A 144,179-nucleotide genomic window follows, 5' to 3' on the forward strand; every position below is an offset into this window, starting at 1 on the left:
AAAGCCGCACTGCTTGGATCTGCACGCATATTACGAAAATATATTATGACGTCCTAGGCTCCTAGGTGGGGCCCGACTAGTAACCAATGCGAAATCCGGCGAAACAACTGGCCGCTGTGATACAATTGTATAATAATAATAATAATAATAATAATAATAATAATAATAATAATAATAATAATAATAATAATAATAATCCGTTTAGAACAAAAAATAAAAAAATTAAGGGCAGATGCTAGTAACTTAAAGACCATGCATGAGCAACGGCTTAAAAACAACAAAATCATAGATCGGCTAATCAGGAGATATAGATTGGATACAAGAAACATCAATGAAGCTGTAGAGATTGTAAAACAGCAGATAACAGCAACAGCTAGAAAAATTGAAAGATATGAGGCACGAATCATCCAATATAAACAAAATCAGCAATTTCGATCAGACCAACGGCGTTTTTATCAAAGTCTTAATGTAAATGGTGACACCAAAAGTGAAAAACCAGAAAAACAGGCCACAGTTGAATTCTGGAAAGAATTGTGGGAAAATGCAAAGGACTACAACAAGGAAGCAAAGTGGATACATGACTTTGAGAAAAGCATTGGCAACAAACAAATGCAAGTATTAGAAATAACAACTGAGATGGTCAAAAATCGAGTTAAAAAGGTAAAGAATTGGACATCACCTGGAAAGGACCAATTACATGGTTTCTGGCTCAAATATCTGACCAGTTTACATGCAATATTGGCCAGGCAACTGAATGAAATTTTACAAAAGGGCCAAATTGATGAATGGTTGACAACTGGAAAAACATACTTGATTCAGAAAGATCCAACTAAAGGAACAACACCTGAAAACTATAGACCAATAACATGCTTGCCAACAACCTTCAAATTACTCACAGGCATTATTGCAGATAACATGATGGATTATTTGGAAACAAACAACATCTTGCCAGTAGAGCAAAAAGGCAACAAAAGAAGGAACAGGGGCACAAAAGATCAGCTTCTAATTGATAAAATGATATTAGAAAATTGTAAGAACAGAAAAACGAACTTGAATATGGTCTGGATTGATTACAAAAAGGCATTTGACTCACTGCCACATAGTTGGATCATAAAATGCTTAGAAACAACTGGCATTAGCAAAAATATTACATCCTTTACTGAAAAGGCAATGAAACAATGGAGAACTGAGTTGGCAGTAGGGAATGAGAGCTACGGAATGGTTAACATCAAGCGAGGAATTTTCCAGGGTGATTCACTTTCACCTCTTCTCTTCATCATCGCAATGATCCCACTATCAGTAATCTTAAAAAAAATGAAATTAGGCTACCAAACAGCCAAAAAAGCTGAAAAAATTTCGCATTTACTATATATGGATGATTTGAAACTCTATGGAAAGTCAGAAATAGAAATCCAATCATTGACAAATACAGTCCGAGTATTCAGCACCGATATTTCAATGCAGTTTGGCATGGAAAAATGTGCCACTGTATCCATAAAAAGGGGCAAAATCACTGCATCTGAGGGAATTGAAATGCCCAATGGCCAACTAATTAAATGCAAAGAAAATGAAGCCTACAAATACTTAGGCATTCTGCAGTTGGATAACATCAAGCATGGAGAAGTAAAAACTATTGTCAGACGAGAGTACACCAACAGAGTTAGGAAAATTTTGAAATCTAAATTGAATGGTGGAAATACAATCAAGGCCATAAATACCTGGGCAATACCAGTTATAAGATACACAGCTGGCATAGTTAACTGGACACAAACTGATTTGGACCTTTTGGACCGAAAAACCAGAAAACTAATGACAATGCACTACAGTTTACATCCACGTGGTGATACTGATAGATTATATCTGCCCCGAAAATCAGGTGGCAGAAGATTATTACAAGTGAAGCAAACAGTTGAAGAAGAAAAACATGCACTGGCTGATTATTTAAAAGAAAGTCAAGAACATCTATTAATCGAAGTAAAGAACAAAAATCTACTGAAGGCCCAACAGACAAAACAAGAATACAGAAAAGATGTGATAAAATCAAGAATGGAGAGTTGGCAGAACAAAGCACTGCATGGTCAATTTCTGGAAAAAATAAAAGATAAAGTGGACAGGGAACAAACTTGGTTATGGTTAAAAACAGGTACATTAAAGAAAGAAACAGAGTCACTAATTCTGGCTGCGCAAGAACAAGCTATCCGCACAAATGCCATTAAGGCCAAAATCGAAAAATCCTCTGATGATGCCAAATGCAGACTATGCAAAGAAGCTGATGAAACTGTTGATCACATACTCAGCTGCTGTAAAAAAATTGCGCAGACTGATTATAAATTGCGGCACAATTCAGTAGCACAAATGATCCATTGGAATTTGTGCAAAAATTATAATATTAAAACAGCAACAAACTGGTGGGAACATCAGCCTGAAAAAGTCACCGAAAATCAGATGGTCAAGATCTTGTGGGATTTCCGTATACAAACTGACAAAATACTGGCGCATAATACACCAGACATCACACTGGTTGAGAAAAATAAGGTCACAATCATAGACATCGCAATACCAGGTGATAGCAGGGTCGCCGAGAAGGAACATGAAAAAATCGCAAGATACCAGGACTTAAAAATCGAAATTCAACGACTATGGCACAAACCAGCAGTGGTAATTCCAGTGGTAATTGGCACACTGGGTGCTATTCCAAAAGCACTGGAATTACATTTAAAACAGTTAAAAATTGACAAAATCACCATCAGTCAAATGCAAAAAGCCGCACTGCTTGGATCTGCACGCATATTACGAAAATACGTTACGACGTCCTAGGCCCCTGGGTGGGGCCCGACTAGTAACCAATGCCAAATCCGGTGAAACAACTGGCCGCTGTGATACAATTGCATAATAATTCTATTAGGATCATTAAAAATAGTTGAACATTATATTAGGATCAATAATGAGCCACAGTGGTGCAGTGGTTAGAGTGCAGTACTGGAGGCTACTTCTGCTGATAATCAGTTACCAGCAGTTTGGCAGATTGAATCTCACCAGGCTCAAGATAGATTCAGCCCTCCATCCTTCTGAGGTGGGTAAAAATGAGGACCCAGATTGTTGGGGGCAATATGCTGACTCTAAAACCGCTTAGCGAGGGCTGTAAAGCACTGTGAAGTGGTATATAAGTCTAAGTGCTATTGCTTTTGCTATAATAGTTGAATCTTAATGTATTTTTTTCTTTAAAACCCAGTGGTAAATCTCATTGACAAATAATAAGAGAATGAAGAGGAAGGGCAAACTTAGCTATTGACATTTGGATGTTTTTTATTCACCTGGTCATCTGCTACTGGTAGAGTAGCTTTTTTTAGAGTAAAACTTTTGTCCAAAGTCAAGTTTACAGTACATGATGGAAGTGCATAACTATGCCTGCTGCAGAATCAGGAATAACCTCTTCTGGAAATGAATGGCTGGAAATTCTGTTCTAATGGGACACTCCCGTCCTGACGCTAGACAGTGTTGTGAGTCTCAAAGACTGTCTCTTGATTTGATCTGTTCAGTGCAGTCAGTCCAGAGAAATATGTTAAAGGCAATCTAAGGAGAGAAACATAGATTTGTAAGTTACTTCTCTGTCCTTTGGTAAACTGACTTCAGAGGCCCAGACAATGTTCTTTTTACAGTTTTCTATAGGACAGTCAAACCCGAGTTCTTTTACCTGGCATTTCATGTTTGAAGAGTGCAGAAATTACTCTGGGCCAGGGTATGCATACCACAATTTTTGGAGGGTAGAGTGAAGTCCTTTATGTTTTATCAATGCTATAATATGATTGTACTGGAAGTGAAGCTGGAAGCATAAAATTATATCTATTTAAAAAATTGAATACCTGTACTATAGATACAGATGCATGCATATTCTACCTTCAGATTTTTTTTAGTCAAAATAACTCATTGTCCATCTAAGGTTATGTGTCAGGAGTTACTTGTGGGCAATATACTGGTACTTTACAGCAACTATTGATGAATAATCACTAACAGAACATTATAAATCACTAACAGAACAATTCATAAGAAAAGTTGCAGCTTGATTAAAAGACAGCATTGAGGCACTGGTCATAGCAGCATAAAACTAGCATCAAGCACCAAATCCATAGATGGGGTCTACCAACTAGACATGATCCAAGGTGCAGGCTGTGCAGAGAGGCCTCAGGTGCAATCAAACCCATAGTGGCAGGGTGTAAGATGCAGATAAGAACAGTGGCACAACCAAGCAACTGGCATTGTGCACAGGAATATCTGCACTGTGTATGGGTTGGAGTGTCCCCAGTTCAGATGGGATATTCAACAGAAAGTCGTAGAGAATAACAGGACTAAGATCCATTTTCAGATCCAGATGGACACACAGGTACTGGCCAATTAATCAGACAACATGCTGGTAGACAAGAAGCAGAAGACAGAGCTGGTAATAGAGGTAGTGGTGCCAAGTGACAGCAACATCAGGAAGAGGGGATATGAGAAGCTGGAGAAGTATCAGACCAGAAGTGAAAACTGGAGAGGATGTCAAAAGTAAAGGCCGAATGGTCCCTGTGGTGATAGGAGCATTTCAGGGCTGCCAAACTTGAACAATGGTTCCATCAGATTTCAGGAAGAAGATCAAAGCTTTCTGTCCAGATGCATGCAGTGCTAGGAACGGCTAAGATATTATGCAGAACCTTCACACTCCCAGGCCTCTGGCAGAATCCCCAAGATTGAAAAAGACACATACCACTCATAGGGATGAGAAGGAATTTTTAAATATGCATATAAAAGTTTTTTTCACAGAGTAAAAATAATACAAACTTTAAGTTAAAGATAAAACATAAGATATTTACGCATTTTCTAGATTTTCACCATGAAGTAGGAAAATTGCAATGTACGAAAGTAAAATTGCTAAAGTTCTCAATACGGTAGTATTCATTTAAATATTTCTTCTTTTTCTCTGTATTTTGTTTGATAGGTGCCCCACCCCTGGATGTGATGGCTCTGGTCATGTGACGGGAAATTATGCCTCTCACAGAAGGTAGGGACCCTTTACTTATTCAAAAGTAAAAGATTAGGAAGTCAGGAAGAGAAATAAACTGTTTTGCATACTTTTCTTTAGTTTGTCTGGCTGTCCCCGAGCCAGGAAAAGTGGTCTGAAAGTGACTCCTACAAAGGAAGAGAAAGAAGATCCTGAACTTAAGTAAGTAGGCTTCCAAAGGTTTGTGGTAAATCACAAAACACACCCCAGTTGATCTCACTAACATATGCATGCATCTATAACAACAAATTGAAATAAAGTTACAAAAACTAGTTTTATAGTTTCAGTGAATACCACTATTCCTGATATTGCAAAAAAAAAAAAAAAAAAAAAAAAAAGGTGTAATGCAGGAAAGTTTCTAAGCCTTCCCCTGAATATAATCTCAGCAATTTTTTTCCTACCCTGAGTTTATGATTGGCAATTATCCATGCAGTTACAGACACTGATAAATGTAATAACTGTCAAGGCTCTATGATGAAATATCATTGGATATTTTAAATCTTTTAAAGTGGCTCTGGAAGACTAACCTTTACTTGTTCACTAAATGAATGAGTAGTTTAACACAAAGTTAAGTTCACATAAAATGCCAAGATATAATGTGGGTTAACACAGGACACTCACTCCAAAGCAACCCACATTATAGCTCTGGTGACTTATGTCATTTATGAGATCAAATATGCTAAGAGCTTTCCATTAAAAATCCTGGCCGTGCAAATTATTTTGCTAATTTGAATTTATTTTCCCTCTAAAGAGAGATCTTTAGACAAATATCAGTTTTGCTGTGCTCCTACAGATGTCCAGTGCTCGGCTGTGATGGCCAAGGTCATGTATCAGGTAAATACACTTCCCATCGCACAGCTTCAGGTTGTCCCATGGCTACCAAGAGACAGAAGGAAAGTCCTCTCAATGGATCTTCACTACCCTGGAAGTTGAACAAGCAAGAACTGCCACACTGCCCTTTGCCAGGCTGCAATGGGTTGGGTCACGTTAATAATGTTTTTGTCACCCACAGAAGGTATCCCTTTGTTTTTATTCCCCTTTCTTCCCTTCTCTTAGCAAACATCTGTAAATCAATGGAGTTTTGTTTATTTGACAATCCTATTGACAATCCAATTTTTCATGCATTTTAAAGAGCCCATCTTTCAGGGATGATTGGGGCTCGAACCTTTAATGATTACTTATGCATACTATATATAACAATAAATTATTCCTAAAATCAAATCATTGAACTAATATTTTATAGACCAAAGGTCTATAAAGAATTGACATCATAAGCTGTGCATAATTTGTTCTGTTGATCTTCTAATGTGACTTCAAGGTCGTGGATTTCCTAGCATGAATGTAGCTGGCATGGCTGTTAGTAAAACAGTAGTGTAAAAATATCAGATTTGGTGCTTTGAAGCAAGTGCTATCAAGGTACAGTCATAATAGAACTGAACAATGAGTTGAAAGAGAAGACAATTGTAGACATGTCCCTGGAAATCATACACAACAAATGCTATTGTATTAACATTATTGGCTTCCGGGGCGGGACCTTGCTGATGGCGGCAGCTTAACGAGCTGCCCCCAGGTTTCTGGTGGCGTTATCTGCCTAAATACCTGGTAGATACCTCATTCTTCAGGCAAAGAAGAGTGAGAGAGAGATCCAGCTGGTAAGAGCTTTTCTTTGAAGTTTGCAGCTTTTTTTTTTTTGCTGCGAATGGAAGGGGGGGCCGACCAAAGGCTGAATCACATCTCCGTGCCAGAAACCCCGGCTGTATTTATTACAGCACAAAGTAAGGATCCCCCCACTTAGGACAACTTTTGATATATTTATTTGAGATTAATACAAGCAGAGTCCGTACATGAGAACCTTATCTGCCTTTTTTTTAAAAAAAAAATCCTAGCTTCTTTTTACAAGAGCTTCCTTTGTGCACGGGGTTTTTTTTTTCTTAAAAAATAAGCTCCTAAAATGGCGATTGTGCCACATTCCTTTTTGTTTTTGTTTTTTTTCCCAACACATTTTATTTATTTCATTTTCATTTTCATTTTATACAATCACTTATATACTGTGCGTAACAAAAAAACAAAAAAAAGGAAAAAATCCACCATAAAAAAAAACCCCAACATAACACTTCAATCCCCCATACACCCTTTCTTCTCCCCCTCCAACTTTCATTTCTCCCCTCCAGCATTCCCCTCTTCTACTTCCCTTCCCCCTCAGACATCTCCCCCTCCCTCCATCTCACCCTCCTTACATTCCCCTCTCGCTCCCTCTTTACTTCTCCCTCTTCTTTCCCTCTTCTCCCCACTTTGGTGTATCCCTACAATTAATCTATTCAGTTTATTTTTTGGAAAATGAAAGAGAAAAAGAAAAAAAAAAGAAAAACGAGCAGCAGTATACAAGTGAATTCTTATTGTTCTAAGAATTGAAACTGTATTTCCACCCTCCCCCCTCCCCCCTATAATCCCCCCTCCCTAACCCCCTTACGGCTTCCCAGGTCCCATACCCGGCATAGTTCTTTAACAAGCACTGGAGTATAATAAAACCAACTAACTTTAAAGTTAAAAGATAAAAAATAAAAGAAAAACAAAAAAAAGGGAATAGTAAAAAATAGAAAAGAAAAAGACACACAAAAAAAAAGAAAAACAAGAAAGATCAATAAACCCACTACATTAACACAGCTTCCCATCATCTGTAAATCTTAAACAATGTGGCTCATTCCAAATTTCGGTTATTTTACTACTTGCAGGGTTTCAAACTATATTAGAGCCAGGTAAGTTAATCAATTGGGGTTCCCCAACTAAAAGTCTCATTGCTTTATCTATCTATTCAGACCTTTAATTTATCTCTTTTTTATCCAAATATCCAAACCTTTCTATAAAACCATTAAACTCAAGTACTTCTTTCATTTTTCATTTCCAACACCTCCCATTCTGTCCTTACCCACATCCACGTGTAAATTTTTTACCTTCCACCCTGCCTTTACCCATGTCCACATATATATTTTATCCGCGTCCATTGCTCCTCACATATTTACTCCACCTTCCTGGAGACTCTCTGACTAATCTTTCTTAACCTTATATTGAAATAGCAATTCATACAAACATCAGCTTGCATTCTAGCCCCAAGTAGTCTAGTTAAGCTTTCGCTACCCTTCCATCTCCCATGCACCTCCCAACTCCGTTCGTCCCAGACCACAACTCAAGAAGATCGCGATCTCCACTCTCCTCGCCTAGGAAAATAATTCATGCGCAATTTGAGTTAGAGTTCAAACAAATCTTATATACAATATGTGTCCACAATCAGCAGCGCTTCTTTCAGCCTCCATGTCTCATCATCGATATACAACTTTTCCATTTTATACCAGGCAGAAATCATGAAGTTTTAAAAACATCACTAAGTCTTTATTCTTTACTCTTCTGCCCTTCCGGAAGAGGAAAGCAACACCCTCCGCCTTGTAGCCACGTATCCCGCTGCTTGTCTTCTCCTTCTCCTTGTCTCTCTCCAAGTCCGGATGAATCAGGAAGTCCCGCCTTCAGAGTCTTGTAATAAAATTCTCGGGCTTCACAGACAGAATTAATGCGATGTTTTGATTCTCAAATGTAACTGTAATGCCAGCTGGGACTTCCCATTTGTATGGAATCTGAGAATTTCTGAGTTCTTCAGTTAAGAAAATGTAGTCTCTCCTTGCTCTTAATATTTGAGATGGTATTTCTTTAAAAACAATCAAGTCCTGTCCATCAATTCTCAGCCTCTTGTTGTAAAGCCTCTGTATTATCACATTTCTGGATTCCCTTGTGGTAAAGTATATAATTATGTCCCTCGGAAGCTGTCGCTGTTTTGCTACCCACGAATTCTGGCGGTAAATTTTTTGAATCTGCCAATCAAAGTTAAGTCCCGGACTTCCCACCGAGCGGCTAAGAGCCTCAAAGAAGATCTGTTTCAAATTCTCCTGTTCGTTTTCGCGCAGTCCTCTAACTCTTATTGCAAACGCAGTCTTATTATAATTTATCATGACAAGTTGTTTTTGAGCATTTTCAATTTCCTGTTGTAACGTTTGAATTTTGGATGTCAAATTAGAGTTGGTTTCTTCCAAAAGTTCCAATTTATCCTCCGTTTCAGCAATATAATCTGTCATGACTGTCATTACTCCGATCGTATCCTCCTTTGCTTAAGCAATTTTAGCATCAAATTGATCATATAAATCCGATATCAGTTGATTAATTTCCTGTCTGAAGTTATTAAGCGTTTTGAGAAGAAATTCTTGTGTTAACAAATCTCCAGTGGAGGGCGTAGGAGGCAAGGGTAGCGACTTCATAGCAATTTTTTGAGATATGTTATTAAGGAAGCGCTTCTGCTTAGATTTGGGAGCCATTCCAAAAAAAAAAAAAAAAAAAAAAACAAGCAATCAAGCAAGCCAACAATCAAAGTCTCTGCTCCCCTCAGTTAATCTTTTAACAGTTAATACGGAGAAGCCTTCAGGAGAGTAGAGCTGACTAAGTACGTCACATCAAACACAAAAGCTATAAGATCGCCATCTTGTGACGCAGCTAGAAAAGGGAGCCTTTTACAAAGTTGAAGCTGGTATTTTGGATAATAATAGAAGAAATTCCTCAGGAATGGTCCCCGCCCGGATTAATTTTTAAATAGCTTAGCTTTGTCCTGGGGGAGGGGGCAATCTGCCTAGGGCTGCAAAAAAGCAGCTGCAAAGAACTGGCTGGAGTAAAAGCTCAGCTAATGTTGAACCTCTTCTCCATTCACAGCGGGGAAAAAAAAAGCTGTGAATTACAAAGAGATCCTAACGACTGACCTTCTCCCTGCCCCTTTCTGCCAGAAAGGGGAGATATCTATAGATCTTATAAGATATACAGACCAGAACCCTGAGAGGAGCTCCGTTGAGCTCCCGACGGCGGCAGGCTCCTCCCCCCGAAGCCTCGTGCCACATTCCTAACTATCTGGCAAAGAACAGTGATAAAAAAAAAGATCAAAGGAACAGCCAGCCAGCAATCTCTTACTAATTAGTTTCATTTCTCTGAAGAGCTTACAAGACTTTTTTCTTATCAACTTTTAAAAGTTTTAAAAGACTCCTTGTTAATATAGAGCCATTCCAAACTGAGATGAATATGCTGAACTGTTTCGTTACAATGCTAATCTTTTGAAACCTGCTTTGTTACAATGCTCTTTTCTGAAACCTTTTGAAAAATCTCTGAGAACAAATAAAGGGGGGACTTAATACTTTCTTTCCTCGTAAGCTACACAGCGGGCCAGTAGAGTTTGAATAATTGTTGAATAATTGTTTGAAGAAAAGATATAATGGCATCAAAATTAAATTCGGGGAGACCTCTTCTTAGGAGTACATCTCACACACTTGGCACAAAGTTGCAGCTTCCACCCTCTATGCCCCCTACTGGAGATCTGCTAACGAAAGAACTTTTTTTTTTAAACTTTCAGAGAATTCAGAGAGGAGATAAAGAAACTTAAAGCAGACTTATATGATAAGCTTGATACTAAGATTGCCAAAACAAATGATGATATACTGGGACTTGTAACTGTATTGACAGAATATGTTTCTGGAATGGAAGATAAGCTAGAGGTTCTTGAAGAAGCCAACACTAACTTGACTTCCAAAACTGAAGTGGTGCAACAAAGAGTTGAAAACGCTGAAAAACAAATTGTTATGATACAGTACACACAGATGGAGCTTGCATTAAGAGTCAGGGGGCTGCGCGAAGATAAACAGGAGAACTTGAAGCAGATTTTTTCAGAGGCTTTTAACCATCTGGTGGAAAGACCGGGGTCCAATTTTGACTGGCAGATCGAAAAAATTTATTGCGCTAACTCTTGGGTGGCAAAACAGAAGCAACTTCCCCGAGATGTAATTATATACTTTGCTACAAGAGAGTTCAGAAACATGATACTATAAGAGTCTTATAATACCAGGCTTCAAATTGGCGGACAGGACTTGATTGTCTTGAAAGAAATACCACCCCAAATGCTAAGAGCCAGGAGAGATTATGCTTTTCTAGTGGAAGAACTCAGAAACCGTCAGATACAGTATAGATGGGATGTGCCATTTGGTATTATAATTACATTTGATAAGCAAAAATATCGTCTCAACTCTGTATGGGAAGCCCGAGATTTCTATCACAAGATCCTGAAGGTGGGACACCCTGAATCATCTGGATCTGGAGAAGGACCACGAGAAGGACAAGATAAACAGCAAACCACACAACTACCAGACAAAAAGCACCATTTCCTCCTTCCAGAAGGGCAAGGGGTCAGGGAACAAAGATCTAGCCGTATGACTACCAGACGAATGGGAAAACAAGGTACATTGCAACAACCTCAATAACCACCGGCCATTGACCAAGGAGTTGTGGTCTGAACTCTTTACAGAAGAGAAAGAAAATATTTCACTATCTCAAACAGTTCAAGAATGATATAATTTGCCTGCAAGAAATTCATATCAAATCAACTGATCAAAATATTTGTTCAACCCCAAACTTGGTCAATATTTTGTGACCTCTACTACGGAAAAGAAAAATGGTATAGTTGTATACTTAAGAAAAGACATTAAGGCTGAACTAATTGAAGCAGATCCCTTTGGAAGATATATCGCATCAGACCTAATTCTAGAAGGAAAAAAGACTTGCTGGACGACTTCGAATTGAGAAATGTTTGGCGAGAAAGAAACGCAGAGGCATATGACTTCACCCTTTTTTTTTATGGACATCAATCCCTTTCAAGGATTGATTTTATACAAATCACTAATGATTTATTTGTTAGGGTAAAGAAGACAAAGATTGCGGCGAGGGTCCTTTCGGACCATAACCCAGTCTGGACGGAAGGGTAGTGCAGGCAAGAAGGTCTTGGAGGTCAAATGAGAGTTTATTTAGATATGAAAAGTATATTGATTGTAAAAAATTGCTATCTGAATACTTTGTTCTGAATACGAATAAGGGTACATTCATGGAATTTGTAGGGGATGCAAGTAAAGCATATATGAGAGGAGTACTGATGAATATAAACAAAATACATAGACATAAACAAGGGCAAAAACGAAAAGAATTGGAAGAGGAAATTAAAAGAAAAATTTGAAATGTATCCAAATTGTGTTATAGAGGGAAGGAGGTGTTTCAACAGGAGGAGATTTAAAAGGCATTCCGGGAATTGTTTTTTACAGAATTGTACAAAGGGGACAAAATTAAGGGTTTAGATATAGACAGATACTTAGATAAAGAGATAATACCCCTGGTTAGAGAAGAGTACAGGCAAAAGTTGAACCAACAAATAACCTCTGGGGAAATCCTGCAGGTAATCAAACAACTAAGATTAGGAATAATGTAAACTGCTTAAAGTTTGTGTAACGGCAAGAAGCTGAGTTCAACGTAGAGACTTTACTGACTTTTTTTTCTTTTTTCTTTTTTTTTAATTTCCTTGGTTTTAATATATTTTAGACTGTGTTTGATAAAAAGCTATACCGTGTACGGGCTCTGGGAAGTCGGGGGGGAGGGAGGTGGGGTCCTAGGGGGGAGGGGGGGAGGGGGGAAATATAGTATGTGCTAGATTTTAAAGTAACATGATTGCACTTGTATACTGTTGCTTTTTAATTCTAGTGTAAAAATAGGAAGCTGAATATATTGATAGATAGTAGAAATACACCGAAGGGAGGAGCAGAAGGAAAGAAGAAAGAGGGGTAGAGAGGGTGGGAGAGAGGATTGGAGGGAGGGTGAGATGGAAGGGAGGGAGTGTATTGGGAGAGAGGAGTGATAGAGGGGGAGGGGAAGTAGGGTAGAGGGGAATGTTGTAGGGGAGAAAGGAAAGTTGGAGGGGGGTGAAAGAAAGGGTGTATGGAGGGTTGAAGTGGTATATTGGGTTTGTATTTTGGGGAGTATTGTTGACAAGGATGGCTGTGCTTATTGCTCAATGTTATATGGCCCCGGTTATGCACAGTATATATGTGACTGTATGAAATGAAAATGAAAATAAAACATATTTACAAAAAGAAAAAAAAATGTATTAACATTATTATAAGGGTGGATCATAATGGACAGCACAGTAAAACGGATTTATACTGACAAGATGTTGGAAGCTGAGTTGTGGCAATCAAAATATGTTTCAACTTTCATATAGGTCCCTTTTCTACTCTTTTTAGCTTGTCTGGATGTCCCCTGAATGCACAAGCCTTAAAAAAAGGCAAAATATCTGAAGAACTAATGACTGTTAAATTGAAAGCAAATGGAGGTAAGGAGATTAGATTGCACAAATATAGTATCAACCCATTAATTTACTGACAATTATAAGAACTGTTGTGGTGCAATACGATAGTATTATTGTGAAAGGTTTGACTATGTATTATTTTCCCTCAGTATTTATGTGATACACGTTGCTCTCTGTCTTCCATCAATAAATATTGAATATAAGTAACATAGTCATTTTGATTAGCCACCATGGATCCCCTTTTCAAAGCTATTGAAGTTTGTGATTATGCATATACATAGATGTACTTGCATCAGGGGTGGGATTCTACCGGTTTGCCCGAGTCAGTAGCTTCAACTATCAGCTGGGAACGAACCAATTGCTCCAACTTTCAGCTGGGTCCACCCCCGCGTTATACTCACCTATATTCCCTTTTCTGAAGGCCAGCTGATAGGCATGGCAGAGTGGATTGCCATGCCTCAGCTGTTTTCCTCCCCAGCAGTAGTGCAAAAGGTGATTCCGCTGTAAAATGTGCATTTGTGCAGAGCGCACATCAGGCATGTGTGTGAGAGAAGCAAATGTGCACCCGTGAAGTGTGCCCTCAGTGAACCAGTTGTTAAACCAGTAGGATCCCACTCCTGAATTGCATTAATTATAAATTTATATTTACCACTTTATCACTTTACTGATATGAAAGGGAAGATCAGCAGTCCCTACTCCAATATAATACAACACATCATCGCTTAATGTTTGGACCTGTTTCATATAGGCGAAATTGATCTATAAATATAGCTGACATTGATGCATAGATTACATACCAAAACTGTGTTCCCATTAGATATAACACTTCCTGAACAATAGGCATCTAAATCAGTAGTAAAGCAGGAAGATGACGAAAATATTGAGAAATGTAGTAGACGTGCATGAACCTTTTGAAGTCGTTCATGACTTCCTAGTCCTTGATATGTCACAACGGAGAGTTTTATATTGATTCCGATAAGTGTAGAATGAAATTGCTAATATCTAGTTTTGATTCCAGTTAAATGGGTGGTTATCTAACCAATGTAAGCCTCAATTTCACAGTGTTTCTAAAGACAGATGTGGATATTTTCAGGAAGAAATTGTAATGCTTGATTTGAATTAGTAAATCTTATGCAGGTTTAGAGAATGAACATGAAATCAGACACTTGGATGAAGAAATTAAAGAACTAAATGAATCCAACCTTAAAATTGAAGCTGACATGATGAAACTCCAGACACAGGTAAGAACGTAACCATTTCACTGATATAGCAATAATACACATTTTCCCCAGCCATCCCTTTTAGTGTTTGAAAGAATCTGGTCTCCTACTCTTCAGAAAGTTAGCTTGTTTTTTTTGGGGGGGGGGGGGAGATAGGGCGTTGGTACTTACCTGATATGCCTCTTAATCTATAAGTGGATAAGCATCCACTTATAGGTTAACCCTGTCCGTTCTCCTATTGGACTGAGTCTGATTAATAATTAATTAGTTGCATATATAACCCGTCTCTGTGAGTGACTCCACCCATCTTTCAACGAAGAACAAAAACACAGACTCCACATGTTATCCAACTTTCAACTTTAGTAACGATATATAATAAACCCAACACTAAATTCCACAACGATACAAAATGCAATGACCAACAACCTCATCAACCCTTTGTCCAGGTAATCACTTAAGGAACAGTCTCCAATCAGGGCGGGGCTGGATGCTATCTCCACTCTATTAGAAGAGGCATATCAGGTAAGTACCAACGCCCTTTCTCAATAGAGCTGGAGATAGCATCCACTTATGGGACATACCCAAGCTAGTCCCCATAAGGAGGGAGAGACTGTCGTATCACCTTGCAGTATGGACCGCTTGTAGAACCCTGCGGCCAAAGGCAGCGTCTGCCAAAGCAAATTTGTCCAGTTTATAGTTCTGAACAAAGGGCGATGGGGTTGCCCAGGCTGCCGCCCTACAAATTTCCCCTAGGGAAGACTAGGTGTTCTATGCCGCAGAAGTGGCCGAGCTCCTGGTGGAATGGTCCGTAATCCCTTGTGGAACTGGCTCCTCATTGGAGAAATAGGCTGTGGCTATACATTTCCTAACCCACCTGCCTATGGTAGTGATCGAAACCCTCTGCCCCAGAGAGGAAGGCTGGAAAGAAACAAAGAGACGTTCCATCTTCCGCCAAGCTGCAGTCCTGTGAATATAGGTTTGAAGGGCCCACCAGACATCTAGCATGTGCCACTGCTCTTCCAAGGGTCTCGAAGGCGAGGGACAAAAATCAGGTAATACAATGTCCTGCACCCTATGGAACCACGAATTGACTTTGGGGCGGAAGGAAGGGTCAAGCCTGAGGACCACCCTATCTTCATAAAAGTTGCACAGCCCTTCGCCAATGGATAGCGCCTGGAGCCCTGATATTCTTCATGCAGATGTGATGGCCACTAAGAATGCAACCTTCAGGGAAAGAAATAGTAGAGGAATAGTGTCTAGAGGTTCAAATGGCGTTTTCGTTAGGGAGGCGAGGAACTTCGCCAAGTCCCATGTGGGATATCTGTGCACTATAGGTGGCCTAAGATTAGAAGCCCCTTTTAAGTATCTTCTAACAGCCAGGTGCTGAGATAATGATTGTCCCCCTCCCCAGGACAACATAGTGGACAAGGCCGCGACCTGCTGCCTAAGGGTATTGGGTGACAATCCCTCTTCCAGTCCATCCTGGAGGAACTCGAGGACTTGGGGAACCAAGGCTGAAACCGGTGTTACCCTATCAGAGCACCATTCACAGAACATCCGCCAGGTAGCATTATAAATAAGATCCGTGGAGGGTCATCTGGATCCCTGTATAGTGTCTATGACCCTAGCGGAGAACCTGTTGAGTCTCAGGCCTTCCCGCTCAAGCGCCAGGCAGTTAGCTGGAGCCACTGGGGGTCCGGATGCTCCAGCAACCCCTGGGTGAGGGACGCCTGGATTGGCGGGATCCTCCAGGGCCCTTCCACAGACAATGTCTGAAGATCCGCAAACCATGGCTGGCATGGCCAGTGTGATGCAATCAGTATGATTTCTGCCCTGGATGTAATGATTCTTTGTACGACTCTGGCTAACAGTGGAAGTGGCGGGAAGGCGTATAGAAGTCCCTGAGGCCAGGGCCAGCGGAGACCATCCGTCCCTTCTGCCCCTGGCATGGGGAACCTCGTGAGGAACCATGGCAGCTGAGCATTGGTTAGAGAGGCAAAGAGATCCATGATCGGGACCCCGAACTGACGTGTAATCTCCTGGAAGAGAGAAGGATGTAATCTCCACTCCGCCTGATCCAGGGTAAAGCGGCTGAGCCAGTCTGCCCTTACATTATCAACCCCTGAAATGTGTTCAGCAACCAGGGACAGGAGATGCCCTTCAGCCCAGCGACCCAGCTCTTCCGCCTCCCCCATCAGCTGCTTCAACCGGGTGCCCCCTTGCCTGTTGACATGGGCCTTGGCCATAATGTTATCTGTCAGAATACAAACATGTGTCCCCTCAACTTTGTCTACGAAGTGGAGGAGGGCAAGATGGATGGCCATAAGCTCGAGGAGATTAATGCTCAAGGCACTTTCCACCTCTGACCACCTGCCCTGGGCAAAGTGTGTGTCAAGGTGGGTGCCCCAACCTGTGAGGCTTGCGTCAGTTGTGATCGTGATCCTGTCCTCTATCTGAAATAACACCCTCTTGTAACCGCAGGGGACCCCCACCAATGCAAGGATTGACGTACTTCGCTAGGCAAGGTAACCCTAGTCAGGGAGGAGCTCCTCCATTCCTTCTGGAAGGGCAGTAGGAGCCATTGCAATTCCCTGGTGTGTAGTCTTGCCCAAGGAACAATAGCGATGGCTGAAACCATCTTCCCCAGCAATTTAGATAAGATAGCTAGTGAAACCTTCCTTTCCCTCACCACCTGGGACACCAATTGGCGGATGCTGTCCTGTCTCTCCTCGGAGAGGAACACCTGGGTTGCTTCGGTGTTGATCCAGGCTCCCAGGTGTAAAATGTGAGTGGTGGGCAAAAGGTGACTTTTGGTCCTGTTGATGGAAAAACCATGGGACTGGAGGGCATGAACAGTGGTGTCAAGGTTGGCCAAGGTCCTATCGTGAGAGCGTGACAATACCAAAATGTCTTCTAAATAAGACATAATCCTGATAGGCACCATCCTCAAACGTGCTGTCAGGGCAGCCAACACCTTAGTGAAAGCCCTAGGGGCAGATGAGAGGCCAAAGGGTAAGACTTTGTATTGATAATGGTGTTTATCATAGCAAAACCGGAGGAAACAGCGGTGGTCCTGGCGTATAGGGATATGCAAATATGCCTCCGTTAAGTCGATAGAGGTGAGCAAGTCACCCTGCCGTACCCCTTCTAATATAGACTGCAAGGAGTGCATTTTAAAATGTTGATATTTCAAGTATTTATTAAGGCACTTCAAATCCAAAATAGCCCTCCAACCCCTCGAGGACTTGGGGTTAACAAATAACACAGAATAGAAACCCTGAAAATGCTGGTCTACTGGCACTGATTGGATGGCTTCAATGTCTAGCAGATGACGTATGGCCGAGCTCATTAAGAGCTGCCGTTGCCTATTGCCCAAGACCAGGGACCTAATAAAAAACCATGGAGGGAACGAAATGAACTCAAGGGCCAACCCCACTTTAACTGTAGTGATGACCCAATTGTCGGAAGTGATGGTCTCCCACACTTCCGCGAAATGCATTAACCGGCTGCCAATGGGGAACCGCTCCTCAAGTAACTCAGGGCCTATGGTAGAAATAGTTGCCCCCACCCCGAAAGGGCCACTTGGACTGATTTCCCCACTGCTGGCGGTATGATTGCTGTCTCTGATGTTGCCCAAAGTTACCCTGCTGTCTAAAGGAGGAAGGACCATAATCCTTATTCCTAAAGGATGCGCCGTAATCTAGTTGTCTAGCCCCCTGCCTCCTGGGATAAGGACTTGGGTGGTACGGCCCCTTTTTATAATTGGTGGGCAAAATCTTACGCTTATCTTTCCCTTCTACTAGGAGAGGCGTGAGGGAATCCCCAAATAGGTCACCCCCTTTGTATGGCTCCGAGGTTAGGTGCCACTTGTGCAGGAGATCAGTCTGCCACGGGCGCAGCCACAGGAGTCTATGTGATGCCACGGAGGATGCCATGGCCCATGATGCAAATCTGGTGGCACTCAGGGTGGCATCTGCTGAAAACTGCACTGCAGCTATTATTTTGTTCAGGTCCTGGTGTGCCCTGGAGTCCCTGGCTGGGATCCTCCCCTGCAGCTGTTGCAACCAGCTCAAGCTAGAATGAGAAAAAAAGGAAGCTGCTGCTGAAGCCCGGACCGCCCAAGCAGCCGCTTGGTGGCCCCGCTGGAGGGTTTGGTCGGCTTTCTTTACTTCAGGTTTCAGGACCTCTTCCTGTGACCCTGGTAATGTAGTGCTAGAGTGCAGAGCCGAAATCGGGGCATCCACAGTCAGCCACTGCAACAGCTTGTCAAGGCACTAAGCCATGTAATAAAAACGTTTGTTTGAGCTGGACGGAGACGGGCCTGATGTTGGTGTAGCCCATTGCCTCTGGATGGTGTCCATAAACAATTGGGGGGCAGGGATGGTGTCCATCTACAATTTACGTTCTGTAAACCAGCTGTTGGCTGATTTGGTGGTCCCGGAGGTTGATGGATCCTCCACCTGCCCCCCCCCCCATATCAGCTGCAGCAATTGCCTTGGTTAGGAGAGGTTTGAAAAGGGTTGGTGGAAAAAGGCCAAGGCCACCAGCTTGTCTGGGCCTTCCCCCTCTTCCTCAGATAAGCCATCCTCCCTGATCTCCCTTTCTTCTGAAGCTGGAGAATGAGTGCGCTCTGGGCGCTGAGGTGAATGTTCCGCCCTCATGTCGGGAACAAGGGTATCATGTGCGCGCACCTGAGTAGCTGGTGGAGGTGGTGGCGGCACCTTCTGCTGCAACCCAACCGCAATCCCCTGCTTAATTGCCTCTGCAATGAATGACTGGTAGTCCAGAGGCATGGCCTGGGATCGGTACTCTTGACGAAGGCCCGCAGCTGTGGGCGTAAATGTGGCTTCTGCGGGTCTGCTAGGCAGGCGAGGTTCCATAGGGGGAGGTAGCACTGATTGCCCCCAGATCCCTGAGGTATTAATAGACAGCATTGGACTAAATGGGCCAGGCCCAGAATCCAACTGTGAGGGGGGGTTGCGGCCTGAGATGGTAGTGGGGGAATGAGAATGAGACCCAGTCTTGGCCTGGGGTGGGGCCTCCTTGTCTGCTGATTGGGAGTCTTTTTTGATTTGGAGCCCTTGCTGGAGGATTTAGAGTCCTTAGAACCTTTATCTTGAGGCTTACTTGCACTGCTGCTTTGGGATGAGGCAGGCAAGGTTGGTGGATCGTGGCCCCCAGCCACTGACAGCAAACCTCCTTGGGCGCTCCCTGACTTGTCAGGCTGGCCTGATGCTGTGCTATCTGCCATTTGAGGGACCATTGGCATTCAAAATGGCGGCTGCGCCAATTTTCCTATTCAAAATGGCGCTCGCACCAAAATTCTCCTCCTTGCAAACAGCCACCAGCTCTCTTTCTGGGCTCCTGAGGCCTTCCTCAGCCTATTGTGGCCACTCATGCTTCAAATCTCCCTCTGCGGGCTTCGCAAAGGCAACTGCCGGGATCAAAGGCAATGTGTGAGACCTTTTTTTTCTCTCTCTCTCTCTGAGGGAGGCCATTTTGCCTCTCCGCAGCTTCAGCGTGCCGTTCTTTGACAGCGCAGCTGCTCCGATCCCTAGTTAGCTTGGAGAGGTCGTGTAAAGGCCAGCAAGGCTCTCCCAGCAGCAATCAGCCTTTCACAATAGGTGAGGGGGGATGTGTTTGAAGTGGTTGGTTGTCAGTACGTGATCCTTCCTCCGCTTTTTTACACCTGTGACTCGAGGCTAGCAGAAACCTCAACGAGCCTCTCTCTCCAATAGCCCAAGGCTCTGTTACTCACTTTTCCTGTTAAAAACAATTTTGCCAATGAAGAAGATCAGATACTGGGTAACACTACTGTCCAGAATGGACTGAGTCGAAAGATGTGTGGAGTCACTCACAGAGGTGGGTTATATATGCAACTAATTAATTATTAATCAAACTCAGTCCAATAGGAGAACGGACAGGGTTAACCCATAAGTGGATGCTATCTCCAGCTCTATTGAGAAGAAGGCCATTGCTAAGGAAGAATACTGGTGACCATGTCACTACAGACATTCTCTGTGTGCAGCTCCTTCTCAGAAGAACAGGAAAAGGGGGCAATAGTGACAGATGGTAATATCATGAACAACACATGAACACTTCCCTGTGTGCTATTTGCCAGTTGGCACATGCTCTGCCTCTTCCTGGTTGGACCACACTAAGGCCTTGGCTGCCACTGAGCACTACTAGCTGAATTTTAAAATGCTGACTATCCTGACCCGGCAAGTGGTTCATATCGCTTGAGGCTGAGTCTAGGAATGTTTGTTTGCCAGATCTATTGGAAAGAAAGGAAGAAGAAAAGTGAAATATTTTAAAGTGATGTGCTATGAAAAAGCATGTTGTTAGGGGTATCTCCGTTGGGAGACAGAAAGTAGTGCAGCGGAATGTACAGCTAGAGAGAAAGAATGTTGCTAGTAGAAACACACGAATAGAGTTCAGACACTGCTAGTAAAAACAAGTAGCTTTACTACTGATAATTGCAGGAAGCCATCACAATCGAAAATGAAGCTTGGGAGCCCATTTTTGCTGGCAGAGCACTTGAGCCACCACAGGCACCGCCAACACGAGTGATGTTGACCTGGCCACGCCCCCTGCCCCCCCCAAGGTCAAACACAACCCTGATGCAGGCCTCAATGAAATTGAGTTTGACACCCCTAGTATAGATTATCTCAGTCATCCCTGAGGGGGTGATGTTCTGAGACATCATAGTGGCATGACAACCCATGACAACTGGGGGTTTGTGCCAAGTTATCACTGTACAATGCTTCAGAGGCCACATATGAGAACTGGTTTATACTTTGGAGCAATTGAGGCATGATCTGGTGATGGTAGATGTTAGAGTTACTCCCACTTTTATGATCATATTGTTGTAAATTTTGTGTTTTTAACTTTTACGTGGGGACTGTTTGGGGGAGTGTCTGAGTATGTGTGATTCGGAGGACCTGCCGGGAGTTGCGGGGGCCATGGGGGTGGTTGAGGGGACCAGAGACACGGGAGAGGGTCGGGGTATTGCGGTCGTAACAGGGAGGGGCAGATACGGCGGGGACTTTAGGGCAGGCCATTACCGGGGAAGGAGGGTTCGCTACATTGCAGAGATCCCTCCTTCCGGCCCTAGGAGTCCCACTCCAAGACCAGATGGCGTAAGTAGTCAGGACCCTGGTCTCAGGCTGTTGTCGCTAAATGCCAGGTCTGTTGTTCATAAAGCTCCTCTCGTCCGGGACTTAATTTTAGACGAGAGGGCAGACCTGGCATGTATTACTGAAACCTGGCTGGGCCCAGAGGGAGGAGTCCCCCTTGTAGAGCTGTGCCCAGAAGGATTTCAGGTGCTACATCAGCCGAGAGCCCAGAGAAGGGGTGGGGGTGTGGCCGCTGTCATCCGGGAGTCGTTAGTTCCTCGTAGGGTCCCTGCTCCGGAGATTGTCGGGTGTGAGTCTTTGCTGTTAAAGTTGGACCTCAAGGGTCAAGTGGGTCTGCTGCTAACGTACCTGCCTCCCAACAGCGTTGCAGCAGCCCTCCCCTCGCTCCTCGAGTCGGTAGCCGAGCTGGCAATTGAGTTCCCTAGGTTGATGGTCCTGGGGGACTTCAATTTGCCGTCGCTCGGTGAAAACTCTGATGGGGCGCAGGAGTTCATGGCTTCCATGACAGCCATGGGCTTGACCCAAGTAATTCGAGGCCCAACCCATTCAGCGGGACACATGCTTGACCTTGTATTTCTCTCGGAGCAGTGGATTTGTGATCTTGGTCTGAGGGGGAGTGACATCATACCCCTGTCGTGGTCAGACCACTGCCTACTGAGGCTCGACTTCCGGAGGCCAAACCCCCGCTGTAGGGAGGAGGAACCGACCAGGTGGTTCCGCCCCAGGCGCCTTATGGAGCCGTCAAGGTTCCAGACAGAGCTTGGGGTTATTCCTGACACTCTCGCCCACAATCCGGTGGAGACTCTGGCTGCTGCGTGGCACTCGGCAGCGTCAGAGGCCCTCGACCAGATTGCGCCACTGCGGCTCCTCCGAGGCAGCGGATCCCGGAGACCCCCTTGGTTCACCGAGGAACTCCGGGAGATGAAGCGCCGGAGGAGATGCCTAGAGCACCGTTGGAGGTCCGATAAGTCCGAATCGAACCGAGCAATGGTAACCACCTGCACCAGGGAATACACCAGGGCACTTAGGGGAGCAAAAAGATCCCACATAGCCACCCTGGTTGCATCCGCTGAGTCCCGTCCAGCCGCCCTGTTTAGGATAACCCGCTCCCTATTGAACAAAAGGGAGGCGGGGGAACCCTTGCAGGGCAGAGCTGAAGAGTATGCCCAATTCTTAGCGGACAAAATTGCTCGGTTTCGGTCGGACTTGGACTCCACCCCCGCAGTTCCAGCCGAGGCACAGGGGGACCAAGTAGAACAGCTCTGGGTTGAGTTTCAGGACGTTACCCCCGGGGATGTGGACAAGGCCATGAGAGCTGTAAGTACCTCCACCTGTGTTCTGGATCCGTGTCCCTCATGGCTGGTCAGGAACTGCAGTGAGGTGACACGAGGCTGGATCCAGGCGGTTGTAACCGCCTCCCTTCGGGAGGGGAACTTCCCCGCCGCACTGAAAGCGGCGGTGGTGAGACCCCTCCTGAAGAAACCATCCTTGGATCCAGCTGTTCTTAATAGCTATCGCCCAGTCTCCAACCTTCCCTTTTTGGGGAAGGTTGTTGAGAAGGTGGTGGCCTTCCAGCTCCAACGGTCCTTGGAGGAAGCAAACTACCTAGACCCCTTCCAGTCAGGCTTCAGACCCGGTTACAGCACAGAAACCGCTTTGGTCGCATTGATTGATGATCTCTGGAGAGCCAGAGATGAAGGACATTCCTCCATCCTGGTCCTCCTTGACCTCTCAACGGCTTTCGATACCATCGACCATGGTATCCTTCTGCGACGACTGCGGGAGGTGGGAGTGGGAGGCACCGTGCTACGGTGGTTCTCCTCCTACCTCTCGGACAGGTCGCAGTCGGTGTTAGTGGGGGGGCAGAGATCGTCCCCTAGGCCCCTGAATTATGGGGTGCCTCAGGGTTCGGTCTTATCCCCCCTACTATTCAACATCTACATGAAACCGCTGGGAGAGATCATCCGCAGGCACGGGATTAGATACCATCAATATGCGGACGATACTCAATTGTATCTGTCCGCCCCGTGCCAACTCAATGAAGCGGTAGATGTGATGAGCCGGGGCCTTGAGGCCGTTATGGACTGGATGAGGGTTAACAAGCTTGTGCTCAACCCAGAAAAGACCGAGTGGCTGTTGTGTTTTCCTCCCAAAGATTTGACTAATATTCCACCACTCAGGCTGGGGGGTCAAATTTTACACCCCTCAGAGAGGGTTCGCAACTTGGGAGTCCTCCTGGATCCACAGCTGTCATTTGACCACCACTTAGCGGCTGTGACCAGGGGGGCATTCGCCCAGGTTCGCCTGGTGCGCCAGTTGCGACCCTACCTGAATCGGGAGGCTCTCACAACAGTCACTCGGGCCCTTGTGATCTCTAGGCTGGAATACTGCAATGTGCTCTACATGGGGCTGCCCTTGAAGAGCATCCGGAGACTTCAGTTAGTGCAGAACGCGGCCGCACGAGTGATTGCGGGTGCACCTCGATTCACCCGCATAACACCTATCCTCCGCGAGCTGCGCTGGCTGCCTGTCGATCTCCGGATGCGCTTCAAGGTGCTATTAATCACCCATAAAGCCCTACATGGCAGTGGATCTGGATACTTGAGAGACCGCCTTCTGCCAATTACATCCCTGCGACCAATAAGATCCCATAGACTAGGCCTCCTCCGTATTCCATCGGCCAGCCAGTGTCGGCTGGCAACCACAAGGAGGAGGGCCTTCTCAGCAGTAGCCCCGACCCTTTGGAACGAGCTCCCCGTGGAGATTCGTACCCTCTCCACCGTCCAAGCCTTCCGCATAGCCTTGAAGAACTGGCTCGCCCGTCAGGCCTGGGGATAGGAATAGTTACCCCTCCCGAATGATGAATGTATGTTGCCTACCATTTTATTATATGTTTCTATCTTGATGTTTGTACTCCCCCTCCCCGGTTTTATGTGAGCCGCCCTGAGTCCCCTCAGGGAAAAGGGCGGCCTACAAATACTAATAAAACTCAAAACTCATTGTCATTGACAGATCACTTTTCAATGACCATGGAATTGATTGGCTTTACTGATCTATGCAAGAAGATAAATCCAGTTAGATCAGCCCATCCCAGCATAGAAGAGATTCTACTAGCTGCCAAATGGCATTTGGAGAGTTACCAGCAGTCTCCAGGGTGGTTCTGTTAGCATTCCAGTTGTCTTCTGAAGTATAGATTGTAGGAAGATTATCTGCCGTCTTTTCAGTCACAATCCGGGTGTGGGCAAAGGATAGAAATTAGAATGGTTATTATTGATGATGGTTTGAAAGTAGCCCATGTTGAACTGCACAGCAGTCAAACATCAGAGGTTGCAAGAAATGTTTTGTGTCATTTTGTTTGATGTCATAAAACACTTTATGATTTTAAAAAATTACATGTCATAAAATGTTTTATAAAATTTGCCAAATTTCAATTCCACAGGATTTTTGACACATTTCATAAGTTAGCCTATTTGAGGCAAAAAAGTTCTGCTCCATGGTAAACCATTTTGCTCAATGAAAGGTTACAGGCATGAGAATTTAAATACGGTATTTTTCAGAGTATAAGACGCACCAGCGTATAAGACACACCAAGGTTTGGAGGCAAAGAGGCAAATTAAAAACAAAAATTTTTGCACTCTGCAGACCTCCTAAAAACGGCCTGTTTTTCACGAAAATGGGCCCAATTTTTTTTTCAAAAAGGGCATGAATAGCCTTTAGGAGGTTTGTAGAGTGCTCCTGGGAGGACAAACAAAAACAAGCAAAAAATGGTCCATTTTTCACAAAAACAGGTCTGGTTTTTTTGTCAGAAAAAGGGCATGCATAGCCTTTAGGAGGCTTATAGAGTGCTCCTGAGGGCTGGGGGGGGGGGGGAAATTGAGCAAAAAACCAGCCCATTTTCTGCTCATTTCTGCCCTCTCCAGCCCCTAGGAGCACTCTGCAAGGCTTCTAAAGGCTATGCACAGTCATTTTGGTGAAGGGGGCTGTCAGCATCACTTCATTCAGTAATCAGGAAAGAAAACCGCTGGACTCCATTTGTATTGAAATCAAGTGTACTTTTACTAATTATAAATGAACAGTTGCAAAGCTAAGCTGAGTCTGGGTAATTAGGCGCGAACGCTAATAATATAATGTATAATTCATTCCCCTCCCCTTGGCATCCCTGTGCACAGTCCAATCATATATCCCCCAAATGTCAGGTGTGAGATAACTTTGAAAGGCATCACCAGGATGAAATGCTGGACCGTTGGCTTTGGCGGGAAACACCCCTCCTCCACATGCACAGTAAGGTGGTCAGTTCAGCGTCTAGAAAATTCCTCCAGCACATCAATGATTCCCCTCCCAAATACCATGCCCCCCCCTCCCCGTTTCATGGCAGCCGAAGCAGCAGCAAAGCAGAGGCTGACAGGGGCAGAGTTTCGGGAGGCAAAAAATGCTGGATTCAGTGTATAAGACACACCCAGATTTTCTTATACTCCAAAAAATACGGTAGATATAGATATGTAATGAGCAATCCACAACCATCAGGAAATTGCCATCAATGCACAATGCGGCATGCTGTCATTATAAGACTAATAGCATAGGTTTATTTCTGGGTTAAAGACAAATGTTTGTAACTTTTAAAATCCTATCTGGCTTTTGCCTGATTATCTGCAGACCACTAATTCTAAATGGAATCTGCTTGCTGAGCCCCCCTTACCAGTGAAATATGGTGAGAAAGAATCTGTAGGCCGTTGGCAGGAGCTTTTCTCTTATGGAATTCCTTTTTTTCTTCCAGACCACAGGAGAGTTATCAGATGTTTCCATTGAAACAAATAGTTAACACCTTCACAAGGAGTGACTAAATCTCTAGCTTTGGAATGCTAACTATATACTGCATCTTACCTAAATATAGATTTGCTTGTAATGCATAATGTGCAGTCTTATAATTGCACTCATAAATCTGACCCTGTAGCAGCATGCAAACAGTGGTGAGAATTGCAAAGTGATGATACACTCACGGAAAGTTCGCAGCTTATTGTGATGGCCAGTGGTGCCTGAATAAAATGGACTGATCTGTCAGAGTCTTTGCTTGGCTCTCACTTGACTCATATGATCTAAAATATTTTTTTTAAGAATGTGTAGGTTTCATTGATGCTCCTAATCTAGGATTATTTACTGTGATGGATCATTCATTCAAGATGATATTTTTGTTAGCCTTTCTTGTTGAAGAGGGTCCCTGGTTTTTTTTCCTATTCTGCTTCTTTAATTTTTACATTCAGAAATGTTATAATCTCAGTCATCCTACAGCATTGCCTTACCCAGCTCTACTGCGAATACCAAGGTTGTTATTATTGTAGTGAGTCAGCAGGGATGCTGCAAGGGGGGAAAAATCACCAATGTAAACAGCAGTTTGTTTGCTTCTTTTTCTCTATGCCCAACAGCACAATTCTTTTTTTAACCAGGCATTTTTAACCAACCGCTAAGCCTTCTCCTGTTTTGTCAAATCGGGGACTTCCATCCACCTGTGAACTCCCTTTCATCCTAAAGATTTTTCTGCTGCTGTTGAGAGTGGAGACAGGCAGCTTTCCACAAATTGGAGCTGGGTGGAAGTGTTGGGAAGGGGAAACGGAAGCAGGTGGCAAACAAATTCCATTTCTCTACACTTTTTCAAAAACAATAATGTGTTGCTAAAATTAGCCATTTTTTTTAATGAATATTGTTAACACGGTTTTAGGAGCCTCAGGGTTGCATCTCTGCTCGGTCTTTCAGAGCAAGTTCTTATACATAGTTGTAGCTTTATTGCAAGAGCCTCACTATTCATTCTGCCGTCTCTCATTTTTATTTATGGATTCAGATCACATCAATGGAGAGCAATCTGAAAACCATCGAAGAAGAGAATAAACTGATAGAGCAGAATAATGAGAGCTTATTGAAGGAACTAGCTGGCTTAAGCCAAGCTCTCATCTCCAGTCTTGCCGACATTCAACTTCCACAAATGGTATAGTATGTCTGTGACTAAGAATTCTGCACTTTCTCTAAGAGTCGAAGAATAGAGAAGCATATGGTAGTATCTTGCAGGACTGTCAAATGGAAAATTATGATGCAGAATCCATTATCACTATTGTTGTATGTACACTGAGAGCTGAGGTGGCACAGTGGTTAGAGTGCAGTACTGCAGGCTACTTCAGCTGACTGCTAGCTGCAGTTCTGCAGTTCAAATCTCAGCAGGCTCAAGGTTGACTCAGCCTTCCATCCTTCCAAGGTGGGTAAAACGGGGACCCAGATTGTTGGGGGCACTATGCTGACTCTGTAAACTGCTTAGAGGGCGGTAAAGCACTATGAAACAGTATATAAGTCTAAGTGCTATTATGCACTGGAGACAAGTGTGTCTAATCACACTTGGCCAATAAACAATTCTATTATGTTCTATTAATCCCACTGTGCAATTATTGAAAAATCTGTATTAGCAATTCCAGATAGAAAAATGACAATACTTTAAATAGAAAATAATATTATTTTTGGAGTGGGACAAGTCATCTTGTAGAGAGATAAGAGATATACAGGTAGTTCTCGACTTACAACTGCAATTGATCCCAAAATTTATGTTGCTAAATGAAACATTTGTTACATGAGTTTTTCCCCATTTTATGACCTTTCTGTGAATCACTGCAGTTGTTAAATTAGTAATACAGTTGTTAAATGAATCTGACTTCCCAGTTGACTTTGCTTGTCAGAAGGTTGAATAAACAGATCACATGACTCCGGGACACTGCAACCATCATAAATTGCAGTTGCAAAGCAGCAAATCCTAATCATGTGAGTAATCGGATGCTGCAACGGTTGTAAGTGTGCAAAACGGTCACTACTTTTCTCAATGATGCTGTAACTTTGAATGGTCACTAAATGAACCGTTTCAAGTCAAGGACTACCTGTACTATCTTACACAGCTAACATGAAGATGGATAATGATTTCCTTTTCTAATGTCAAATCCAAGGGTTGAACCTATAGACACAGTGACTTTGCCAATGGCATACTGTACTGCTTTTATTTGCCAACATTATCCATGGGAAACCAGCATCTGGTCCCTGCCAGCCCCATGAGCTAGGGACCAATATAGGCCAAGTTATTTGGTCCCCTTCCATTAATGGCAGCAGGGAAATAAAATTCCACTTCTGCTACAAACCAGATGACAATGATCAGTTGGCAAGTGGGGGAAAGGTGCCCCATTGTGGCCAAGGGCCACAAGTTGAAACAGGGAAGTAGATAAATACTGTATGAGTAATCCAAAAAAAGAACTACTGGCGGCATCATCCATATATGTTCAAAGATTTAAACACACATACACTTACACACAAAGCCCCTGGGCAAAAATAATCATCATTATCACTTTCCTCTGCCTTGAATCATATTGCAACTCAATTAAGCCTCCATATGCCTATTGTTTTAAGACAAAAAAGTGATATCTGGACAGAAGTCCTTGTGATGTTGGAATAGCAGCCACAGATAATGAAGAATTGCATATATCTGCCTGCAGCAACTTGCTGAGACATCCAAGGCAGATGGTATAGACAAGCCTTTTATTCGTTCATCATATGGCAAGTATATTAGTATTACAAGTGAATGCACTTACTTACAGAAAATTGGGATAGGCAGGGAGAAAAGGGGTGTCCATTTAATGTAATTCCAACCATTTGCCCCCCCCCCAAAAAAAATATTCTGACTTAGATTTTAAAAACTCAGTTCGCATGGATCTCAGCCAGATTCAGGCTTGCAGTCCACAGATAAAAATTTTCATCTCCCCTGCTAACATCTCACTGAACTTTGATTTCATTGTTTTGTGTCATGCCTTTGCCTTTATTTAGGGCCCAATCAGCGAGCAGAATTTTGAAGCATACGTGAATACACTCACAGAGATGTACAGCAATCTGGAAAAGGATTATTCCCCAGATTGCAAGGCTCTGCTGGAAAGTATCAAGCAAGCAGTGAAGGGTATTCATGTGTAGGATGGAAGAACTGCTGGGCACAAGAAGGTCTCAGCAGCTGCAAATTCCAGATGAATCCATGAAAAGCACCTGGACTGCTTAGAAATATTGGTTGCTGTGCTGCATTTTTAATTACAACATTGCACTATTTTTTTCCAGCTGACATAAAAAGGACATTAAACATAACAGACTATTGTATTAACAGCAATGAGTTAGATCATCAAACATATTTATTTATGTACAAATCCTTTTTGTTGCCATTGTTGTTTTGCACTTGTTTCATTTTTGTAAAGTGAATGTACAAAGTGTGTGTAACTATTTTTTTACATTTTTAATTTATTTTCAATCAAAGAATTGTATGGATTTTTTTTAAAAGAAAAGATTGTTTAACCGCATTTCTTGCAGCCTGCCATATTTTTACAAATGTGTTTGTTAATTTATTTTCCAATGGGATTTTAAATAGACTGAAAGTTATAGTGTAAATTAAATAATGTGCTGGGTTTGTACAGGAAGAAAAAATACTATGAAAGAAACAAAGTAACAGAACTGTGATTCTAGTTTATTTTCACCACATCCTGCTTTTTATAACAATTTTTTTTATGAAATAAGAATGGGTTTGCAAATAGCATGAGAGGCAAAGACCCAGTGATACCAAGGTGGATGGTGCCCTCTAGTGGCTAATCGCCTTGAGCACAGCATGCAGTAAGAGTTCAAGAATTTTTGTAGCAATAATGAAATATAGCAATTAGCAAACCACTGGATCCAGCTAAGCCTACATTAAACAATTGTTTGAAACCATTCAGGGGAAGACTGGACTGATTGAAGGATACTTTCTCAATGCCTAATTTCACGCTCATTCATGCAGGAAGATCAAACTGTTTGATCATTCAAATAAGATAGGTTCAAAGTACAGAAGCTTGGGGGGGGGGGTTACTATCTATATAATTTCATATTTGAAAAGTGCTTCCTAAGTCAATGATTTTGTACCAGTGGTGGGTTTCCATTTTTTTTTACTACCGGTTCACTCATGAGTGCGCTCATATGTGCGCGTGACACTTCTGCGCATGCGCAAACATTTCCGGGTCGGTGGGTGTGGCCTCCCGCCACTGCCACTACTGGTTCACTCGATCCGGACCGAACCAGGAGCAACCCACCTCTGTTTTGTACATATCACAAAGCAAGGCCATTAAACTCTACTTATCATTCAGCTCAATACTGTCAACATCGACTAGTAGTAAATCTTAGGAGTGGCTTCATTGATAAAACTGATTTTTACACCGAAGAAAATAGAGAACATCCAGAAGTGATTAGTGTACATACTGGAGTCTTGTATAATTTCGAATCAGGTGGCTGCAAGTTTTAGTTTCTACTGATGATGGCAAGTGAGGTCTTCAAATGTTGCAGTGCTGTAAGCCCTCATTCAGAAACATGTTTACATTTGTCCAAGATGAGCCCTTTCATAATCTCTATTCAGTTCCTGTTTTGTAACTGCTCTGAATAAAGATCCAACAGCTAGTTTAGGGATGTTGGATAATAATAATAATCCCCCCTGAACGTTAACTAATTTTTTAAAAAGAAAAAAGGAAATACAAGCCACCAGCTAAACGCCTTTACCCATCCATACATGTCTCATGTGCATATGTGCCTCAGTGGAAAGTGTATAATGGTTACAGCATAGGCTTTACTTTTTCGGTGCTACAATGGCCATGGTTAGTTTTATTTGCCAACATTATATCTCAGCTGGGTATGACCCTGCTAAGAGTCTTCATTCATACATATAGTGTTCCTATCCACAGATTGCCTCTCGGTCATTCTCCAACTTTCATATGCTGTGATTGCTCTTTGACATTAGGTGGGCTTGCTGTTTGTGTATGGAGGGACTGGCTTGGCCCTCAGACCTTAGTTTAGACAGGAGAGGTGTATGTTCTTAGAAGCTGTGCTTATTTTTTAAAGAAATTTTTTTGACAAAGCTACAGTATGTGCTAATATAAATTAGAACACCAAATTACTATTAAATTATTGTACTTGTTGGTTTGTTTGTTATAAGACATTTGCTGACACCAGTTTAAGGCATTCACTCATGACAAAAAGTAAGAAGTAATGTACTAAATATTTTAAAAGTAATTCTATATTTTATTTAAATTAAATTAAGCAATCTCTTTTTAATCTATTATTATTTACTATGGCTTTCAGTTAATTTATCTGTGTTTGGATTTTTGCTCAAGATGTACTTTCATATTGATTTGCCTTCTTTGTATTTGATGTTCTGTAATGTGAGCTGTGATTCTTCCCTTCCTCTGTCTTCCCATTCATTCTTTTTTTCCCCTTTCCTTTTTCTGGGTTAATTTGCTTTGATGAGCTATCCTGTAAATTAGACCTTTTGTAAAGGACAATGATGTATGCATTTTTTTTTAATTTTGGGGTAGTTTGTATACTGTTTCTTCATACAGTTAATATTTCTTACATCAAAGCAACAAAACTGTGTTCTGTGCTGTACATTTGGTGTATGGTAGGAAATAAAAACTGATACTGGAATGGCTTCCACAAGTTATTTGGCGTTTTTAAAAATTCTGCATGTTGCATGATGCTTTTTTAAAGTATTCCCAGGAATTTTCACGCCGACAGATGTATGACTTGCTTTCTTCAGAAGTCAGAAAGCTCCCTCCTCTAAATGTTACCTAACTTCTAGTGTTATGCCCAAGATCAAAGAAAAGATTTTGAATAGCTGATAGATAATATTTAAACCAGAAGGACAAAATACCATGACGAAATTTTCCTGCTATTAAAAATCACCCATCAATTCAGACTATTAGTAGTTTACTACACCTTCCTTACTTAAGCTTCTAGTGTGTATTTCTGAAATGTTTCTGGGGTGTTGGAGCCTCTTGTATGAGAGCAAATTTGATCTTTACTGGATAAAATTCATCACACATAAAAAAATATTGAAATATATCTGCTCTATGACTTGGGCTTATTTGTTTGTTTAATTATAGGGCAAATTGTTATTATTTTCCTTAGCCCTTCTCAGTCCATCTATATGCAGGTTGATATTTTTAAATACCTCTTTTAGAGAAACAGAACTTTCTTTTGCATATGCTATACTGGCTGACATTTTCATCTACCTACTGTGTTTTGACCCCCGAAATAAGCACTTGGGCTTATTTTCGGGGAGGTCTTATTATTTTTGAAGTGCAGGAGGCGGCGAGCGTGGTCACCTCATGGCTGCTGCTGTGCTGCAATATTTGAGGGGAAGGCTTATTTTCAGGGGAGGGTTTATTTTAGTGCATGCACTCAAAAGTCCGATTGGGCTTCTTATCCGGGGAGGTCTTATTTTCGAGGAAACAGGGTACTTAATGGACTGGGTGATCCTAGAAGCAATTTGATATGACTATTGAGGTCCAAATAAGGTCAGGGGCGGGGGGGGGGGGAGAGAAACAGATTCTTACAGAAAAGGCAGAAATGTATGTAAATTATCTTCTATCAATCAGATGAAATTTGGAAGGAGGTTAGGGAATGAAGAGTGTTAGATTTTGTAGGAATAGGTATAGATATGCTCCTTTAATGTATTTCTTTTAAGTGACCTCTCAGATGATAAATTGTGGTGAATTATGGGTTGGAATACCGATACAAATTTCAAACAAAACTTTAGGAAGAGTTGGACAATGGTAAAGGATAGGTAGATAGGTAGTGATAAGAAAATTTGAGTTAAGAAGAGATGTATCAGACATTAAATACTTCATTTTCCTGTTTTTGTGCTATCTCATCTTTATCCTTCACTATAAGCAGCACAGAGTTTACATCTGAATTTCTCAACCTAGGCACATTTAAGATGTGTGGTCTTCAACATCCAGAATTTCCCAGTCAGCAATCTGAGTGTTGAAGTCCACATACCTTAAAGTTGCCAAGAGAACTGAGAGAAACAGTTGAGAAACACTGTTCTACATAAACACCAGGAGGACTTTTTTAATAATGGAGAACAGCATGACAAAAACAAACTAACTTCAAAAATTCATGGTTTTATAATCAAAATGGACTGGATTTACACATATCTGTCCCATCCATTCCATGTTCAACCTGCTCCTATTCAGGTTCTGCAGTATGACCATATCTAATCTAGAGATATATGGAAATCATTCGATGACTGATAGTTTCCCTTTCAACAAAGAAATATATGTAGATGAAAACAAATTTATAAGCAGTATAAATTTACTTACTTTTAATTGCAGGATCATTAATAGGATTCCTGACAAAATAGCATGTAATCATATCGAAATAAAGATAATCAATTTCTAGATCTGCATTAAAAAAGAAAAAAGAAAAAGAGTATTTAACTTTGTAATTGATTTAATGAGATGCTATAAGATGAAATTATCTGCACAATGTATGTATGAAAAGTTATTTTTTTCTCATTCATTTTTAAAAACATTTTTTATACTTAGAAAATAAAATTAAGAGTATATCTGTCATAGCTAATATAAATTAATGCTATGGCTAACAACACTTCCCAACTGAATAGAGCAAATACAAAACTTATATTATAGTACAGAAAAAAGTGCTTCTGAAATAACTGCAGAATCTTTTTTCCCTGGTGAAAGTCTGATTATAATACCAGATAGAGCATCATAATAATGAACCGGTGTTCTTCACTCCAACAAATAAAAGAAGCGGCAAGCTTTGGGGGCCCTATTAATCTGACATTACTACTCATCATCATCGCCCCAGAGAGGCGGGGAGCTATCTGGACTGACCGGGACCGGGCGGATCGGGTGGCTGACTGTGGTTACCGCCGCCATAGCCCTCCTTGGACGCCCCCCCTCCCTCCATTTCGCTCGGCTCCCTCGTCGCAGCCTCTCCCCTTCGCTCCCTTGCGTGTCTGGGCTTTGTCCTTTGGCAATATCTTTTCTTCTGTTTGCCTTCGCTGCTGCAGAGCCTCCTCCTGTTCCCTTGCCTAGCATTGGCTCTCCACTATCCTGGCCTGTGACCATCTGATTTTGGCCTTTCAACATCCGACCTCCTCCGACCGCATTGCCACCACTGTCCCTGGAACACCAACTCGGACAGCGCCCACCTAATTACAACTCTCAGGACGTCATGGACTGTGTATTTGCGGTGCATTCGTTTTATGGAAGGAGCGATAGAGGATGGAAGAAATATGGGTGGGGACTTGGCGTCTCAACAACCGACCCCCCCACTCTTTCTCGACTTGTGCCAACCACCCAAAGACTTTGGACCCCCTCAGGCCTATAGGAGAGGGGGAAGACAAGACATTCCCCTGCATACCACCTACATACCTTCTATGGACTGTTGTTGGCTTTTGTTTTGGATTATACCTTGATCTGGAGGGGGTGAGACTGCGAAGCTACCGCTTGTTAAAATCTGGCATTTACGCCCTGCCCCCCTCCATTTGCAACCACCTCACCCAATACGGACTTTGGAACTTTGGCCTTTGGGTTTCTCTTCGGGACTTAGAGGAAGGGAGAGGGATGGAGCAGCTCTCCCTCCTCCTTCCGCACTGTTTACCTTAAATTGCACTAGCGCAGTGCTCCGCAAATTTTATGAATATGGTGTGGATGGTGTACATTTTGATGTCTGTACCCACTTTTTAAAATCCTATTATTGCTGTATTTTTTGTGTTTTTAACTGACTTACGTGTGGACTGTATGGGTGAGTGGTTGTGTATGTAAGAGAGGACTGTGAGTACAGCCTGGTGCCTCCTCCACTGAGTGCTATTGCAGAAGTGGTAGGGGGCCCAGGCCTACCTCCCGTCCTAGAATGACTGTTATAAATTGCCTGCCGGAAGGAGCGGAGGCTGCGGGAGGGGAATTGGGGTCTACGGATGCGGGGGTGGGCCGGAGCATTACGGTCATTACGGGGAGGAGCAGGTCCGACAGGAACTTCAGGGCTAGCCATTACCGGGGAAGGAGGGTTCGCTACATCACAGCGATCCCCCCTTCCGGCCCTGTTAGCTCCACTCCAGGACCAGATGGTGAGAGTTGTCAGGGCCCTGGTCTCAGGCTGTTGTTGCTAAATGCCAGGTCTGTGGTTCACAAAGCTCCCCTCGTCCGGGACCTAATATTAGATGAGGGGGCAGACCTGGCATGTATTACTGAAACCTGGCTGGGCCCGGAGGGAGGAGTCCCCCTCACTGAAATGTGCCCAGAAGGATTTCAGGTGTTCCATCAGCCGCGACCTCAGAGAAGGGGTGGGGGAGTGGCTGTCATCATCTGACGGACATTAATCCCTCGTAGGATCCCTGCTCCGGAGCTTGTCGGGTGTGAGTCCCTGTTGGTGAAGTTAGACCTTGGGGGTCAAGTGGGCTTGCTGTTAACGTACCTACCTCCCAACAGCATTGCAACAGCCCTGCCCTCGCTCCTCGAGTCAGTAGCCGAGCTGGCAGTAGAGTTCCCCAGGCTTATGGTGCTGGGGGATTTCAATCTGCCTTTGCTTGCTGATGGGGCACAGGAGTTCATGGCTTCCATGACAGCCATGGACTTGACCCAAGTAATTCGGGGTCCGACTCACTCAGTGGGTCACACGCTTGACCTCATATTTCTCTCGGAGCAGTGGAGACGTGATCTAGATTTGAAGGGCATTGAGATCTTGCCCTTGTCATGGTCTGATCACTCCCTACTGAGGCTTGACTTTCGGAAACCAACCCCCTGTAGGGAAGGGGAACCCCAGGCGCCTGATGGAACCTATGGGATTTCAGACGGTGCTTGGAGAAATACCTGATGCTCTCGTCCACAGTCCGGTGGAGACCTTAGTCGCTGCCTGGAATACAGCGGCGGCGGGGCTCTAAACCGGATTGTGCCTTTGTGGCCTCTCCGAGGTTGCGGATCCAGGAGGCTCCTTGGTTTACCGAGGAACTCCAGGAGATGAAGTGCCAAGAGATGCCTAGAGCGCCGCTGGAGGGCCAATAACTCTGAATCAGACTGAGCACTGATGAGAGCCTATATCAGGACCTATCTTGTGGCAATACGGGCAGCGAAATGTGCACGTTTTGCCGCTCTTATTGCATCCGCTGAATTGCGCCCAGCCGCCTTGTTTAGAATAACCCGCTCCCTCCTGAAAGGGAGGGATGCAGACGACCCTTTACAAGGTAGAGCTGAGGAATTTGTTCAGTTTCTAATGGATAAAGTTGCTCGGATTTGGACAGATCTGGACTCCAATTGCCCGGTACCAGCTGAGGTACCGGGGGAAGGTCTTGAGCGGATTTTATGGAGCGAGTTTCAACTTGTCACTCCTGAGGAAGTGGACAAGGCCATGGGAGCGGTGAGTGCCTCCACCTGTATACTGGACCCGTGCCCCTCCTGGCTGGTCTCGACCAGCAAAGAGGTGATACGTGGCTGGATCCAGAGGATAGTTAATACGTCTCTCCGGGAGGGATCCTTCCCGCTCCTCCTAAAGGATGTGGTGGTGAGACCCCTCCTGAAGAAACCTTCTCTGGACCCAGCCATTTTAAGTAACTATTGTCCAGTCTCCAACCTCCCCTTTGTAGGGAAGGTTGTTGAGAAAGTGGTGGCCTTTCAACTCCGGCGGTCCTTGGATGAAACCGATTATCTGGATTCCTTTCAGTCCGGTTTCAGGCCTGGTTACAGCACGGAAACTGCTTTGGTCGCACTGATCGATGATCTCTGGTGAGCCAGGGATAGGGGTTATTCCTCTATCCTAGTGCTCCTTGAACTTTCAGCGGCCTTCGATACCATCGACCATGGTATCCTTCTGCGACGGTTACGAGAGGTGGGAGTGGGAGGCACCGTTCTTCGGTGGTTCTCCTCCTACCTCTCGGACAGGTCGCAGTCAGTGTTGGTCGGAGGGCAGAGGCTGACCCCCAGGCCTCTCAATTATGGGGTGCCGCTGGGTTTGGTCCTGTCCCCCCTCCTATTCAACATCTACATGTAGCCCCTGGGTGAGATCATATGACGGCACGGGATTAAATACCACCAATATGTGGACGACATGCAACTGTATCTATCTGCCCCATGCCACCGCAGTGAAGCGGTAGAAGTGATGTGGCAGTGCCTGGAGGCTGTTAGAGTCTGGATGGGAACGAACAAGTTTGCACTCAATCCAGACAAGACCGAGTGGCTATTGATGCTCCCTCCCAAAGGTGGTCCAACCATTCCATCACTTAGTCTGGGGAGTGAAATCATACGCCCCTCAGAGAGGGTTCGCAATTTGGGAGTCCTCCTGGATCCACAGCTGACGTTAGAACATCACTTGTCGGCTGTGACCAGGGGGCCTTTGCACCAATTGCGATCCTACCTGGACCGGGAGGCCCTTTTGATAGTCACTCACGCCCTCGTCACCTCAAGACTGGATTACTGTAACGCGCTCTACATGGGGCTGCCCTTGAAGAGTGTTTGAAGAATTCAGTTAGTCCAGAACGCAGCCGCGCGAGTGATTGTGGGTGTACCTAGGTACACCCACTTCACACCTATCCTCCACGAGCTGCACTGGCTGCCCATTGGTCTCCAGACACGCTTCAAGGTGCTAGTCGTTACTTTTAAAGCCCTACATGGCATCGGAACTGGTTACCTGCCAATTACCTCCCAAAGACCGATTCGATCGCACAGACTAGGCCTTCTCCAGATTCCATCTGCCAGCCAGTGTTGGCTGGTGACCCCTCGGGGGAGGGCCTTCTCTGTTGCAGCTCCGGCCCTCTGTAACGATCTCCCTGCTGAGATCCGGACCCTTACTACCCTCCCGGGCTTCTGTAAAGCTATTAAGACCTGGCTGTTCCGGCAGGCCTGGGGCTGTTGAAGTATCCAGCCCCACTTCAATTATGAATGTTGGTGTAATTTTTAAACTATTGTATTGTCTTATTTATCCCCCCCTCCCTTTTTATTGTAAGCTGCCCGGAGTCCTCAAGAGTGGGCAGCATACAAAACTAATAAACTAAACTAAACTAAACTAGATGTTTAGGGTTGCTTGTGCCAGAGTAACGTATTTGTAATCAGAGACTAAGGGAAATGATGAAGTAAACAAAAGAGATTTTCTTCATGAATCATTAATTCTCTCTGACAATTACAAGCATTCCCATCAAAAGTATTGACACAAATCTCACCATTTTGCACTATCAACCTGGACGCAGGAACATTTAAGTAACTTAGGTTGCAGAGGCAAAACCAGCATTTTCATTACCTCACAATGCACCTTTCATCACTTGATCCACAAAAGAGATCCATTCTGATAGTCAGGATACAATGCCAGAATTGCCAATATGACTAGAAGCTGAGGGTTTAACGATTCGGAGCCAGAGATCTACAGAGTCCAATCAAAGTTGTAGCTTAAATAAAATGGCCTAGAAAGTGTAAAGTCAACATTGTATAAGTAAATTGGACGTGACGGCCGTTAGAGAACAGGATGGTCTGTATCATCTTTTAAGGGGAAAAATTAAAATCAAATTTAAAAAAAAACCTAGACCAAGAGGCTGATAAGAGGCCTACAGCTTATTGCATTGGGAGATTTTGTACAACATTTGCTTAAAATATTTAAGAAAAAATGGTTGGATATTTTGTTGTTTAGAATGCAAGGCAAGCACACTTCAATTTTAAGGGACTGGGATTATTTCCATATCTGTACAGCTAGACCTCGATTTACAACCACAATTGACCCTAAAATTTCCATTGTGAAGCAAGACGGTTCCTCATTTCATGACCTTTCTTTCCACATTTGTTAAGTGAGTCACTGCAATTGTTAAGTGAACCATGCAGTCATTAAGCAAGTTTGGCTTTTCCTGGTCACTTTGCTTATTGGAAACTAACAAGCTGGGAAAGTGACAAATGGTGATCGCATAATCCTGGATACTGCAACTATCATGAACACATGCCAGGTGCCAAGCAAATTTTGACCATGTAGTCATGAGGATGGTGCAGTGGTCATAAAGGAGAAAAACAGTCACAAGTCAGAAGAGCAACAAAGATGCTCTTAATGATTAGGGGATTGGAGGCCAAAACATATGAGAAACTGTTTCTGGAACTAAGTATGTCTAGTTTAATGAAAAGAAGGACTAGGAGAGACATGATAGCAGTGTTCCAATATCTCAGGGGTTGCCACAAAGAAGAGTGAGTCAAACTATTCTCCAAGGTACGTGAGGGTAGAACAAGAAGCAATGGGTGGAAACTAATCAAGAAGAGAAGTTGTGAATGTTCCAACACTGGAAGTTTTTAAAAAGATGTTGGATAACCATTTGTCTGAAATGGTGTAGGGTTTCCTTCCTAAGCAGGTGGTTGGACTAGAAGATCTCCAAGGTGCCTTCCAACTCTGTTATTCTATTCTAACGTATACTGTTTTAAAGAAGCACAGAGGGAACAATCCTCCAGGCTTTAGTGACTATCACTAAGTGTTGTAGCTTGTGATTCTTGATGAACGTATTCTATTTTATTTTTCTTTATGTACACTGAGAGCATATTCACCAAAGACAAATTCCTTGTGTTTAGGAGTTTAGCTTCTCTCTCTTGAAAATGTAAGCTAGCGTAAGGCATTACAATGCAAGCTAGCCTTAGCTTTCAAACAGTTCATTTAGTGACCAAAGTTACAATGGCATTGAAAAAAATGACTGATGACCATTTTTCACACTTAGCGACCATTTTTCACACTTAGCTACCTCATGGTCACGTGATCAAAATTTTGATGTTTGGCAAAAGATTCGTATTTATGATGGTTTCAGTGTGCTGGGGTCATGTGACGTTTTGACAAAATATAAATTTTTTAATCAAGCCCCCCCCCCCCCTCTGGTCAATGGTGTCCCTCTTTACCAATCTGAAAATCTGGTCACCTTAATCCAAAGGCTACTTCATAGAAGAATTATAGAAATAGCAGACTATATTTTTACCTGAATAACACCTACAGTCCTGCTAAAAATCAGACAATTCCAAAGTTCCTTGCCTTTTAAGGACAGATCCAACTCCAAATGCGAACATTTTTTCTAGGCATCATTATCTTTACTTGTGAGTGGTTTCCATAAAATAAGTGAATAAGCTATTTGCCCAGGTTGTGAAATTGTTTCAAAGCTGAACATGAAAGCTGTTTGAAAGTTGAACTTCATTATCCAATTCTTAAAAGTTGAACCCACCGCCATCCCAAATCTTGAGCTAGGGTCAAAACAATGACTTGTTTTTCAGGCAGATGACACTAACCTTGTTTCAAAATTATGACATTTTCCCCCATAAGCCACATACTAAAATCTGCAAAGGTTTTTAAAATCATACATTCAATTAGCATCATGTCTCATTTGGCTCAGCCTCATAGCTTATAGAATTTATCCTTTTTTTAGATACGAGGCGGCGCTGAGGTAAAATTGTAGAACTTCATTTAACAGGAACAATACAACTGATAGTTCAGAACACGCGGGCTGAACAGCGCCGCCTGACAGCTATTTATACGGATAGCTGTCAGGCGGCCAGCCAATGGGCGAGGCGCAAATCTCCCGCTGGCAGCCAACCGCGCCTGGACCAATTAGGTTGCGGCAGGGCGTGGTTTGGCTGCCGGCTGCGTCAGGAGGACGCAACAGCCCTTCCCCCCGGATGGCGCATGCGTAGTCATCCAAGTATCTTGGTCTACTGCACACGCGCTGGGATCGCCTCAGTTCGGGTGTGGTCTCCGAGGACGGTAGTGGACGAGGAGCTCCGGCCGGGAGGAGGAGTGGAGGTTGAGGCCCAGCCCCTAGCCTTGCACCGAAACAGGTAGGCACGGCAGCGGACAAAATGGGTGGAGGTGGGCGGTCGCCGGGTGGTGCGTGCCGAGGTTCTTGTGGTTGCGGCTGGAGGCTAGAGTCAGGTGCAGCCGGTGGAGTGGCTCGGCCCTGTTGTCTTGGGAGTGGGACCAATGCGCGGCGGCGCAATTGGTCTACATGGCGCCGCCAAATTCTTCCGTCACCAAGTTGGACCCTGTAGGAACAGGGTCCTGTTAGTTCCTGGACCACGGCCGGGACCCACTTAGGCTCGCCCGAATAATTTTGGGCGTAGACCTCCTCCCCCACATGGAAGGCCCTAGGGGTGGAAGCCAGGGAAGCAGAGAGGGGAGAGAAGTGGGGGTGTAGCCGGTCCAGGGTGGTGCGGAGCCGATGGCCCATGAGGATCTCGGCCAGCGATTTCCCAGTGGCAGCGCAGGGGATGGAGTGCTGGGCCCGGAGGTAGGTGGGCAAGCGGGTTGTCCATGGCTGGTGGCTCAAGCGGGCCAAGCCCTCCTTGGCGGAGCAAACAGCGCGCTCCACCATGCCATTGCTGGCAGGGTGGTATGGGGCCACCGGGGCATGGTGGATTCCTAAGCTGGCAAGGTAGAGGTGGAATTCTGCCAAGGTAAATTGGGGACCGTTGTCGGTCACCAAATTGTGTCTAAGCGGGGGTGGTTTTCACTTACCTTCTCTACCAGTTCGTAAATCTGTGCGTGCACCTTCCGCACATGCGCTATGCTAAAAATCATCCCTAAATAGGATGAAATAGAGCCAGGCCTGGTGGGTAGGCCGCGTGGGTGGGCCCAGTGTCTCCTACCAATTCAGGCGAACCAGGCCGAACTGAGTAAAAGCTGACTCCAGTTGTACTTTCAAACTGGAACCTGATTTTTCCAAGCAAATGGTCTCCCATTTAACTAAGTTGAATTCCTCTATCAATGTTCATCTTGTTCTGTCGCCTTCCATATTAATATTAATATTATTTTTAAAAAACCTTGAAAAATTATGTTTCCAAAGGTTCAAAAATAGAGCCAATCCAAACTAATATTCACTGTTAGTTAAATAGTATATCACTGTCTCATCCTCTCTGTGCAATCTCAGCGAGCAAAGACAGAATTGAAAGCAAACTTTAATGTATAACCTCTTCATTAGGATATCTCTTACAGGATATGAAGAAAGATTTTTTATATAATCAATCTATTTAGAGATTTCTTGTTGTTGTTCAAGAGGGGGTATACTGTTGCTTTCATGGCAGGCCACTCCTTGTTTTATCTATACTAAATCCGTATGAGGTAATATACTGTGAGAACTGTAGACTGTCGAAAAGTCACACAATGAACTTCACGGTTGAGTGGATTTGAACTTGTTGCTTGGAGGACATGGGACTGGGTGGGAGTGCCTTGGTGGTCATGTGACTGGGTGGGCATGGCCAATTTAGCCTTCTATTTTGCCAATTTAGCAGTCCATTAAACAATACACAGCAGCCCCCTTAACTATCCTTTTTAATACTGCATAAAGTTTTTGCTCTATTTTTTTTTTTTACTAGGGGGAAGAGGTTGGCAATGCCTGGGGATTTCTGAGAATTTCTCCTTTGTGTTGGAAGCACTAAAATAACCAAAATGATATAAGGTCTCTTGCTGGAGCAGGGGGTTAGATTAGATGACCTCTGAGGTTCCTTTCATCCCTGGATTTTTGTGCTGTTTCAAAGCATGATCTGAAGCTGTGTCTAGTGCCAGGTTTTTAGTCTTTCTTTTTTCTCCTTTTTCTCTCCCTCGTTCCCTCCCTCTATCCATCCATCCATATCTCATTCACTTTCCCTTCCCTTTTTCTCCCTTCCCTCCCTCTCTCTCCTTCTTTCCTTCTTTCCTCCCTTCCTGTGAAGAACCCCAGGTGGTCTTTAGTAGGAGGAAGAAAAGCCAGACATTTTGAAATTGAGAACATGTCCATTGATCATCTGGCATTCTTAGAGCTCCATTACTGATTAGCTTAGTCTGAGCCTAAGAATAGCAGCTAGCGGAAGTGTTCAAACTTGTCAACTTTAAGACTTGTGGACTACAACTCCCAGAATTTTCCAGCCAGCAGAGCTGTATTCTGGAAGTTGAAGTCCACAAGTCTTAAGTTGACACGTTTGAAGACCTCTCTGCTCCATGCACTTGGGGATCCTCAAATGGTGAGGATTTCTTTCTTTCTTTCTTGAAGCTCCCCCCGCCCCGCTTTTGCTCCCAGGGGGCTGCAGGTAGGCTTGCTAGCCTCCCCCCCCCAGCTCAATTTTTGGCCTGCTGGGAGCCAAAATGGGTGCATGTCCCCCCCCCCTGCTCTATTTTGGGCCTAGCAGGCCTGCCTGAAGCCTGCTGGGAGCCAAAATGGGCATGGGCCTCTGCACACACACACATCCCCCCCAGCGCTCTATTTTTGGCCTAGCAGGCCTGCTTGAGGCCTGCTACAGCATGCCAAAATGGCCATGGGCCTCTGCACACACACACACACATCCCAATGCTCTACTTTGGGCCTAGCATGAATGCTTGAAGCCTGCTGGGAGGCATAATGAGGCTCATGGGGATTCTTGAAAGGGCCGGGAGAAGGGAAGGTTATGAGCCCAGTGGGGACGGTGGGAGGGGGCAGCAAGCTCGGGAGGGGGTGTTAGCGAGATTTACCTATAGGCAGAAGGAGGAGGCAGCTCAGTTGGGGCGCAGGGCAGGTATTATGTGGCAGCTTATGCAGGCAAGGCAGCTTAGGCAGGGAAGCCACTTGGGAAGTAAGGAAGATTTTTGGTGCCAGGCAGCTTCAGGGAGGCTTGCTAGGCCAAAAAAGTGACATGGGAGGCACCACACACACCCATTCTCTGCACATGCATGTGTGACCCCCCCACATGTGTGTGCATGCATGGCAGGGACCCAAAAATCAGCTTGCCGGCGGTAGGTGCATGTGCATGCATGGTGGAGCTGAGCTGGGTGACAGCTCAGCTCCACCGTGCCCGCAGAGAAGGCTCCATGTGCCACAGGTGGCACACATGCCATAGGTTTGCCATCACAGCGCTACAATTAAGGAATCTGAAAATAGATGAGAAAACAAGAATGCAATATAAAAAAGGAAGTAACTATTCTTATACGTTATCATCTATTCTTCAAGAGCATTTGAAACACTTGAAATGCCTAGTGTTAATGATATCTACTTCTATTATCTATTTGTGTCAAGATAACTGAACAGAAAGAGTCATTTACCTTCAGAGAACAGAATTTTTAACAGCTGAAATTGTCAAAGAAAATTTATTTTGCAAGGTTAAGTATTTTACTCACGCTTTTCTTAATTCTGTTTCAACAGAATGCTAGATTCCCCATCCCATCCTTGTTTTCCTATTATAAATTCTGTAGGTGAAAGAGGAAGGAGTTAAAGTTCCACATCTTTGCTCTATGTTTGAAGATATGAAGCCACCAGAGGCTTACTATGTTGCATAATTAAAACAACATTTCAGTTTCAGAAAAGGAGAAAGCAAGTGTGGTCACTGCATTTGGTTATTTAATGTACTGTAAATCTGGGTTTCCTGATATATTTGTTTACACTTAAAATCAGTTGTATCGGAAGATTAATGCTTAATTCAGGATATATTTTCCTATTGAGATACAGTAAAGAAGCTACTGGGGCTTAGAACAGAAAAACAACATAGCTTTCACAATACTTCAGGAACATAGAAGCATACAAAATTGTCAAAAATGATCACAAATTTAACAGATCATATGTTAGATTACTGTAATTTGTTCTATATGGGGCTACTTCTGAAAAAAACTGGGAGCTACAGCTGGTAAAAGATACAGTTGTGAAAATGATGACAGGTTAGAATCAGCATAATAGAACAAGATTGATGCTATGGGACTACACTGACTATCACGTGGCCTCTAGGTCCAATTTAACATGAGTTAATCTAAATAACCTTAAAAATTTCAGGGCCTTTGTGACCTTGAAAACAATTGATCCAGGTAGAATCTGCCTGATCCTTTGCCCTAGTAGTGGAGACGTTGAAAGTCTGCCACCCCTGCAAAGTGAGAAGCTGGGAGGGAGGGAGATTGAAAACAAGACTTCTTAATTTATTTACTCAGGCATACGCTATCCAAATTTAGGAGTCCTTCTCCCTTGCACAGTGAAGAACATTTTCACCCCACCCTTGAGGCTTCATAGTAGAAACACTCCTTAATCAAAGGCAACTGCTCATGGACATGTAGATGAGTCACACATATTTTGACATCACTATGGTTAGGAACAGATGTCTGTGGTGACAGGTGATAAGGGTAAATGTGCAGCATATTGAATAATTTTTGTTTGTTATGACTTGTTTTTTTTATTATTTGGAAAATATGTTACCTAGGTTCTGTGGAGTGTATGACATTGTGTGTGTGTGTGTGTGTGTGTGTTATATATAACATATTACATATATCAATTCAAAAGCATAAGTGCCATTTGAAATATTTGCTAAAGCTACTGCATTTAAAAGCTATGGGAGGGGGGAATTTTTCAAGTTAACTTCTGAGAATCTTTACATGTAGCCGGTGGCCTGTGATACTTCAATTCTTTCATATTAAATAAAATATTAAAAACACAATAGCTGCCAAGGACCAATTACTGCTATCTGCCCCTAATATCTAAACAGAATTTTAAACAGAATTTTTTTTAACATGACAGGATACATATTAATACATATTGTGTAATTTTTTACTGTTTCTTAAGCAGTATTAGTATTTAATTTGATAGCTAACCACTAGGCAGTAGATGAAATTTGAAAAACTGATACCGTACACAAATTTGCAATATTAGGCCTGATCTCAGCCTCTGATAAATAGCTCACTAAAATGATTCACACAGATATTTCTTAGCAACCACTACCACTCCTCCAGCAGCATTTCTAGAGACAAGACAAACAAACAAGAAAACAAATCCCAAGAAAATGGGGGTGGCAGTTTTGAGCCAGAACTAATGCAAATGCAAAAGCAAATTGCTCCCTTTGGAAGCAAACAAAACTGTCCATTGTTAACAAAAAGGAATGAAGATCAAGAATTGTTGAGAACCAGGTGAAAATGAACTGCATAGTTTTTGACTGAAACATCTGACTAGCCTATACCCACTAATTGCCAAGTAGTTTAGCAACATAAGAAGGTAAAATTGAAAGTTAACATCTGGTAAACCCTACCTGATAATGAAAGATTCAACAACATCAGGCATCTACGGGCGAAAGCCTGCTTGAACAACTTTCAAACTTCTAAATTATGTGACTATATAGGACTTTGTTACACTGTTTAAATATATAAATTTGAATATTGAGGCAAATACCTCATCCAACTGGAAAAAAGATGTCACAATCTGAGGAAACTAAATGTCACTTTGTAGACATGCCATCCTAAGGATTTGGAACAAATATAAAACATAATAAAATATAAAATGTAATGGTCTTATTTTTAAAGGGTCCTTGACATATGAAGTTGATATAACTCTAAAATATGCATTCAAGAAAATATCGAGTTTGACCTTGTATTTTACATAGTCTGGCAATGTTTTCAATTCATATTTGTTTGATAGGCTAAATAAAGGTAGGTGTCATGTGATATATGGATTCAAATGAGGTTAAGTATGAAACAAGTAAATCATAGCTATTAGAGTATTTAACCTCTAGGAAAATATGCTTAATACGAAGAAATCTGACAAATCTAAAAATGTTCTCATGGCAGCTTTACTAACATACAATTTATAATGAATCAGGGAGAAACATCTTTTTAAAACCCCTTTAAATATATTTTTGTCCTTGAAAGCATAAGACCATGTAGGAAACTATCTAGCATAAAATATGTAAATTCATGGGAAGAGATTTTAAGGGAACCTAGTATGATCCTGGTAAGCAAAAGCAAAAATAATACAAGCAAATAAAATCTTCTCTATTGTTTTAGATCATAACATTAAGCATAAAATCATCTCTTATTTTTTGTGATACTAGGATAAAATATTAATAATTTGATAAATATTAATGATTTAATTTAACAATGGCTACTGCATCACACTTTCTATTTTTCAAACAAATGGATTCCATTCACAACCGTTCCATTCCATTCCATTATCGCGCCCCATCTTCGTCCGAAGAGCTGCTATTTGACAGACCAAGTAAAAAAACAAAGCCTAACAATCTCCAACTGCTATTGCCTGCTTTATTGACGTTATGGTTGGTTTTTTTTGACGCAACACTCTTGTCTCTTCATTGGTCGTGGAGTTGCGGGGCGGAGTCACTCCGCTTGCAGAGCCGATGCAACAACCAGGCGTCCAGTCCGAAGGATAGATCGACCCCGCCTCCCTCCCAGAGATAGGGTCACGTGTCTCAGTGTTTACATCCTCTCAGCTGTTTGGCTTCTCCCCTCCCCCCTCCCCCTCCTCCTTCCTGGCGTCGTTCAGGCCAACACAAACAGTCAGGATCAGCGGCCGCGGCCGGCGGGACGAGGCTGACGGCGGGGAGAATCTTCTTTCACATCCCCATCCCCCATGACACACAGACGTATATATATATACGCATTCAGTAGGCAACGTCTTCTCTGACTCGGAGCCCGAGACACCTCTTTCTGTTTCAGTTTCTTAAACTGATTGGTTTCCGCTCTGATACCCTCTTAAAGCTTCAGTCCCCTTCGGGACGTAGAGGACGTGTGGAAGGTGAGTCAGATTTGGGGGGGGGGGGGGTGAGACGCTGACAGAAAAAGGGCAAGCAGTGGCCGCGCGAGGCGGCCTTGAGAGCTCCAAACGACCTACTGGCTGGCGAGGTTAGTTCTCTAAAGGCCGTTGAAAGCTACGGGGAAACCCCTTTTTCCGCCCTCGGAGCCCCCGGTGCTTCCTCACCCCCCCCCCACTTTTTCCTCTTTCGTATCTGAGAGGCTCTTAGTCGCCGAGCGGTTTTTTTTTTTTAAGCCAAAGGGCTTGGGGCTGAGGGCAGAAGAAGGGCGACGGTCGTTAACGCCGTCCGCCTGAACCTCGCCGCATCCGGCTCTTTAACGAGGCGGGGGTCCCTTTTGCTCCGAGCGTTTGCGAAACTGTGGCTCTGGGAACTATAAAAGGGGATAAACAAGTTTGGAGGCGCCGTCGTCGCCTCTGCCACTTCCTCGTTCTGCCAACTGGCTGGGTGTCGAGAAGGTGCCAAAGAGGAAGAGATCAAATGAATCACCCGAACAATAACAAAGGAGCGGAGAGAGCACCAGACGAGAGGGAGAAAATATCCGTTTCTCGCTTCTTTTTTCGCTCCCCCCCCCTCCCCTCCGTGCCTGCCACAGTTTTTCGCAATTTCACGCATCGCTTTAATGTCGGCGGAAGGCTGTCCCAAGAGAGGACGAGCTGTGGCTTAGGTGAAACGGTTAAACTTCTGGTACCTCTACGCGAGCCCATCTCCTGCCCGGAGGTTGTCACGCTTCCCTTCTCTTTATAGGAAGAGTATATTGAAGGGAGGGAAGGAAGGACGTGGGAGAATCGGGATCGTTTGTAGGTGAAGCGTCGGACTGGGAGAGGAGAGAAGGGTTAAAATGTTTTTGAAACGTAAAAAGAATCCTTTGTGGGCAAACTTAAAGCTGCTGGGCTGCACGGCCTTGCTGTAAATTGAGGGCCTGTTTTGCCTTTATTTATTCATTTTTTATTTATTTAGTTTGTCACTTATGTACAAGATAACAGGAGTAACAATAAACAGGAATAAGAACACAGGAAAGTGTGTAGCTTTCTCTGGATGCGGAATTAAGTACACAAGAATTTGTTAAATGTCTATGGAGATTCTCAGTCATCCAGGTCATGGTTCTCCGAAAGGTGCTTTGTCAAGAGAGAACTTTCTGGTTTTTCTTTGAAGATGTTTTCGCTTTTCATCCAAGAAGCTTCTTCAGCTCTGATCTTCCATTCCCCACCATCCAGTCAGAGCTGAAGAAGCTTCTTGGATGAGAAGCTAAACTTTTTCAAAGAAAAACCAGGAAGTCCAGTTGCCTCTTGGGAAAAAAAAGCACCTTTGGGACAAGAATTTGTTACTGTATTGGTGTATGCCAGAGTAAGAAGTGTCTTTTTCATTTGCCTCATTTCTTCACTGGGTAAGGACTTGAGGGGAAAGCAAAACAAAGATCATTAAGGGAGAAAAGGGAAAGACTAAGAAATCAGTCCTGTGTCCTCTTCTGAGATTTTCAGACTAGCAAGTAATATCATATAGTGCTTCACCCTGTATAAAAGCTGTCAGTATGACCTGGGATGAGATCCTGCTGATTTTGAATATTTAATAGACACACATTTTTCCTTGGTATAAAATCCTTGGTATATTTACTTCATTCAACAAGTTTTTAAAAATCATCCAAAGTTTTTGTTTTTAATACATCAAATGGTAGAAGTGGACAACATCTATTGAAGTTAGCAGATTTAATGACAAAACAAAAATCCAGTATTGCATCAATGAATGATTGAAAAATGAAGTCAATTTTACAATGGCCCAAATAACTTGTCTGCCATCAATGACCATTTGTAATTACAATGTTCATGAAAAAGTAAAATTGCAATCTGTCCTCACATTTATGACTTTATAGGTCTGTAAAGCAAAGTAAAACTGAAGATCATAAGCATAGTTGTGGTTTCACTAAATGATTGCTTAATGATCATTTTCCCAGTTCCAATTGTGGTTGCTAAACAAGGAGTATTTGACTAGGATTCCAGATAATTTGGGATTGCCCTTATTTTTGTTTACTCCTCACATATAAGGAACAAATCTTTACAGACCTATGTAAAAGATTAAACCATATTTAATCAGGATTCAACAGCTACTGATACTAATGTAATAAAGTTAAATATATTTTTATACGTTAATGGAATTCTGTGTTGACATGCTCAAGATATGCCTTTGCTTAATCCCAGCAGAACAAGCAAAATGGTGTAAAAACACAAAATCACAGAAAACAGCCCATGACATACCCATTTCTGGAGGAAAAAAAACCTACTGGGGTGGAATGATTATATTTTTAATTCAAATAAGTTAATATTTTGGAACATTATTTGAATATGTTATCCAATTTACATAATTGAAACTTTCTGACATCTAGGAAATAAAGTATACTACTATGTAGATAATTCCTGATGTTTGAAAAAATATAAAACATGTAGAAAGCTAAATACATCTGGTACAATAGAACACTTTTACAAATCTAGTCCACTTTTCCCCGTGGAATTTATTTTTCATGTTACACATCATCTATGCCATACACATTCATTTCCTTGTTTTATCTCCTAAAGTAAACTCAAGGACTGTTTCAACCTGTACAGCCTCCCCAGTTCCTGATTACTATGTAGTTCGATGAAAGGTACAAGTTAAAAGCTGAAGTTTTATAACAAAAATCCCATGTAATTAAGCATCTATTTCCTACAATGCCAAAATATCCTTCAGCATAATTAAATATTCCTTATCATATAATCCACAGGTAGTATGGATATATAGGGCTTCTGATATTATAAATAATACTTTACCATACAGGTAATTTTCAACATATGACAAGGAGCCAAACAAAACTTACAACCTGGATTTGATATTTTAACAGCCGGGCTCACTCTGCAGACATAGGATTGCATTTTGGGCACTCGGTAACCAGCCTGCATTTATGGCCATTTGCAGCATTCCATATGACCGCAATCTATATTTGTTTGTTGGAAACCAACATTTACTTATGTTTTCTGGAGAGGGGGGAGGCCCCTTACAGGCAATGAGTTCCTTTAATGGGTGGTTTTGCGTAATGACCTCTGCAAAAATCATAAAATTGGGGCATTGTCACATGGTGACCTGCTCAATGAGTAGTACAACTTAGGACCATAATTCCAGGCTCAATTATAGTAGTAAGATAATGGCTTTCTCTAATGATTAATAACTATGAATATCTTGAGTGAAGAGGTCTAATTTAAAAAATAAGCACTATTTATTATAGCACATAAAGTACTACATTTCCACATTATTAGTCTGATTAGAAACTTGAATTATGCCTTTATTTCTAAGGATAAATTATATTCTGGAATATAGATCTTGCAGTCAAATAAATGCAGTCCTATGTTAATTATAATAGTAACTGAATCTTATAATGAAACATCATTCAGGTCAACAAGACTAAACCTTTCCAGGACTATGCCTATGCATATTTAAGATTGAACTGTATTTTTGGATGATAATGCTACCAAATTCTTCAATGACATGAAGTATTAAACAATGCCAGGTCTGTTATAATTCCTTAGATATTCTGTTTTCAAGCGTTCATATAATAATTGATCCGTTTTTATTACAGTGCTTATTACTTTATTTTTATGCCCCGTGATCACATCTGGCCGTTTGGTTGTCCTGCCCAATCTGCAGTGGCAGCAGGGGACAAAAGAATGGGAGCAGAGACCTGCAGTGTGAGCCCTATATAGCAGTGCCAGTTTGTCTCTCTTTTTTTTCATCAATTTTTATTAGTTTTTCAGGATATAAAACAAAGGAAATGGGGGAAAAATGGGGAATTAGAGAAAAAAAGGGAAGAGGAGAAAATGTAGAGTAAAGGTGAGGGGGAAAGAAAGAAAAGTATTGACTTCTGACACTTTTTAGCATAGTAGAATAAGATAACATACAGCTTCAATACTTTACTCTTACAGAATAATATTTATATATTATATGTGTATGTATGTATGTATGTATGTGTATGTAGATGTCATTTCTATAACAAATAGTCCCAGTTTTTCATGTGGCTCCTTGTGAAAATTAAATGCCCTTGTATAAATTAAGTTACATGTTAATCTGTGCAGCTATACAATAAGCTATATTCTTAGGTTCAAATTAAATTGAATTTCTAGAAGTTCTGAGTAAACATGCATAAGATTGTAAGTAGAGTATAACAATTTATAGTTCTGTTAAATTGTTATTTGAATATTGTAAACTATATGTTAAACTCTGACAAAATTGTACTGTCTCTCTCACACATACCTACTGCATTTAATGTTAGCCAAAAGGCCAAGACGTCTCTTCCAGTGTATGTAATTGTCTTAATATTGTACAGAAATGAAGAGATAATTCCTATCTGTAATTTCCTACTCTTAACAGAAACAGATAAAAAGGGAAGGTTGACATGGGAAGCAAATAGGAGCCTTGGTATCTGGCAATTGGCATATGGCACTTCAGTCAGGGTGAAATAAAGCCAAAGTAACTGCTCTTTATCTGTTGCAAGTAGTGCATGATATATTTTGTCTCTTAAAATAAATGTCTGATTTTATATTCATGATTATTATAAGCATACAGTACTTACATGCTGTAAGATTACTTTCTCTTGATGACATTTGCCCCACATTATTTCTTGAAATCTTGCATCTCTAATTCAGTCCTTGCAATCCCTGTTATCATTAAGCAAGGAACACAGATTGTTAAGTAAGGATCTTCTTGTGCCTTTCTGGCTGCTTCCAACAAACAAAGTCAATGGGAAAACTAGTAGGAAGTTATAAATCCCAGGCAGCTCTCAAGCAGCCTGAGGGGCAGTAAGTGGCTGCTGCCAGGTGAGACAAGATGCACGGGGGACTGCCATGTTTTTATTTCTGTGTGCATGTTGTAGGTACGCAATGTAGCTGTGCTCCTTTTGGGGGGGAACAGCACAGGAGTGTGAGAGACTTATAAGAGTGACTTGTGAACTTCCCTGCTGGCTTCCCCATTGACTTTGCTTATGGGAAGCCAGCAAGGAAGGTTGCAAATGGTGATGATCTGACTGTGGGATCACATTTGGGTACTGGGATAGCCGAAACTTTGAGTCATAAATAAACTTGTTCAGTGTGGTTTTAACATTAAACATTTACTGAATGAATAGTTGTTAACTGAGGATTACCTGTAGTTTGTTAAGATACTATATTTTAATTAAGAAAGAAAATATGAAAAAAATCGTGATAATTAAATATTTATTTTATATTAGTTTATACATATGCTGTACACTTAGCATCTAAATAAACATATGATTATAAGAAATATAGCTGCAGAAAGTATTTTACATGTTTTCAGTCATGTTTTCAAGAGCCCTGGAAGATAGGCCAGTAAAGTTGCATCACAGTGAATTTCATCAGTTTACAAAAGCAGTAAAATTAAGTGGAAACGTCTGATAATAGGTTCTCAGGCAGTGCATCTATATCCAGAATTAGTTCTTGGTTTTAAACCTAAACAGAAATATTAATTAGATTAACTAATTCTTTGTATAGTTTTCATTTTGCTTCTTTCAGTGCATTTTCTTTTAAGTGTTCTAAGATGTTTTTGGTTTGGTTAACCAAATTTCTGCTGAAAACAGTGTTATACAAATTTTGCAAGCAACTCATACAAAGTTCAAGCAATAGAATAAGCATGAGAACAAAATTAAATCTTGTTTCTAGAAAATATAAATTTTGTATTTGCTAATAAAACACTATTTGAAAGATGTGGTTAACCCCAGAAAAAAATTTGTTTATTGAATGAAGCTGCCATCTACGGCTGATAAATTTAAAGAAAATTTGTGAGAAAGGGCATTCGTAGCTTCTTCCAGGTTTGAAATTTAGCTCAGTTTAGCTGGCAGTTTACATTGAAGCAAAACTGATTTTGCCAAGTTGAACATATTTAGAACATAACAAAAGTCACGATGGCTCAGTGGTTGAAGATGCTTATTTTGTCAGCTGGACAGCTGACAGCCTGGGTTCAAGACTTGAGTGCCATGCAATTGGGTGAACTTTGGTTACTTGCCCCAGTTCCTGCAAGCTAGCAGTTATAAAACATACACATGTGAGTAGATAAATAGGTAACACTCAGATGGTAAGTTAACAGTGTCCCGTGTGCCTCAGTAGTCATTCTGGCCACATGAGCATGGAATTGTTTTGAGACCACGCTGGCACTCTTGGCTAAGAAATGGAGGTGAGCTCTGCCCCCTTGAGTCAAATACAACTGGACAGGGGAAACATTTACTTTTACTTTTTACTTTTGTAATCTTATAGCTATATTTTTTAATGTTATTCATTGCTGAAATTGGATAAGAACATTATTTCAAGGGTATGCTTTAAATGCATATAAGTAACTCTTTAAACAAAGGATGTCTTCATAGTCCTTGAAATAGGCCATATTATTTTATACCTTTTGTCATAAGTAGCCATTCCCTAAATTGGATATTGTGATGAGATGATAGTGGATGTCTTAAATATTCACAACAATTTTTTCTAATAGGAAGAATGTTGTTGCGATTTCAGCAAACTTTCTTTGCTGCTCCTAATTTCTGTTTGCTTCTTGTGCAGGCATAGCTAGCATAAAAACACAAGTTAATGCATTAGAGCATTCTGAGTATGTCATATTAGCATTATACAGGTGAAACTCAAAAAATTAGAATATTGTGCAAAAGTTCATTTATTTCAGTAATGCAACTTAAAAGTGAAACTAATATATGAGATAAGACTTATTACATGCAAAGCAAGATAGTTCAAGCCATGATTTGTCATAATTGTGATGATTATGGCGTACAGCTCATGAAAACCCCAAATCCATCATCTCAGAAAATTAGAATATTACATGCACTCAATAAAACAAAGATTGTACATATAACAATATCGGACCTCTGAAAAGTATCAGCATGCATATGTACTCAGTACTTGGTTTGGGCCCCTTTTGCAGCAATTACTGCCTCAATGCGGCGTGGCATGGAAGTTGTGGCACTGCTGAGGTGTTATGGAAGACCAGGATGCTTCAATAGCAGCCTTCAGCTCTTCTGCATTGTTCGGTCTCATGTCTCTCATCTTTCTCTTGGCAATGCCCCATAGATTCTCTATGGGGTTCAGGTCAGGCGAGTTTGCTGGCCTATCAAGCACAGTAATCCCATGGTCATTGAACCAGGTTTTGGTGCTTTTGGCAGTGTGGGCAGCTGGAAAATGAAGTCAGCATCCCCATAAAACTTGTCTGAGGATGGAAGCATGAAGTGCTCCAAAATCTCCTGGTAGATGGCTGCGTTGACCCTGGTCTTAATGAAGCACAATGGTCCAAAGTCCTGTTGCTCCTTGGTCCAAAGTCCTCTTTTCTGATGAGAGCAAATTTTGCATCTCATTTGGAAACCAAGGACCCAGAGTATGGAGGAAGAATGAAGAGTCCAATCAAGCACAGTAATCCCAAGGTCATTGAACCAGGTTTTGGTGCTTTTGGCAGTGTGGGCAGCTGGAAAATGAAGTCAGCATCCCCATAAAGCTCGTTTGAGGATGGAAGCATGAAGTGCTTCAAAATCTGGTAGACGGCTGCATTGACCCTGGTCTTAATGAAACACAGTGGTCCAAAGTCCTGTTGCTCCTTGGTCGAAAGTCCTCTTTTCTGATGAGCAAATTTTGCATCTCATTTGGAAACCAAGGACCCAGAGTATGGAAGAAGAATGAAGAGTCCAATCAAGCACAGTAATCCCACGGTCATTGAACCAGGTTTTAGTGCTTTTGGCAAAAGTTGCTCTCATCAGAAAAGAGGACTTTGGACCACTGTGCTAAATCACTGGTCTAAATGATTAAATATTATTACTGAATCTCAAGATTAATAGAAGTTTCAGATTGTAAGAATTGCAAACGTATTGTTATAGGTATGTTTGCTTATTGTAAAGTCATCTGTGTGCCTATGGTTCTGTCAGTGACTTGCAGGTATCTGTTAACTGCCAAAAGTAAAGTAGTTATTGGTGAAAATAAGGCTGAGAAAGAATAATTGTTTTACCTGCTTTGAAATAGTTTTAAGCATAATTACTTGGGCAGTAGTAGCAATTCAAACAGCTTTTTTCTATTAGGGAAGAGATACTTTTAATCAGTTTTGTTATCTATACCTTTTAGAATTTTTCAACTAGTCAGAATAGGAAAAGTTTTAAAACTAAGTTGCTGAAAATGCTTCATTAATTATAGCACTTTGACTTCAGTTTGATGTGTTTCGCAGCATTTCGTTTCACAAAGAACAAATCTGACCACCTGTCAGCTTCTGCTTTGCTGTTGCTTCAGCTGCCATGAAACGCGAGGGGGAGGGCCTGGTATTTGGGAGGGGTTACTCATTGTGCTGGAGGAAAGTTCTGGAGTTCACCGACTGAGCGGACTGCGCAGGCGTGGGTATTTCCCGCCTGGACTAACGGCACTGACATTCCATCTTCGTGATGCCTTTTGAAGTTATCTCACACCTGACACTTGGAAGACTTATGATTGGGCTGGGATTGTGATGCCAAGGGGTGGGGAATGGGCTATTCTATATATCAACTGCTTTCGCGCCTAAATAATCAGACTTCGCTATGCATAGCCTTTTAGCCATTTTTAATTAGTAAAAGTACATTTGATTTCTACCCATGGAGTCTCATGGTCTTTCTTTCCTAATTAATAAATGGAGAGGAGCTGACACCACCTCTAAGAGAAGCACAAATTATTAACATAATTTTTTTTATATAACTAACAAGAAATATTAAAATAAAAACTCCTGTTTCTCTTGAATTGAAGAACCATTAAAGTTCAATTTCTGGTTACAATATGGGATTTTATTCATAACTACATAAAAGTAGTTTGCCATTTTTGTTAAAAAAAAGAAAATTCTTAAGTCTAACATATAGGCCTTCTACCCATTTAGTACTTCCCAAGATGTGTAGAACCTAGGATGTTGTAATGTATCAGCTTCGTATATTTGCAGATAAGAGTGATAATTGGTCACTCTGGAAGATGCTCTCCTAATGCGGACAGTCCTCTTCATTTCCAGCTGCCTATTCTGTTTCCCACTGCTTTGTTATTTTTTCTATAAATAGTCTGTAATGTTTTTACTGACACCAGTTGTTTTCAAACATTTGATGATCCAACTATGTCATAATCTCATTTGCTTGAGTAAATAAAAATATAGTTGAACTTCTTGTGATCTCCAATAAATACTTCCTTTTTTCTAGATGTGGGTAAATCAACCTCAAACATTTTAGATGTCATATTTGTTCTATTTCTCATATAGCTTACTGTAACTGTTCCACAGAAGCTGATCTATTTTAATAACTTCTAAATAGTTTCCTGGGGAGAAAAACCTCTGTTCATTACTTAATTGGGCTTTCAAGTGTCATTGTTTTGTATGAAAGACCATTAAATCCATCTTTAATTTACCCTAATATAACATTTAACTTTGGATTACTAGTCTAAGATTCATTTTCCAGAGGAAGGGAGGGAGTGGTCACATGTGGGTATTCACAAAGCCTGATTGGTGCAAAGACTGAGAGCAAAGACTTAAATACTGGTGCCTTCCAATCCTGGCCCAGTTTCTCAGTCTTTCTTGGTCCAAGTACTGTTTGAGAATAGTCTATAGGTAGGATTTGTTTTATTGCGATCTGGCTTTCTATTTAGCTTAATTGGGCACGTTTAAATCTTACAAATTCTAAATCCTCGTTGCTGAGGCCCCAAGGGACCAGGCGGTTGGGGGAGGGCCCTGTGGGGCATCCAGCTTCCCCCCCCCCTGTGGGCCTGGAGCCTCAGCCCTATCCCTGGGATTGCGGGGGTGCCAGCTCCAGGTGCAGCTTCTGGGAAGGCAGCTTGCCTTCCCGGGTGAGAGAGAGCGAATTTCGGCGCCTCAGCGCATGCAAGCTGCCGTGGAGCTGCCGTTTGATCTGGGCGGCTGCCGCATGTCTCCGCAGTTACCGGCCTTTGTGAGGGAAGTTTGGGGGGCGAGGAGTGCATGCCGGTGGGCCGCGTGGCTCCCCCATCCTTATCTGGAGTGGCGGCGGCTTCTAGGAGCGGAGCCGCGAGTGCTTGTTTTGGCCCCTCGCCTATGCACGGAGTTCCGGTGGCCATTTTGGCTGCCGCCATGTGCGTGAGGCCCTTGCCTCGTTCTATGGCCATTCGTGTGCCTCAGCTGGGGATGATTTTGACCTAGTCCCTCCACTCCACCCAGCAGGCCCAGGTCCCGGTGGGGCCTACAGAGGCCAGTGACTTCTCCTTCGCCGGACACGTGAGTGGGCCATGGAGGAGGGGTCAGATCTTCTCCAGGGCCAGGTGGAAGGCCCGATGGGGGTGTGTGGAGGCTTTGGCGCAGGGCTCCGAGGGGGTTCCCTTTCCTATGCCTAGCTTGGTTCAGCGCCCATCTAGGGCCTCTGCCAGGGAGGAGGCCAGAAGACATAAGGCCATTGAAAAGGCTTTTGCAAGGGCAGAGAGGCAGGCCAAGGCCTCAAGGCCTAATTCCAGGGACACATCCAGGTCTCCAATCAGGCCTTTCTCCTGGGCTTTCTTCCCCTAGGGGTTTCAGCCCTTCTCCTTCTGTCCCCCTCTCCTTCGGTGTCTCCAGGTTACACGCGGAGGGGCGGTGCAGACCCTTTCAGGGGCTCTTGCGCCTCTTGCAGGTTGGCTCCCCTGAGGCCTAGCTCTTCTTATGGGGATGTGGAAGATTTGGAACATTTAACAGAAGGTATCAAAAGGCTTATTTCTGTTGCCATTCGTGGGGCATTGCCCAGAGGGACAAAGGCTCCTTTTCTTCCAGGCATGGGGGCCTGGGCAGGGCCAATCTTCATGCTTCCTCTCCTTCCATGGTTGGTGAAGCTTCGGTCATGGGGGAGGAGAACCTCCAGGACATGGGTTTATCGATGATGAGAATGCGGGTCCCTCAGATGTGTCTTCTTCTGCAGGCCTCTTTGTCCCGGCCATGTACAGAAGTCTATTGAGCGAGGCAAGGAAGACCACCAAGGTGGGGACCGGGGACTCTTCGGTGCCCCCACCTAGGGATTCTGACCTGGCTATGTTTTTGGCCATGGCCACGGGCAAGGAGGAGATTCCGGCTCCTCCCTTGTTTATGGAGGTACTGACCAACCAGTGGGCACTTCCCTCCAATTTCTCGACTCCTGGGGGTAATGTCTGAGGGCACTGTAACATGGAGCAGACTTTTGCTCAGGGCGTTCAGTTGCTGGTCGTTGGCAACCTGGTAACCTCCCTGGTCTCCTCCTCTCCAGAGGTATCCGGCGGTGCGGCGGATAAATTAATGCCGGATGATAAGCGAGCGGGACTCCCCTTGAGGGAGAATTTTAATGCCACTGCGTGGGCTATCAAGTCCATGGCCTCGGTTTCTTATTTCAACCGCGTCACGGTCATGTGGCTTAAGCAGCTCCAGGAGCGCATTCCCATCCAGGATCTAATCTAGATCATGGCGGCCTCCCAGTTCTCTGCTGATGCGACCCTGGACATGGTCAAGTTTGCATCCAGGGTCTTGACCACTTCGGTCGCGTCTCGCAGGCTCTTGTGGCTGCGCCATTGGCAGATGAATAACAAGGCCAAGTGGAATTTGGCAGCCACTCCGTTCAGGGGCCTAATCTCTTTGGGGAGGCCCTCGACCCATTCTGGTCGAGGTTAAGGAAAAAAAGAAGGTTCTGCCATCTACTGCTAGGAAGCCCAGGACTAGGCTTCATCCTTACCGTAGGCAACAGTATAGAGTTCCAGATTACGACTATAACCAGTGTTTTTCTTCCTTCTGCTCTGACAGGCAGTTTCACAGGTCGTCCTTTCAGGACAGACACCGTTTCCAGCAGCAGTCCAGGTGGCCTTTTCGTGGGGGAGGCGGCCATCCCTACTGCAGAGGGAAGTAACTCGAACACGAGTTGTCTCATCGGCGGCCTCCTTTCTCTCTATGCGGAGCAATGGGACGAGATCACGTCGGATGCTTGGGTCCGAGCCATGGTTCGTCATGGTCTCAGGTTGGAATTTCTCTCCACCCCTCCAAATTATTCAGGTCGTTCCCTCCGTCCCGGAGCCTGGAGCGCTGCCGCCTGATGGATCACCTTCTCGACAGTCAGGTGGTGGAGGCAGTTCCTCTAGACTCTAGAGGAACGGGGCCTGGGCCTCTACTCCAACCTGTTCATGGTTCTGAAGTGCTTGGCTGGAGGACAATTCTGGGCCTCAAATGTCTGAACCGTTTTCTGGTGTACAGGCGATTCAAAGTGTCCTCCCTCAAATCTATCCTTCAGGGCATCAGTAAGGGGGACTTCTTGGCCTCGGTGGATCTCACAGAGGCCTATTTTCACATCCCTTTTCTGGCCGGTTGTTGCAGGTTCCTCAGGTTCTCACACGGGAACCGCCTCTACCCTTCGGGCTGGACTTGGCTCCCCGGGCCTTCACGAACGTTCTGGTAGCCGTGGAGGCTCATCTGCACTCCATCCCGGCGAGACTCCAATGTTATTTAAACGATGTCTTGGTTCAGGCGGAGTCTCTTCCTCAGCCATTTCGGATCTTCAGCTCACCATCCGGGGTCTTCAGAGCCTAGGTTTCTCAGTGAATTTCTCCAAGAGCCACCTTTCCCCTTCCACGCACATTCTTCACCTGGGGACAGTCATAGACTCCGTGTTGGGAGTAGTGCGTCTGTCCCAGGAGTGCCAGAGCAGCCTGGGTCACCTGGCAGAAAGCGTTCGCGGAAGTCGGTTAGTTTTGATCCTCTCTCTATCTCTGTTATTGGGCAAGATGTTTTCTTGCATCGGGATTTTCCCTGGGCCGGACTTCATCTTCAGCCTCTCCAGTGGGAACTCAACCCCTTTCAGAGGGGGCATTTGAGCAATTCTCTTCGGTCCCTCCGCCTCCCAGTGGGAATCCGGGTCTCGCTGGGGTGGTGGCTGTCCCCGGCCATTCAGCGGGGCTGCTGTTTCTGGGGGCCAGGCAGGGTGACTGTCGCCACAGATGCGAGTCTGTGGGTTCCCGGATGGCTCAGGGTAGGTGGTCGATCTTGGCTCTCCACCACAACATCAATTGGTTGGAGCTGAAGGCGGCCCGCCTGGCTCTGCGACACTTCAGGGGCGTCATGTGTTCCTCACGGCCAATGTGGCCGCCAAGGCCACATCAATCGTCAGGGGGGGACCCACTCTCAGGCTCTCTGGCTGGAGGCTCTGAGACTGGGCACCTGGGCGGGGAGGCGCCTGTTGCCCTTGGTGTCGAAACACATCTCCGGGCTCTCCAACGTCCAGGCGGAGTGGCTGAGTCGGGCGACTCTGGACCATGGCGAGTGGCAGCTCCACCCGTTGTTGTTCGGAAGATCTGTCAGAGGTTCGGGACTCCTCTGGTGGATCTGTTCGCCTCGCCCGCGAACTCCCAGCTTCCTCGGTGTCAGCCTCTGCTTTGCTGCTGCTTCAGCTGCCATGAAACGGGGAGGGAGGGCATGGTATTTGGGAGGGGTTACTTGTTGTGCTGGAGGAAGATTCTGGAGTTCTGCTGCCTGTCGGACTACGCATGCGGAGGAGGTTCCCGCCAAGGCTAACGGCACCGACATTCCATCTTGGTGATGCCTTTCGAAGTTATCCCACACCTGACACTTAGGAGAATTATGATTGGACTGTAACTGGGATGCCAAGGGATGGGGAATGGGTTATTTTATATATCAATCGCTTTCGCACCTAAGTAATCAGTCTTCGCTTTGCTACACCTTTAATCATTTATAATTAGTAAAAGTACACTTGATTTCTACCTATGGAGTCTCGTGGTCTTCTTTCCTAATTACTCAATGAAGAGGTGCTGACACTCGGTTTTTCACTCGTTTCCAGTCCAGGTCTGCGGAGGGCACGGAGCCAGTGGCCCTCAGGCCTTCTTTATGCATTCTCTCCCATTCCCCTCGTCCCGGAGACCATCGGGAAGGTGGTGGCCAAGAAGGCCCTGGTCATTGTGGTGGCCCCTTATTGGCCCAGGAGGCTCTGGTTCGTAGACCTAGTCCAGCTGTCGGTGGCCCCTCTGTAGAGGATTCCTCAGGGGGAGGTGGTCTTGCTGCAGGGGGCCCTGATTCACCCGGAGCCCCAGTGGCTCCATCTGGCCACCTGGCTATTGAACGGCAGCTTCTGAGGGGGGCTAACCTGTCCTCCAGGATCATTCATACCATCGAGGCATCTTGGTGTCCATCGATGACCCACATTTACTATTCCACCTGGGCGGCCTTTGTCCGGTGGTGTTCTTCTCTTGCCATTTCTCCCGATAGGGCCGCAATTCCTAATGTCTTGGACTTCCTCCAGAAGGGCCTTGACGGCGGGCTTTCACAGAATATGTTGCGCCACCAGGTGGTGGCTTTGTCTTCGGTCCTGGGGGGGTATCTTCTTCTCTCTCCCATGTTCCCTTGTTCAAGGGTTTTTCTGAAGGGGGCAGCTAATCTCAGGCCTCCCCCTGTCCGCAGGTTCCCCATGTGGGATCTTCCCCTGGTGCTCAGGGCTTTGACCGGGGCCCCGTTCGAACCTCTTTGGTCTGTTCATCTGCGATTCTTGTCGCTGAAGGTGGTTTTTCTGGTGGCAGTTAACTTCCGCTTGACGTTTTTCGGAACTGGGCGCCCTGTCGTCCAGGGACGACCTTTGCCATTTTCCCCAGGACAGGGTGGTGCTTCGCCTTGATCCTACCTTCATCCCAAAGGTAACCTCTCCCTTCCATAGGGCTCAGGAGACGGTCCTGCCCGACTTTTGCCCGGGCCCATCCAATGATAGGGAGAGGCTATGGCATCGGTTGGACGTGCGCCGCACTCTGCGGATTTACCTCCGGAGGACCAGAGGGATCCGTAGGTCGGTGGCCTTGTTTGATTCGTTCCAGCCAGGAACGCTAGGTTCTAGGGTGTCCTCGGCCACCATTGGCCGGTGGTTGCGTCAGGCCATTACGGAGGCGTATGGGGCAGTTGGTCGTCCGGTCCTGTTGGCATCACAGCCCATTCTACCAGGAGTGCCGTGACCACGGCAGTGTGGGCCACGAGGGAAAAAGAATGTTGGTCTTACCTGAACATGTCTTTTAAGAGGAAGGGAGGGAGTGGTTATGACCCGCCCTTAGTGTTGTTCCGTTGGGGCCAAGGGAAGGGCCCGGGTGGTCCCGGGGGTTTGTCGTTGTTGTGTTTTGTTGTTTCAATTTTACCGTTCAACTTCGAGGAAACTGGGCCAGGATTGGAAGGCACCAGTATTTAAGTCTTTGCTCTCAGTCTTTGGACCAATCAGGCTTTAAGAATACCCACATGTGACCACTCCCTCTTAAAAGACACGTTCAGGTAAGACCAACATTCTTTTTAAGTTATTTTTTCTACACTGGAAATTATTACTTATACAATACTAGCTGATAACCCGGCGTTGCCCGGGTATTTATAAACGGCGAAGCATTTGTCTGACAGGGAGCCATTGAGAGGTGCTTTTCTTCCCCCTACTCCCATGCCCATCATCCTTGCCCTCTGCCCCTCCCATATGGTCCTCTTTCCTGCCCAATCTACAATCCTGCCACTTTGCCCCAAATCCATCAGGCACTTCCCCATTTGTCCACTGGAGAGTGACTGTCATGTCTGGCTTTCCAGAGAAAGCTGCGAAGAAAGTGATATCACAAACAATTACCGCTCTAGGACACCACACTCATTCTTCTTAATAGCCCAAGCGTTCCAGAGTTATACTGGAACACACACACACACACCAGGGGTGTCTTACCACCCCCACCCCCCAAAAAAGTATTTGATTCCAGAGAGTAAGTCATCTGTGTACCAAGTTTGGTTGAAATTGCTCAAGGCGCTCCAGAGTTATGCTGGAACACATACTGTCTGTCTGTCTGTCTATCTATTTATCTATCATCTATCTATCTATCTATCTATCTATCTATCTATCTATCTATCTATCTATCTATCTATCTATCTATCTATCTATCTATAGGACACATAGATAAGCAGAAAAATATGTTTTTGAGAAGAAAATTCTATATCTAATTGAAATTGTTTATTATTGTAAAACTTAATTCAAATAGATGTTAAAAATCATAGTATCTATTTCAATACTATCTTCTCCAGTGCTTTCTGCATGACGTTTGTATTTAGAAAAGAGACTGAGTGTCAAATAATGTATTCCATAGTCAATAAGAAAAATATATAAAACCTGCCATGTTTAAGTGCTGAATAAGATAACATTTCCTTGTAAGTAAAAAATTACAAGGAAAATGTAAATTTACAAGGAAATAAATAAAAAAATAAATAAATGTAAAATATCAATTTACAAGGAAAATTTTGCTTGCTATTATTATATTGGCATTATTCTGACTAGACAATTAACATTTGGTATTACTATATCAGTATTACTCTGACTACAGATTTACTCTTTTCTTTTAATAGACTTGTTTTCCACTGAGGAGCAACTGTATATTTCCACACCAGCTTTGTTTTGACCTAGTTCCATTTGGGGTGGCGGATATGGATTACTTTCATCTAGTAAGACTTTCTACAAATTCTGAGGAGTTTCACTGTATATTGAGTATTTGGTTTAATTCAGAACTGTATGTCTAGTACATTAGACATCAAATAACATTTACTTTTCCTATCCAATTATCATTGAATTTGGTTACATTTTTACAATTTGTGAAAATAAAAGTATGTCTTCTTAAAAATCTTTTAGGATTCTCTTGCAAAGCAGTATTGAGCCAGACTGGATTGGATCTTCTATGTGGAAACATCAGACAAGTACCTACCAATGTGTTCTCAAAATTAATTGAATTGTTAAAAGACAATCATCATGGGAGGAGCTGTGAGTGCAGGCGAAGATAATGATGATTTAATTGATAACTTGAAAGAAGCACAATATATTCGTACTGAGCGAGTAGAACAAGCCTTCAGAGCTATTGATCGTGGTGATTACTATCTGGAAGGCTATAGAGACAATGCATATAAAGACTTGGCTTGGAAGCATGGAAATATACATTTATCGGCACCATGCATTTATTCTGAAGTCATGGAAGCATTAAAGCTTCAACCTGGATTGTCTTTTCTTAATCTGGGTAGTGGAACCGGATATTTAAGTACAATGGTGGGATTAATATTAGGTAATATTTTTAAAATTATTGAACATTCTTTTATATTGGCTGAGATTTTAAAGTAGCATGTTTATTCCCCTGCCAAACCTGCAAGATATTAACAATTAGCTTTTCAAAATAGTGTCCTGGTATATAATTGATCAAAATTTCTTAAATTACCAAGAGATTTTTGGCTTTGCAAAAATGAACAAATGTTTATAGCTTAATTTTTCTGTCAATATTGCCCCCTTGTACAAAATAGAAACCTTTCAATTGTTTTAAAAACACAATAATCATGACATTTAAGTTGAGACTTAAATTTAAATATTATATCTTTATTTCACTATTTTGAAAGTGGGAGATAAAGCGAGGAAAATAACATAATTCAATACATGTTCCCTGATAAATAAAGAAGGAATTTTGAGCTATACCTTCTTGCTATGTTTTAGTGAAAAAGCTGCTAATAATACTAAGCACTAACCTGGATTTTTTCCTGCTTTTTATAAACAGAAGCAGGCAGTTGAATAAACAACTGCACTATCATTATCATAAATGAGATTGCCATCATAACCACATATTGCAGGCGTGTCAAACTCAAGACCCGCAGGACGGATCTGACCAGCAGGGTGCTTAGATACAGCCCACAGAGCCACCCTGATAGCAGGGAAGGACAGGCTTTTGTGCTGCCCTCCCAGGCTCCATTTTTGGCTGCAACAGCCTGCAGCCCTCTGCCAGCAAAAATGGAGTCCGGTGTGCCACTTGTGGCTTCCCCAGGCTCTGTTTTCGCTGGCAGAGAGCTACAGGAGCCCATCGTGGCTGAAAACGGAGCCTCGTATGATGTCGAGCTGGCCATGCCCACCCCAGCTATGCCCCCCCCCAAGGTCAACACAACCCTGATGCAGCCCTCAATGAAATCTATACTATTCTATTCCAGTTTGACAACCCTGACATAGTGGTTTTGATTGTAAAGCAAGGTTAAGCACAGTTTTGTGAAACCATCCAAAGATCTACAATTGACAATAAACAACTTTCTGCAGTACACTAAGTTATCTGCAGTCATTCCTTTTTCTTCTTATAAAGAATAGGCACTATGCCCTGGTATCTTTACTCCTGTATCAGTATAGCAGCTATATGGTTTGGGGCTTATTGGATAACTTTCTTTTGTAACAATACATACGTTTCCACTATCTACCTAATGCTGTGTAGTTGTTTAGCATTCATATCAGTGTACAGTTTTATGAAAAATACATTGATTCAATAATCTCACATGGTTGCTGAATATTAATTTACAGGCCCTTTTGGAATAAATCATGGAATAGAACTACATCCTGATGTGGTGGAATATGCTAAGGAAAAACTAGAGAACTTCATAAAATGCAGTGATAGCTTTGATAAGTAAGTATATTGATGGCTAATTTTATATTAAAATCTTCTTTTACCCTGTGGGGGCAGTAAAATATTTATGAAGACTTTTGAGGAAACTTGCCATGCTTATTTATTGCAGTCATAATTACAAGTTTGCAACATTATTTTAAAATGTTCAAAATGTAAGATATTCATCAATCTGGTACTGTAGTTGTATTATCAATACTCTTGTACAATCTTCAAAAGTATTGCACCTTGGTTTTTTTTATATATATATATATATATATATATATATGTGTGTGTGTGTGTGTGTGTGTGTGTGTGTGTGTGTGTGTGTGTGTGTGTGTTGATAAATAAATAAAGGTATTTATTTATTTATTTATAAATATATACATACATACATACATACATACATACATATTCGTACACACACACCTACATACATACATATACACATACAAACATACATATACACTGTGTTTCTCATAAAACACGATCCACCCCCAAAAGAAGGCCCAGTGCTGTTTTGTGCGCATGCGTTAAAATGAAGACAACCTCCTAAAATTTGGCCCTATTTAAGTGCATGTGTGACTAATCCGCAAAAGAAGCGGCAAGGTGTGTGGGTTGCTCCTTTCAGCTGTGAAAGAAGCAACCCAACAACCAGGCCAGGTGCATCGCTTGCTCTTTTCAGCCACTAAAGAAGCAACCAGGCAAGGTGCGTCACTCGCTCTTTTTGACCACAAAAGTAGCAGACCAGCTGCCAGGTGAGGTGCGTCACTGTTTTCGGCTGCAAAAGAAGCAGCCAGGTGAGGTACATGGGGAAATTAGGACACCCCTCAAAAAGAAGGCCTAGCCTTTTTTCGGGGGTCAAAAGAAAATAAGACCCTGTTGCATTTTCATATATATAAATATTTCTACTTGGTAAAATTACTGGAATGCATTCTGAATATTTCTGAACTTCAAATTAAAATTGAGTAGTACAATCCATTTTGGATTTCAATCAAGGAATATTTTAAATAGCACCTGTATCTCTCCTACTTTTTCATAGCACCTGCAGATACTTGGGAATTTTCCCATGAATCTGGTAGGCCGTTCTATCATCTGCCTGTTTAGCTACCAGCAGCAAGAAGCAACCTGTTCTCTTAATATTTTTGCCTACAAATGGCCTTTCAGTGCTAGCCAATACTGGAATGGCTCCTTTGTTGAAGAATTCTGAGAAATGCAGCCCTAGCAGTGACACCCAAACTGCTAATGGAGAAAGAATGAAAATAAACCTGACCAAACATCTGCTTGACATTTGAAACTGTTCTATACAACATTTTGTCTACGAACTCTTGACTCTTCATGTATAGGATTCATGATGGTAACTATTTGATATATAACTGGCCAATTAAATGACAGGTGCTTTGCTAATGTCTCATTTGAATGCATGGGTTGGATTAATGTACTTCCAGATTTTTTTGGATAGTTGAGAAAATGTGGTCAGCTGTATCTAAGAGGTGGTCAGTTAGTTTTGTTTGAAAGAATGTTTTATGCTTCTTTGAAAAAAGCTGCAGTGCACCTTTTTTCCTTAAAAGCCCTCTCTGGATTTAACTGTATTGGTCAACTAATTCTTTATTTCTAAGATTTCATTTTTTGAGAAGATTGTTGAACTGCTGTGAGAAGACAGTGGAATTCTATGAAGCAAACTTTCCTAGAATTGATTATTTGGACTCTTCTCAGTCAGTCCTGGAACCATATTTCATTGCTGTCCATGATTTTTGTCAAAACACTGATGGGATAGTATGCAACTTCTGGCCCAATTGACCTCTTGGCAGTCATTAACTATCATGTCCAGAATAGCAATGGATAGTTTTAGCCAGAAGTTGTCCAAGAAGTAATCTAGTAGCCTCATATGTGGACTGCTACAGGTTTGATCCTCTTCCCATGACTTTTTAACATTTCTTTGAAGATAATGAGAAGGCCATCCGTCAGTTCATGATGTGCTATATTAATAGGCTGGTGATACTCAATTATATATCACCATCCTGGGCCATACTGGTAATGCAGACAAAGCCTTGTGCCGGTATTTGGAAGTTATTAGGATCTAGATGGAAAGGAACAAGCTGATACTAAACCCAGCAAGATACAGTTAGTCATTATTTAGGGTGTCTGCCATCTCTACTGTTTTTCTTGAAGGGCAGAACAGCCCCTGATGGAGTAATTCTGTAACTCATGGGTCACAGCTATTGCTGGATAGGCAAATGGAGGCCATGTCCAAGAAACTCTTTAACGAACCCTGACTCGTATACCAATTGTAGTGGTTCCTGGAATGTGAGGACTTTGCAATGACATTCTCTCACCCCAACCACCTGTTGGGGCTACTGCAGTGATTTATATATGAAACTGCTGTTAAAGATCACTCATTAATTTGCACTATCTAATCGCTTTTAGATGGTTTAACAATATTAAACCATCAAAATATGAAGCCTGCAGTTAGAGCCCTGCATTAGCAATTTAAATTATTGGCTTTAACCAACGAAGCCCTATATGGCTTAGTAGTGAGATACCTTCAGGATTGCTTCCTCCAGCCAGAGTCAACATATATGATACAACATATTGGAGAAAGGCTGATAGTTTCTCACTACTGAAATTAGAGGAGGCAAGCTTGTAGGAGATATTTATTATGATCCATGTACTATTGAACAGTGTTTCATTGGAAGTTAGATTTGACCTAATTCTGTTGACCTTACAGAATTGTCTTCTGGAGAACTTTATACATTTGGTTAAGATAGTGTGGAAGACTTATTTATATATTGCTCTGGTATTAAGCTATTTATGAGTTTTTTTGTTACATTATATGGTTGCGCTGTATTATTTATACTATAGCTATTTTTAAAAAACTGTAAAGAATTACATGATTTAAAAAGTCTAAAATCAGTAAATAAGTAATCTTTTGGCCTTCATTATGGCTTATAATGAAAGGATTCATGCTATATTTAAATTTTTATGTATTATTAAGTATTTAACGTCTTAGCTACTTCAAAGTTGTATTTTGGCACATATTTTGAGTATGTATTAATTGCTAATATCTAATTTACCATTACATTAATAACTGCTACTATTTTTATTTAGCAATTTTCAGACTAAACGTTATATTCTTGGTATAAATGGATTGTAGGTTGTGTTTCCATAACCTATGGATCTTGGACTTTACTATTCAATCTGCCTTTGGATTATGAATTTCCTGTCTGGCCGCTCTCAGAGGGTCAGATTAGATAATCATATCTCTTCAGCCCTTATTCTTAACACTGGTACACCACAGGATTGCGTGTTGAGTCCCTTACTCTATACTCTTTATGTGCATGACTGCATTCCTACTCACGCTAGTAATACTTTTAATAAATTTGCAAATAATGCAACAGTGGTGGGACTCATCTCTGGGGGTGGGGATGGGGGTTGAGTCTCCTCATCAAGATGAGGTGGAGTGGTTTCTTTTCTGGTGTGGAGACAATAACTTGGTCCTTAACACCAATAAGACCAAGGACTATAGAAGGAATAGATCAGATATCCAGCCCTTGCTTATCAATGGAGACTGAGTGGAGCAAGTGGCCAGTTTTAAGTTTCTGTGTGTGATCATAAAAGAGAACCTGACCTGGGGTGCTCACATTGCAGCATTGGTCAAAAGGACCCAGCAGAGATTATACTACCTGAGACTTCTCAGGAAACAACAACTGAATGAAAAACTGCTGGTGACCTACCACCACTGCACCATAGAGAGTATTTTAACTTACTGCATCTGTGTATGGTTTGCCAGTTGCACAGTGGCAGATAAGGACAGTACTCCAGAGGGTTAACATCATTGCCCAGAGGATCACTGGTTGCCCTCTCCCCTCTTTGAAAGAGCTTTATAGCTCCCACTGCCTTAAGAAAGTTCAAAACATTCTTAAAGATCCATCTCATCCTAGGCACCCTTTTTTAAAACTTTTACCATCTGGCAAGCGGTACAGGATAATAAAAACAAGGACAAATAGGCTGAAAAACAGATTCTAACCCAAGTCAGTAACTATATTGAATTCTACTGTATAGTGCTATAGTAATGCGATATCGGGTTTTCAATTCAATTGCATAGAATGTGAAGGATATGTGTTTGTGTTTTATTTTTATAGTTATAATGTACACTGAAGATGGCATTTAATTTCATTGTACGAGGTGAAACGACAATAAAATAAACTTAATTATGCTGAGCATAGGATACAGGCAAACCATAGGTTCTAAAGCACAGATCAGTATGTATTGATATTGTTTCTTTGGTTTTAGTTTTGTATGATTGAAATATCTACTTTAGGCAAAATAGTTACATGCCTCCCTTTCCTGTCTGTCCAGTTCTGTCAAATTGGAAAGGTAAATTAGTATTTTTAATATTCCTACTGACATTAGTAGGAAATATTCACGGTAATTCTTTCAATTTTAGCTAATTTGGAGTCAAACAAACCCTAAAGTGGTCATTTATACTAATAGGTTGGTCACGTAAATATCCCATATTTACTTCAATATTGCTTTGAAAATAAACTCTGAGGATTAGCTGTTACAGACGTCTTAATGATGATAGTGAGACACTATTGTTGATTTAATTTTTTAAGCATGAAGAGTTCTCATCCTTTTATTTAGAACAAATTTTTGTTAATATGTTGTAAATATATGCAAATATGGAAAGCAGCAAGTATGCTATTAAATGTTTTTAATAGCATACTTACAATATATAACCTTGGGAACCTAGCCTAATGAACCTTAGCCTAGGTTCCCAAGGTTATATATAAACTTTGTTATCTACAGTAATGCCAACAGGTAGAGCAGGCACCCACACACTTACAAAATTCACTGAGAAATAATAAAAATGATCCATTGGAAACAAAACATTGGAAGAAAAGAAGCAATTTCTGTGACTTTTATTGAAAATTGTTTTATTTGCAAAAAAGTTATTCCTGTTACCAGTAGTATTTGAGGCTTTAAATATGGCAAAACATATAAAAATAATTGTTACAGTATATTAAAATAATTGGACCACAGAACAGGAAGTAGTCAACTATAATGGCCCTGGAAAGCATAAAACAAAAGCCAAAGGGGGCAAATGCTTGCTAAACATACACAGGTACTAGGAAATATTATAAGCTAAGCAAAGCAAAATAGCATAATGCAACCTATTTTTATTTATTTATTTATTAAATTTATCTACTTTCTCCATGTTTCTACAAATTGCATTAAAATATATAGCTGGCATGTAATTTACTTCAGAAAATGGTTATGATTATAAAAGGAGGATGAGCACCTCTTAATTATGTTGCATTAAAAATAATGAGGACTGTTCCTTCCTGGAGAAGGAAGTATTAAATATAACCATATTATAAATATGTGCATGATATAAAATATCCTGTCACTTAAGGAGTACAAGCTTTTAAACCTACTGAACCCAGTAGAAAACATTTTTGAAGCTAGCTATTTATTTAAGATTGTTATTGTTCATAATACCGGTAAGCATGTGGATTATTTAAAAATTCTCGTTTCCGTTTTAGCCAGCACCAGTTTGATTATTTTGCAATCGGATAAGTAGCTCCTAATAAATCTTCAGAGAAAATAATGGTAGCTTGAAGATTTTTTTCTAGATTTTAAATTTTGTTTTTTTTTTCCTTTTCCTGTTTCAGGTTTTTAAAATCATTTATTAATTGTCTTAATATTTCATTGTTTCCTTGATTTTATTTTTTGCATATGTTTGTACAAAATGTCCTTGGTTTAAACCTTGTACCAACCCCCCCCCCAAAAAAAACCCAACCCAGTTCCTTTCCCCCGCCCCCTTCTTATTTTCTGCCTCCCAGTTCACCTGCTCTGGCATTTCTCACTGTACAATGAATAGTTATTGCCATTTTGAAATTCTGTCTTTTTTTGTGGGTTTAGTTTTCTTCTGTTTTTGTTTTTGTTGGCTTCTATTGTCTCCTGCAGGATTTTGCTACCATTACACTGGTTTAAATAAATAAAATAATATTAACATTTGGAAAGGAAGAGAGGCGAGTTTGGTGGTGAACTTGTTCTTCAAGGAAATAATAATATACATATCTTTGTTTAAGTTCTTTTTGTTTATGTATTGTTTTATACTTTTAATTTTATACTTATCTTCTCTAGTCACTCCTTTGATTACCAATTTAATATTTATTTGTACTCATATATCTGTAATGTTAGCATTTATTGCCTGCCAAACTGTTTTATAATCTGTGATTTATTTGAGCACTTACTTTAAATTTTAATTCTTCATGTATTGAGATGAGGGATACAGAGTGTATGAAATACACTTAAGGTATTTAAAATATTAAGTAGGTATAAAATTGATGTATATGAATCTCATATTATACAATGATGAAACACCTTTTTTGTGTGAAATTGGTTGGTTGGTTGAATATGGAGTTATGATTTAAGTAAAGCGGTAGTGATGGTGAGAATATATCGATCCTTGTGCGCACTTTATTATTACTTTGAGGATATTTGATTTCTGAATATGTGGAAGTGTATTGAAAAATTTAGAAAATATTGATTTAGATGTTAATAAATGAATTTAAAGTGTGGCAAATGTAATGTTACTAAAATGAATATTGTACCTTATTTGATTTCTTTTTTGAGAAGTATCTCAGTGTTAGCAATTAACGTTGTTTTCAGAGTGGAAAGTTCTATGGAAGATACTATCTGGGGAAATAAAGTCACCAAGGACTTCATTAACTAAACTAAGATTGCTCCCTGATTATTGTGATCTTTAATGTATCAGACTTGCAAAAATATCACAAAAGTTATTTTTATCATCCATAGGTTTGTTTACTGAAAATCATCTTCTGTGGGCTTTATTGAAAAGTTATTATTTATTCTCATTATCATCATAAGAAGTTTTTCTATCAACATAGCAATAGCACTTAAACTTATATATTGCTACATAGTGCTTTACAGCACTCTCTAAGCCAGGGATGTCAAACTCGTAACCCATGGGCCACATGCATCACATACTGGCCCCACCCCCCACCCAGTTTGGTGAAGGGGTAAAAAGTGCCAATAGTCATGTGACGATGAGGCAAGTTTGACACCCTTGCTCTAAGCAGTTTCCAAAGTCAGCATATTTCCCCAACAATCTGGATTCTTATTTTAGCAATCTCTTGAGCCGGTCAGGATCAAATTCCCGGCAGTGAGCAAAGTCAGCCTGCAACACTGTATTTTAGCCACTGCGCTATCATTGCTCTATATAGTAGAAATAGTAGAAACATACAATAGAAAGATATTTATTTCCAATAGTGTATGCCATAAGAAATCTTTGAGCTTTATTGGGATGTAGATAGATTTTGATTGAGACTCATGACTACTTAACTGTTTGGGTTTTAATTCCTGAACTGTAGAATGTCAATACTGGAAGAAGCCGGTCTAGCTAATGAACTGTACAGATACTTATGATATAAGGGATATAAAAGATATTTAAAAAAAATACCTAAAAGCACACATAGACAAAGCTTGATCAAATTATGGAACTTTACAAAAAGATAATGAGAAATAACAATTTCATTGTTAGCCTTTATTCTAAATGTTTTTTATGTTTGAGATAATTAAAGTAAAAGCAAGTGTAATTACATTTATGAATCTAGTTCACCCAGATATCATGAATAGATTAAAACCAGCAAGCATTACTTAATTAAAGATATACCATATATACAAATAAATAAACAAACAAACATATAGCTAAAAGAATAAATCTAATCTTAAAAATTAGAGAGGGACATAGTTTAAAATACTCCTATTAAGAGCACCTACATAAACTAACATATATGATGCAGAGAGACTTTTTTTAAGAAGCAGGATAAATTAGACAAAATTGTATTTTACATATAACATATGATTTTAAGAAAAAAACTAGTAAGAAATGTTGTATAGATGACATACAATTCTGCTAATTGCTGGAAAAAAGAGAGAAATCATGCACAAATAAATGATGGAAATGCCATGAAACAGAAGGAACATTTTACTAAATTTCATGGGCAAGCAAACCCCAAAGCATTGGAAAGATATAAAGATTTAGAGAATCTTAAAAATTAAATTTGAAATGGAAGAAGCTGAATTTGTTTAATGACTGTATGATTCACTTAACAACCATGGCAAAAAGAATTGTAAAATCAGATGCAATTCAGCGGTATTTTCAACTTAAATATAATTCAAAGTTACCTGAGGTGCTTTCATATCTGATAGAATCACTAATGTAAATTAAACTCAGAACATTTCTTTTCCAATTATATATGAACATTTTTAAAATAGCATTGGGATTTTTCAATCATGGACAGAAGAATTGGAAACCCATATATCAATGGTTGAAAGTCAGTGGTGGGTTGCAGGTGGTACGCCCCAGTACAGGTGTACTGGAGCCTGCCCGGAGCACCGGATACTGTTCCAGTAAGGTGCTCTGGAGGGGCCGGCCGGCATCGCTCCTTACGTGTGCTTTAAGCTTTTGGCGCTTCTGCGCACATGCATGGTGCATACAGCGGGTGCACGATGCTCCGTTGAGTAGCTGGAGCGTTATGGAGGCTTGCGCAAGTGTTGCAGGCAAGTACCACGTGCATCCATGTGGGTGACGCCGGGGCCTTTCCAACCGTACTGGTTGGAACAGAATCCGGACCCACCACTGTTGCAAGTCCTTAAAAATGCTAAATTGATGTTAAGGAGTTTAAGACTTAAAATTGCATTTCATGTCAATGGAACTCTTCCTCCACCCAAATGTATTGGAGATCAGATTTTGTTTTTTGGAGATGTAAACAATTTGAAAGATTGCTGGCCCATACGATCTGGTTTTAAGAACTATTAATATTAGTATTTTGATGTATGTAAGTAGAGCCATATTTCATCAAGAAATGACCTTTGGAAATGTATATCATATTTGCGTTAGAAAAAGCAGTATATTCAACTAATCAGAAAATGAAGCAATGTATTCTTCTTTGGCATAGATTTCATGGTACAGTATTTGCAATAATAGGGTAGAATTTTTAGATTAATTTTGATGCTTTTCTATTATCTCTTATTATTATCCTTTGATAATAATATACTAGATATCTAAAATGACAGTGGGTTCAAAAATGTGTCAGAAATGTCTCTTCACAAATAAGTTTGTGACATTTCTTTCATTTTCTGACATTTAAATCTATATTTTCAAAGTAAAATTTTCTATACGTTCAACTTTGTAGCAGTTGGAAAAATCACTAAAATTTTATACCTATTCTCAAAAGATGGAGATATTTTAGCAATATGTTCAGCTTCTATATTTGACATTTCAAAAAATTAGCTGTCTTTAAAAATGGAGGTATCATTTTGAAACATATGAAGGCTTGATCATCTTCTTTTTAAAATTTAATTTTACTAGAAAACATTACCTTAGGCAGCAAACCACAACTTTCTATTTTATCTGGACAATTCTTAGGAGAAACACTTCATAAGTTTAGGTCATTGCACTGCCCTCATTTTGAAAATTAATAAGCAATGCTGTTCTTTCTTTAGTTGACATGAGCCACTTTAAATTTTGAAACTAGAAGGATCCTTATGGCTGTCTAATGCACAGATGTTGCAATGCCAGGACTCCTCTTCACTTGTTTATTGAAGGGGAATATGTTGTCTTTTCTGCTCCCAGTCAGCTTCTAGATGTAGAATATCCGTCTTGGAGGGACAGCCACGGGGCAGTGCTAGATTGCCTACCTGCTAGCACGCTACCAATCCCCCAAGTGCAAAAGCTGATATGATTCCTTCTGGGCAAGGATACCAACTATTCATCTCTGAGTAATGAAAGAGTCATCTTTCTACAATGGTAAGTGAGAACAATTGTAGTATTACTACTGAAAAAAAATATTACTAGTAAGATAATATTTTTAAATATCTGCAGAAGGAAAGTAAGTTCACATATTCAGCCTCTCAGGAATAAAACAGTACTATGTTTTAGTTCTATTAATACAGTGAAGACTAGAAAAGGAACTTCTGCTGACCCACAACAAAAAGAAAGGCTTTTTATCCAATTTCCACTTGAATAAATATGTCAATTTACAGATAATTAGTTATTTGAAGAAGAAAAATAGAAATCTACAGTTTTCAGATTTGGAAGCTTCTGCTATTGAAATGAGAACCGTGATAAATTTACTTGTTATAAAAGCAAAGCAAAACATAATCCTTGGAGTATTTTTCATGTTGCTTTGGTTGGAAAGATTTGAGATTCTCTTAGCAGACACTGTGGCTGAACACTATATTTACATCATGCTTTGCAAGCACATTGAACTTAGAAGTTTTCATCAAAATGATGAAGTCCCTATCCAGGTAAAAAGAACAGAAGAATGATTGAGGATCCTGTAAAACAGAATTGTATCTATTGCATTTGTTTTGTCCAGTTGCCAAAATTTCTACATGAAGGCATTGAAATCAGGATTAAAAATAGTTTGTCGTATAACAAACCTCTACAATCAACGAACACATTATTGTATACCAGAGGTGGGTTCCTACTGGTTCAGACGGGTTCAGCTGAGTAGGTAGTAACTTGGTCTGCCACAGCCCCAAACCAGTTCTATCGGTGGCACTACAGGCACCGCCATTTTATTTTTTGCTTTGTGCATGGGCAGAAGCTATTGTTTTACTACTGTGTATGCCCGGATAGCGCACGCACCTGAAGCGCATCCCTGAGCAAACCAGCAGTAACAGAAGCCGGAACCCACTCCTGCTGTGTACTGTATGGCTAAATATGCTGTGGCTTCAATCACTGAACACAATAAAATTAAAGCTCTTCCTGATAAATATTTCATGTGCAAACTTTTACCACAGTTACCAAAAATGCCTCTTCCCAATGCTCTTGTGCTTTCTCACTATTTTTGTTGGCACCTTTTGGCCAAAAAACCCTAACAACCCTTGTGAAATCTTTCCTTGGTTAAGAGAGTTTTCTTGGGTCATATAGTTGTTGTATCCTTGCCAAATATTAGGGTCTGCTACCATACTGAAAGAAGGAGTGTTCAGTTTTCAAGACAAAACTCTACAGAATGCAGTCAATACAGATTAAATATGGAAATACAGCTAATTGCCAAACAATAAATTTTGGTGTTTTCAGAAGCAATTACTTAAAACTCTTCAAACTGCATCCAAAATACAGCTTTTAAAAATACCTATTTGAAAGTTTGATATTTTACACATTAGACAAAATAGTTTGGAAAACATTTTAAAAAACTAACTTCAGATGAGTGTAGTGCCAATATAGATTTGCATATTTTGATATGAAATGTAATTTTTACCAAGACTTAAGGTAATATTTACAGAATCTATATAGTATTTAATGCATCTGTATCCACATATAACTATAATTTTATTACCACATTTATGCCATATGCTCCATTCAGAGCTAAATGAATAATTAATAATTTGGAGTTTCAATAAATTTCATCCTCAGCTACATATACTCACAGGATAACTTAGACCAATTATAATTTCCCTTTTCAGCAAAAATGAAGGGTAGCATTGTGAACTCCCAGGAGAAAAATGGAACATAAATCTAATAAATAATATTTACTGTCTAAACTATTACAATAGTATAAAATGCTACTGCTTTCCTATTTTATCATTTTAAGAAATACAGAAGAAAGTAATAACTAGTCCAGTTTAAGGTAATTGAATATTTAAATTTTGTTCTTTAAAATTATGGTTTAGTACAATCAATGTGATATGCCAGTATACTGCACATTAAGTCATTGTTGCCACTTGCTTTGCTGATATTTTTTTTCTTTAAACCTGAACTTGTCATTTACAATTATTATATAGTTTGTTACAGTATTATATTCAGAATACAATTATAATCAAATTATTTTCTTTTTAAAATGTCACTTATTAAGAACTAGGAGAAATAGCAAACATGAATTATGATAATTTTATTTAAATGAGCTACATCAAGGCAGTTTTCATTTTGCTTAGCATAGTTAGAAATATATGTATATAGCACAAGAAAGTATCTGATGATAAAATTCTCATGCCTTGTTAGCTTGAAAATCTTAAAATTTGATACACCTTAGGGAAAACTGTTATTTGGCTCTGAAGACAGCATACTTCAAAAAGAGCCCTTAGTATCCTTACTGTATAATCTAAAATAATTTAAAAAATGAAACCATTGTAATCCATAAAAGTTACAACTCTGAAAAACAATTTTAGGTGGCAGAAGAGGAAACCTGTTAAAAAATAAATGAAATATATTTATCAGTGTAATTACTGTTGTAACAAATTGCTGCAATTTTGTGTTAGCAATATCACTTAGACTTATACACAGTTTCACAGTGTTTTACAGCCCTCTAAGTAGTTTGCAGAGTAGGCATATAGCCTCCAAGTTAAACAAATGATATTTTTTGAAGTCTTTTATAGCTTTCAGTGGTGGATCAATGGAACATGTATACTTGCTGCATAAAGGGAAGGGACTCTATAATCGTAATGTACATTCAATCTTACCTTTCTGATATATTAGACCATCATAAATCATCACCTATCAGAATGTCTAAGTTATTCCAAAAGTAATGGCCCACTTAGAATTTTTCAGGTAACCTCACCTAATCAGTCCTGACACAACCTCTTCAGTTAATGATTGTTTTATATGAGATTTGAGTTCTATTTATTTTAGAAGATACTAGGAATTTAAGATTAATGTAATATGCCCTTGAAGTGTACTAGCACTCATCAGATTACATACTAGCAGATAATAATTTATATAGATTAGTAGAAAGGTATATAAGGACAGTGCTTTCTTGTATGTTTAATGTTAAATTTCTTACATCAAAATTGTCAAATTACAGGTTTATCATCATACTATAAATTCCCTTCTTTCTTTCCTTCCTAGCCACATATACCAGAAATCTTAAAGAAATTCTTGTCCAAATTTGTTTCAATCCATTTTATAGTATTTCCAAAGGCCATATGATTATGGTTATTTTAAAAAAATTATCTGCAATTAATGAGTTAGAAAATCAGGCACAAAATGTCAGTTCTTTTTTGTGTGTGGTTCCCTGGAGTATATTTAATGATTCATATGCAGAAGTGGGAAAACCATGGATGTGTTCTGATTGAATTATGAAATGAACTTATATTTACTCAGAGGCTAGCCATAAGAACAGGACATATTTTGGCTACCAGAGTTCCTAAGTAATTATTTTACTTTCATCTGCCTTTATATAAGGAAGATTCTCCTGAATTTGTGAATCTGAGAAATCTGGCCTAATTTTCTGAACTGTATTTCATATTACTCATTTGACTTTTTTTTCCCTTTTGTCTGTTTTGTGCCACAGATTGGGTTGCAATGTGTTTTATCTATTTTATCAATCTTTGACCATGTTCTAACAAGAAACTTGATTGAAAGAAGATTGTGCTCTAATAAGTTATTTAAATAAAGGAGATCAATGCGTAGGACATGAAAGTTCTTACTCTACTCCAATAGTATTTTCTTTTAAATCATTTCATTTCTGTGGCTCACTAGATTAAATAAAAAGTTGAAATTCATTTATGTTGTTACTTTTTGTATCTGCAATCATAACACGAAGATACATATGTTTTGGCATTAAGTTTTAGAAGGCCAAAAGTAGACATGTGGGAAGGCCACATTATGTTGCACTAACTGGTGTGAATTATAAAGTCATCCTGATGCTATATCTAACTACACGATTACATTGATGATGAAGAAAAAGAGTGTTTAAAAACTACAGTCTAGTATCTTGTGTTTTATTTCTGTAACTACAGATTTGTACAATGGCTCATTTCCACTACCAATGGGATTTCAGAGGTTTCGGAAGAACATTTAGTGTGCATCTGAATAGTCCATAACAGTGCACAGTTACATAGGAAGCTGGATACAGTTACATAATGGGAGAAAGATGCAGAAGAATCCACTCATTTCTAAACAGCCTTTGGAGCATAAATTTGTGCCCTTACATTACCATACATTATCTTGGTGTTTTGTCTGATTTCGTTGTTGAGCAATAATCAGCTCTGTTTTACTCAATGGTATAATGTTAGTATTAATGGTATTATAATTGGGCTTTTGTCTTCCCCATAGCAAATCACTGACACTATCATTATTTTCCATTAATTCAGTATGTCTCAATGTATTTCCTTGAATACATAAATGTATTTTCCTAGACTAATTTTCTGATGCAGAGACTATATCTAGCATCCAACCCCCAATGGAAGCACTGTAAAAGATCTTAAAAGGGTTGCAAGGTTCCAACTATAATTAGGGACTGATAACACCTGATGTATGTGGCTGGTAAACATGGAGTCATATTAGAGGCAATCCTTCATATAGATTTATAGTTGTTAAATCTAATAAAAATCACCAAATACCATAACACCAAGCAATGGTTCTCCATGGAGAAATTTTATCCTCAATATTGAAAGGAAGTGTCATTTTCTTCTGTTATTACTCTTTTGAATCTTTTGAACTCTTGATGAAAGAAAATAGAAGTTTGCTGAGGATATGACAAGTTAATTTCCTTAACATCTGTCCTTCGTATTGTAAGAGATTGATTTACATTAGAGCATGAACCAATGTAATCATCAGCACAGCTGGTTGAATGAGGTTTATGCATGATAAATGTCTTGCACTAATATTGTTTCCCTGATATAAACTCTGAATATATTATCTGATATCTGTACTGTTTGCCATTAGGCACATTGTGGAAATGGTGGAACAGGGCTACTTAGTTTACCTGTGCATGGCAAAATGTTTCTTCACTGCATGCACAGAAGTAAAAACTGCCTTGTGTTTTAAGCATCTACTTGCAGTTCCTTAAAGCAAGCTTGGCATTTTCCAGGACTCTGTTGTCTGCAGAAGACAAGTATGTGGAGAAAAAGCAGCAGCTTTGTTGCTGACAAGTTCTGTATCAGCCATTCCAAAGGTGCTTTTTAAAGAGGCAACTAGACTTTTTCTTTGAAGACATTTTGCTTCTTATCCAAGAATCTTCTTCAGCTTTAACTGCATGATGGGGAATGGAAGGTTTTATACTTCTTGCAGACAGCTGGTCATTTGCATTCTTTTAGCGAGTTAAGGCCAGCTAGAGCTTTATCTGTGTCATCAAGGTGTGGCTGTGAAGCCTACTTGGAACTATTGAAAGAACTGTGTTGTAGATTGGAGATAGACAGATGTTGTATCCCTCCCCCTCTGTTGAGAGAAGGCTGTTCAGTTTTCACAAAGATGGTCTCTTTGACTCCTCTTTTAAACCAGCAGTCCTCTCTGTCCTCCTGAGCTTTTCCAATATTCCTGCATCCTTCCATTCCCCACCATTCAGTCAGAGCTGAAGAAGCTTGGATAAGAAGCGAAACATCTTCAAAGAAAAACCAGAAAGTCCAGTTGCCTCTTGAAAAAACACCTTTGGGACAACCATGACTACCTGGATGACTGAGAAATTCCATAGACATCAGCCATCCCATATTTCAAACACCTCTGTGATCTCAGTTTAGAAGTGCAGCATGCCTACTCCCAGCAGGGAAAATAAAATATAAATCATTGAAATAACTAATTTAGATTGAAATATTCTGTCTAAATTGGCCCATTTTGTAAAATCTGAAAGAATAGGGACTAAGTACAATTCTTAAGAAGTCATTCCAGTTGGAAGAATGTCTGTGCAACTATTTGGATCCAAAGTAGGAAAGGTGTTTGATCCCAGCATAAGTGTGTTTTATGTACCAGACAGCAACTCTCTAAAGAAACCATGGCTTTTCTTAGGCTTGCATAGGAACCATGCAGTTTCAGGAAAATATTTCCTTGAGCTAAGGAAGTAGCAACCAGATGCAAACATGTCACTTTGTCACCATCTCTTTAATGCATCCTTAATTTCGCAGATTTCACACTGAGATGAATAAATATAAAATGCTGAATTTTAAATTACATCCATGGTAAATATGGGTATTCTGTATATTTCCAATATAATGCAGTTACAATATGAGGTAGTCCTTGTTTAATGACCAGTCAGTTTACAACCGTTCAAAATTATTACAGTCACAAAAAAGGGGCTTTGCAGTCTATTTAAGAGATTTTACAGCAATTCATAAAAAAACTGACTTTCAGTATAAGCGTTAATACTGTGGGTGCTATCATGTTTGAATGTACTGCTTGTATCAGTCTTCCTCTGTTAAGGTAATTTGGGATCACTATCTTCTAGTATTGTAATCTTTTGGAAATAAACTTAATTAAAAAACATAAATGTATAAATGGCTAAGACTGGTTTCAAAATTGAGAAAGAGGTAGCTAAAAGCATCAAATGTTTTGGATGTTTTATGATTCCTGTAAATGCCATAATTCTCACTATCTAAAGAATGAAATAAGAATGTTGAAAGAAATTTTTGAAATAGTATTGATATCACTTTCATCTTTAGCTTGTGGTACCAATTTTGTAAAGCACCTACTATAAGATAATTTAGATTGATGATATCTTGCATATTTCTTTTCACATAAGAGTTAGTGTGATATTCAGTACACTGCCTGTTCTAGAATATGAGGCTTGGACAAGATGTTTGTAATTGTCTAGCTTTTGTTGGCTTAAGAAAGTTTTTTTCTGGACAAAGATAACTATTACGATGGTTAAAATATGCTCTACATTTGTGTTCTAGCCTGGAAGGTAAGGTCAGGTTTTTGAAGGAGAATCTGACCATAACCATGTTATTTATATAATAAAGATAACTGCACTGCTTGCATATTAGCTACTGGGATAAACACTTTGTAATTAGCATATTAAGCAGTCAGTAATTTCACACTGAGTTATCTAGCAGATTATTTTCCCTGTTATAAACTTGCATGGTTGCTAAAGCTGCCTAGGGAGATCGTACTGTGGTTTCCATAAATTGATAGATTGTCTTTCTGAAGTCATTTGCGATGTGCCTTCTGAGTCATGATACCTTTTATTCAGAATATTCTCCTTGCAGATGTTCATTTAGGGTTATATTTTTCACCCTTTTCTTTGTAGGCATGCCAACATATTTTTGTAATATAGTTTATTTTCTTATTTTAAAAAAATCCATATTTTATATTTTTTTATTTTAAATTAGAAAATATTTAGTAATAAATAATTATTATTGAAATAATACTAAAGCATGTTCAACTTTACATTTTAATCAAATAAAGATATAGAACATAAAAATGTTGGTTGTGTATTTAATCGCAGAGATATTTCAGTTTTAGCAATGTTTATATTCTAATTTTACTTTTTTTTAAAAAAAAAATGAAATGTTTGCTTATCCACAGATTTGAATTTTGTGAGCCTGCATTTGTAGTTGGAAATTGTTTGCAGATTGCCTCAGACAGTCATCAATATGACCGGATTTATTGTGGAGCAGGTGTGCAAAAAGACCATGAAAACAACATGAAAATTTTATTGAAAATTGGAGGCATTCTGGTTATGCCTATAGAAGATCAGGTGATTTAAACCTTTTTTAAAGAAACCTTTTTTCTTTGAATATGTATATTTCCTTTGTCACATTTAAATAACATTCTTAATCTTTCTATTGTCAGCTGCCTCAGTACTGTAAACAGAATGTAAAATGGAAGAATGAGGACCAACAATAAAACCCATTGTCTTCCCTTTTGTCTTCAAGAAATGTTCTAATTGAACAATTCGATCTTTCAGGACAGTTCTACTAGCCCACCTGTAGTTGATTTTTAGTGAATTTGCAAATGTAATTTTGACAGAATTAGTCCATTATACAATATTGTGTGACCCATGAGCCCTTCCCCCAAATAAAAAGTTTGAGAGAACAGGATTTAAATGATCTACTCTCTTAGACACTGAAATCACCCATTCCTTTTCTTAAATGTCTCTGTTCTGATCTAGGCTTCACCAAATAACGAAACAGACTCCTTGTCCCCCCCAAAAACCCCTTTTTATTTCGCTAATGTGAATTCCTAGCATTCACATTCAGCAAAGTCCCGGCAAACAGTCTTTCAAGGGTAAATTGCAACCACAGACCTTATCAGTCCTTGGATAGTTGCTAGGCCGATAGCTCCCAGACACAATGCTGTACAAGGAAATACTTGACAAGGAGTCTCTCAGGTAAGCAAATCTTCCCACTAATAATACAAACTAATTGTCTCCTGCAAACACCACTCCCCCTTTGCTCCTATTTATTCCCTATGGGAGGGGCAATGCAACATCCCCTTGTGCCTTTACTCCCAAGTAGACCTCTGTTCCTTAATTGTTCCCTTCTCCTGACAGCTTTGTGCATGCGCACATCGGGAACAAGCTCCAGCTGCTCTTCAGCCCCACTTATCTCCGACTCCGAAGGTAACTAATAACTGTCGGACGGCCCTGGTCCCATCTCTGTCTCCGATGCAGAGCACTCATCAGAGCCTTCCCCAGACTCAGGAGTGGCCCATGTTTTTCACCAACCTCCTCACTGTCCAAGTCTTCCGCCAGCTCTGCTGGCCACTGGCGGGCGAGAACAGACTCTTACTTCTGCCTGTTAACATGCTGAAATACTGCAGTTTAAAAATAAATGTTACTAATTTGTAATTTTGAATACTTCATTTAAATTGAGATATTTTAAACCTTTTATTTGTACCAGGCTTATGAGATGGCTCCCCAAAACCTAGTAGGCAGTTAGAGACAGTTACCGGGAAGGCAAGTGTCACAAACTGAGTAACACAGCTTTATGTGTCTGCATTGTTCAGTGCTGTAAAAAAAACTTTTGATGAAGTAATTGGAAACATTGCTGCCACTTTGCTTATATCCAGTAGGTTCTTTCCCCAACGTGTGTACTAGGGTGAAGAAGAGAAGAAAGATTGTACTCACCTAGCTTTATACTTTTTCATGAGCTAATACTGTAAAGAAAAAACTGCAGCTGCTTCAGTTACAAATTAAGTTTTAAGTATTTATAGCTCAATAGTAAACCATACTTTTCCACTAATAAATTTCAACAGTTTAATTTTTTAAGTGTAAATTGAAGGCAAATACAGACGAAAATTATACTAACATGTTCTTAATTCCATCTGTGGCTACTGACAGTTCATCACAAAGTTGTGATGATTATGAAAGGATAATTACATATAGCAGCATGGCTGTTACCAACTCATTTATGATTTCCTCCAAATTCTAAGGTAGATAGAATCAAACATTACCCTTTGTTTACTTTAGATTACAATTTCCTCAATTTCCGTGGCATTATAAATGATAGCTAGGACTGATTGAAATTAGAAGTTCAAATTATTTGGAAAGTATCAAATAATATACCTCTTTTTAAATGGTGGATTATTTTACTAAGCTCATGTCTATAATTACAGAATATGATCCTTGTGACTATAATCATAGATGAAATTTAGCTAAAGGGTTAACAAGTATAATCTTTCCTGGGGTTAGGACATTTATTATGGGAAAGATAATCATTGGAACTTTAGCATGTTTCTCTACTCAATTATGAGGGGCATGAATTATTATCGAATGATAGGTAAGGTTATTCAGCTTCATAAATAAAGTTTGAAATTGGCTTGTTACAGCCAACTTTTTTGCAGCTGTCTTGCTTTTCTTTTGAGGGGAAAAAGAAGCAGAAAAAAATGAAGACATTAATACTTTCATATTACCAAACAATTGGAGCAAAAATAAAATAAAATCCTTTTTTATTTGAATGGGTTTTTGGGGTAAGTGGGATGGAGTAAAATAGTCGCAAAGCCTACATCCAATTCACTTTCTAAAACCCTGAAAACCAAGGATTATTGGCCAAATTTTGGGTTTATAGGAAGAGCTTTTAAGAAGTAAAATGTGACCCCACAACCCTTTATCAAAATGGATCCCACGAGTCTTAAGATTACCCAAGTTCACTTTGCATAAATTATAAGCTATAGTTTTTTCCAGTCAATCAGAGCAAGATCATTATATGAGAAACAAATACAAAATACAATGTGGTGTACTAACTTAAATTTGTATCATTAATTTTCAATGATTCTATATAGCTAACCCAGATCCTGAGAACTGGACAGAATACTTGGGAAAGCAAAAACATCCTTGCTGTATCATTTGCTCCACTTGTACAGCCAAGCAAAAGTGACACCAGCAAAAATGATAGTGTGGGGCTGCGTAAGTATTGGATTTGGATTTGGATTTTATTCAATTTGTAGGCCGCCCTATTCCCCGAAGGGACTCAAGGGAGGGGAAATTACAAAAGTAAGACAAAGACAAACAGACAATACAAACAATTTAAAAGCACAACAGACACAGCAAATTCGAGTAGGGGGGGAACTCAACCCCAGGCTTGCTGGGACAGCCAGGTCTTCACGACCGTCCGGAAGGCCTGAAGGGTGGAGAGGGTCCGAATCTCCACGGGGAGCTCGTTCCAAAGGGCCGGGGCAGCCATAGAGAAGGCCCTCCTCCGAGTAGTCGCCAGCTGACATTGGCTGGCAGATGGAATACGGAGGAGGCCTAATCTGTGGGATCGAATGGGTCTGTGGGAGGTAATTGGCAGAAGGCGGTCTCTCAAGTACCCAGGTCCAATACCATGTAGGGCTTTATAAGTAATAACTAGCACCCTGAAGTGTATCCGGAGACCAATCGGTAGCCAGTGCAGCTCGCGGAGGATAGATGTAACGTGGGTGTACCGGGGTGCACCCACAATCGCTCGCGCGGCTGCATTCTGGACCAGCTGGAGTCTCCGAACACTCTTCAAGGGCTGCCCCATGTAGAGCGCATTGCAGTAGTCCAGTCTTGAGGTCACGAGGGCGTGAGTGACTGTTGTAAGATCCTCCCGGTTCAGGTAGGGACGCAATTGGTGCACCAGGCGGACCTGGGCAAACGCCCTCCTGGTCACAGTAGTAGTTGTTGTGTGTTTCCTTGTAAAAGATTTTGAAAAAGAATAAATGAAAAAATCATATCAACATTTACTTAATCTCAATAATTCTTCTACAGGTGAAACTCGAAAAATTAGAATATCGTGCAAAAGTTCATTTATTTCAGTAATGCAACTTAAAAGGTGAAACTAATATACCGTGTTTCCCCGAAAATACGACAGTCTTATTTTCTTTTTACTTACAAAATATGGCCTTGGGTTTATTATAGGGGAGGGCTTATTGTTTTGGGGTTGCCGGGAGGCTGCTCCCTTGCGAACTGGCTCCTGAAGAGCCGGGCACAGCCTCAGGGCGAAGCAGCCATGAGGTGACCAAGCTCACGAGCAACCGCCCAGCAAACCCCCTCTCCATCCGGGCAGAGTGCCATTCACTGACCTAGGGGGTATCCCTAAGGCACCAAGCCATGTGACACACTGCCCACTCCCCAGCTCCCGCTGCTTGGCACATTAGGGATACTCCCTAGGTCAGTGCATGGAGCTCTGCCCAGCTGGAGAAGGGGGTTATGAGAGGGACTGTTCTGCCCCAGCAGGCATGGCTCCTAGCCTCAACATGCCGGGCCCAGACTCTGTAAGAGAGTCTTCTGGACAGACTGTCTTCCAGAAGCCAGCCCACAACCATAGAGTGCATTCCTAGAGTGGCCGCTGCTGGAAGACTTGGCAGCCGAGTTTGGGAGTTCGGAATCGGAGAAGACATTATGCTCGGAGCGTGGCAGCGACGGTGGCTGCAGGGAGAGCTGGGCAAATCCCGAAGGCAGCAAGCAATGTGAGTGCCTTTCTCCCCCCCCCCCCGCTCCTGCGGCTTGGCGCCTTCAGGATACCGCTATGTCGGTGAGGGGTGTTTATTTTCAGGGGTGGGTTTATATTTTTGCCCACGTGAAAAATGTGGCAAGGCTTTAGTTTCAGGACAGGTTGTGTTTTCGGGGAAACACGGTATGAGATTCATTACATGCAAAGCAAGATAGTTCAAGCCATGATTTGTTATAATTATGATGATTATGGCTTACAGATCATGAAAACCCCAAATCCACAATCTCAGGAAATTAGAATATTAAATGCAATCAATAAAACAAGGATTGTACATAGAACAATGTTCTGACCCCCACCTTGCCCGTTCAGAAACTACAGCCACACACAGCTTGCAAAGGAATGATTTTATCAGTCCCGGCTCTTGCTGGCTGCAAACCCAAAATAAACACAGATAACTTCTCTGGCAAAAGTAAACTACAGCAAAAAAGGTTTATATAAATCAAATCACTTATCCAAATGCTTTTTCTCGATGATTGCAAACAAACAGAGACTTGACTAGAACAGGAACGGAACGGAATGGAACGAACGTTGACTTCTGCAACCAGGGCGTGGCACCATCCGTCTTTTATCCACAGGAACAGTTCCTAATGAGCCACAGCTGCTCGTTATCCTGTCTTGTGAGTCGGTCAGCCCTGCATCCTGAAAAACTCACAGGAGGTTTTTGCTGAGTCACAACAGAACAATATCGGACCTCTGAAAAGTATAAGCATGCATATGTACTCAGTACTTGGTTTGGGCCCCTTTTGTAGCAATTATTGTCTCAATGCGGCGTGGCATGGAAGCTATCAGCCTGTGACACTGATGAGGTGTTATGGAAGACCAGGATGCTTCAATAGCAGCCTTCAGCTCTTCTGCATTGTTTGGTCTCATGTCTCTCTTCTTTCTCTTGGCAATGCCCACCCTGGACTTAATGAAGCACAGTGGACCAACACCAGCAGATGACATGGCTCCCCAAATCAACACAGACTATGGAAACTTCACACTGGACTTCAAGCATCTTGTAGTGTGTGCCTCTCCATTCTTCCTCCATACTCTGGGTCCTTGGTTTCCAAATGAGATGCAAAAGTTGCTCTCACCAGAAAACAGGACTTTGGACCACTGAGCAACAGACCAGGTCTGTTTTTCTTTAGCCCAGGTAAGACGCTTCTGACATTATTTGTTGTTCAGGAGCGGCTTGACAAGAGGAATATGACATTTGAAGCCCATGTCCAGGATCTGTCTGTGTGTGGTGGCTCTTGATGCACTGACTCCAGCCTCAGTCCACTCCTTGTCAAAATCCCCAACATTTTTGAATGGCCTTTTCCTGACAATCGTCTCCAGGCTGTGGTCATCCCTGCTGCTTGTGCACCTTCTTCTTCCACACTTCTCCCTTCCACATAACTTTCTATAATGTGCTTTGATACAGCACTTTGGGAACATCAAACTTCTTTTGCAATTAAATTTTGAGACTTTCCCTCCATATAGAGGGTGTCAATGATGATTTTCTGTACAACTGTCAGGTCGGCAGTCTTTCCCACAATTGTGATTCCTACTGAACCAGACTGAGAGACCATTTAAAGGCTCAGAAACCATTTGCAGATGTTATGGCTTAATTAGCTGATTAGAGTGGGACACTTTGAGCCTAGAATATTATACCTTTTCATAATATTCTAATTTTCTGAGATTGTGGATTTGGGGTTTTCATGAGCTGTAAGCCATAATCATCACAATTATGACAAATCATGGCTTGAACTATCTTGCTTTAATGAGTCTATCTCATATATTAGTTTCACCTTTTAAGTTGCATTACTGAAATAAATACATTTTTGCATGATATTCTAATTTTCCGAGTTTCACCTCTATAAATTGGGCCACATTCTAAGTTATAAGTATTCCTAACTATAAAACCTTTCTGAAATCATGAACAAGAACATAATATATATATATTACCAATAATTCCCCGTTAGAAGGAAATTTGTAATAAATCTTATGAATGTGTCTTCTATTTAAGCAAACAATTCATTGGACTAAGCCCATTCAGCTTAACAATTGTCTGCAATATTTTCTCCCTGAAGCTGAACAACTTTGGTTGACTAGAATACCATATTGTGGTATAGCTTACTGTACTATATTCCTGCCTATTTCTATTTGTAAAAATAATAAAATTTCAGGATAAACTTTATTTTATTTATATTTTGCTTTTAATATTTTTATAAATAACTCAATGTGGTAAACAAGCCTAATACCTTTTCTTTTCCTATGTTACCCATAACAACAATCCTGTGGGGTAAGTTGGGCTGAGAGAGAATGACCGGCCCAAAGTTATCCAGCCGACTTTCATGCCTAAGGCATGAATAGAATTTACAGTCTTCTGGTTTATTGCCTGCAATCAATCTATTCTCCTGTGTGCTGCTTGGGGAATCCAAGCATGGGTTAACTTTGTCCATTAGCCTTGAGACTGAGTTATGTAAATTGGTGACCATGCCTCCACTGGCCGGATGGGCTCAGTTTTTCTTAACTCAGTCCAGCCGACGAGACATATATCAATTCTTCTCCAGACTTCTGGGACAAATTTATACTCTTTCTGGATTTCCCGATGGACTTAGTTGGTGGAAAAGATTTACAATGGGGAGGCGACAGTTCGCTGTCTGCCAGTTCCCTCTATGGCTCCTTTTACCGCTCAGGTATTTCTCTTCCGTTTGGAGCCGTTTGGGGCTTGAGTTTTCCCCCGCAGGCGTTTAGAGCCTTTGCAGGTGGCTGGGCGGCAAGCCCTTTGTTCCTGCCGGCAGGGGGTTTTCTTCCACAGTGCGGAGCTTCGGCTGGCGCTAGTGATGAGATTAAGAGCCCCTGCTGCATTAAGAGCCTCGGAGCCCTTGAATTGCCTGCCGTTCGCGGCGTGGCTTCTCTTCTTTTGCCGCTGGGAGTTACCCGCCGTTCACGGCGAGGTTTGCCTTTGAGGAAAGACGATCGCATTTGGGCAGCGCGCCAGCTTATTTTCCCCCTGAGAGCCTAAAGGGACTGTGCTTGTGGCTTACGATTTGAATTTGGCGCTCGTTTGTTCAGCGCCATGCTGGGGCCATTTCTGACGCAGGCGCAGCTGAGACTCCTCTTGCAGTTGCTGATTCATCGGCCCCTCCCAATTCCCTCACTTCGGCTTTGTGTGCCTTGGGGAGGAGTTGTTTTCCTGCTGCTTTGCTGGCCACGCGGTCTCTTTGCCTTACAATGAACTCTGTGCTTTGTGCCTTTTGAGTCTTTTCGAATCTCAATTCATTGCAATGGCTGATCATTCTACTGTGGGAGGTACAGTTGAAACCTCTTCTGATAATCAGGGTGCTGCCCAAGCGGGGGTTAGTTCAAGGCCTGGCAGAGCCACCTCTAGGGCCACCAGTCAGAGGCCCAGGGAGACCTCCGGAGCTCCGGATAAGGGCCACAAAAAGAAGGATAAATCTAAAGCACCATCTAAAGCCTCTGGAGAGGGTAGAGTTTCCCCTCCCACGCTCTTACCTCAGCATATTTCACCAGCTCCACAACCTGCAGGCCTCCAGACCTGGTCTCCGGATCGTTCCTTGCCTGTTATCCCTGAATCTGGGGTGGGGGGGTTGGGGATCCAGCTCCCCACAGCTCCGGATCCTTACTACCCTCCCGGCCTTCCGCAAAGCCACCAAGTCCTGGCTGTTTCAGCAGGCTGGGGGGAGCTGAGAAGCATCTACCTCCATAGAAATTGTGAATGTTGGTTTTGTTTTTAATATGTTGTCTTTGTCTTGTTCCCCCCTTTCCCTTGTCTTTTGTGAGCCGCCCGGAGTCCTCCGGGAGTGGGCGGCATACAAGACAAATAGATCTTTGACCAGCCTAATTCTTCTAGTCTGTTTCGGCCTACTCTGTTTAAGTCCTTATTATTTAAAGCTAAGGCCACTACCCATATGGAGAGGTAGCTCCCAAGGATAGTTCTGCTGTAGGCCTGGACACCACTGAACGCCTCTTTGCTGAGCCAGTTTCATTGCAGGAGGTGATTCCTTCTCCAAAGCTTTTCATGGATCTCATTCAGAAGCAATGGGACCAGCCAACTGCAGTTACCCCTCCTAGCAACGGGGACAGGAAGCTGTACACTTCTACCCCTGATTTGGAGACCCTTTTGCAATTTCCAACTGTGGAACAGCCAGTAGCAGCCCTAGCTTCCCCTGCCCTGATTCCATCTGAGATATCTGAGGGTCTGAAGGCTGAGGACCGTAAAGCCGAGACGGTTATTCGTAAGACACACCAGGCCGCGGCCTGGGCTTTACGTGCTGCTACTGCGGCATCGTTCTTTAATAGGACCTCGGTGCTCTGGCTTAAGCAGTTGCAGGAGAGGCTAGCCCCTGACGAGGTGCGCCTTCACCAGGACGTTACTAAAATTATGGCTGCCTTGGAATTTTCGGCGGATGCCACGCTTAATGCTGCTAAGTTTGCTTCTCGAGCTGTAGTCTCCAATGTGGCCTCCTGTCACCTCTTGTGGCTCCGCCATTGGCAGGCTGACATTAAATCTAAATGGCGCCTGGCATCCACGCCCTTCAAGGGCGGGGCTTTGTTTGGCTCCATTCTCGATCCCATTCTCATAGAGACTAGGGACAAGCGCAAGGTCCTCCCTTCCTCGGGGGGGCGCAATACCAGACAACAGCAGCCATACAACAGACGCCAGTCCTTTTGGGGTGGCTATTCCAGCTATGCAGCGGCCCCGTTTGTTCCCCATTACAACAGGGGCTTTCACCAGTCGCAGGACCACGGCCAGGACCGTGGGGGGGGGGGCAGAGATAGGGGATGCCAACAGCACCAGGCGCAATCCCACAACAGGAGATCCTTTCGTGGCTCGGGAAACCGGTCCTTTCGAAGGTACTGGTGACTCGCAGGGCGAAGAGTCAGTGGGCGAGCGTCTGCTGGCCTTCGCTCATCAATGGGCGGAAACCACCTCAGACGCCTGGGCCCTTCAGGTGGTGAGGCTGGGCCTCACACTAGAATTTCTCTCCATTCCTCCAAGACGTTTCATCAGGTGCCCCGTTCTCAGGTGCTCAGTAAAGCGGCGTCTCATGGAAGCCGAAATAAATAATCTCATATCCATCAAAGCAATAGAACAGGTTCCCAAGGGGCAGGAAGGTCTAGGGTTTTACTCCATCCTATTTTTGGTGCCCAAAAGCTCAGGAGGATGGCGAGCCATTCTAGATCTGAAAAGACTCAATTGGTACATCAAGTACCAGAGGTTCAAGATGCAGTCGTTGAAAAGCATCCTGGCATCCATCCGCCAAGGTGACATGATGACATCAATCGACATCAAGGAGGCGTACCTCCATGTGCCCATTCATCTGGCCCATCAACGGTTCCTGCGCTTCCATTTTGCGGGCCATCATTTCCAGTACAGGGCCTTGCCCTTCAGCCTCTCATCGGCGCCCCGCACTTTTACCAAGCTCCTGGCGGTGGTGGCGGCCTCCCTTCGTTTGGTTCCGGTGAGAGTGAATTGTTACTTAGACAACATCTTGGTTCTGTCACCATCCCGGGACCAGGCCCTATGGGATCTTCAGGTAACAATGGACTCCCTACGGAGGCACGGTTTCGTGCTGAATCTTCCCAAGAGCCATCTGCAGCCGACTACAACACTGCTTCACTTAGGGACCGTCATCGATTCCGCCACTTGCCAAGTTTTCCTGTCTCTGGAAAGGCAACAGAGCATCCAACGGCTGGCTTCTCAAGTGTCAGCCTTGCGGCTCGTGCCCCTGGCTTTACTCTCTCAGCTGTTAGGGAAGATGATTTCTTGCATCGACATCGTTCCCTGGGCCAGGTTTCATGCACGACCACTCCAATGGTTCCTGCTTCCTTATCAGAGATCTCACACCAGTCATTCTCAGCTCAAGGTCCGTCTTTCACCCAAGGCCCTCAGATCACTCCGATGGTGGGCCTTGGGTGAAAGATTCTCAAGGGGTGTCCGTTCAAAGAGCCGGAACGTATCCAGGTTACGACGGACGCCAGCCTATTTGGATGGGGTGGCCATGCCCTGGACAGGGTGGCACAGGGTCGCTGGTCGGACCGGGAGCTGTCCAACAGCATCAATTGTCTAGAGCTGCGGGCCATCAGACTGGCCCTGCCAGAATTTCAGGACATTGTGACTCACAAGCATGTGCTGATTTTGACCGAAAATGTGGCCTCTAAGGCGCATGTCAACCGCCAGGGGGGCACGCACTCCAGAACTCTCATGATGGAGGCGGAGAAATTGCATCATTGGGCAGAGTCCAGGCTGTTGTCCCTTCGAGCGGAACACATTTCGGGTGAATCCAACGTCCAGGTGGATTGGCTGAGCAGAGCCACAGTGGATCATGTGGAGTGGCAGTTACATCCAGACCTCTTCCAGCAGATTTCCCTCCGATTCGGCCATCCGGTGGTGGACTTGTTCGCGCAACCTCACAATGCGCAACTGCCCCGTTTCTTCTCCAGGTATGTGACCCCCGGAGCGGAGGGAGTGGATGCCTTGCGCAGTCCGTGGCCGGCTGGCCTCCTTTATACCTTTCCGCCTCTTCCAGTGATCCCGGCAGTCATCCAGAAGATTCTGTCGGAACGTGCGGAAGTCCTCCTGGTGGCTCCGATGTGGTCCCGGCGGACCTGGTATGCCGACCTGGTGCATCTGTCGATCTCCCGCCCGTGGAGGATCCCGGACGATCAGATCCAGCTCCATCAGGGGGCCCTCATTCATCTGAACCCACAGTTGCTACAATTAGCAGTGTGGCACGTGAGCGGACTATTCTGACAAACCTGCAGTATTCCAGTGAGGTCATCAGTACGATTCAGGCGGCCCGCCGACCTTCCACCACTCAAATTTACGAGGCTACTTGGCAGGCCTTCTGCAGGTGGTGCCAACGGGCTGGGGCAGACCCCCTCCAGGATTCGGTGCCCCGAGTGTTGGACTTTCTACAATCTGGTCTTAACAAAGGTTTGGCACCCAACACGCTCCGCAGGCAGGTCACAGCTCTTGCCACGGTGATTGGGGGAGGTCAAGGACGCTCCTTGTCACAACATTCTCAAGTCAAGGCCTTCCTGAAGGGGGCGGCCAACATCTGACCTCTGACCATGCACCGCTACCCTACTTGGGATCTGTCATTAGTGCTCAGAGCACTTATGGACTCTCCTTTCGAACCTATTTCTTCCATCAGTCTTCGACTATTGACTCTTAAGACAGTGTTTTTGGTGGCGATTACATCAGCCAGGCGGGTTTCCGAGCTGGCGGCTCTTTCCGTTCGAGCGGATCTCTGTATATTCCACCCCAGCAGGGTTGTTCTCCGCTTGGACCCAGCCTTTCTACCAAAAATCAACACGCTGTTCCACAGAGCTCAGGAACTCGTCCTTCCGGACTTTTGTCCCAACCCTTCTCATCCGCAGGAGCGCCAATGGCATCGCTTGGATGTGCGCAGGATTCTTTGCCGCTACGTGAAGCGTACAGCGTCCTTCCGACGGTCTGAGGCACTCTTTGTTTCCTTTCAACCATCTTCCATGGGACAGAAAGTTTCTTCTCATACGATAGGGCGGTGGTTGAAGGCGTGCATCGCCCTTGCTTATGACAGTCAATCCTGGCAGGTTCCCAGGCGCATCACCCCTCATTCTACCAGGAGTGCGGCCACCACGGCGGCCTGGGCCACGCAAGCCTCAGTGGAAGAGATCTGTAGAGCAGCCACCTGGTCTACACCATCACCATTTATCAGACATTACAAGGTTGATGTGTATGCCTCGGCTGAGGCGTCCTTTGGGCGGCATGTATTGCAACAGGTGCTCCCCCCTGTGGGGGACCCTGGCCAGCCTGGTTCCTGCCCTGGACCTTAATTGCTTTGGCATGTCCCATGCTTGGATTCCCCAAGCAGCACACAGGAGAACGACCGTTGACTTACCTGAACGGTCCTTCCATGTGTGCTGCGAGGGGAATCCAAACCCGCCCACAACTGCGGCTGGCCAGGGTGGTCATGTCTTCAAATTCATTATCTTCATTGATATGTTACCGCTTTATGTCAGATGTTATTTACTTATGACTTGCGTTTCTTCTTGAATATGTTTGTATGCCTTTGGCTACGGCCTTTATTACTACTGTTATTGTTATGTTATCATTGTTCTTCTTGTTATACATCAATAAACAGCTGACTTCGTACGAAACTGAGCCCATCCGGCCAGTGGAGGCGTGGTCACCAATTTACATAACTCAGTCTCAAGGCTAATGGACAAAGTTAACCCATGCTTGGATTCCCCTCGCAGCACACATAGAAGGACCGTTCAGGTAAGTCAACGGTCGTTTCTTTCTGAGTTGGATAACCAAACTATCTTTATTAAATGTACATGCTGCCCATATCACTGTCAAGCGACTTGGCATTTTACAACATCATAAAATTTTTAATATAAACGATTAAAACATTAAAAACAAGTATTAAAAGTTATCAAAAACTAGGTAAAGTAGGAAAAAATATATGGACAAGGTAGAGATGGGATCTTTTTAACCTACTAATAATCTCCAGCAAGGGGCCCCAAGCCAACGGGGCCCCAAGCCAATTGCAAGAGCAAGGTTTTCAGATTCTTACCTTTTCTTTTCCCCCAAGGAAATATTGTTTTAACTTGACTAGAAATGGGTTCTACACCAGTATATATCATTAATGAAGAGTTTGCATGATAAATCTTTTTGTTCCCTTACAAATTTGTATTGATGAGAATTAATAACATTTTAATATAAGTGAATAAAAGTGTATTCAGATAACAATAAGGATGCTCTGCATTCTCTTAAGCAAGTTTTTAAACAAGCAGACATTTTTCATGTCACTGAATTGGACATTTTATTTTGCCATGGTTATATTGCAAATCATTGTTACTGTGTTGAAGTAAGTGTGTTCAAAGCCAATTGCAAGAGCAAAGTTTTCAGACTCTTATGGAAGGCCAAGAGAGTGGGGGTGGATCTGACCTCAAGGGGCATGATGTTCCAGAGGGTGGGAACCATCGCAGAAAAAGTTCTTCTCTGGTCCTCCACCAGCTGACGTTTTTTTGGCTGATGGAGTCCATAGCATGCCTTTTCTGCAAAGATAGAATTAATTTATAGCAAGTAAATGAGGCAAAAGTGATTATTGAAAATAAGTGTAAATTTTTAAAGTTACATGTGATCTGTTGTGGTTTTCTATATGTTCATTGTTCTGCCATCTCTGATTTTTTGTTTGATAAACCATGTTATTATAAACGTCTTTATATTGGGCACAAGTTTTAAAAATATTTTAAAATACCAATAAAGGAGAATATTTGTAGCTCAGGGTTGAAATAAGGGATTCTTGGTGCCCTCTGAGCTTGCTTTTTTCTTGCAAGACAGCATCAATACTCCTCATATTTAAAAATATTTGAAATATAGGGAAACTCCTATTTCAAAATGTTCATGATGGTGTCTGGTTTAATAATATACAAGGAGCCAAAGAAGCCATTGGAAGAAATTACAAAAAACACTGCCTTCCAAGGTCTTTTGTAAAAGTTACCAAGAAATCATGACAGAAAAGTGATTGCTGCCTTTACATATTTTAAATTTAATTGAATATTTATAATAATTCACTATAAAAATATTTTATGGTGTAAATTTAAGTACCATGACTTGTTTAATTTATTTTTTTCTGTTTATAGCTCCATGTGCTGTTAGGAATCTACAGGATTTGGCTCGGATCTACATTAGACGCACCCTTAGAAACTATGTGAATGATGAAATGCAAACCAAAGGTATTACACAGAAACCTCCACCAAAACGTAAACGCAGAAGGTGTCGTAGACGTAGGATTAATACCTATGTGTTTGTTGGCAATCAGCTCATTCCTCAACCTCTAGACAGTGAAGAAGATGAAAAGATGGAGGAAGACCATAAAGAAGATGATGAAAAAGATCAAAATGAAGTCTTGAAAACAGAGGAACCTCCACGAAATTTATTGCGGGAAAAGATTATAAATCTACCACTCCCTGAATCTCTAAAAGCCTACTTGACATACTACAGAGAAAAATAACTTTTGCTTTTAAGTAAAAATAATAATGCCTACTTGATATTTTCTTAATCCTTGAAATGTAGCATTTACTTAAGTACAGTAATCTTTCAACAAGGCTTTAGGGCTGTGATGAACCGAAACATAACTTGTCTTAACTTTGCTACAAGGACTTGGATTCAGCAGTAGTTTCCTATTTGAAATCCTATTTTGTTACCTTTTCTTTTCCCCCAAAGGAAATATTGTTTTAACTTGACTAGAAAAGGGGTTCTACATCAGTATATATCATTAATTAAGAGTTTGCATGATAAATCTTTTTGTTCCCTTACAAATTTGTATTGATGAGAATTAATAACATTTTTATATAAGTGAATAAAAGTGTATTCAGATAACAATAAGGATGGTCTGCATTCTCTTAAGCAAGTTTTTAAACAAGCAGACATTTTTCATGTCACTGAATTGGACATTGTATTTTACCATGGTTATATTGCAAATCATTGTTACTGTGTTGAAGTAAGTGTGTTCAAAGGAAGTGCAATAGCAGTGGACATTGAATGAGCTGGCTTTAGTGTAATATATGCATTCAAATTTAGAAATGACAGATAATTTTCTTTTATATCTCTTGCCAAAAAATGTCAAGAAAAATGATTGCTCCCCCCCCCTCTCTCTCTGCCTTAAAGAACATACTAACTATAGCATTTCCAAAAAATATTTTCTTTAGCACCAGCCAATGATTAATTTCTTAACTTTCCAGCATTTATGAAAAAGTATGTAACTTATTTTTAAATTTAATGGTACAGAAAACATCTTTCATTTATAAAAGATTGTAATTTCAGCTACTATATTTATGCCTTTATAGAATAGAACATATGAAAACAATCGTGTTGCTTTTTTGCATAGCAGTAATAATAGATTTCAAGGATTTGTTCAGCAATGCACTTTAACTGATTCTGTACCTTATTTATTACAGATAAGGGAAGATGCATTTCATTTTTATGCTTGATATTAGTTTTCCTCTTTGCAAGCTTGGGGACTCACGTTGCTTGACTATGTTCCATCTGCATTTTTTAATATTTAAAGGGGTAATTTTTAGAGCAACTTTCTATTACCTTTATGTGAATGAAAGAAACTTCAAAATATGCTTTAAAACATATAATTGTTGAGGATACCTAATCTCTGGGGCCAATTAAAAGCATTCCTTATGGAGAGGTTTCCTATACAGTTTATTATTGTAGATAAATAAAGCAGATTCAGATGACTGCTATATATATGTTCTCACATTCGGAATTAATAGAAATAACCATTTCATCTACATAATTCAAAAAGTCTTTTTACTCATGTCCACTTCATAGTATTATAAAAATTTTGAGCAGTCTGTGAAATACATGGGCTTTTTTCTTTAAATTCAAAATAATGTCCTCCTCCCCTACAATTATCAAATTAAATTCCACTGGGGGAAAAGGTCAGAGGTTACAATGTAGAGTGGTTTTCAGAAAATTAACACTAACAAATAACATATATTTCTAGAAAAGTATGCCAGCAACAGAAACTGACAAATGGCAGGCTTATATAGTGAAACTACTGCAGTAATTCTGAATATTCAGTGGTGGAAAGCATTGACACATCCAGTGTATTTTATTAGCTGAAATAAAAGTTTAAGATATTTTGAAAAACAATTATCTTCTAGTGTTGATTTTTCATACTTTCTCAATTTTCAGAGTGCAAAGGTTTTCCCAGAAATGTATACAGATTGTTTCTTGAAGAATGATATCTTGTGTTTCCTGTTGTAAACTTGTTCAGATAGACAATAGAAGAGTTATAAATATTATGTTTTTTTTTAGTTACTGAAACATTTTTTTGTGTGTGTATAAGTTTACTTCACATTTTTGGATTTGTATTTTAAAATAAAATAATAAAATTCAGAATCAATCGAAGTTAAATCTCTGGTCATTGTTCCAGTAAAAATGTCTGGCATGCTTCCTATTTCAATTACATTGTATTTCTTTGCAAAATTACCTGTCCACATTGAGAAATTACTATAGGAAGGAAAGTAGTCCCTGTAGATTCTCTCTGCTAGTTGTTGCTGACTTTAGAGGACAGTAGCCATCTCTGTTTCAAGGCCATGAGCCAGCGCTGTCTGAAGACATTTGTACATTCATGTGGCCGGCATGATGTCTTTATCGCAGTGAGATATAAGTTCAATCAGAAGGCATAAATTACCAAGAGAGAGAAGAGAGAGAGAGGAAAATGGTATGATGAATAAAGAATGTGCCCTCAGATTGATTTTTAAAGCAACTTCATAAAAACTGGTAGAAAGTGCTTTTTTTAATAATTAAAATATTTTGAAGCTAAATGTCACTTTTTGCTAAAAGTAAATTCTATCATAAGTTAAAACTAAAATAGCATGGCTTATTAAGTTAGATCAGTATCACATAATCGCATCAACTTATTTATAAAGCTACTTCAATGTTTAATCTGTTCTGTGTGCATTGTGCAAGCCAAATAACTCGGCTTCAGATTTTTGCAGTCTTTTTCCTGTATATTTCTTAAAATACAATTGTCTAAATTAATGTCACATAATTGACAGGTACAAATTTTTTTTACAATATTATCTTAACAATTATGTAAAACATTCTATCATATGTATTTCTCAGGTTTATATTTATATTTCCACTATTTGATGTACATGTGAAATAGTTTTTATAATCATGTTGCCACTCTGAATATTCAGGTATACCTGAATATTCAGATTTCATGATCCTTGTTAAAGGATTTCACTGATAAATCATCAGATTCTATCCAAGCAAGGGTTTATAGCATTGCTTGCTTTCAAATTACTTTTACATTTCTTTTCTCCCAATTAGGTTTGTACGGCTGGTTGGTTTTTTGTTTGTTTGTTGTTGTAGTTGTTGTTTTGCATATTTTCTACATTAGATTCAGCAGCAATTATCGTACAGATTAAATTGAACAATTAGGCTTCCTTATCACAATATATTTTCAGCTTATTTTACTTTCAATCTGTTTCAGTACATCTAAATTGCTTTGTTTCCCACAGTACAGAAGTGGCTTGTAATTGCAATACTTACAGGATTGTTGTCTTTTAACTTACTTTTCAGTATAACCTAATAGCTCTAATTTTCCTGGTAGGTAAGTAGACACATTCAAGTGAATAAGTAAATTCATGGTAATGCTGGTCTGATCATAATAAAAATTGATTGAATAAATTCACGATTTTGCAATTTTCTTCTGTAAATTGACTAAAATGTACATTTACCGTTTTTAAAAATAATGTAATAATTTCATACTTCTATTGTCATTGGGGGGAGATAAAATCAGTTTTCATGAAAGTGACTACAACTCATTACTTATCATTTTAGATTAAAGTAAAAGCAAACCACAGTTTTAGCATCTCTTCTATACTTCACAGGCCTTGAATGGAAAGAATGGTATTGCTTTCAATTAAAGACTCTCTAGTTTTAATTTTGATTTACCATAAAACTGCTGAGTAGATTTAGACTTTCCTGTCTGCCTTACTGAATAGTTCTCAATAAAGCTTGTTGTTTATCGTAAGAGGATAAAAAATACTGTCCAATTTTTAAAAAGTCTCTTTATATATATTTACTTTTGAAAGGTGTGTGCATTTTAGAGCATTGACTTTGAATATAGTTTATGGCGTTATTTGATGCAGATTTCAATTGCCGCTTAATGAAAGCTGGTAGTCTCATAAGCAAGATTTAATGTGTTAATATTACTTTCCAAACTGCTTCTCCAGGATTTGTAATATGCAAATCAAAGATGTTCTCATCCTTAAGAAAAAGAAACCGGTGTGTGTGTGTGTGTGTGTGTGTGTGTTAAACATTCAAAATCAATATTAAATGCTGTACTGATTTTATTATAGCTACAGGATGTAGATGGTTCAATGACTATAATGCAATCAGGAATTCCTACCTAGTTTACTGCACCTAATGGGAGTGCCCCATTAATTGAATAAATAAAAATAAAAAGAGTGACTGTAATGACAAGTTTTCCAGCAGGGCCAATGAAGTGTGCTTATTTTCATTCCTTTTGTTTAATATAACACAAGTGCCAAACAGTGAAAATGAAACAAATGGAAGGGATCCCCTTTTTTCTTTGTGGTATATGCAGATCCTTGTGACTTGATTCATGTATATGCTTCTGCTGCTGTAGAGGGAACCCTTAAAACAAATATTGTCTGAACCAGTGGACAGGTTATTTCAAAGAAAAACCAATGTCTTTTATAAAGCCACAAGAGGGCAATGTTGCCTTACAGAAGAATATGTAGAAAAATAAAAACTGAGTGAGGAGGAACTGTGTATAATTTAAAAAAAACCCTGCAGATTTCCAAAAATTGAAAAAAATCATTTGTGCAAATACATATCGTACTACATAGCTAAAATCAGTACATTGCAATAATCGATAAATAAAAGTGAGAGAATCATGTCGGGCTTTCTACATTAAAAGAATTATAGTAATTTATTTTCAGATTTCTTTGTTTCACAGATTTCACATTCACAGACAAATGACTGTGAGTATTCATGTAATACTATGGCAATGGTAATATATTCATTTCTTTGTCATGATTTACCTTTGTCTTGAAAGAGGGGGAAATGAAATTTCTTCCACTTGCACAGCCCACAAGTTTTCTTGTAGATCTTTGATTTGCCTATCTTTAAATATACCTTTAATTTTTTCAGCAGCACTCTAGCTTCTCTCTCTCTCTCCCCCCCCCCCTCTCTGAATTTTTGTATTCAAGATGTCTTCACATGTGGTTAAAAAAAGTTTTGATTTTTAAAATATTATTTATATTGAATATTTTTACTTAAAGGACAACACAGCTAAAACTGGAAGTTTTTGCACACACATGGAGGTTAAGGTGACTGCTAAATGGTATAAGAGTAGACTATTATGGAAATAAGGCATGCATCAGAATAAACAGATTGCTGAGACAGTAAGTTCAGGAAGAGTGATGTCCTCTTGGTGATTTATGGATAAATGTGGAAGAAATGTTTGTGAAAGTGTAAGACGATTTGTGCAATGAAGATACATGTACTTTGGTATACAGTCAGTGCTGGGTTATTGGCTAAGAACCCAAAATATTTGCAGTAAATTTAGACACTATAATCCAGCATGGAAGATGGATCTGAAAATTGGGAGAGTTGGCTATATAAATTTTCAGGTTCATATTCTCTACCAGACAGTCCCATCTAATGTTTGCTGCAAATCATTTGGGTTCTCAGCCAGCAGCATTAAAAATAGAACAATTGTAAGTTCTATACAGAAATATTGAAAAACTAGAGCAAGTAAAATGTTTTTTAAAGCAAGTCGAATGTTTTCCAAAGATGGGGAAATGCTGGTCAAAAGATAGTGGTAGGTTGTAGGTGATTTGTTGTGAGGAGGGAATCTTAGCTGAAAGAAGAAAAATGGGCCTTATGTAAGATTGTGCTTCTCCCTGTTTCAGCACACGGAAACAAAAATTGAAAGAGGTGAGACATGTACAGAACATATTATCAGAGTGCTTGAGAGGCCATATTAAATTTTTCGGTGATCTTTTTGACCTTACAATACAGTTGTACAGTTACAATACAAATTGTGAGTAAGCCAAGTTGAATACCTGAATGTCAGGGTACCAAACAACAACCCGAATGAAATAAAACTCAAAGGCAATAAATTCCTCAAAGTTGCACTTTATTAGAGTTCCAAAACTGACATTATACTTTATACAGAAGATTGTTAAAATGTCTCTCCAGCCAAATTCGAAAGAATGTTACTCATTCTTTTTACTATATTCATTTTATTGTTTATTTTTTTACAAATAAAAATTAACTATGTTTAGTTGAAATGATGAACTGATTAAATTCTCTTTAAATGAATCACAACAAACGTACCGTAATCGTACTGTTAGAGATTTTAAATAAATGACAGAACCTAAATAACAACAGCTGAGAAAAATATGAGATGTCATAGCTATGATCAACATACTAGTAAAACAACGATTTTAAAAAGAATGAAATTTGAACAGGCAATTTTCAAAAGAGAAGCAGTTTGGTGTACTGGTTAAAAGTAACAGGTCAGAGAATGAAAGGCTGTGGGTTCTAGTCCTACCTTAGGCATAAAACCAACTAGATGACCTTTGGTCAGTCATGATCTCTTAGCCCTGGAAAGAAGACAATGGCCAACCACAATTTTGCCAAGAAAACTGCAGAGATTTATCCAGACTCTTGTGGAGTGAAAAGTGACTTGAAGGAACAAACAAATTCTCAAAACACTTCATTAACTTTGCAGAATTTCTATTACTGTTTCAACTGTTGATTTTCTTAATGTAGATTAAGGTTTTCTCTTCATTATTGTGTATTATAAATCTTTGTATTATCCACAATGTTACTGTGACAGTTCTGTTACAAGCAGCAATGTGTTTAAGCTTTCCAGCAGAATCTGGCACGTAAGAGTTTCCCAGCTGTGAGGTACAATTAGTTTTACAAGCATATACTAGAAGAAACCTATGGTGAACTGGCAGTGAAGTTTATTGGTAAATCTGTTAACATAGGCAGGCGTTGCTTTTGATAGTAATGCATAGGGAGCTGTTGTTTTTGAAAGAAAAGGTACTACTTGCATTGTCTATGTTTCTGGTGTTCAATGATGAATAACACTTCACATGTGCTCTTTCTTTTACTTTGTAATCTGCATGTGCTTTTTAGTTTCTTTTTATTTTTATCAGAGTTTTTAACAGCAGCAATTTAGCCTTTTATTATCTAATGCTTAGTGGGAAACAAATTGAATCCTGAAACAAATATCTAGCTAGATTTCTCATATCATATGTAACTTATAGTAAACAACTAATGAAATAAGCCAATTAATTTGAGGCATTTGATGTAATAAATAAAGAAAAAGTCACACATTCACAATTAACTAAGTTCTTGACATGTATAGGCATCTCTACCCATACTGATAGCAAAATAAAAATTGACATTTTTCTGTTCCACTCATGAAATTGATATCCTGTAAACTGAGATTACAATTCCCAGAATTTTGGGAGTTGATATCTCAACAGACTTGGAAAACACCAACTTAGGAAAGAATGACATAATACAATATATATGACAGATTAGCATCACATTAAAAACATTTTAAAATGTTTTGCTTCCTATGTTAGCTATAGCCTCAGTCATATCAGGAACTTAATATTTGCCTTGATTTACTCTATATTAAGTGGTTATTTGGCAGACTTTATGTTGATTAGTGCTAATTAAGTAATAAATGAATTTGTAATTCTTGTCAACAGGAAAAAAATATTTCATTTGTCTCCCTTGAATAAAGCTTGTTTGATCATTGTGTATCAATTGTTGAATAACCAACATTAACCTATTTGCTAGTATTTTAGTAAAGATTTTATAATCTACATTAAGTAATGAGATAGGTCTATAGTTTTTGGGTTGAGTAATATCTTGGTCTTCTTTGGGTATCAGGGATATAAAAGCTGTCTTCCAAGATGGGGGCACCTTACCTTCCGTTTGAATCTTATTAAATAATTCCTTAAGAGATTCTACCATTTCCAACTGTAGATTTTTATAGTAAGCCGCTGTCAAGCCATCTGTGCCTGGTGCCTTCCCTGCCTTTAACTGCTTAATTACCTGTAGAATTTCCCCCAAAGTTATTGGTTGATTCAATTTTTGTCTCTGCTCTTCTTTAACTATGGCTATTTTCTCTTTGTCTGGGTATCTCTCTATATCTAGGCCGTTAATTTTATCACCCTTATACAGCTCTGTAAAAAATTCCCGGAGGGCCTTTTCAATCTCATCCTGTTGGAACACTTCCTTCCCTCTATAGACCAATTTAGTTATGTTTCGCTCGCCTTGGACTCAGGTAAATCAAGTTTTGTTCTGAGTAGGAGAGAGCTAGAATTCCCGGCATGGAGACAATTCTGCCCTCAGCTGGCCTTCCCCCCCTTGCAGACACAAACAGTGAGGATTGGATGGCACTTTGCTCAGCAAAACGGCCAGACGTCTGATGGATGATCATCTGACAGATAATGCGACCAGGAATTCGGGGGCAGCTATAATGAGCTGCTCCCATCAGTAAGCCCCTCCCCGGAAGTCAACGTAAGATTAATTATTAATGCACTAGAATACTTGGGAAAGAACAATCAAATTCCTGCCGCGTTCATATTTTTGGATGCTGAGAAAGCCTTTGATCGAGTTAATTGGCAATTCCTGTTGAAAACACTGCAAAAAATGCAAATAGGAGAAAGTTTTTTACAATCAATCAAAGCAATATATCAACAGCAAACAGCTCAAATTATAGTCAATGGAAGTTTAACAGACTCTTTTCAAATTGGAAAAGGTACAAGACAGGGTTGTCCCTTGTCTCCGCTATTGTTTATTTTAACTTTGGAAGTACTGCTGAACAAAATACGGGGCCTGGAGGGTCTAAAGGGAATTAAGATTAGGCAGCAAGAATACAGAGTGTGTGCTTTTGGGGATGACTTGGTTATAATATTGGATCAACCGCAGGAATCTAGTATGATCTTAATGAATACGATTAACCAATATGGTCAAGTGTCTGACTTTAAAATAAATCTAGGGAAAACAAAAATACTAGCTATAAATATGAATACTAAACAAAAGGAAGAACTAGGACGAATGATAGGATGTGAAACAGTTAAAAAGGTCAAATATCTGGGAGTTAATATTTCAACCTCAAATGGGAAATTATATAAGTATAATTATGAACCACTTTGGCATAGTATACAGACAGATGAAAAAATGGGACAAGTTGCAGTTATCTTTGTTGGGAATAGCAGCAGTGAAAATGAATATCTTTCCCAAATTCTTATTTCTTTTCCAAATGTTACCTATACTTTAAAAAGATGCGAATCTCTTAGAATGGCAGAAGGGTATTAATAAATTTGTATGGGCAGGAAAGAAGCCGAGAGTAAAGTTAAAAATAATGAAAGATGTGCGTGAGAGGGGAGGTTTGAAATTACCCAACCTAAAATTATATTATGATGCAGTAGTATTATCTCTAATCAGTGATTGGGTTGACTAATTTAACTAATTATAGGATACTTAATATCGAGGGACATGATTTGGTATATGTCTGGCATGCTTACCTGTTATACAACAAAAAAGTCGACAAAAATTTTAAAAGTCATATTTTAAAGAATGCTTTATTGCGGGTTTGGAAAAAATATCAATACAAATTAAATGACAAGATACCCATGTGGGCAATTCCTAGACATGGAATAGAAAACATGAACATAGCACAAAAACAGGATAGAATTACTTACAGACAGCTTCTTATCCTAGAAAGGGGTGTATTACAACTAAAACCCTTAGATGTATTAAAAGAGGAAAAGGTAATTCAAACATGGTTCCAGTATGGGCAGTTACAGGCCAGGTGGAAAACAGATCAAAAAATTGGTTTCATGCAAGTCGAGGATAATCTATTTAAACAAATAAGAGATCAAAGTTTAATGCATATAAATTGGATATACAATGTATTAGTACAGATGGATTCCGAAACAGAATTAGTTAAAGATTGTATGATAAAGTGGGCTCAAAATATTGAAGAACCAATAATGTTGGATACATGGGAGAGAATTTGGGTAAGAAATGTGAAATTTACACAAGCCCAAAACCTGAGAGAAAATTTTTACAAGATGTTCTATAGATGGCATTTAGATCCCAAAAAGTTGGCTTCTATGTATTCGAATTTACAACCCAAATGTTGGAGATGTGGTTCTCTCGATGCTACATATTTCCATATATGGTGGACCTGCCAAAAAGTTAAAGCATTTTGGATAAAAATATGGTGGATTATGCAAAATATTCTTTAAAAAAGGATAAAGTTTACTCTTCAGATATTTTTGTTAGGTATAATTACTGGCTGTACAGCGGTAGAGATTAACTTGATTTTACACTTAATAACGGCAGCAAAACTGTTGGTGGCACAATACTGGAAGAAGGAAGACTTGCCTACAATTCAAGAATGGACATTGAAAGTCACAAATTTAGCCGAGATGGCTAAAATATCTGCATATCTTAAAAACCACTCAAATGAGAGATATAAACCAGACTGGAAAAAATGGATTGATTATATACAAAATAAATACGGAACTAAGAAATTCCAGATAGCCTATGCTTAAGATCAGGAATGATTTAAATTGTTTGAAGTTAGTTTAGCAAGGAGGAGCTAAGTTCAATGTAAAGATGTTATTAATTTCTTATTCTTTTTTCCCCCAATATATCTTAGACACTGTTTGTTTAAAATCTATACCATGTACGGGTTCTGGGAAGTCGGGGGGGGGGGGTAGGTTGTGGGGGATTGGGGGGGAGGGTGGGGGGGAGGGATATATATCAGGTTAGATGAGATGTGTTAGATTTCAATGTAATTTGACTCCACATGTATACTGCTTTTTTTTCTTTATTTTATATTCTCATTACTATTATTATTACTACTTTTTCTTTAAAAATAGGATAGGCTAAGCATATTGACATGTAGCGGAAATACACCAAGGAGAGGAGGAGTGGGAAAGAAGAAAGATGGGGAGAGAAGGATAGGAGAGAGGGTAAGGGTGGCAGATGAGAAGGATAAGGAGGAGTGGATTGTAGAGAGAGGAGCAGTAGAAAGGGAGGGGAAGTAGAGTAGAAAAGGATGATGGAGGGAAGATAGAAAGTTGGAGGGTGGTAGAAGAAAGAGGTGTATGGAGAGCAGAAGAGCTATAATGGGTTTCTATTTTGGGGGGGCATTGTTGACAAGAGGAACTGATGTAATTATTTAATACTATATGATATGGGCTATGTATAGTATACATGTGAGTGTGTGTTATGAAAATGGAAATAAAAAATTATTTTTAAAAAAAGGAAAAAATATTTCAAGATAGCTGTCAAATATAGGGAAAATGGAAAATGACACAACATTGACTTGTCTGAATTAGAGAGACAACAGCTTTAAAAAATCATAAAACAAGACAGTTTCTCTTGAGATCAGATTTAACTACTTGAATTAAAATATTTCAAGATTATAAGCACGTAACCAGTCTTCTCTTGCTAAGTACATTATGTATTTACTCACTTGGCAGTTTTTGTTGTTTTTAAAGTTCTCTCCCTAACACACTCACTTCGACTGTGAAGAGGACAGTTTTCTCAAAAGTGGGTGGTTTCCTTTCTCTCTTATCCATTCATTAATTTCATTTGTCATTTTATTTTTACGTGCAGTGCATGTGTGGCTTCTGCTTTATAGTGTGTGCCTAATGGGCATAGTCATAGGGCCAACTAGCAAGCAGGAAGTTGAGAGAAAAAGAGTAAGATACATGTCAGTCAAGGTAATGGCAAGAACTGACTTTGTAATAAAGATTCCACTACCCATGTACGAAAGAATGGCATAATATGGGTATGTAATCTAGCAAGAATATTGTGATAGGCTAGACAATGCCCTTGGGTCATCATTTCAGAGTTACTTCCTTATCTAAACAGAGAAACAAAGTGACCAAGGGCGGGAAGAAAAGTAATCAGAGGAGGAGCGACATCCTGTCAGCTTCCCCTTGAATTTCCTTGCGGAAATTTAGCAGAGAGCATTGGAAAACTCCCTTCCCTTCCCATCCTATTCCATCCCATCCCATCTCTTCCCTTATCATCCCATCAGGTAAGGCAGGGAGAGAGAGTGAGAGAGAGTGAAGGATTGCAAGTGACTGGGAAGCTCATGAAATATTGAAAATTAAAATTACATCCCCACAGCAGCAACCCAGCAGCAAAGCAATAGCTAGGAGCATTGAAGCAACCACAACCTCCCCAAATTTCATTTCCTTGGAAATGGTGGATCCTGGATTTTGGATGCATTCTGTAAATTAAGCCATTTGAGGTACTTTGATCAAAATTTGTTGCAATTGATGGATTGATTCACCCAGTCATGATGCAAGAGTTTTAGTAGTATATAGATAAAACAGAGGATGAGAAGTCTATGTTTGGCTATGTTTGGCTTAGTTATGTTTTAAAACGTCCACTCCCAATGATTAAGACCACAATTTCATAGAAGAAATTATATGTAATAACATTGAAAACTTTGTAAAGCAGAAATGGAAATATTACTCTAATTAATTAATTAATTGCTGTTTCAGGATTTCTGAAATAGTACATGTTTATATTATTCAACTGATAATTTTCAGATGCCTAATTATACTTTTTTTAATGATTCAAGAAATTGATATATTTTCCCTCAATTACCTTTATTATTTAATTAACCCATAACATTGAGCTGTTCCTCTCCTGTACTTTTTCTCTTGCATCAGCTATTGTCAATAATGTCCTCTTGAAAACTCGCAATTTATTTTGAAACAATCTCTGAATTACTTAAACTTAATTACTATACAAACTAATTGTAATAATTGTTTTATATACAAACACACATACATGCATATATGCCAGTGCTCAAATTCATTTTTACTACCTGTTCTGTGGGCGTGGCTTGTTGGGTGTGGCAGGAGAAGGATACTGCAAAATCTCAATTTCCACCCCACACTGGGGCCAGCGAGAGGTGGTATTTGCCAGTTCTCCAAACTATTCAAAATTTCCACTACCAGTTCTCCAGACGCTGTCAGAACTTACTGAATTTCATCCCTGATATACACATACACACACACACACACATTTTAATGCATATTTCAGCAGATTTATGAGACTCTGGAATTAATTATATATTAGTTTTTGCTGTTTTTTATTTTTATAATTTTATTTTTTATTACATAGACAACATAATCACATAACAATAGGAAAAAAAAACAAAGGGAAAAGGAAAAAAAAAGGAAAAAAACCCCATCATCCCATACAATATGTCATTTGATCACAGGTGCATCCCTACTATGTTTCCCCCCATACACACATCCTGTATCTCTCTGTTGTATATTTAATAGACACCACAATAACCTAGGGTTTTTAAAAAAAAGGGAAAAAAGAAAAAAAAACCATCATCACATGCAGCATGTCGTTTGGTTACAAGTGTTTTAACATCTGCATCTTCAAATAATATTTACCGTCTCAAATATTTCATCTAATATAACTGTTTTAAGTGATGGGAAATTTAGGATTTAAGAGGTGGTGCATCAGCCTTACTATAAATGGCCCATCTATCTAGATGGGATATATGAAAGTTTCTGAGTGACATGCCATGTCATATAAGCAATTTTTCAAACCACAAACTTTAGCCAGCTAAAAAGATTGCAGAGTGATGGCAAACAACATCTTGCAACAATAAATTAAGTGTCAAATTCAGTGCTATCAAAAAATGTGTTTTAGGAAAAAAACAAACTTTCAAAAATGTCTGTGTCTGTACTGTATGTATGACTTCTGCAAAGGGAAAATAACAGTCAGGACACCAGGGAAATATATACTGACATAATACCACTGTATATCTCTATTTTGTACATATTTTGAGCTCTGATCCTTGGGACCAATAACATAGCTGTGGGACTGACAATATCTGCCAAAGAGGCTGCCAACCACTCAGATCAGCAGGAAAAGAGCCAGCCAGCCACATGAAGGGTGTGCAGTCAGCAATTGCACTATCAGATTTGTCAGGCCCAATTATTTTTTCCTATTCTGGGAAATTGCCAGAATATTTTTGTGAGGCTCAATAAGTTTGTTTTCCTTCTTGTTATCAAACAAGAAGTTATATTGTATTGTCATAACGTCTTGTTGTGGAGCTGCTATCAGTGAGTGGTTTCAGGATGCTCTCGGGATGCAGGATAATGATCAGTTGTTGCTCGTTAGGGTCTTCTCCTGCAGATAAAAGACTGATGGTACCACGCCTTAGTTGCAGAAGTCAACGTCGTTCGTGGTTCATCGTTCGTTCATTTGTGAGTTCAGTTCTGTGATTCAAAGAGGCACTTGGATAAGTGATTTGCTTTCTGTAAACCTGATTCAAAGAGGCACTACCTGGTTTGCTGTAAGAGTTTTGTTTTTGCATTTGCTGTGTAACTTTTTGCCAGAGACTTTATCTACGTTTATTTTGGGCTCGCAGCCAGCTTGAGCCAGGACTGATAAAGATATTTCCTTTGAAGTTCTGTCTGACTATCATTTGTGAACGAGCAAAGTGGGGGGTCAGAACAGTTTGACTTCTGCCCAGACAAACCTCCATTTATTTAATTATGGAGCAATTACATGCTGAAAATACGCAACTGGCCTAACAGATAGCGGTATTGGCGGACCAAATTGCTCAGATGCAGAGAGCTGCAAAAAAAAACCAGCCAAGGAGGAAGTGCCCAGTAGCCATGCCAGATAAATTTGATGGGAATCAGGCCATGCTTGCCGCGTTTCTGGAACAATGCCAGCTGTTCCTGAGTTTGAGAGCGGAGGACTTTCCCACTGACCGGACAAAGGTGGGATTTATTATTAGTTTGCTCTCAGGCACAGCTGCCCATTGGGAAGTTTTGTTTTTGCATTTACTGTGCAACTTTTTGCCAGAGACTTTATCTATGTTTATTTTGGGCTCGCAGCCAGCTTGAGCCAGGACTGATAAAGATATTTCCTTTGAAGTTCTGCCTGGCTATCGTTTGAGAAACGAGCAAAGAGGGGGGTCAGAACACGTCTCTATTTTGATGGTGAAATTTAGCAGCACAACTTTGTGGGGAGGTGGAAACCAGGAAAAAGAAATGTGGGTTACATCAAAGCTGTGAATTCCTATTCCTGGTATTCCTTAGCAGACTAAGAATAGAAACTCTGCAGCACTGTGACTACACTTGGGATCAAATTTAGATTTTGAGGTGTGATATCTGTTATTCCAGATGGTGTTGCAGGAACTCACACGTTTATTCTGATAGGATTTGGAGAGAGATTTTGGGAGTTAAGAGATGGGAGATTGTGCCAATTATGGGAATGATAAAATAACCTCTTTAAAAGAAAAGAACATCATTTAAACACACACACACACACACACACACACACACACACACACACACACACCTACCCAAAAATGTTGTATTATGTATACCGAAAATAATTAAAATCAAATCTAGCTTGAAACTGGTATAATGTTTTGGAGGCTTCAATATTGTAAACTTTTTTTTCCTGGTGAGCCATTTAATTCAATTTAGAGCTTGTTGTGTGCAACAAAATTGTAAGTCATTATTGCTATTGTAGCTAGTGTATGGAGCTCACTTTAGATGATGGGGTTAGTTTGCAGAACACATAAGTATACTTGGTTTATTTGGTTTATGAAATGCTTTTTCTGCTGCCCCTCTCCTAGGTGACAGAAACTGACATCCCTACCTGTTTATTCTTCCAAAAACAACACAACACAAAACAATATGTATACATGCCTTCAAAAAATAAAACGTCATCAGCAATCTCCCATCATTATACCCATGTTCCCATTATTGTGCCTATGGCTATTCAGTGATCAGTGTATGCTATTTAGCAGTGCCATCAAACTGCACAAAAGTCTGCAGAACTGGAATTTGTTTTCATCAAGCAAGTGAATTTGATGACTATCCATTGTAGCATATGACAGGCACCCTGGAGTGAGTGAGTGCGGGAGAAAGGGAAAAGAAAATAACTTTCTGATCCATTAACTGACTACCTCACAACAAATCAGAAAAAAACTAAATCTAAGGCAAATGCTATTTTAATTTCTTCTTTGCTTACTTCTCCACAGAACATGGGAATGGCCCATTCCACCTGTGCCAGTAGAAGAGGCATGCTGTAGATCCCACCGGCCAGGGAATTCTAGCTGGCAGGGTCCAGGAGAACAGCCTTCTCTGCTGTAATCCTGGCAGACTAGATAATTCAAATGTAGACTAAATAATTCAAACCACTAAACTGCAGAAAGAAATTCAGATTGGGAACATTTAGGGGTGAGCTGCTGGGGGGTTCGCACGGGTTAGAGCGATCCTCTAGCTAGGATTCTTCCCAGTTCAGTGAACCTCCAAATGCCACCCCTGGCTGGCCACGCCCACCATGCCCCAGCATGCCCCACCCCTCTCAGGAGTCTCCACACAGCTTGTTCATCATGCCTACCGGATGTTCCAGCCTACAGAAAGTTCCGGAAGTCCAGAAATGGGCCTGTTTCTGGCCTCTGCAGGGCCTCCAGAACCCGGGAGAAGCAGTTTTCACCCTCCCAGAGGCTCAAGGAAAGTCTCCACAGCCTGGGGAGGGCGAAACACACACACATGCACACCATGGTGCAGGAGGCTGACTAGGCCACGCCACCATGACCATGCCCACCCAGCAATGGGGCAGCAAATCCATTGCTGCAATTTTTGAAGTCCACCCCTGGAAACATTTCTAAATCCAGACCACATAATACAATACAATAGCAGAGTTAGAAGGGACCTTGGAGGTCTTCTAGTCCTTCTGCCTAGGCAGGAAATCCTAACCCATTTCAGACAAATGGCCATCCAACATCTTCTTAAAGACTTCCAGTGTTGGGGCATTCACAACTTCTGGAGGCAAGTTGTTCCACTGATTAATTAATATTGTCAAACTGATGAATTTCATTAAAAGCTTGTGTTATATTTTTCATGATACATTGAGTAGGTCAATTAACTGTTTGAATCACAAAGGGTAAATTTAATCCTTACTTTTCTCTTCATAGAATTGAGATTAAAGGCAGAAGAACTGCAATAGGTTTATAGTTCCATCTTCAGTGAAAAAAAATCATGTAATTAGTGACATTTTTATGTTGATTTCAATGTGACTTAGTAGGTGCCCTAATAAAAGTGGTAGCAAGCTGGGAATTAAAAAAGAACTCCATTAAAAGAAAATATGTGTAACCTTTAAAGTGAATTTACTTGTTTAAAACATTTCCATGTTATTTTACTTAAAATGGCCCAGTTAATAGCATGACTACTGTATGTAAAATAGAAGCATCAAAAACTGAAACTGTCCTATAAAAAGTATCAATAGACATCAAAATTAAATAATAATTAACAATGTGAATGTCAGAGTTCCCTGCCTTGATATTTTACAAAACAACACCTTGTTTTGCTTAATAAACTATTACATATGAGATTCAATGGCTTTTTGGAGGTGACTCTCACATAAATTCATTCTGACACTGATGAATGAATGCATAGAGAATTGGAATCTTCATGCCATTGTACTTCAGTCAGTGTGACTGCACATAGGATGTCACTGCAAGAAATAAAAGAGAGATAAAAAATTGGTAGGTAACATTTGTTTACTGGTAAGTAGGTGAAATTGAAACACTTTCTTCAGTGAATATTAGTTATTAATATTTCAGTTTTCTTAGATTTAATACCATGCAGTTATTTCCCGGAAGGAAATGCAATTATATATAATGATACTTTCCCTCCTATAAGTAACTTTTGGGTTGTATTCTGAACTCAGTCTTTTAAATAAGAGGTTCCTCTAAAAATTGGACTCTTATTAGTAGGACAAATAAAAGATAAGGGTATATATCTTTTGACTCTTTCTTAGCTTAAGATTTAAAATATTAAGTAGGGTGATATGTAGTCCTGTTGGAGGTTCAAATCAAGTGCATATGCAATGCAAAGCAGAATTATATTTCTAATCTTTGTCGAAGCAAACTGACTATAATCTGCACACTTCTATTAAATAAACTATATTATCTGAACAGAAAGCCAGTATGGTCTAGTGCAGAGATAGGGAATGATGCCTTTTTTATGACTTCTGGACTTCAATTCCCACAATTCCTGTGCCAACATGGGAGTTGAAATCCACAAGTCATAAAGGGCCCATGGTTCCCACCTCTGGTCTGGTGGTTAAGATGCTGGACTACTAAGCAAAGAGGTGCAGGTTCTAGTCTTCCCTTGGCTGAGAATATGGTTGGGTGACTTGGGGTTTGTTATTCTCTATTAGCTAAAGTTTAAGAAGCTGAAAATTATCCATTTAATATATTGCACATGACAAACATCCTACGATGGGTTGATCTGGGCTAATAATAACATAATTAATGAACTATTACTAAAGTTATTTTAAAATATATAAATATAAATTGTACTTATTCTGAAATGTAGTTATTCTAAATTCTGAATTAAAATTTTGCTAGATTAATTTTCATATTATGTTATCACCTCTATGATATATGTAATTTGATAGCTCTATATCCAAACAGCCTTTTTTCCCTCTCTTTCTCCCATATAGCAACAATTTGATATATTTATTTTTCCTTCTTAGGAAATCCCTTTCCAAACAATTTGGAGGGTCCTTGTAACTTGTGCTCTATTTTGGTGACAATATTTTCTTAAATTCCTTTAACTCAGGAGTTGAGGACTTATATCCCTCTTGGTATTGCAGTATTGCTATATAGCATGATTAAAGTTGGAAGTTTTAATTTTATGCTGGCTAGAAAGCCATATGTTTTCTGCTTCTGTTATAAATCTTATGCATAATTGACTTTTGATCTTTTTTATTTGTTCACATAATTGAAGACCTAGGAAGCAGTTCTTAATGTCTCTTGGAAATATGGCCAATGGTGAAAAAAGCTGAAAATGGGTTTCAGCATATATTCCCTGCATTTATTATGTTTAACTTTGTTAATCTCAATAGTTTTAGAACTTTAGCAATAGCAATAGCAATAGCAGTTCGACTTATATACCGCTTCATAGGGCTTTCAGCCCTCTCTAAGCGGTTTACAGAGTCAGCATATTGCCCCCACAGTCTGAGTCCTTATTTTATCCACCTCAGAAGGATGGAAGGCTGAGTCAACCTTGAGCCGGTGAGATTTGAACCGCCGGACTGCAGTTAGCAGTCAGCTGAAGTGGCCTGCAGTACTGCACTCTAACCACTGTGCCGCCTCGGCTCTTTTAGGGACTTTCCCCACTCCAGGGGAAACTTGATGAGCTGTTTTTGGCACTGAAAGTTGTACTCTTGTCTGCTCTCTCCATATGAAGCTGTCATTAATAATTGAATTAGGGAGAATGTGAGCTACTGTATGTTGGTAACTTTTAAAGTCCTTACCTGGTCTCCCTTTTTTCTATTTGAATAGAATTATTGGAAGCTAATACTAGCAGTGAGTCCTATAATTTCAGCATGTTTAGCACTGACAGTATTTCTAACTGCAGATGATACATGCAGCATATGACATGAACAAATGAAGAGCAAAATTTTTGCTCCAGATTTTTAACAAGCAGCAGGAACAACTACAGACACAATAACAAATCAATTGAAATGAAAATCAGAAAGGAAATTTTAAGGGATTTAAAAAGGGAACGAAATGATATTTCGTTCAGTTTAAAAGAAAATTAAAAAGATGTAGTTCAGATACGTACATATGCCTGACAGACCAAATCTGGTGTAGTTTTATACTATTATTTATTTATTATCTCTTTAATTCATTAAACATGAAATTCAGTCAACTGAATATTTAAAAATGTATCACAAATATCACTGACTGGCACTGATGGTTAATATGGGTTGCTGCCAGCTTCCTAGGTATCTTCTTAAAATGTACGACGTTCCAAGTAGCACAATTTTTTTGCAGTTCTGCTGGTGTTATTGCAGGAAGCTGTAATTTCTTGATGTATTTTGTAAAATTCTTGGACATAGTACCAAGTGCCCTGATGACAATGGGTATTACTGTTACATGTTTCGTGTAGTTTTGATGGCCAGATATTTTGTGATATATTTTTTTGCAGTTCTTTTTCTTTGACTCTGGCATCTCCTGGTACAGTGATATCAATAAATTGCATGCTTTGGTTTTTGACAACTGTGATATCTGGCATGTTGTGGTCCAAATGATGATCCATATTATTAAATACTTTATTCATTAAACATGAAACTCAAGTCAGCTGAACATTCAAAAACACATCACAAATACCATTGACTGGTGCTAATGGTTGATATGGGTTGATGCCAGCGTCCTACGTATCAACCAAGTACCTTCTTAAGATGTACGATGTTCCAAGTAGCACAGTTTTTTGCAACGTCCGCTGGTGTTATTGCAGGAAGCTGCAATTTCTTGATGTATGTTATAAAATTCTTGGGCATGGTACCAAGTGCCCCGATGACAATGGATATCACTGTTTTTATTATTTTATTTTTTATTGAACATCACACAGTCAACCAGATGTTCAGACTGGGTTTGGCATTTTTGTCCACCAATTGAGTCCTTACCTAGGATAGGTAATGGACCTGGGATAGGCAGATCTGGGTGTTTGATGGTGTTACAGATTATTATTATTATTGTTGTTGTTGTTATTATAATAATAATAATAATAATAACAACAACAATAATAACAATAATAACAATAATAATTTGGATTTGGCATTGGTTACTAGTCGGGCCCCACCCAGGGGCCTAGGATGTCGTAACGTATTTTTGTAATATGCGTACAGATCCAAAAGATGTTTTAAATGTAATTCCAGTGCTTTTGGAATAGCACCCAGTGTGCCAATTACCACTGGTAATGCGCTCACATTAACCTTGCATTAACTGAATTTTGAGTTGCATTAAACATGATCTGGTATCAATTCACAAGTTGCACTAAACTGAGTATTGCATTATTAAAACTTGCTCTCATCACCGTATAATATATGATGAACAGTCCTAACTCTTTATTAAATAGAGGATCAATTGTTCAGGTACTGTCTCTGTGAAATTCCATACATTTCTACATTGGACAAACATTGGAAACTTACCTGCAGAGTTTTAGGGTGGAGTTCTGCTGTTAAGAAAAAAAATACAATAATATCAAAAACCTCACTTTCAAAACATGATTAATGAAAGAAACCTTTACCATACTTTTAACTGTCACCTGTTTTTTGATGGAATTCCAATTATTGTGATTTCAGTAATAGTGGTAACTGGAATTACCACTGCTGGTTTGTGCCATAGTCGTTGAATTTCGATTTTTAAGTCCTGGTATTTTGCGATTTTTTCATGTTCCTTCTCGGCGACCCTGCTATCACCTGGTATTGCGATGTCTATGATTGTGACCTTATTTTTCTCAACCAGTGTGATGTCTGGTGTATTATGCGCCAGTATTTTGTCCGTTTGTATACGGAAATCCCACAAGATCTTGACCATCTGATTTTCAGTGACTTTTTCAGGCTGATGTTCCCACCAGTTTGTTGCTGTTTTAATATTATAATTTTTGCACAAATTCCAATGGATCATTTGTGCTACTGAATTGTGCCGCAATTTATAATCAGTCTGCGCGATTTTTTTTACAGCAGCTGAGTATGTGATCAACTGTTTCAGCAGCTTCTTTGCAAAGTCTGCATTTGGCATCATCAGAGGATTTTTCGATTTTGGCCTTAATGGCATTTGTGCGGATAGCTTGTTCTTGCGCAGCCAGAATTAGTGACTCTGTTTCTTTCTTTAATGTACCTGTTGTTAACCATAACCAAGTTTGTTCACTGTCCACTTTATCTTTTATTTTTTCCAGAAATTGGCCATGCAGTGCTTTGTTCTGCCAACTCTCCATTCTTGATTTTATCACATCTTTTCTGTATTCTTGTTTTGTCTGTTGGGCCTTCAGTAGATTTTTGTTCTTTACTTCGATTAATAGATGTTCTTGACTTTCTTTTAAATAATCAGCCAGTGCATGTTTTTCTTCTTCAACTGTTTGCTTCACTTGTAATAATCCTCTGCCACCTGATTTTCAGGGCAGGTATACTCTATCAGTATCACCACGTGGATGTAAACTGTAGTGCATTGTCATTAGTTTCCTGGTTTTTCGGTCCAAAATGTCCAAATCAGCTTGTGTCCAGTTAACTATACCAGCTGTGTATCCTATAACTGGTATTGCCCAGGTATTTATGGCCTTGATTGTATTTCCACCATTCAATTTAGATTTCAAAATTTTCCTAACTCTGTTGGTGTACTCTCGCCTGACAATAGTTTTTACTTCTCCATGCTTGATGTTATCCAACTGCAGAATGCCTAAGTATTTGTAGGCTTCATTTTCATTGCATTTAATTAGTTGGCCATTGGGCATTTCAATTCCCTCACATGCAGTGATTTTGCCCCTTTTTATGGATACAGTGGCGCATTTTTCCATGCCAAACTGCATTGAAATATCGGTGCTGAATACTCGGACTGTGTTTGTCAATGATTGGATTTCTATTTCTGACTTTCCATAGAGTTTCAAATCATCCATATATAGTAAATGCGAAATTTTTTCAGCTTCTTTGGCTGTTTGGTAGCCTAATTTCATTTTTTTAAAGATTACTGATAGTAGGATCATTGCGATGATGAAGAGAAGAGGTGAAAGTAAATCACCCTGGAAAATTCCTCGCTTGATATTAACCATTCCGTAGATCTCATTCCCTACTGCCAACTCAGTTCTCCATTGTTTCATCGCTTTTCAGTAAAGGATGTAATATTTTTGCTAATGCTAGTTGTTTCTAAGCATTTTATGATCCAACTATGTGGCAGTGAGTCAAATGCCTTTTTGTAATCAATCCAGACCATATTCAAGTTCGTTTTTCTGTTCTTACAATTTTCTAATATCATTTTATCAATTAGAAGCTGATCTTTTGTGCCCCTGCTCCTTCTTTTGTTGCCTTTTTGCTCTACTGGCAAGATGTTGTTTGTTTCCAAATAATCCATCATGTTATCTGCAATAATGCCTGTGAGTAATTTGAAGGTTGTTGGCAAGCATGTTATTGGTCTGTAGTTTTCAGGTGTTTATTATTATTATTATTATTATTATTATTATTATTATTATTATTATTATTATTATTATTATTATTTCTTTACCTAGATTACAGCTCTCACTTTGGGAACCTGGATAATGTTAGGTACTCTTTACCATAAATGTTTGTTTATTTTGCACTAATAGATAACTTGAAACATGAATCTTTTGGATTCCATATTGTTCTCCAATTTGAAATGCAGATCTCATCTTAAAAATTGCATAGCTGTGCATAAATCAAAAGCGTATTTTTATACTTTGAAAATGAATGTTCTTAGGAGTTAAAAAAATATAGAATTATGTAGACATTCCAAGCCAAAGATAGAGAGAGTGATGGAGTGGACTTGAAGTGAAATTCTCACCTCACAATCAAGAGACTATGCATTTGATCCTAAGTAGAGGTAGATATTTCTCTCTCTGGGCATGATGAGAATATAACTGCTGAATATAGCTCCACATTGGCGACAGGAAGGGCATCCAGCCAGAAAACACTCCTCTCCATTCAGTTGTCCAGACTCCACCTCACAAGGGATTATGGGGTCATTAAAAGACTATGATGATTCCAAGTCCAAGATAAAATAGGGTTATCCTCCTTGTCTAGGGCAAATTCCAGTGAGACAAGATCATTGAAAGCAGATGTGATTATGTTTCAAAGATATATAAGCTACTGTAGACAGTAAAGATGATGAGCTTGACAGAGATACGTGAACTCTTTTACCAAAATAATGAGGGGTAAATCTACAACAAACAGAAAACATGAGGGAAAAGCTTAGTGAAACATATCCCTGATTACAGCACAATCAGACTTGCATGGTTCTGTTATTAAAACCACTCAATGAATGTAATTTAGCTATGTGGCTGTCACATTGATTCCTAAAAAAGGAATAAGTTTTTGTGAAATTATCTAAATAAATAGTTTTATTGAATTTATTATGCATCTTAACTAGGATGTATATGCAATTTGCTATTCTGTCTCAGCCGAAGGTGACCTCAGGAGGAATTCAGTGATTTGTAAAACCTATGCAAGCCTAGACCATTGACTATCCAAATGCTATTTTCCATGCTTTTCGAAAGGCAAGTGGACTTTCTTGGGGATTTTTTTCCTTGAAAACATTTCGCTTCTCATCAGTTCTGTTCTTCAGATATGTGAACTCTTTTACCAAAGTAAATGGAACTGAAGAAATTGCTTGGATGAGAAGAAAAATGTTTTCAAGGACCCCTCCCCCCCAAGAAAATCCAATTACTTTTGAAAGACATCTTTGGAAAAACCATGATCTGGATCAGCAGTGAAATCCTCTGAAGTCTGCTACTGGTTTGGTGAGTCTGCTACCAAGCATGCGCTTTGTGTGCATGTGTGCCTGAGGCACACCTGCACAATGCTAAAAAAGGTACATTTTGAAGCCTTCTGAGTCTGCAAAAGTAAGTAGGGGCAAAATCTGCTGTGTCAGAGCCCAAATTTTCAATACTTACAAACTTTTCTGGGTATTTAGTATGGAAGGGAAAGAAGTAGAACTGGGAGTTATAATACTGATACTGGTATTCTGTCAAGTACAGTGCAAATAGACATTCAGAAAAGAAGTTAAAATTCAAGACTTTAGCCAGAGTCTACCTGTCAGGATTGATCATCTGCAGTATCATACAATCAGGTCACACTATTGATTGGAAGACAAATAATTCTTCCTGGAAGAGGTTTTGCCACATACTGATTGTAAGAAACTGCTTGCAGAATGGACTCTTTTTCTGATGTGAAAAATACATTTAAGCTATATTAGCAAATATTCTCCTATTATCTACAGGCATTTGATTAAGGAGGTTCTCTTTGTTGGAAAATATTTCTTATTCCTAGGCAAAAAGCTTCTAAAGTGGCAAGCCATTCCCTTCATCTGCAATACAAAAAGTAACTAGGCAATTAGTCAGCATTTGAAGTATTCATAATGACTTTCAAATATGAAACATTGTTTTAGGGTATTTACAATAAATCATCTTGAAATTATTTTAACCTATTGTCCTTTTCACATTCCCATAAATTATTTCCTAAGTAGCAGTTGCCATCATAATAGCATGCTCAATCTTGACAGCTATTTTAATTTATATTGAATCATGAACATAAACTGAATATTATAGAACAACCACACGTTACTGCTACTGATACAAATTATGCCTTATTATAACTGCGTTCAAGGACACTGTTTCAATGTTGTGGAAACACAAACTAATGTGATAGAATAAATATTAAATGCATGAATGGTATCATTGAAATAGTTATTGTGCTTAGATATAAAATACCAAGTAAAAATATTGAGTACTGAATACTAAAAGCCTGGTTGATGATGACTGCATGCCATTAAGCTGGGATCACCTGTTAGAAACCGCATTATGTTTGATTTCTCAAAGCAACACATGTATAGGGTGACCAGACGTCCCGCATTTGGCGGGAAAGGCACGCCTTTTCATAAATTTTCCCGCATCCCGCGCCGTTCTTAAAAAAGCACGCTTTTTTTGGCGCTCGCAGCTCCCTCGGTCCCCTGCCCATCAGCTGCTAGCTCGCTGGGCTGGCTCATCATTCCATTCTATCCTACAAATTTAAGCCAGCCCAGCCTGCCGCTCACTGATTGGATTGGCCTGGACTCCAGCCAATCAGTGAGCTGGTTGGGATGGAAAATTTTCAGCATGCGGCATGCTGAAAATTTTCCATCCCAACCAGCTCACTGATTGGCTGGACTCCGCTTAGCTGAGCACGCCTGCGCGAGTCTCCATTTCATTTCATCTTTTGGGGTTGCAGCTGCGCTTACTCACTGGTGAGTAATCATGTTATGGATTGGTACCGGTGGGAATCGGGAGGCGCTGGGGGGAGGAGACAGCCCTCCTCTCCTCCTTCTCCCCCTTTGCGGAGTTCATTTCACCTCCTCGCGTCACAGCCAGCCCCTGTGCTGTGCCGAAGCTCCAGAACCGAGTGGAAGTTCTCTGCGCGAGTGAAACAGCTGCCGCCGCTTGTGCAGAAATCTTCCACTCGGTCACGGACTCACGGAGCTTCTGCCGGCATGGCAGCGCCTGTGCTGCGTGGTTCCCAGCGACCACGCTGCGAGTCCGCGAGGCGTGGTCGCGTCCCACCGCCCTCCCCTGCAGCTCTCCTGCGGCAGCGGCCGTTTCAGTCGTGCAGAGAACTTCCACTCGCTTCCGGGGCTTCTGCCACCCAGAACCGAGTGGAAGTTCTCTGCGCGAGGTGAAACGGGCACCCGCCGCCTCGCTCTCCTGCCGCGGCATCTGTTTCAGTCGCGCAGAGAACTTCCACTCGCTTCCGGGGCTGCTGCCGCCCAGCAGAAGCCCCGGAACCGAGGGGAAGTTCTCTGCGCGAGGTGAAACGGCACGCCGCCGCCTCGCTCTCCTGCCACGGCGTCCGTTTCAGTCGCGCAGAGAACTTCCACTCGCTTCCGGGGCTGCCGCCACCTGGCAGAAGCCCCGGAACTGAGTGGAAGTTCTCTGCGTGAGGTGAAACGGCCGGCAGCCACCTCGCTGTCCTGCGGCCGGCGGCCATTTCAGTCGCTTCCCTCGTCCGTCTCGATTGCTGGAAGCAGTAACAAACGGCGCGTCCGCTCCGCCATCAGCGCCCTGACAGCCACCCCAGCCGGCGGCTACCGGGCCTCGCTGGAGTCAATTGCAAAACCGCATTCAGCGCTTTGAGGACCTGAGGCATCTTGGGAAATGCAGTTCCCTATCGGAAAGAATGGAGTAGCTGCGAATTTGTAACAACAACAGAAAATAATAACTTGGTGCTTCACAGGTTACGAAAATCTCGTTTGATTTGCACACTGTTTTTTAAAAGTTAGATAAAGAAATTATGCTGTGAAAGCGACTAGAAAGCCCCCCCTCCCCTTCCTGTGTGCGATAAAGGGAAGGAGAGGAAGGAAGGAGGGAGGGAGGGGGGAAGGAAAAGAAGAAGGGAGGGGGGGAGAAGATGGAAGGAGAAAAGATGGATGGAAGGAGAAAGAATGGAAGGAGAAGGAGGAAGATGGAAGAAGAAAGGAAGAAAAAGAAGAAGGGAGGGAGAAAAGAGGGAAGGAGGTAGGAAGAAAAGGGGAAGAGAGGGAAAGAGCAGAAAGACAAAGAGGATGAAGTTGATAGACAAGAGGAAGGGGGAAGGAAGGAAAAAAGAAAAAGAGGGAGAGAGGAAAGAAGAAAAGATGGAACTAGAAAGGAAAGAAGGGAGGGAGGGAGGAAAGGGGAAGACAGGGAAAGAGCAGAAAGACAGAGAAGGCGAAGGTAGATAGGCAGAAGGAAGGAAGAAGTAGGAAAGGAGGGAAAGAGGAAGGAACAGAAGCGAAGAGGAAGAGAGAAATGGAAAGAGCAGAAAGACAGAGAAGGTAGATAGGCAAAAGAAATGAAGCTGAAAGAATGGAAGGAGGAAGGAAGAGAAAAGGAGGAAGGGAGTGAGTGAGGAAAGAAGAGAGGATGGAAGGAGAAAGGAAGGGAGGGAAAGAGCAGACGACGGATAAGATGAAGGTAGATAAGCAAGAGGAATGAAGGAAGAAGTGAGGTGTCTCAAGGAGGGGGAAAACATTTAGTGACCAAAGTTACAATGGCATAGAAAAAAGTGACTGATGACCATTTTTCACACTTCGCGACCGTTGCGACCATTTTTCACACTTAGTGACCGTTGCAGCATCCTCATGGTCACGTGATCAAAATTTTGTTTGGCAACAGATTCATATTTATGCTGGTTTCAGTGTCCTGGGGTGACCTTTTGACAAAAATTAAATTTTTTAATCAAGCCCCCCCTCCCCCACAATGGTGTCCCTCTTTACCAATCTGAAAATCTGGTCACCTTACACATGTAGGTAAGCTTATGGCCATGAAATAAATGAACTTTTTTTTCAGCATTTAGAGTACAGACATTTCAAATTACAACTAATAATTTTATTTTGTTTTAAGCATTAAATTATTCAATGAATACTGAATTGAATTGGAGACTGCATTATTATTACACAAGGAAATAGCATGCTTTAAGTTGTATTTAGCTGAAATGAATTCAATAATACCTTATTGGTTTTCCTTTTTTTCCCTTACTTAACCAGCATTCACTGGTTAGCAGAGTTTTGTATTTTAATAGACAGTAATTAATACTTAGAATGTGGAATTTCTATCAGCCTGAGAGCTGCATTACAAACATAAAGGGAGAAGGGTTTTATGTGACATCAACTGAGTCTATGGTGTGGAGAACTTGTGAAAGGGGACCCTTAGGTTCTTGCAAAACTTAAGGCATTAAATTGTCATTTCAGAAGAAAGATTACTTAGAAAAAAAGGGAGGGGGACAAATACCAGGCCTAGTTTATGGATGTCATCCACCTTGAGGGGAACTCTGAGAAGGCATGCTAGCTAATTGCATGTGGCCACAATATATCTAGATCTAGATCCCTGGTGGTTAACCTGTGAGTAAATATCCATAAAGCTCTCAAACATATTTTGAAGACCTCGAAACTATAGCAGTGAATTTTGGTGTCAAAACCTCCCTGAAAGAGCAGTGTTTCTACCGAATTCATTCTTCACCCAAACAGAAGGAAAGAATATCTTCATTCCTGGACACAACTGCCACCATACACACAAAGAGGCATAGCCATGAACATGACTAGGCATGTATGTATGTATAAGTGCATATGTGGGAGTTTGTAGTGGAAGCTTCAGGGTTCATTCACTGTCAGTCACAAAAAAAGCCACCAAAAACTTTTGGATTATCTGTTAGACAAATTTCAACACCCTATACATAAATCCATAAAAGTTAAGGTGACCAGATTTTCAGATTGGTAAAGAGGGACACCTTTGACAGGGGGGGCGGGGGGGGGGCTTGATTAAAAAATTTATACGGAGCAACAAAAATTTTCATACAACGCAAAAATAGTATTGTATTTTTTTTATTTCAACATAACTACAATTTACAAATATAAATTGTAACTGTTGCCAAACATCAAAATTTTGATCACGTGACCATGAGGATGCTGCAACGATCACTAAGTGTGAAAATGGTCACTAAGTGTGAAAAATGGTCATCAGTCACTTTTTTCAATGCCATTGTAACTTTGGTCACCTTTCTTGCCACAGTTCTTAAGTGAATAACTGCAGCTGGTATTTTGTATTTTGGATAGAATCTTTTTTGAAATAGTCTAAGACAATTTAAAAAAAGATTCTATCCAAAATACAAAATACCAGCTGCAGTTATTCATTTAAGAACTGTGGCAAGAAAGGTGGTATAATGGGCTTAGTGACCAAAGTTACAATGGCATTGAAAAAAGTGACTGATGACCATTTTTCACACTTAGCGACCATTTTCACACTTAGCGACCGTTGCAGCATCCTCATGGTCACGTGATCAAAATTTTGATGTTTGGCAACAGATTCATATTTATGATGATTTCAGTGTCCTGGGGTCATATAATCACCTTTTGACAAAGTCAAATGGGGAAACCAGATTCACTTATGTTACTAACTTATCAGCTGCAGTTATTCACTTAAGAACTGTGGCAAGAAAGGTGGTATAATGGGCTTAGTGACCAAAGTTACAATGGCATTGAAAAAAGTGACTGATGACCATTTTTCACACTTAGCAACCATTTTCACACTTAGCGACCGTTGCAGCATCTTCATGGTCACGTGATCAAAATTTTGATGTTTGGCAACAGTTACAATTTATATTTGTAAATTGTAGTTATGTTGAAATAAAAAAAATATTACAATACTATTTTTGCGTTGTATGAAAATTTTTGTTGCTCCATATAAAATTTTTAATCAAGTCCCCACCCCCAGTCAAAGGTGCCCCTCTTTACTGAAAATCTGGTCACCTTGTTTTTCAGGATGCTGTCTAGATTTGCCATAGCTTTCCTCCCCAGGAGCAAGCGTCTTTTAATTCCTTGGAATTGGGTATGTCTAGTTTAATGAAAAGAAGGACCGAGGTATTCTATTGTGGTTGCTGCAATTAATATACTTAATAACTTCATTTTTATTCTTTATTTTTTAATAATAATTTTCATAATAGTTGCTCCTGTTTTGGTAATTACTGTTTTATATTATTATTTTAGTGGATTGTTGTCACCCCTGAGAGTCATTTCTATTGAGATGTACACATTTGAACAATAAATGTATTTATTTTCATATTTAAGGAAAGGCATCATCTATAAACTAAGCAAAGGTGTAGCTTCCAAGATGTGCCCTTGGGATCTTGAAGTTGGTGGGAATCTACTCAGAGATTAATTGAGGAAAGCTTAATAACAGGGAGTTCTTAACTTAAATCCACACAGAATAAAACTATTTTAATAAATCCTATGCACAATAAATAAAAAATTATTTTAAAATACATTAAAAAATAAAAGAAAAAAACCCACTTACCAGCAGGCTTGCACTCCAAGTAAACCCAGAATGATGTAGATGTTAATACAAAGAACTAAGCAAATTGAAATGGTGAAATTAGTCAGGGAAAAATGCCACCATTTTTCGGAGCAGTCCTCCAACCTCTGTGCCCCTCCCCTCCGGAAAATCCAGGAAGTAACCTCTCTAGCCATTTCCTGCAGCTCTGTGGTACTAGATCATTTTTTTCTTATAAAATAAGGTAAAAAGCGGCACGGGGGGGGGAGAGGTCCGTTTTGTTGCTTTAATGTTTTAATATCTTCAATGAAAGTACTGAGACAGAGAGAGAGAGGGAATTTAGACAGGGTGTCTTTTGTCTTGCCCCAGTTAGGATTTCTTAAGCAAATCCACTGGGCTTTCAACATGAAGCCAGAAAATGATCGGGACTTTTTAAAAATGCGGCGGGAAATGGGAAAAATTGTTATAAAGCGTGATTGTCATGCTGAAATTGGGAGGTCTGGTCACCTTAATAAAAGTCCCACTTATAACAGTTCTACCGAAACCAACTCAAATATGGCTAGATTTGGACTTCATTCAGTGATCATTTGTGATAATGAAAATTATGCTTTTATGTCTTGATTAAATACGTTTTACCCACTCTAACTATTTCATAAAATGCATCTACTGTAGATCTGCTGAACATGTCATAACTCTAAAAAAATGTTTAGGACAATGTAATTCTTTTTCCTTTTATGTTGCTTTCTACAGAAAATAATTTTAGCTTTTCACTTTTTGAGGGGAGGGGAATCCCTTATGAACATATTTGCTGAGTTTTGTCTAACCATGAAGCATCCAACCATGTTTAATAGTTGAGAGGAAATTCAATGTGTGTGTGTACGTATGAAATTACCCTACAGATTTTATAGTTTCATAAAAGCAATAACGGAAAAAAAAATCCTTTCACTGCATCCCTTCTGAAAAAGTATTTTATCTTAGAGCTGTATTTCATCAGAAGTATCTTCGTAGTTTTGGCATTTAAAACCAGAGACAAGAGGATGTTTTGAAAATGTTTTTCAGTTTTTAATTTCCTATTAGATATCACAGTGCACTTGCTTAAGGGAAGGGCTACATTATGTTAGATATTTCTAGCTCGTTTGTGCTTATTTCCAAAACTCCCTGTTCATTTGACATTACCATGTACAACATTAGCACTTGGTTTTTCTAAGATATTAACATCTGCTTATGCAATGAATTTGTGCATTGGTTAAGTAACTTGCATTGTTCTTTGAATCCTCTCTTTTGATATGCTGTAGGTATATAGACCAATCTTTTTCAGGTGTATTTTTTTCAGTGTCATATCTGTTGACATAGAATTAGAAGTGTGTTTCTTTTTCTGCAGCATTCAATTGGTGTTTCATCTGTCCCTGGAACTTTGCTATTTGACAAGTAGTCTATTGTCTATAATATGTCATTTTTAGTGGAGTTGGCATCTGAATTACTCTTCCTATATGTTTCTGTCAATCAATTATACCATTTCTAAATGGTTTGAGTATATTCTTTTCATCTTCCTTTATGTTCCTTTACATCTGGTAAATTGCCTCCATGAATGACTGAAATCTACTTTAGACATAGATGTCCCTGCGAGTTCCCTGATCTGAACAATATTGCTTTTTTTGTTCTATTCCAATATTTGTTGACATTCTTCATTGAGATGCTTTTCCTTGTCATTGTTTTTTGATGATAAACGTCTGGGTTCAATTATCATGAATTTTTCTCATCATTTAATACTTTCATCTTCTTTCTTTTTCTTTTTTGGTTACAAGTGTTTTAACATTTATCATTCTTATACATTTATTATTTCATTTAATAGGTTATAATATACGGTTTGGGTTGCTTCGTTTACCATACCTTCCTCCTGTTATAACACCACCTTATTTTCCCTTTCTTTTCTCCCTTCCTCCCTTCTCTACTTTCTTCCTTTCTGCTCTCCTTTCCCTTCCTTCTTCCTGTACCTTTCTCCTACTCCTGCTCTTCCTCATCCCTTTCCTACCTTCTCTCCTCCTCTTTCTCTCCTTTCCATCCTTCTCTCCTTACCTCTTTCTTTTCACCCTCTCTCCCTTCTCTACTTCCTTCCTTCCTCCTCTCCTTCTCCTTCCTTCTTCCCTTGCCTCTCCTTCGCTCCTACTCTTCCTTTTTCCCTTCCTACCCTCTTTCCTTCCTTTTCCATCTTCTTTTCCTTTCCCTTTCCTTTCTCCCTTTCTCCCTTCTCTACATTCCTCCTTTCCTTCCCCTTCCTTCTTCCCGTACCTTTCTCCTGTTCCTGCTCTTCCCCTTCCCCTTTCTACCCTCTCTCTCTTTCTCTCCTTTCCATCCTCCTCTCCTTACCTCTTTCTTCTTTCCCCCATCTTCCTTTCATTTTCTCCTCCTTTTTCCCTTTCTTTTTCTACTATTGTTGGTGTTTCTATTTTAAATCTCAATTTATGTTTCCTTGGGATGGTACTTCCGCCAACCCAGATATAATTTAATATCATTTCTTATTCCCTTACCTTTGTTAATCTATCCTAACTATATTTCCCCCCACAGACACACTTTGTATCTCTCTATTGTATATGCACTTATATATTTGATATACACAACAATTTAAAAAAACCACAAAAAAAAACCACAAGAAGTATATGTTATAAAAAAGTATATCAGCTGGTTACAAAAAGTTTTTGTGCATCTCTTCCATTAATTCATATTAATTCGAATGTCTTAACTTAAATGTTTACTATATTAACATCATCATACCTCCACTTTTAGTTGACTATAGTTATTTAAACATCCTTCATCCTTAACTATACCAAAGATTTAATCCATAACCACATGCTGGCATTTCATTTACTTATTTATAAAATCCTCCATTAACATTAAGTCCTCATATCCTGTTTTAGCTAAACATCCATAATATTTAATACCAAAAATTTAATCCTCCATATATATAATTTATTATCATTCTCCTTTCTTTATTTAATTATATCCTGTATCATAGCATTTTCCCCCTATTAGTTAAGATTTAACTGTGTATAGTTTTATTTTATTTTTTTATAATAATTATTATTGTTATTAATAATCTTTATATATAGTCCAAATATATTTCTAACCTTCCCTTCTCATATCCAATTATTACTTATCATATCAACTCAACATTGTATACATTTCTATCATTATCAATTTTTATTCATCTATACCTATTGCAAATGAATTTAACTAAATTTAGCTAATTTTAAGTTATACTCTTCCATCTATCAACCTGTATCTTGCCAATAACAGAACAGTCTTATATCTGCTGCCTTTTGTGGGTCCAGTTCTCCAAACATCTTTATGAGCAAGTCCATACAAAGAAATCTTTGCACTTTTTTGTCTGTAATGCCTCTCATATAATGTTGCCGCCCCTTCTTTATTTCCTTGATCAGTTTGTCTTTAATTCTCAGTGGTGGTATCAAATGTTTTGCAGATGGTATTTCATAAACTGTGGATTCTTTGATGCTTCCCACTCCTCCCGTGCCCTGTCTTTTGAAGTAAATTTTCTGTCCGTTTAATTCCTCTTCAAACATTCCATTCTTTCCTCCCTCAGAAGTAAACCAATTATCACGAGTATCTCCGACATTCTTATTTTGTATTTGAAAAACATTCTCAGTTTTTTCCTCATACTTTGTTGCCCAAAACACCAAATAATCCAATTTTCTCTGAATTCTATCTTGTGTGTCAGACAATTTCTGTAGTGCTGGAAAAATCATTTGAATAGACGCCATGTTTGTACGCAGTTAGTATTTTTTTCTTGAGAGCTCTGAAGTATTTACAAGTAAAAGCAGACTGAAAGCTGTGCAATCTTATCAGATCTTAAGCCAATACAGCCAAGCAATAAAAGTGTCAAGTTGTAAACAGCCAAATTATAGTCAATTGGTTTACAGCCCGCTTGCAGAAGATCAGAGGAGATGTTGAAGTAATCTATCCATTGTCCATGTGAATAACATTTAAAACATTTAAAAGGTAGGATAACCACCGTCCAAAAACCATTAAAAAGATCAAAATCGCCGCTAGATTCTTCTGTTCTTTAATTTAAATTAGTTTGAATTTTTAGGTGGTCAGTTTGTCTCTGAATAATAAAATATTATTACCAGCTGGAAACACTTTCTTCTTTCTTTAGGGCTGTCTGCAGTTTCAGTTAGCCTTGTGGCTAATCCGGAAGTCACTGGCAAAGGAGGTTTTTCCAGGTCCCCAGAGACTTTGCGAACGTCTCTGGGACCACTGGGTCTCCCCCTACCTTTCACTGTCTCTTCGGAACAGCTTGGGTCCAAAAAGGAACCGTCCAAATGCTTCGGAATAGAAGGAGATCCAGGAATAGCCTGAAAGTCCGTCTTCTCACTGCTAAGCCCCACCTTCTTTCCAATACTTTCATCTTCTGTTTGTTTGCTTGCTTGCTTGTCATCATGACATTTTATTCTGAAAGCCACCTGGATCTATTGAGGTGGGGGAAGTGATATCCTAGTAAGGTTTACATAATTTTTCAATTTGCATTGTTATGATGCACTTAAATTAGTAATTTGTAAGGCTGTTCTCTTGGGCCCCATCAACTGAAATGCCTTGACTCATGGAGTCCACAGCATGCCTCTTTTGCTGGTGCAGATGGAGTGGGATAATCCCATTGGGATTACTCAATTCTTCAGATAACCTGGACCTAGGCCCATAAGTGATAACCAACACATTGAATTGGACCTGGAATCAAACTAGCAACCAGTGCAACTTGTGGAACAGCAGTGTAAAATGGGTCACCCCAAGAACTGCCTCTGCAACAGTGTTCTGCACCAGATGAAGTTTCTGGTTACTCTTCAAGGATAGCCATATGTAGAACATGTTGTAGTAGTCCAACCAGGGATGGGATTCAGTGGTTTGCACTGGTTCAGGTGAACTGGATGTTAATTTTGCATCCGGTTTGCTGAACCGGTTGTTTCAAGGACCAGCTGGCCCTTTTCACCCTGCACCGCCCATCCCAGGAGTCCCCATGTGGCCTATTCATCATGCCAGGTAAGTGCAGGGCCTGCATGGAGGCTCTGAGAGGGTGAAAAATGGGCTTCCTGGAAGTCTGGAAATGGGCCCATTTCCGGCCTCCGGAGGGCCTCTGGAGCCCAGGGAGGGTGAAAACATCCCCCCTGCCATGGTGCAGGAGGCAGAGTAGGCCACGCCCACCCAGAAACCGGGAAGAGAACCGGTTGCTAACATTTTTCAATCCCACCACTGACTCCAACCAAGGGATGACCAGAGCTTGAATGATTGAGCACTCACCCCTATCTTGACATACCAACAAGGATGATCTTATTAGGAGATCACATTCACATTTGTATTGCTGTCAATTTCTCACATTAGTTTAGTGGAGTGCTTGGAGTGCTGGCATCTATTGCAGTCACCCAGAGATCCAAGAGGTCCTGATGAAAAATGGAGCATCACTTTCTTTTATGGTCAGTCAGCTTGCTGAAGGGAGAAAAGTTGGTAATAATCTGTGATCAGATTCAAGAAATGTTGGCAGATAATCTTTGGCTGGATTTACACAGACACCTGAAGATCATTTATTTCATTTAGTATGTCATGCAAACTAACTTGTATAATTTGCAAGGCAAATTTTATGGTTTATAGTTTTATGGTTATTCAGTAAAATATGCTTAAGCAAACCATTGTTTAGCATGCTATATAAATTGAATATATGGGTATTGCTGTGACCTTTCCATTATTGTCTGTTGGGTACGATCTAGTATTTTTGATGAATAGCTCTCTTATTCTAAAGACTATTGGTTGCAATTTAACTTTCATTTAAGTGCATATTAAGGGAAGTCTTAATACCTTTCATTAGACCATTGCTCTCAGTCTCGGTGGTAATAATGAGATGGCCCTAGTTAACAAAGATGGCTGATTTTTGTTTGCAGGCTGACAAGGTCATCTCATCTGAATAGATCTTTCTTGACCTTCACCAGCTTCTGATATTTTGATTATGAAACACTTTCAAAGTTAGATAACTGCAGTGGATTTACTCCTGAATAAACTTTTAATCATATACAACCTAGAAAATTCTCTTGGTCATGGACCATTTAGAAGAACAAAATATTCAAATTGACATTTTGTTGCTTAGTATTGCATAGATTGATATGGTTGAAGATAAGCTGAAATGATAGTTAACATGAAAATATTTCTTCATGAAATAAATCATGCAACTATGGATACTATGTTTCTAAAAGCATATGACCATAAAGATCAATCTCCCAGAAAAATGTCAGTAGATACAGTTGGATTATTACTCCTGTAAAGGAGAAAATTGCAAAGGTTTAGGAAATAAATTCAATGGCCTGGGTAAAATGGTTATAACTAAACAAGTTCTTCCTAAAGTGCTGAGATACTTTAAATAATGTCAAATACGACATTACATATGACCTTTAAAAAATATAGTTGTTAATCACTTTTGCTCATCAACTTTTCATAGAATTAGTATCATATGATAGAAATTTCATTTGATATGTTTCTGCAAGTATTCTTCAAAATAAAGCCAGTTTCAACTCTTATTTAAATCATACCTGCAGTAAAATTAATATACCATACTTCACTATACTCTTATATTCTATATACCTTGGAAATATGTGTTTTATTTCAAACTCCTTAGATATGATAGATCAGGGCTAGTTTGGTGATAGTGGACTATTTAGAATTCTGAAAAGTTGCTTTGAGAACTCTCACAAAATGGCTGGCACAGAAGTCAAATTTTGAATGAATGAATGAATTAATAAATGATAGGCAAGGATTCAGAAGCCAATGAGTAATTACTAAGAAAATAAGTATCAGAATTTCATACAATCCTGGCAGAAATGTAGCTGTTTCAAAGGTTTATGAGACTTTGTTGATATTCTTAAATGACGTTTACTCTTTATTTCAAAACCCCCCCCCCAAAGTTAGCTTAGCAACATTAAAACAAATACATGGCTATTATTGTATTACATTATGCAATGACATGATGCTCCAGATTATTTGCAGGTTATTAAGAATCTCCGTGCTCTGGAAACCTTTACTGCTACCATAGTTTCTTCCAACCACTGTTCATTGTGATCTATTCATGAAATGAATAGATGCTTGATTTGACTGGAGACGTGGAGCAGAATAGATTAATGTTTTGCCCATAAAATATGTGATCAAAGTCTGATTGAAGCCTCAGGAAATCCATGACTCTAAGAAAGATTCACAAAGATGACTAGGAAAAGATACAATCTATGTGAAACAATCAATAAGTTTGGCAAAGAGATAAATATTCTTGTCATTATATTGAGCCATTCCTCTATCGGTGACAGCTGGACTATAAATCTAAGACAGTAAAGAATGACCATATTTGAGATTGAATAATAGGTGCAGTTCAGCATGAATTGAGCATGCATCAATAGGGAAAGCTGACGTGTCTGACGAAAGCTTGGAAATTGATTGGATATAAATTCAGATTATATCCTAGTTTAATTGGGATTGAACAGTATTGAATTGTTACAACTTTGCTGTGCAGGAAATTACAGTAATGTTAATGATGATAGAATAATACATTCTAGTATCTGAAACTTCATAACTGTTTTCTTAATCAGGGTGCTTGCTATTGTTCAGTTGCATATAGGTTCCCACTGAATTTTTTCTTGCTTTTTTGATGACTTTTTATTGATTTTTCTCTTATACAAAGAAAGACCTTATTAATACAAACAAAAATAAGATACGAAGAGAAAGAACATTTGTATAACTATCTGTTGTACTTTAACATTAATTTCTAAATATAATATCTTGGGGATAAAGTAGAACTGGCAAATGGGATTTAGGATCACTTGCTTTTCCATTTTCAAAAAAATCCACTATTTTATTTATTTAAAACATTTATATAGACAATTTCTAACCAAATCTGGCAGCTCCCAAAAGTAGAACATGAAAGGCTATTTGCAGCTCTCAGTTGGTTGAATAACTGGCATTGGACTCAATGACTTGCAAAGAGAAGTTATACATGTCAAAGCACTCATGTTTCATTCTCCACTTGTTAAAAAAATAAAACAAATAACAACTCTTCCCTCTTAAATCAAACTCAGAATTCTAAAGATTCAATGCATTATTGTTATCTTCCTAACTGATTTTGTTGTCATGTCAAGGTAATTTCTGGCACTTTAGTGCAGTGGTTCCCAAACTTGGCAACTTTAAGACTTGTGGACTTCAACTCCCAGAAGTTAGCAGAGCTGGCTGGAGGATTCTGGGAGTTGAAGTCCACATGTCTTAAAGTTGCCAAGTTTGGGAACCACTGCTTTAGTGATTGTTGAGTGAGGGGAAAAAAGGATGAAGTTCCACATTATTTTGTTAATAGCAACATAAACTAGGAAAATATGATTGGGTACAAAATTATTTACCACAAAATAAATATATTTCTAGTTTACTTTACAATGGAAATACTTAGCATCTGTGTAGAAAGCATAAAAATAATTTAGAAAATTTTTAAAGATACAATTGCTGACTATAACTTGATTCATACAAAGTGCTAAGATATACCTCTACCATGATTTGTTAAACTTCTTGATTATTTTCAATTCAGTGGTTGCATGATGGCGTCCTCTGAAACAGCACTGTTGTAAAATGATAGATTTTGCAGTATCTCCCACAAAACAGAAACATTTTCTCATTTGTTCTAGAATGTTGCTGTTTCAAATGTTATACTTCTGTTCATTGAATCTTTTGTGTAAAGATGGATCTGATTATACTATATAGAAAGGAGGAAGATATGACCAGGAAACAGCTTATATTACATTATAACATTAATTATATTAATGACATTTATATCAAAACGTTATCACTGCAAACCTGAACTTGGAAACCACACTGCTAATATTACATTGGTGGGTAATGAAATGTCTAGAAATAAGCAACCAAGCTCAGAGAGCGCCAAGAACTCCACAATCTTCCTTTCATTTGGAAAATTAAATAAATGAGAGCATCTGTGTTCTATAACATCCATAAGACTAAAATATGAGTTTCCATGAGAGTTTGTAGATAATTGATCATATACCTTAACAGTGAACTATAGACAGGAAGAACTATAACTATGATATTTTTATTTTCTGCTGCTACAGAAAATAGCAGCAGATTAATCTTGGGTGATAATCTTGGTATATTGGTTTATTGTTATTTTTCTCCACTTTATTGGGTGGATTCTACACTATAGCCAAAGAAATGCTTGATGGTAATATATGAATTTCTGAGACTTGCTTAAAAAGTGATTCTAACGTAATCTGAAATTATAGTCAAACTATTTTACATTTATTAGAATATGGAGCTTCTTTTTCTAAGTTATGTCCATTGTTTATTTGCATAGTACCTTTTTAGTAATGTATTATTCCCAGTAAGCAGAGTGAGTTTTGAGAAAGGAAACTGACAAAACATAATTTTATGTTAATCATGAATGTATTGGTATACAGTGGATACATGTGAATTATGTCTTTGATCTGATGACACAAATCCAACCTATGTATTGTAGCTGAAGGAGTACTGATAAAACCTGGAATCAGATGCACTTCATCTCATTGAGGCTAATGTTTTCGATGACTTATGGTGTAGGGGTTATTATGTAGTTTACCTTGGGGCCTTACGTTTCAACATATGGGGCAGCAGCATATATTCTTTGAAAGATGGCCAAAAATATTGTGGATTCAGCAAGTCATTAACTGCTTTCTCCAAATTACTGGTGTCAGAATTTTAGAATAGCATCTATGTCATCAGACTTTATTAATGTGATAATGTCAATGCGTGAAACTTCTGAGACATTTCTGCTTCCTGTGACAATTCTGCAAATTTGTTTCTGCATATAAAATAGTTTTTAAGTTTCATCTGCTGATTGTGAAATATTGAAATCATAGCTATATTTAAACTAAAAATATAAATCAGCTTTGTAAGGAAGAGTCACACCTCATAGGTTTGTTGTTTGAGAATTAACAACTATTCAGCTGAATTAGAGTTTTCTTTTCTTTCTAGTGGGCAACACTCAGCCTAAGCATCAGAAAGAGACGGGATGCAGTGGTTCAGCAGTTAAGATTGCGGACCTTGAAGCTGACAGCTCAGGTTTGAGACCCGAATGCTGCACCCCTGCTCTTGCCAACCTAGCATTTCAAAGATGCAAATGGAAGTAGATAAATAAGTACCACTTTGCTAAAGAGCATTCCATGCACCTCCATATATAGTCACGCTGGCCACATGACCAAGGAAATTTCTTTGGATTATGCTGGCTCCCTTGGCTAAGAAACAGAAATGAACACTTCCCCCTAGAGTTGGAAAAGACTGGACAGGGGATACCTTTACCTTTATTATAAAGAGAGGAGTTTATACTGAGTTACAGCTAAATTGAAGCTAACTCACTATCAAGACTTTTGCTTTATGCATTTATTTATTTTTATTTATCTTGGAAAAAGAAATAATCCGGTAATGTAAATTCAGCCTGTTTGTTTGAAGCATTGGGCCACACAGAGTGTTTTTTGTTTCATTTCTGTTTATTTAATATTTCTTGCTCTAATGTTTGTTCCAAAGGTTTTATTTCTTTTAAAAAACACAAATATTTCATCATTCGTCAATCATTAAAACACTGAAGTACATTTTTTTTGGTATGCCCCTCCCTCCCTCCACCCACCAACCCCCCTCCTCCTCCCCCCCCCAACTTCCCAGAACCCGTACAAGGTATGGATTTTTAACTAACACAGTCTAAAATCTATTGAGAAAAAAGAAATAAAGAAATTAATGACATTCTACATTGACCTTAGCTTCTTCTTGCTGAACTAACTTTAAACAATTTAAATCATTTCTGATCTTAAGCATAGGCTAACTGGAATTTCTTGGTCCTGTATTTATTTTGTATACAGTCAATCCATTTTTTCCAGTCTCGTTTATATCTCTCATTTGAGTGATCTTTAAGATATGCCGATATTTTAGTCATCTCGGCTAAGTTTGTGACTTTCAATGTCCATTCTTGGATTGTAGGCAAGTCTTCCTTCTTCCAGTATTGCGCCACCAACAGTCTTGCTGCCATTATTAGGTGCAGAATCAAGTTAGTCTCTACCACTGTAAAATCAGTACATATACCTAGTAAAAATAACTGAGGAGTAAACTTTATCCTTCTTTTAAAGATATTTTGCATAACCCACCATATTTTTATCCAGAATGCCTTAACCTTTTGGCAGGTCCACCATATATGATAATATGTAGCATCGAGAGAACCACACCTCCAACATTTAGGCTGTACATTCGGATACATAGAAGCCAACTTTTTAGGATCTAAATGCCATCTATAGAACATCTTGTAAAAATTTTCTCTCAGATTTTGAGCTTGTGTAAATTTCACATTTCTTACTCAGATTCTTTCCCATGTCTCCAACATTATTGGTTCTTCAATATTTTGAGCCCATTTTATCATACAATCTTTAACTAATTCTGTTTCCGAATCCATCTGTATTAATACATTATATATCCTCTTTATATGCATTAAGCTTTGATCTCTTATTTGTTTAAACAAATTATCCTCAACTTGGATAAAACCAATTTTTTGATCTATTTTCCACCTAGCCTGTAATTGCCCATACTGGAACCATGTTTGAACTACCTTCTCCTCTTTTAATACCTCTAAGGATTTTAATTGTAATACCCCCCTTTCTGAGGTAAGAAGCTGTCTGTAAGTAATTCTATCCTGTTTTTGTGCTATATTCATATTTTCAATTGCGTGTCTAGAAATTGCCCACATGGGTATCTTGTCATTTAATTTATATTGGTATTTTTTCCAGACCCGCAGTAAAGCATTTCTTAAGATATGACTTTTAAAATTCTTATCCAATTTTTTGTTGAATAACAGGTAAGCATGCCAACCATATACCAGATCGTGTCCCTCAATATTCAATATTCTATCATTGGTTAAATGAGTCCAATCACTAATTACAGATAATGCCACTGCATCATAATATAGTTTTAAATTAGGTAGTTTCAATCCTCCTCTCTCACGTACATCTTGCATTATTTTCATCTTTACCCTCGGCTTCTTTCCTGCCCATACAAATTTGTTGATACCCTTCTGCCATTCTAAAAGATTCACATCTTTTTTAAGTATAGGTAACATTTGGAAAAGAAATAAAAATTTTGGTAAAATGTTCATTTTCACTGCCGCTATCCTACCCAGCAAAGATAAGTGCAATTTCTCCCATTTTTTCATCTCCGTCTGTATACTATGCCAAAGTGGTTCATAATTATGCTTATATAATTTCCCATTTGAAGTTAAAATGTTAACTCCAAGATATTTGACTTTTTTAACTACCTCACATCCTACCATCACTCCTAATTCTTCCTTTTGTTTAGTATTCATATTTATAGCTAATATTTTTGTTTTTCCTAAATTTATTTTAAAGCCAGACACTTGATCATATTGATTAATCGTATTCATTAAGACCATACTGGATTCCTGCGGTTGTTCCAATATTATGACCAAATCATCCGCAAAAGCGCAAACTCTATATTCTTGCTGCCTGGGCCACACAGAGTGTTGATCAGATGCAAAACTGCATTTGTTTAATGTTTTGGCTTGAGACATCAAGAATAGCTTAACAAACTGTCAATTCCTATGGTACAGCCTGTGCTCAAACATCTGAAGGAGTAATAAAACTGTGAAGGGCATCACACTTTTTCCATGAAGTTACCTTCTTTATGGGCCAGCAGAATGATTAATAAAAAGTAGGCCATAATAATAGAATTAAAAAAAGATGAAAAGTGGCAGAGAAATAAATTATACAAGATCCATTTGAGCACTCTTTCAGGAGAAAAAGAGGCTTTTTCTAATAAATTGTGAAGAGCTAGAGGGAAAACAAAAATAGTACAGAAGGGAAAATATTTTTTGTTAGATCTTTCTGTCATAAATAAATTAAAATATTCATTTCAAAGATTCTTTTTAATAAAAAAGGACAGCTTTTTGCAATTTTATGCCTATCAGATGATTAAAATCTGTTCTCCTTGGTATTTAGATTCACCTCCTGTTTTGCAGATAATTCACACTTCCCAACTTTGCCTGCATAAATACTGATCTCAACTGCTTGAAAATACAGTAAGCTTACTACTGTCTTATCATTGGCCCCACCTTAGTGCCCTAAACGATGTAAATTGTCTCTATTTCTTTAGCTATTTATTATTTTAAAACTTCTCTTATAAGCCTACTTTCAAACATCAAATGCAATCACTAAGCTTATTTACAGTGGTACTTAAAGGTTGGTGAACCCAAAACAAATAAAAGAAAAGTTAAAGTAAAAGATAATTAATGTTTTGAAATTGCCAAATCAAAATCCTGACCTTAATCCTGCTGAAATGTTATGAAAAGACCTGAGGTGGTCATGCAAGTATCCCTAAGTTGAAACTGTTCTGTAATGGGCTCAAATTCCTCCCAATTGATATCCAGGTTTGATCCACAATTATCAGAAATGTTTAGTTGCAATTATTACTGCTCAAGGGGGATACAAAATAAAATGAAATCCATTTTTACTTTGGTACTTAACCATATATAAAATATCCAAAGTAAATATGTTCAATTTATGAAAAAAAAATCATTTTTGACCAATAGCTGATGAATGAACATGTACACAAAAGAAATCTGAAAATGTTTAGAGTGGTTTTATCATATTGTTCAGAGTGACAGACCTACTCTGACTCTGTGCTCTTGGATCTGGAGAAGGAGGTAGTTCTTGTTGTCACCTTCCAGCTGCCAGCAGAGCTGGCAGCAAATTCAGACAGTGAGGAGGTTGGGGAGGAACATGGGCCAGTCCTGGAATCTGGGGAAGGATCTGATGAGGGTTCTGTGTCAGAGGCAGAGAGGGGGCCAGAGCCGTGTGCCAGTTATCAGCTGCCTTCAGAGTCAGACATCAGTGAGGTAGATGAACAGCTGGAGCCTGTTCCCAGTATGCACATGTGCAGAGTTGCCAGACAAAAGGAAGAGCTAAAGAACAGGGGTTGACTTGGGAGTAAGGCCACAGGTGGACAATGAATGGCCCCTCTCAGAGGAAATAAAAGAGGAGCGAAAGGGGAGGGGAGTTTGCAGGAGATAATTATTTCACTTAATTGGTTTGTGAGTCTCCAAGACTTCTTGCCATGTTTTGTAGATATTGGACTGTCAGCTTTCCAAACCAGATAAGCTCTGTGACTGTAAATCCTCCCTTGAAAGACTTTGCTGGATGTGAATGAGCAGAATTAATAAAAAGGGTTTTTTGTTGGGACATGGAGTTTGTTTCATGCTATTGGGAAGCCTAGGTCAGAACAGTTCTTCTTCATCTCCTCTGACCAGCTGCAGCTGTGTACCTTCTCCACCTGAAGCTTCTGGACTTCTGAGCTGCGGCTGTGCCTTTCCTGTGTCTAGCCCAGTCGGTTACTCCTCTAGTTGCTCCTCTGTGTTTGGCCCCTCCACTCCTGCCTTATAATCCTCAGCTGTCAAGTCATCCTCCTTCAAACTAACATCTGGGTTAGTGTGTGACAAACATCATACTTTGTCATATAGATAACCAATATAGCATAATGGTTAAGGTGCTGGACTAGGAATAGGAAGACACAGGTTTTGGTTTACAAATAAAGAAGCTGGTGATCCTGGGCCAGCTCCCTCCTTTCAGCCCTAATCAGTATCGAATTCAGCAACAAGATGGCTAATAACAAGACTTCTTTGTTAGTATAGTATAGCCTTTATTGTCATTGTACATCATGTATACAACAAAATTGGTTATGTTGCATTAGTGCAACATAACAAAAAAATATACAGAGTCTGCAACTAGCAAAATATATGTCTCCAAACAAATGCAAACAAACTGGACTCCCAGATGTGGGTATGGTCAGTTCAATTCTAACTATATTTTGGAATGGCAAAGTAATATAGTTGAACCATTAGTTTGGCAGCAGCCTGATAGCACATTGTTTACTATGAAAGCAAAGTTTGCCATAAAACTTACAAAGCCTATTTCCAAGTTTTTTTTAAATGATTATTATTTAAAATATACAGTTGGTATAAGGTTTGCTCCAAACAAGCATGAAAATTTGTGTAAAGGGTGATTATGGGCACATGTATTCACAAATTAGCAGGCAAAAAAGATCAGTGCAAAGATAATGATGGAATGGATTTGTAGGAGTGGGAAGAAGAGAAAGAATAATAACTACATTTGCACTTCAAAGCAGCAGAAACAAATGTATGATCAAAACAAAGATTCAATGAGATTCATTTTATTAAGTTATGTGATTGATAAGTAAAATTACCAAGTCTAAATTTCTTTGGGATGGCAAAGTAAAACAAGGTTCCCCCCCCATCTCTCTTTTGAGTTATCCAGATCTTGTTTGAAATGCAGAATGACCTTTCCTGCTAGAAAAATATGTTGACCCCATCAGAACACTGTTTTCTACAAGATAGAATGCTTGCCTACAGGAAGAAAAAGAAAAACCTACAGTGTTCAGATATTAAAATAACAGTAGCAGCCAGCACAATAGAAAGAGCAATTTGAGAATAAAACTTCAATTCTTATAATATTTGAGGAAATGTTCATCATAATCATAATCTAACAGTTACTTATTACAATGCCACACTCTTATTACTATTATTTTTCTGAAATGATCCATTGTAATGGATTAGAAGTGGTTGCAAACTATTGCCCTTTCATCTATATTGGAAAGTTTACTTAGATATAAGACAAGGGTAGGCAATCTACTTACCCAGCAGAAGGAAGGGAGGGAAGGAGGAAGAAAAGAAGGGCAAATGTTTTCACCAAGCCTTAGGAATACAGGTTTGCCATATAAGCTGTAAAAATATTTTAGTGCCACACACATGATCACCCAAAATTGCTCATCTGTAATCTGTGAAATTGATTTTTAATAATATTATTGTATTTTATTATACTCTGGATTGTTACGTTTTCTACATCAATGCTCCAAGAATAAAAAGTATCTGTTAAACATAGTTACTCACAAGCAATCTGTCAATCCCTAATGTGTTTGTTGACAATGTTGATTTGGGGGGGGGGTTGGGCTTTTTCCTAAAAAATAGGAAGGAAAAGATATACAAGTAGCCCTCATTTAACAACTACTCATTCAGTGATTGTTCAAAGTTATAGCAGCACTGAACAAATGGTACCTATGAGTGGTCCTTGTAGTTGTGGCTATCACA

At 40.1% G+C, this 144,179-nt stretch overlaps 2 protein-coding genes across 6 annotated transcripts in view; both read left to right on the forward strand.

Moving 5' to 3' along the window:
• The window catches only part of ST18 (ST18 C2H2C-type zinc finger transcription factor), a 277,028-nt gene extending 244,933 nt beyond the window's left edge, over nucleotides 1-32,095 (forward strand). For both annotated transcript variants that reach the window (XM_087707068.1, XM_087707069.1), the window contains 7 exons: nucleotides 4,973-5,035; nucleotides 5,117-5,197; nucleotides 5,829-6,050; nucleotides 13,174-13,262; nucleotides 14,376-14,479; nucleotides 27,428-27,571; nucleotides 29,437-32,095. In XM_087707068.1, coding sequence (XP_087563194.1) covers nucleotides 4,973-5,035; nucleotides 5,117-5,197; nucleotides 5,829-6,050; nucleotides 13,174-13,262; nucleotides 14,376-14,479; nucleotides 27,428-27,571; nucleotides 29,437-29,577 — 844 coding nt within the window. In that variant the 3' untranslated portion in view covers nucleotides 29,578-32,095. The remainder of the gene's footprint in view (nucleotides 1-4,972; nucleotides 5,036-5,116; nucleotides 5,198-5,828; nucleotides 6,051-13,173; nucleotides 13,263-14,375; nucleotides 14,480-27,427; nucleotides 27,572-29,436) is intronic.
• Nucleotides 32,096-47,643: 15,548 nt separating this feature from the next.
• PCMTD1 (protein-L-isoaspartate (D-aspartate) O-methyltransferase domain containing 1) lies at nucleotides 47,644-99,914 on the forward strand. Of its 4 annotated transcripts, XM_087707072.1 has the most exons (9): nucleotides 47,644-47,908; nucleotides 51,529-51,637; nucleotides 64,296-64,391; nucleotides 64,576-64,999; nucleotides 66,262-66,364; nucleotides 83,616-83,787; nucleotides 84,583-84,651; nucleotides 86,313-86,436; nucleotides 97,634-99,914. In XM_087707072.1, the coding sequence occupies exons 4-9, from the start codon at nucleotides 64,693-64,695 to the stop codon at nucleotides 98,002-98,004; spliced, it is 1,146 nt and encodes a 381-aa protein (XP_087563198.1). In that variant the 5' UTR covers nucleotides 47,644-47,908; nucleotides 51,529-51,637; nucleotides 64,296-64,391; nucleotides 64,576-64,692; the 3' UTR covers nucleotides 98,005-99,914. The 4 variants fall into 4 exon arrangements, with proteins under 4 accessions (XP_087563198.1, XP_087563196.1, XP_087563197.1 ...); XM_087707070.1 differs by lacking the exon at nucleotides 51,529-51,637; XM_087707071.1 differs by lacking the exons at nucleotides 51,529-51,637; nucleotides 64,296-64,391 and having other exon boundaries at nucleotides 47,645-47,908.
• The last annotated feature ends 44,265 nt before the right edge of the window (nucleotides 99,915-144,179 follow it).

This window comes from Thamnophis sirtalis, unplaced genomic scaffold, assembly GCF_051295495.1.
Source record: "Thamnophis sirtalis isolate CommonGarterSnake01/CBP01778 unplaced genomic scaffold, rThaSir2_p1.2 scaffold_2, whole genome shotgun sequence".
Taxonomy (NCBI): Eukaryota; Metazoa; Chordata; class Lepidosauria; order Squamata; family Natricidae; genus Thamnophis; species Thamnophis sirtalis.

Bases quoted from the DNA above. Each gene is read 5' to 3' on its own strand.
- PCMTD1 (XM_087707072.1), top strand. From the start codon at position 64,693: ATGGGAGGAGCTGTGAGTGCAGGCGAAGATAATGATGATTTAATTGAT. The intron at 65,000-66,261 runs GTAATATTTTTA...ATTAATTTACAG, and splicing joins AATGGTGGGATTAATATTAG to GCCCTTTTGGAATAAATCAT. The intron at 83,788-84,582 runs GTGATTTAAACC...TTCTCCTGACAG, and splicing joins TTATGCCTATAGAAGATCAG to CTTTGTGCATGCGCACATCG.